At 42.4% G+C, this 125,938-nt stretch overlaps 1 protein-coding gene and 1 non-coding gene across 2 annotated transcripts; one reads left to right on the forward strand and one right to left on the reverse strand.

The window, feature by feature from the left end:
• Positions 1 to 28,984: 28,984 nt before the first annotated feature.
• Positions 28,985 to 29,182, reverse strand: LOC122122560. Its single transcript, XR_006150169.1, has one exon. It is a non-coding gene; the product is annotated as a U2 spliceosomal RNA (small nuclear RNA).
• A 15,086-nt stretch (positions 29,183 to 44,268) lies between these two features.
• On the forward strand, positions 44,269 to 121,031 carry Rab10 (RAB10, member RAS oncogene family). Its single transcript, XM_042696625.1, has 6 exons — positions 44,269 to 44,926; positions 91,737 to 91,797; positions 104,734 to 104,872; positions 111,154 to 111,243; positions 111,771 to 111,872; positions 118,559 to 121,031. The coding sequence occupies exons 1-6, from the start codon at positions 44,800 to 44,802 to the stop codon at positions 118,640 to 118,642; spliced, it is 603 nt and encodes a 200-aa protein (XP_042552559.1). The 5' UTR covers positions 44,269 to 44,799; the 3' UTR covers positions 118,643 to 121,031.
• Positions 121,032 to 125,938: the final 4,907 nt, after the last annotated feature.

Here is a 125,938-nt window from a genome sequence, read left to right on the forward strand (position 1 = left end):
TGTGTGTGTGTGTGTGTGTGTGTGTGTGTGTGTGTGTGTGTGTGTGTGTGTTGGTACTGGGGCTTGAACTCAAGACTTGCATTCTTTTTTTTTTTTGTCAGCTGTAGGGCCTGAACTCAGGGCTTGGGCTATGTCCCTCATCTCTTCAGCTCAAGGCTAGTGCTCTACCACTTGAGCCACAGGGCCACTTCTGGCTTTTTCTACTTATGTGGTGTTAAGGAATTGAACCCAGGGCCTCATGAATGCAAGGCAAGCACTCTACCACTGGGCCACCTTCCCAGCCCCAAGACCTTACATTCTTGCTTCCTTTTTTCATTCACGGCTGGAACTCTTACCCTGTGAGCCGCATCTCCACTTCTGCACTTGTGGTATATGTTTTTGTTTTTGTTTTTTTGCTAGTCCTGGGACTTGAACTCTGTGCCTAGTGCTGTTCTGGAGCTTCTTTTGCTCAAGACTAGTGCTCCATCGCTTGAGCCACAGCTCCACTTCTGGCTTTTTCTGAGTAATTTATTAGAGATAAGAGTCTCATGGACTTTTCTGCCAGGGCTGGCTTTGAACCTTGATCCTCAGATCTCAGCTTCCAGAGTAGCTAGGATTACAGGCGTGAGCCACCAGCACCTATCCACTCTGGCTTTTGTTGTTAGTTGGAGATAAGCGTCTCTTGGATGTGTCTACCTGAGCTGGCTCTGAGTCTCTCTCGGTCCTTAAATCTCAGCCTCCTGAGTAGGTAGGAATATAGGTATGAGCCACCAGAGCCTGGCTTTCCTTTCTTGAAAAGGAAAATAATACTGGAGATTGAATTTAGGGTGTTGAGTTCTTTCTTAGCTTTTTTTTGCTCAAGGCTGGTACTCTGCCATTTGAGCCATATCTCCACTTCTGACATTTTGCTGATTAATTGGAGATGAGAATCTCTGATTTGTCTGCCCTGGCTGGCTTCAAACCACGATCCTCAGATCTCAGCCTCTTGCGTAGCTAAGATTACAGATGTGAGCCACCGGTGTCCAGCATAGGTTTCACTTTCTATAAGCAGTTATATGTAGTTTTAACCTTCATACAGTGAAATGCACATTTCAGAATTAGACCATTGTGTAGTCATTTATCTACCCCTCTGCAGGGGCAGTCCTGGGAACAGCAGGCTTCAGGAGCAAGGCCAAATGGCAGGCCTGTGCCTGCTGGGGCTACCGCTGTCTAGGGAGGCCAGAGCCAGGCTCTGGGGCCTCCTTCACTGAGATGGTGCCTGGTCTCAAGCACTGCTGAGTGGCCTGGAGCTGGGCACCCTGGCAGTGTGCCCTTTTCATATGGGCATTTGCCATTCAGAGTTCCACACTTTCCAGGCTGCTAGCGAAATGTCTAGGTGCTGATGAGCACATCCTGGGGTGTTCTCACAGGCTGTCCCCCCTCCCCCTCCCCCGCCCCTTCCTTCTCAGCTTTCTTAGGCTGCTTGACTAACTTCCTTTCCATAAATCAGTGTCCTTCACTGATCACCTGCCTGGGATCAAGTCAGCTGGGCCTCAAGTCAGAGGCTTTGAGGAGTATGGCAACAGAAAACGTGAGTACCAATGCTGATATGCATGCAAATGTGTGTGCAACTACAAGTGTGAAAGTGTGCATGTTCACACGTGTGAATATATGTGCTTGGGTTTGTAAGGAAGAAGAACTAGCACACCATCTTTATAGAGGTCCACCTAATGGTCTTACTCAGTATTGTGTCCCCGGCAGGATGTGGTGGCTCATGCCTGCCATCCTAGCTTCTCTGAGACCGTAGGATCAAGGTTCAAAGCCAGGCCCCAACAGGAAAGTTCATGAGATGCTTGTCTCCAATTAATCACCAAAAAGCCAGAAGTAGAGCTGTGGTTCAAGTGGTTGAGTACTGGCCTCGAGCAAATAAAAAGCTAAGTAACAGTGCATGCTCAGTACCAGCACATACACACACACAAAACTGTATTCAACTACTAGGCAATAGTTGGCATCTAACATATATTTGTTGATGTACATGGATAAATGAATAAATGAAATAAGACTACAAGGGAAGATGAGCTCTTTCCATAGCATAGCAATAAGAAAGGAGAACTTTCTAGAACCTTAAAAAAAATCAGTTCTGAGGCTTGAACTCAGGTCCTAGAAGCTATCTCTGAGCTCTTTTGCTCAAGGCTAGCACTCTACCACTTTGAGCCATATCTCCACTTCTGGTTTTCTGGTGGTTAATTGAAGATAAGAGTTTCACAAAGCCAGGCACTGGTGGTGCACACCAGTAATCCCAGTTACTCAGGAGGCTAAGATTTTATGATCATGGTTCAAAGCCACCCTAGGTAGGAAAGGTCCTGAGACTCTTTTCTCCAATAAACTACTCAGAAAAGGCAGAAATGGCACTGTGGGGCTCAAGTGGTAGAGTGCTAGCCTTGAGAGGAGGAGAAGAAGAAGGAGAAGGAGAAGGAGAAGGAGAAGGAGAAGGAGAAGGAGAAGGAGGAGAAGGAGAAGGAGAAGGAGGAGAAGGAGGAAGAGGAGGAGGAGGAGAAGGAGGAGACAGTGGCAGCAACAGCAGCAGTAGCAGCAGCAGCAGCTGCTGCTGCTCAGGGACAGTGCCCAGACCTTCAACCCCCAGGACCAGAAAAAAGGAAAAAAATAGTTTCACAGACTTTCCTGCTTGGGCTGGCTTTGAACCACAATCTTCAGATCTTAACTCTCTCTCTCTCTTTCTCTCTCTCTCTCTTTCTGTCATGGTGCTTGAACTCTGGACCTGAGGGCTGTCCCTCAGCTCTTCAGCTCAAGGCAAACGCTTTACCACTTGAGCCACAGTGCCACTTCTGGTTTTCTGGTGGTCTATTGGAGATAAGAGTTTCAGGGACTTTCCTGCCTAGGCTGGCTTTGAACTGTGATTCTCAGCTCTCAGCCTCCTGAGTAGCAAGGATTACAGGCATAAGCCACCAGCACCCTGCTAGATCTCAAGTCTCTGGAGTAGCTAGTATTCCAGGCAGGCACCACCAGCACTCTGTGCTCAGCTTTCTAGAACCTTCCCCTCTTCTCCCCCCCCCCCCCCCCGCCCCTTCCAGTCTTGGGGCTTGAACTCTGGGCCTGGGCACTGTCCCTGAGCTCTTCAGTTCAAGATGAGCGCTCTACCACTTGAGCCACTTCTGGTTTTCTGGTGGTTAATTGGAGATAAGAGTCTCACGGATTTTCCTGCTGGGGCTGGCTTTGAACTGCAATCCTCAGATCTCAGCCTCCTGAGTAGCTAGGATTACAGGCATGAGCCACTGGCACCTGGCTCTAGAACCTTTCTAAGGAGTATAAACAGAGTAGTCTTGGGACTGTATGTAAGAGGTAAGTCAGAAAGCAGAGGCAGCTTTTTTTTTTTTTTTTGTGCCTGTTCTGGGGCTTGAACTTTGGGCCTGAGAACTGTCTCTGTATATTGTTGTTGTTCAAGTCTAGCACTATACCACTTGAACCACAGCTCCACTTCTGGCTTTTTTGGGGGTGCTTAATTAGAGCTAGGAGTCTCATGTGCTTTCTAGCCTGGATTGTGATCCTCAGATCTTAGCCTCCTGAGTAGCTAAGCTTGCAGGCGTGAGCCACTGGTGCCCAGCTCAGTAGCTTTTAAGGAGCTGGGGTTCTGCAAAGGAGGCAGTTGGGGAAGGACAGACGGAGTCAGGTGACAGCCTGCATAAGGGTAGAGTCCTGCAGAGAGTGTTCCTGGCCGCTGAGGCCTTTTCATGTTCTCATCCCCACCCGTTCCCAGTTCTTTCCCAGAACTGGACCCTACAGCTTTCCCTTTCCCGGACTAAAGACAGTTTCGTTCTTTCCTCTTGCTCGTCTAGCCCACAGATATTACACCTTGCCCTTCAGTGACTCAGGTCCTGCCCACCTGGCTCATCCCTGCTGGTTATTTGTAACACCTTGTTCAGCTGGTGCATCCTGCTGAGCGGCTTGAGTAGAAGCCTGTCCTCCCCATGGGACGCCTCAGGCTCCCCACGTCCTGCCAGCTGTGCCTTCCTGAGGAGGAAGCGCAGAAACAGCTGCAGCAGAAAGGCTGGGGCTGGGGCTTCGTGCATGAGCAAAGCCTGACTTTCATCTCCAGTACTACAAAAACAAACAAAACAAAACCAACCCACCAGATGCAGTGGAGATGTAAGAGAGTGAAGGCACAGAGGAAGGAAGCTGCACTTTCTTCTTCTCTTTCACAAGCCGTTTGAATTTTGTCTCAGGGCTTGTCACCAATGGTGTATGCCTGTAATCCTAGCTACCCCAGAGATTGAGATCTGGAGAATCTCAGTTTGAGGTCAGTCTAGGCAGAGAAGGCGTCAACACTCCACTAGCATGGGAACTCAGTCCAGCAGGTCATCCTGAGGTTGGTAACACATCATGGTAATAAAAAGGCTCCTCTGTGCCGGTGGCTATAATCCTAGATGCTCAGGAGGCTGAGATCTGAGGATTGCAGTTAAAATCCAACTTGGGCAGGAAAGTCTGTGAGACTCTTAGCTCCAATAAACTAGTCAGAAAAAGCCAGAAGTGTCACCGTGGCTCAAGTGGTAAAGCACTAGCCTTGAAGCTCAGAAACAGTGCCCAGATCCAGAGTTTAAGCCCTAGGACAAGGGGGGGAAAAAAAAAAGGCTAGGGCTGGGAATGTGGCTTAGTGCTTGCCTAGCATGCATGAAACCCTGGGTTTGATTTCTCAGTACCACATAAACAGAAAAAGCCAGAAGTGGTTCTGTGGCTCAAGTGGTAGAGCTCTGAGTTCAAGCCCCAGCACTGGAAAAATAAAAAAAAGGCTGCTGTGTATAGCAGTGGGGACCCAGGCCACTCAATGTTGTTGAAACTGAGCGGCTAAATGACAGCATCCACTCCTGCTTGGGTATCAGGTGCTTAGCCTGAGGGGCAGCCGAAAATGTGGTCAGTCAGGGTCAGCTTGTCAGTCATCTGATGGGCCGTGTAGGGCCCAGTGGCTAGTCAAGAGTTCACTCCCAGGACCACACTAGGCTGATACAGGTCCAGTTCCTCAAGCTTCGGTTCCTTTCGATGAAATGATTGACTTCAAGGGACACTGCCACTTGAACAAATCTGAAGTGTAACTCAGTCCATCTTAACACTCCTAACCAGGCTTTCACTCTCTGCCATCATGACAAATACTTAAAGGTATACTGTACTCTTGAGGGTCTTTGACCTTTGCGTCCCCTCACCCCATCCCTGCTGTCTACTGCACTCCTTCCCCATCCCAATCCCCATCGTAGCTCCAGCTTCCTTTGTGCATCTCTAACCCAGGGTGTCTCTTCACCTTATGCTGCCGACCACCATCACATTATTTATTCTCTCTCATTAAAAACATGAGTGGAGAGCCGGGCGTGGGTGGCTCATGCCTGTAATCCCAGCTACTTTTGGAAGCTAAGATCTGAGGATCACTGTTCAAAGCCAACCCAGGCAGGAATATCCGTAATGTTCTTATTTCCAATTAACCACCAGAAAACCGGAAGTGGCACTGTGGCTCAGGTGGGAGAGCGCTTGCTTTAAGCTGAAGAGCTCAGGGACAGCACTTAGGGTCAGAGTTCAAGACCCAGGACTGACAAAAAAGAAAAAAAAAACACAACAAAACATGAGGGGATATATAAAACATATAAACAGCCAAACACAGTGGTTCACACACACCTGTAATCCCAGCTACCTGGGAGGTAAAGGGGAGAAGATCATGGTTTGGAGACTAGCCTAGGCAAAAATTTCAGGAGATCTCAAAGAACAAATAGGCATGGTGGTTCATGCCCATTATCCCAGCTATAGAAGAGGCAGAGATTGGAGGATTATGGCCTGAGGCTGGCCCTGGGTAGAACAAAAATGGTGTCTCTGTCTGCCTTTCTCACACTATCTTCACCCTGTTATTATATGTCATCTAAGGTCATGGGATCAGAAATATAAACAATTCTAGTCTTCCCTCAATCATGTAAGTCGACAGAGCTTTCTGAATTTGTCAAGACTCTAATGGTAAATAACAGAAACCAACTTCAAATAGACTTAAAGAAAGAAATGGGTTGGGGCTAGAAATGTAGCTTAGTGGCAGAGTGCTTGCCTAGCATGCATGAAGCCCTGGGTTTGATTCCTTAGTACCACATTAGCAGAAACAGCTGAAAGTAGTGCTGTGGCTCAAGTGGTAGAGTACCAATTTTGAGCAAAAGAAACTCAGGGACAGTGCCCAGGCCAAGTTCAAGCCCCAGGACTAGCATGAGGTGGAGGGAGGAGAGAAAGAGACAGACAGACAAGAGAATTAACTGGTTCACCTTAGAAAACCTCCTGATCTAGGACCCATATAATGTCACCAGGCAAGAAACTTGCTCTGCTTTTTCTCCCGTTCCCAATTGTTGGAGTGATGGTCCTAGATGTGAATCTCACTGGCCTGTGCCCCATGCTCATGTCTGGACCATGGTGGCCACTGGTTAGTCTTCCAGGGGGAGACAGATATTTTCTCCTGGAAAACAAGGTTTGTTATCCTAGAGGAAGGGAGCAGGGACATTGAGTAACCAAATCAACCATTCAGGGCAAGTTCTCTCTTGCCCTATGAACATGAAATGTCTATTCTGTCAAACACTAGAGATTGCTGGAAAGATTAAACAAGAGCAGATGAAGCCAGGCATTGGTGGCTTACTCTGTAATTCTAGCAACTCAGGAGGCTGAAATCTGAGGATTACAGTTTGAAGCCAGTCTGGATAGGAAAATCTGTGAGACTCTTATCTCCAATTATTTATCAAAAAGCTGAACTGGAGATGTGGCTCAAGCAGTAGAGTGCCAGCCTTAATCATAAAAGCAAAGTGAGAGACTGAGGCCCTCAGTTCAAGCCCCAAGTACTAGCATAAAAAAATAAAATAAACTTTGCTTTTTCCCCACAACCATTTACCTGTTGTTCATTTATAACCTATCTTTCTTTGCTCCTTGGGCTGGTAAGAATTGGACTTTCCAGCCAGGCGCTAGTGGCTCACGCCTGTAATCCTAGCTACTTAGGAGGCTGAGATCTGAGGATCGCGGTTCAAAGCCAGCCCGGGCAGGAGAGACTGTGAGACTCCTATCTCCAATAAACCACCAGAAAACCGGAAGTGGCGCTGTAGCTCAAGTGGTAGAGCGCTTGCCTTGAGCTGAAGAGCTGAGGGACAGCGCCCAGGCCCAGAGTTCAAGCCCCACGACCGACAAAAAAAAAAAAAAAAAAAGAATTGGACTTTTCAGCTCTCAGAGCCGCCTGGGTACTCTCAGCACTTAGTTGTGGCATAATTAGAAATGGATGTCTACTAGCTTTTGATTTTGTTTAGTTTTTAAAGAGTATTAGTTTGTTTCTCAGTTCCTAGACTGACTATCAACACTCAGGGAAGAACTGGAAACCATTTGTTCTCCCAGGAGAGTTCTTCCTCCCCTCCTGTGATGCTCAACTGTCTCCCTGGGACCCAGCTGGTGTCAGCTCAGGGAGTGGGTGCTAATTTTAATGTGGGCTTAAAATAGAACCAACTGCCATATTGGTTGTATGGCTCCTTAGGAGTTTCACATGCCTTGTTCTCCCTCAGTAGCCTCCTGAAGAGAAGAACTTGTGCGGGGCGCAGCGGCCCACGCCTGCCATCAGCTGTGAGGGAGGAGTAGGTGGGAGGATCGTGGTCCAAGCCAGCCAGGGCAAAAGCTTGAGGCCTTGTTCAAAAATAACTAAAGCAAAAAATACTGGGGGAGGCTGAGCGCCAGTGGCTCACACCTGTAATCCTAGCTACTCAGGAGGCTGAGATCTGAGGATCATGATTCAAAGCCAGCCCAGGCAGGAAAGTCTGTGAGACTCTCTTTTTTTCTTTTCTTTTTTTTTTTTTTTTGTTGGTGGTGGGGTTTGAACTCTGGGCCTGGGCGCTGTCCGTCAGCTCTTCAGCTCAAGGCCAGCGCTCTACTACTTGAGCCATAGTGGATTATTGGAGATAAGAGTCTCACAGACTTTCCTTGACTTGGCTGGCTCTGAGATCCTCAGATCTCAGCCTCCAGAGTAGCTGGAATTACAGGCATGAGCCACCGGTGCCTGGCAATAACTGTTTATATATAAAATTAAAAATACTAACTGGAGCCTGGTGCCAGTGGTTCATGCCTGTAATTGTACCTACACAGGAGGCTGAGATCTGAAGACCATGGCTCATGAAGACCATGGTTTTTCTTTTCTTTTCTTTTTTTTTTGGGGTCCGGCCGTGGGGTCTGAACACTGGGCCTGGGCACTGTCCCTCAGCTCTTCAGCTCAAGGCTAGCGCTCTACCACTTGAGCCACAACACCACTTCCGGCTTTTTTCTTTTTGCTTCTGTGGTGCTGAGGAATCAAACCCAGGGCCTCAGGCATGCAAGGCAAGGGCTCTACCACTGAGCCACCTTCCCAGCCCCGACCATGGTTTTTCTGCAAGCTTAGGCCAGAAAGTCCATGAGGTTCTTCTCTTCAATAAACTACTCAGAAGAAGCTGGAAGTGGCATTGCGAGTCAAGTGTTAGAGTATGAGCCTTGAGCACAGAGGCTCAGAGACAGTGCCCAGGCCCTGAGTTTAAGCCCCAGAACTGGCAAAATAAAAATAAAAACCCACAAAAAAACCTTAAAAACATCCCTAGCCCTCGCTGGCAGCTCATGCCACCATGTAATTAATCTTAGCTATTTAGGAGGCTGAGATTTGAGAATTATGGTTCTAAGCCAGCTCCAACAGGAAAGTCGGTGAGATTCTTAGCTCTAATGAAGCACCAGAAAAGCCAGAAAGAAGTAAAGCTGTGGCTCAAGTGGCAGAGCAAGAGCCTTGAACACAAAAGCTCAGGGACAGCAATCATACTGTGAGTTCAAGCCCCTGGAAAGGCACCAAAACCAAAACAACAAAAAACAAACAAGGGCCTGGGAATATGGCTTAGTGGTAGTGTGCTTGCCTAACATGCATGAAGCCTTGCGTTCAATTCCTCAGTACCACATAAACAGTACCACATAAAACACAGTGGGCTGGGAAGGTGGCTCAGTGGTAGAGCGCTTGCCTTGCATGCCTGAGGCCCTGGGTTCGATTCCTTAGCACCACATAAGCAAAAAGAAAAAAGCCAGAAGTGGCGCTGTGGCTCAAGTGGTAGAGCACTAGCCTTGAGCTGAAGAGCTGAGGGACAGCGCCCAGGCCCAGAGTTCAGGCCCACTACCGGACACAAAAAATAAAAATAAAAAAAAAGGAAAACACAGAAGTAGTGCTGTGGCTCAAATGGTAGAGCACTAGCCTTGAGCAAAAGAAGCTCAGGGACAGTGCTCAGGCCCATAAGTTCAAGCCCCAGGACTGGCAAAAAACAAAAACAAAAGCAAAACCTATTGGGTACTGATGATTCATGCCTCTAATCCTAGGCATTCAGGAGGTAAAGATTAAAGGATTCTGGTTTGAAATCAGCCTATGCAGAAAAGCCCATGAGACTCATCTCCAATTAACCATCCAAAAGACAGAAGCAGAGATGTGGCTTAAGTGGTAGAGAGCCAGCCTTGAACAAAAAGCCTAAGTCAGAACGTGTGGCCCTGAATTTAAACCCCAGAATTGGCGCATGCACGCATGCACACACACGCATGCATGCACACACACGCACAGACACACAAATCTTTAGGAAAAAAGTATCTCCCCCAGATGGTCCCTTTCAGTGGGGTCCCCACACTCCATGGAAAGACATCTGGGAGGCCTAGATTTTCCTTTCGATTTCCTGTGTCATCAGAAGCCTTTTCCCTGGTAATGAGCCTACGGATTAGGTAGGTGGGGCCCAGCTCGCACCCCTGTTTTCCCAGGCAGAGGAATGTGCTGAGACTGTAGACAACAGAGGAAGCCCAAGACAGAGGAAGCCCAGGGTGTTGTTCCTGCACTTGTGGGGACCAGAGTGGTGTGGCAAGACAAGCAGAAGCATGCTCAGCATTTTCCTTCCAGGCGTGGGTTTCACCTCAACCCCAGTTCAGTGGCAGTCCTGTTTGCTCAGAGGGCTGAGAGAGCCAAGAGGAGGAAGCTGGTACAATTCCTCCCATAGTAGCCGAGGTTAGGGGTGGGGTAGAGTTGCAGTTATCTTCTGACAAAGGCTGAGTCAGTTCTATTGCCCCGTGTCTCCTTGTAGCTTTTTTTTGTTGTTGTCGGTTGTGGAGCCTGAACTCTAGGCCTGGATGCTGTCTGAGCTCTTCAGCTCAAGGCTAGTGCTCTACCACTTGAACCACAGTGCCACTTGCAGATTTTTCTGCTTATGTGGTGCTGAGGAATCGAACCCAGGGCCTCATGCATGCAAGGCAAGCACCCTACCACTGAGCCACCTTCCCAGCCCCTCCTTGTAACTTTTATTGCTCTTTACCCTACTTACCCTGTCTCCTTAGTCACACCAAAGTTCTTATCAGTACTGACTGTGACATGCATGGCTGCTATGTACAGATTCATGAGTTATACACTAAACAATTCCAGGAGCTCTCCCTCCTCAAGACAAAGGAATGAAAGTTAACTCCAAGAATCATGATGGAGGCAGCATGGCCCAGGTATCCCTAAGCCAAGCCTTTTGATGGCATTCTTCCTTTCTGTCATTGTTTGTGTCATACATGTGCTTATTTGCCTTCCCTCCGACTACCTCTTCACCTGGTTCACAAAGCTTTCAAATCCTGTTCAAATATGTTGGTGAATGATAGTTTGGATGTGAAATGTCTCTCAAAGGCCTATGTGTTATCTGGGTGCTGGTGGCTCATGCCTGTAATCCTAGCTACTAGGGAGGCTGAGACCTGAGTTCAAAGCCAGCCAGGCAGGAAAATCTATGAGACTCTTATCTCCAATTAAACAACTAAAAGCTGAAAGTGGGACTGTGACTTAAAGTGATAGAGCACTCTCCTTCAGCAAAAAAGCTCAGGGACAGTGCCCAGGCCCTGAGTTCAAAGCCTATGACTGACAAGAAAAAAAAAGTCCCATGTTTGGTTTTTAGCCTATGGCAATATTGAGGGAAATGGTGTGGAACCTTTAAGGGATAGAGCCTCATTGGAAGAAGTTAGATCATTGGACAAGTCCCTTGAAGGGGCTATTAGGATCCTGGCCTCCTCCTCCTCCTTCTCTTGGCTTTTCAGGCACCAAGAGGTGAACAGACTTTCTTTGTCACCTACTTCCATTCTGTGGTCTCAAGCACTGGAAGCCAAGTAAGAGGGCCAAGCAACCGTAGACAGAAACCATTGGAACACTGAGTCAAAATCAATTTTCTTCCTTCTAAGTTGTTTATTCCAGGTGTTTTGTCACAGTGATGGAAAGCTGACTAACACAGTGACCACAAGCATAGCCACTGAGGACTACTGAAAATGTACAAAGCCCTTGGGAAGAAATACCATATAGGAATGCCAAACTAGCATGCTATCAGCTCAGCCTGGTGGCTTGGCTATTCCTGGAGGAAATTTCTAAAAGGCAATGTAAATAAAATCCACTGGAATGACAAACACAGAAAAGACACTCAAAGTGTTAATGAGAATGTGGAGAAACTGGAATGGCCATGTCTTGCTAGTGGGAAGATAAATTTGTATTGCTACTAGAGGAAACCATTTGGTAATACATACTAAAGTAGAAAAGATAAACTAGTTCATGGTCCAACAGTTCTTAGAAATACATATATGTACATAAAAATGTGCAAAAATGTTCATAACAGGGCAGGGAATGTGGCTTAGTGGTAGGGTGCTTGCCTAGCATGCATGAAGCTCTGGGTTTGATTCCTCAGTACTATATAAGCAGAGAAAGCTGGAAGTGGCACTGTGGCAAAAGTGGTAGAGTGCTAGCCTTGAGCAAAAGAAGCTCAGGGTCAGTGCCCAGGTCCTGAGTTCCAGCTCCAGGACTGGAAGAAAAAATGTTCATAATAGCAGTGTGGTCATAACAGTTTCATATTGCTGCTACACAGCAGTAAAAATAAATGGTTGTCTCACACATCACACATAAAAAGTCAGACATGAAAGAGTACATACATGTTCACAAACAGATGTATCTTACCATGTTAAAATTAGAATAGTGATTACCTAAGGTATGATGAATAGTGACTAGAAAACAATGGGCTGTTTCTGGGTGTTGAAAATGTTCTATCTATCTTTAGTATGGGAGATGAGCCACAGGTGTGTCACTGTGAGACACTGAGCTGTACCCTTAGGATCTGTGCACTTTTATGTATGTTATTCTCTAACAACAACAAAAAGTACTTAAAATAGGCCAACCCAACATGCTGATTCCTACTTCTAATCCCAGAATTTGGGAAGTAGAGGCAGGAGGATCATGATTTTGAGATCAGCTTGGGCTATATAATGAAATGTTTGAGTCTCAAAAAGTCCCCCAAAACAACAAAAACCAAAAACCAAACAAACAAACAAAAAAAAAACCCCCAGATATCCTTCTCTGAGCGCTGTCCCTCAACTCTTCAGCTCAAGGCTAGTGCTCTACCACTTGAGCCACAGTACCACTTCCTTTTTCTGGTGGCTAATTGGAGATAAGATTCTTGGACCTTCCTGCCTGGGCTGGCTTTGAACCATGATCCTCATATCTCAGCCTCCTGAGTAGCTAGGAGAGATTGTAATTTTTTTTTTTTTTGTAAGTTGTGAGGGCTGAATTCTGGGCATGGGCGCTGTCCCTCAGCTCTTCAGCTCAAGGCTAGTGCCCTACCTCTTGAGCCACAGTGCCACTTCCGGCTTTTTTCTGCTTATGTGGTGCTGAGGAATCGAACCCAGGACCTCATGCATGCAAGGCAAGCGCTATACCATGGATCCAACTTCCCAGCCCAGAGATTGTAACTTTTTTTAATGCCAGTTCTGGGGCTTGAACTGTGGGTTACTGTTCCTGAGCTTGTTTTGCTCAAGGCTAGCACTCTACTGCTTGAGCCACAGCTCCACTTTTGGCTTTTTTTTTTTTTTGGTCCGGTCGTGGGGCCTGAACTCTGGGCCTGGGCACTGTCCCTCAGCTCTTCAGCTCAAGGCTAGTGCTCTACCACTTGAGCCACAGCGCCACTTCCGGCTTTTTTCTTATGTGGTGCTGAGGAATCGAGCCCAGGGCCTTGAGCATGCAAGGCAAGCGCTCTACCACTGAGCCACCTTCCCAGCCCGACTTTTGGCTTTTTTATTAACTAATTGGAGATATCTCAGGATTTTCCTGCCTGGGCCAGAAAATCCTCAGATTTTAGCCTCCTGAGTAGCTAGGGTTATTGAGCCACTGTTGCCTGGTTTGTAACATCTATTGAGAAAAGGTTTAATCTGGGCATAGAGGCACAGGCCTATAATCCCAACCACATGGAAGGGAAATATAATAAGCAGAATTGTGAGTTTGAGGCCTGCTCAGGCAAACATTGCAAGCCCTTAACTCAAAAACAAGGTGGGTATGGTGGTGCATGCCTGTGATTCCAGCTACTCAGGAGATGGAGGTAGGAGGATCTTGGTCTGAGGTTTGCCCAAGCAGGCATATCCGGAATGCAAACTAAAAAGAGAAATGTGTCTCAACTGCTAGAGTGTTGTCTAAATCCCCAGTACTGGAGAGAGGGAGGGAGGAAGAGCACTATGCAAATCAGACACATAGTATATACTATGTGTTTCCATTCAGATGAAATTCCAGAGAGGAAACAATAGTGATAGAAAGCAACTAAGCAGCTGGGGGGGGGGGGGGAGAGGGGGATGATTCGCTCTGGGTCATGAGGGAACTTTGCGGTAATGGAAATATGATTGTACTAGTGGGTGCAAGTCCATGTGAATTCATCAGTACTCGTTGCATTAAGGCTTGGGAAGCAGCTCAGTGGTAGAGCACTTGCTTAGTCCTGAAAGAAAGGAAAAACTCAGTGAATCACAAACTTAGAATTACAGAATTTTATTGGACATAAACACACCTCAATAAATCTAAGAAAATACAAAGATTCATTTTAGAGGAGCAGGTTAACTGCTCATTTCCTGTTTGTCTTCAACATGTGTGATGCACAAGAGTTTGCCATCTCTTACTAGTATGTAATGTTTTCAAAGCTCTTTTATATTCTTTGTTAATGTGTTGTACTTGCTGAGGCTTTGAAATATGGGAATTTGCCTTTTAGAACTTGACATCTTGAAATCCAAAAGGACCAGAAGTCATACAAAGCCAGATGCCCATGGCTCATGCCTGTAATCCTAGCTATTAAGGAGGCTGAGACTTGAGGATGGTGGTTTGAAGACAATGTTGGCAAGAAAGTCTTGAGATCCTTACCTCCAATTCCCCACTAAAAATTGTCAGGTGGTAGTGTTATCCTTGAGCAAAAAAAAAAAAAAAAAAAAAGCTAAGGTACAGCTCCTAGACCCTGAGTTCCAGCCCTATTACTGGTACATAGACACAGAAACACCAGACACAGACACAGACACACACACACACACACACACACACACACACACACACACACAATCAGAGAAATTGTTAGAGTATAAAAAAGATGATGAGGGCTGGGATGTAGCTCAGTGGCAAAGCGCTTGGCTAGCAAGTGCAATGTCCTAGGTTCGATCCCCAGTACCAAAAGAGAAAAGACAAAAAAAAAAAAAAATACAGTTAAAAACAAAAAAAAAGATGATGAAAGGGCTAGAAAGGTGGCTCAGTGGTAGAGCGCTTGCCTCGCATGCAGGAATCCCTGGGTGCGATTCCTCAGCACCACATAAACAGAAAAAGCCAGAAGTGGTGCTGTGGCTCAAGTTGTAGAGTGCTAGCCTCGAGCTGAAGAGCTGAAGGACAGTGCCCTGGCCCAGAGTTCAAGCCCCACGACCGACCAAAAGAAAAAAAAAAAAAGATGATGAAGCTGGGGGCCGGTGGCTCACACCTGTAATCCTAGCTACTCAGGAGGCTGAGATCTGAGGATCACAATTCAAAGCCAGCCTGCGCAGGAAAGTCTGTGAGACTCTTTGTTTTTGGTCCCTAGTGGGGCCTGAACCCTGGGCCTAGGCACTGTCCCTCAGCTCTTCAGCTCAAGGCTAGCACTCTACTACTTGAGCCACAGAGCCACTTCTAGCTTTTTCTGCTTATGTGGTGCTGAGAAATTGAACCCAGGGCCTCATGCGTGCAAGGCAAGCACTCTACCACTGAGCCACCTCCCCAGCCACTCTGTGAGACTCTTGTCTCCAATTAACCACCAGAAAACCAGAAGTGGCACTGTGGCTGAAGTGGTAGAGCGCTTGCCTTGAGCTGAAGAGCTCAGGGACGGTACCCAAGTCCAGAGTTCAAGCCCCATGACTGACAACAACAACAACAAAAAGATGATGAAGTGTTGTCCAGTGGTGGGAAGCGCTTGCCTTATGGGTGGCAGGCCTTAGGTTTGTTTCCTAGCACTGCAGAACAAAAGAAAACAAGTGGGTAAGGGGTACAGAGGAGGTGTGGCCTGTTGTAATCACGCATGCCCACAAGCAGATTTCCTCAGACACACTTCAACAAGGCTGCAAGTCCCACATCTCATAGCATCTACAACTTACAAACAAGTTCCCCTACCCCACCTGACATCTGAAGAGGCTTGGAGCAGAGTAGGTGTCCAACAGAGTCTAAGCTGGGTTCAAAAATTCTCATCAAATTCCAGAAAATGGAAACGACATTGTTTTCTTTGTTGCTATTTTTGTTTGCTTTTCCTTTTGTCTTGTTTGATCATTTATCTCTCTTAGGGAGGATAAGGGAAGCACAGAAATGAAGGGACAAAGCATGAACAAATGCAGCAGTGGTATTCACTGGATACTATGTTGAAAATGAACTATGCAAGAAGAAAAAAACAGAGAGAGAATGGGAAGGGGTCACATTGTCCAAAAAGACATGTACTCTTTACCTAACTTATGTAACTGGAACCCCTCTGTACTTTACTTTATATTAGCAATAAAAAGGAAAAACAATAAATTAAAACAATGATTTGAAACAAAAAAAAAACCCACCTCATAAAAGCCAGGTGCTAGTAGCTCACATCTGTAATCCTAGCCACTTAGGAGGTTGAGATCTAAGGATTGCAGTTTAAAGCCAGCTCAGGGAGGAAAGTCTGTGACACTCATCTCCAATTAACCACCAATAAAAGCAAAGCTTTAAGGGCCAGGTGTTGGTGGCTAATGCTTGAAGACTCTTTATTTCCAATTAACCCCCAGAAAACTAGAAATGGCACTGTGGCTCAAAGTGCTAGAGCACTAGCCTTGACCAAAGCTCAAGGGTCAGAGCCCAGGCCCTGAGTTCAAGCCCCACAACTGACACACAAAGAAACAACAGTGTTCAGGCTCTGAGTGCAGGCCCTAGGACCAGCACAAATAAGCAAGCAAGCAAAGGAGATGGGGGGGAAGAGGAGAGAGAGAGGGAGGGCAGGAGAGAGGGAGGGAGAGAGAGATAGAGAGAGAGAGAGAGAGACCTCATGAGCCAGAACTATGTACTCTTCCCTTTGAAAAAGGTCCACAAAAGTAAAGTTGAACTGGATTATCAATTAAAACTTTCTAAATTTAAAACATGTGCTTATAAGATAACAGCAAATATTTACTTGTATCTGTGTGTGCTTCTTTTTGTTGATACTTGGACTTGAACTCAGGGCCTCACTTTCCCTCTTAGCTTTGTTTGCTCAAGGCTGGTACTATACCGCTCAAGCCATTCCTCCACTTCCAGACTTTTTCTGGTTAGTTGGCAATCAGATTCTCATGAATTTTTCTGCTCTGGCTGACTTCAAAACTAAATCCTCAGATCTCAGCCTTCTGAGTATCTAGGATTACAGGCATGAGCCACCAGCACCCTGCTGTGTGTGATTCCTATAGCAGCTGAGCTCAGTAAACACAACTATAAGAAGTTATTATAAGATGTTGAAAATAAAATACCTTAGTTTTTCCCTCAATGTGCACAACATACACTCCCCCTCCTCCTCCTCCTCCTCCTCCTCCTCCTCCTCTTCCTCCTCCTCCTTCTTCCTCCTCCTCCTCCTCCTCCTCCTCCTCCTCCTCTTCCTCCTCCTCTTCCTCTTCCTCCTCCTCCTCCTTCTTCTTCTTCTTTCCAGCCTTGGGGCTTGAACTCAGGGTCTGAGCACTGTTCCTGAGCTTTATTTCACTCAAGGCTAGTACTCTACCACTTAAGCCACAGCATCACTTCTGGCTTTTTCTGTGTATGTGGTACTGAGGAATTGAACCCAGGGCTTCATGCATCCTAGGCGAGCACTCTATCATTAAGCCACATTCCCAGCCATACACATACTCTTTATAGGATCTTGAAAAGTATCCAGGGTGGGCTTGAACTTGAAATCTTCCTGTCTCAGTTTCCCAAGAACTGAGATTAGAGGTATTACCACCATACATTGCTTAGCTATTCTCTTCAAATATGCATGTATTAGGCTTTTCCTGCCACTTTGGTTACATAAAGTTTGTATATACATCTATTTAGAAAGGGGAGCTGGGTATTGGTTCAATCCTAGCATACTTGGCCTCAAGACTCTGGGGTCCTAGTCCAGGAAAGTCACCTCACACTCTTATTCTCCCCCTCACAGCCCAGATACCACCATGAGCCCATCACCACCACACCCCTTGCCTCCTCCTGTAGTCAGGTCTAAAGAGGGAGTAGGGTGGGTGTTAGAAGTCCTTTGAGAGCAGCAAGGAGCAAGAGAACCGCAGGTGCCGACACACTGTGTAGGGTATGTGAGAAACTCTGGCTCTCAAGTCTGAGCATGGCTGTGTGTTGGAGGAGGGGTGTTGCAGATAGATGGGGGCTGTAGCAGCTGGAAGGCCTAGGGTATCCTCAACTGCTTGCCTATTGTCATTCAGATTGATTTCTGCCTCTTTCTGCATGATGCTTTGTGCCAAGCACAATCTAAACAATTGTACCAGTGGCCCTGGGGGTAACAACTTCCAGAACTCTTTTTTTTCCTGGGAAGAAACTCTCCCAATCACCTGAGCTGAAGTAAGAGGGAAAGGCCAAATGTCTCTTCTTTCTCTCCCCTGTTAAATGCCAATAATATCACCAATGATAGCATCTCCAGTGACTCAAAGTCTCCATGCCAATCTGTCCACATAATAGTTGGTAAAGCTGAGGGGGAGAGATAACTGGCTCCCTGATTGGCTGCCTCCATCTCTGGGGTCCAGAGCACCTCATGCAGCAGATAGAGCCAACCTTGTCCCTCATACCTGATCTCCGAGGAAGCTCCTTCTTCCCTCTGATATCAGCTCTTTCAGAACAGAACACCTTAGTCTTCAACAAATGATAGAAACTTTTGCTTAGTACAGCCTGTGCCCAAGACTCTCTTCTTCAGGCATACAGATTCTGGATCTTGTAAAAGAAACTTCAAGCCGGGCATTGATAGCTCACGCCTGTAATCCTAGCTACTCCGGAGGCTGAGATCTGATCATGGTTCAAAGCCAGCCTGGGCAGAAAAGTCCCCTTGAGACTCTTTTCTCCAACTAACTACCAGAAAACCAGATGTGGAGCTGTGGCTCAAAGTGGTAGAGCACTAGCCTTGAGTGAAAAAATTCAGGGACAGGGTCAAGGCCCTGAGTTTAAGCCCCACAACTGACGAAAGAAAGAAAGAAAGAAAGAAAAAGAAAGAAAGAAAGAAAGAAAAAGAAAGAAAGAAAGAAAGAAAGAAAGAAAGAAAGAAAGAAAGAAAGAAAGAAAGAAAGAAAGAAAGGAAGGAAGGAAGGAAGGAAGGAAGGAAGGAAGGAAGGAAGGAAGGAAGAAAGGTAAGGAAGGAAGGAAGGAAGGAAGAAAGAAAGAAAGAACAAGAAAAGTAAAAGAACAAAAAGAAATTCCATTCTCAGGCTTTAATATTCCAAAGTTCAACTTACCTTTTTCCTCCCTCCTTTGGTGCCAGTCCTGGAACTTGAACCCAGGACCTGGCCCTGAGATTTTTTGACCAAGGCTAGCTAGCACTCTTCCACTTGAGCCACAACTCCACTTCTGCCTTTTTTTTTGTCAGTCATGGGGCTTGAACTCTGGGCCTAGGTGCTGTCCCTGCGCTCTACTGTTTGAGCCACAGTGCCACTTCCAGTTTTCTAGTGGTTTATTGGAGATCAGAGTCTCACGGACTTTTCTGCCTGGGCTGGCTTTGAACCGTGATCCTCAGATCTCAGCCTCCTGAGTAGCTAGGATTACAGGCGTAAGCCACTGGCACCTGGCCACTTCTGCCTTTTGAGTGGTTAATTGGAGATAAGAGTCATGGACTTCCTGCTTGGCCTGTCTTTGAACTGCAATCCTGGGATCTCAGCCTCCTGATTAGCTAAGATTATAGGCATGAGCCATAGGCATCTGGCTCATTTTTCTTTTTTTTTTCTTGGAGCTTGAACTCAGAGCCTGAGCACTGTCCCTGAGCTTCTTTTGTCAAGGCTACCACTCTACCACTTGAGCCCACAGAGCCATTTCCAGCTTTTTATGTTATGTGGTACTGAGGAATTGAACCCAGGGCTTCATGCATGCTAGGCAAGCACTCTACCACTAAGCCACATTCCCAGTCTCATTTTTCTTTTTTAAGATCAACATCTCACTATGTTGTCCTTGCCAGTCTTGAACACAGAAGTGTAGCAATTCTCCTGCCTCAGCCTCCTGAGAGGCTGAGACTATAGCTGGATATCACCATTCCCAGTTCAATTACATCTCTACCTTTAAATATTTTTTCTTTCCATTAACAAATATATGTTAAATGATACTTTGTGTTGGTGCTAACTGATATCAGTGACATTTCAGTGAACAAAATTAATACATATTCATGCTTTCATCTGGTTTTTAAAACCAACCTAAGAACAGTTGCCTTTGTCGAACACTTTCTCTTTTCTGCTTTCAACTGTCAAGGTAAATCTTTGCTTTCCCTTCAATAGTAAGCTCAGTTCTGCATAAGAGAGAACATGGTATTTGTCTTTCTCTGTCTGGCTTATTTCACTTAACATAAGGATATCTAGTTCCATTCATCTTTATGCAAATAACATACTTTCATTCTTTCTGGCTTAATGATATTCCATTGTGTGCATGTGTGTGTGTGTGTGTGTGTGTGTGTGTGTGTGTGTGTGTGTGTGTGTGTATCAAATTTTCTTTATTGCATTTTCTGTTTCATAAATCAAACTAGACCAAAAAGGAAAAGATGGCATGAACCAGATGCTGGTGGCTCACACCTGTAATACTAGTACTCAGGAGGTTGAGATCTGAAGATTGTGGTTCAAAGCCAGCCCACACAGAAAAGTCTGTGAGACCCTTTTCTCCAATAAACTACTCAGAAAAAGCTGGAAGTGGAGCTGTGGCCCAAGTGGTAGAGTGCTAGCCTTGAGCAAACAGAAGCTCAGGGACAATGCCCAGGCCTTGAGTTTAAGCCCAAGACTGGCACAAAAAAAAAAGGAAGTAAGTAAGTAAAAGAAAAAGAAGGAAAAATGAGCTGGGCACCCATGGCTTATACCTGTAATCCTAGCTACTCAAGAGGCTGAGATCTGAGGATTGTGGTTCAAAGCCCACCCAAGTAGGAACGTCTGTGAGACTATCTCCAATAAACCACCAGAAAACTGGAAATGGTTCTGTGGCTCAAGTGGTAGAGTGCTAGCCTTGAGCTGAAGAGCTCAGGGACAGTGTCCAGGCCCAGAGTTCAAGTCCCATGACCGACAAAAAAGAAAAGAAAAGAAAAGAAAGAAAGAAAGAAAGAAAGATGACCTGAGTGTAAAATACAGTGGGGGAGGACTGTTTAGGGATAGAAGCCAGTGGGAGGGTGAAAAACAGGGTAAAAAGGGGAGGATAAATATAACTGAAGATCTTCAGACACAAGTATAACACCAGAATAGTGAGATGGGCACTGATAGCTCATGCCTATAATCCTAGCTACTCAGGATGCTGAGATTTGAGAATCAAAGTTTGGACCCAGTAAAGGCAGATAAATGCAAGAGACTCATTGACAAACAAAAAACTGGAAGTGGAGGCTTGGTTCAAGAAGTAGAGTACCAGGCTGGGAAGGTGGCTCAGTGGTAGAGCGCTTGCCTTGTATGCTCTAGGCCCTGTGTTCGATTCCTCAGCACCACATATGCAAAAAGATAAAAGCCAGAAGTGGCGCTGTGGCTCAAGTAGTAGAGTGCTAGCCTTGAGCTGAAGAGCTGAGGGACAGTGCCCAGGCCCAGAGTTCAGGCCCCACGACCGGACCCCCCCCAAAAAAAAAAAAAGAAGTAGAGTACCAACCTTGAACAGAAGAAGCGAAGGAACAGTACCCAGACCCTGAGTTCAAGTCCCCAGTACTGGCACACAAACACACAGATATACAGACACACATACACATTGACACACACACACACACAGAATAATAGAACCCATTAAGTTGTTTTAAAAGGAAGGGAAGAAGTATTTTTTAAAGTAATTTGAGGATAAATTTGGTCAAAGTACATTATATGCGTGTTTTGAAACATCACAACAAAACCCCTTGTCCAATTAATAAACACTAAGAAAAGAGAGAGGAAAACAAAGCAAGCATAAATAGCAGAGTGGAAAGTGTGTACACACCACCAAATTGTTATCAATGGGAGCTTTATGGGTGGCTAGAAATGCCTTTTGTTTTCTGTAGTTTCCAAAGTTTCAGTTTCCTTGTTCTTGTAAAGAAAGGAACAACAGAATTTGTTTCATCAAGAGCCTAAGTTTAAATTATCCCCTCCTCAGGGAAACTTGCACAACTCCCTCTCTCCAGCCTGCCCCAATGATCACCCTGCGGTACATTCCAGGTGTCAGCTCCTACCTCTGTTCTCACCTGTAAGATGAGCCCAGAGAACACTCAGGTGTGTCGCTCTCCAAAGCAGGGGCCAAGGACCACATTTTATTCACTTCTGAATCCCAGCCCCCAATCCACTGCTTGGTTCACAGGAGGAGCTCAGGAAGTGAGTCAAATTCAGAACTGCATAATCCTAAATCAAGACAAAGGCCCAGGGCTAGACTTGCTGGAGCAAGGAGTCAGGGGTTTTAAGGAAACACAGTTTCTTTGATGCCAAGTCAGAGCATCTTGTTATATGCTCCAAGTCCAAAGCTTGAACTCAGCCTGGATTCTGTCCCTGTTTTCTTTTGCTCAAGACTGGCACTATACCACTTAAGCCACACCTCCTCTTTTGGCATTTTTATTAAATGGAGATAAGAGTCTCATGGACTTCCCTGCCTGGGTTGGCTTTGAATCTTTTCTTTCTTTCTTTCTTTCTTTCTTTCTTTCTTTCTTTCTTTCTTTCTTTCTTTCTTTCTTTCTTTCTTTCTTTCTTTCTTTCTTTCTTTCTTTCTCCTTCCTTCCTTCCTTTCTTTCTTTCTTTCTTTCTCCTTCCTTTCTTTCTTTCTTTTTTGTCTGTTGTGGGGCTTGAATTCTGGGCTTGGGCGCTGTCCCTCAGCTCTTCAGTTCAAGCTCTTGAGCCACAACACCACTTCCAGTTTTCTAGTGGTTTATTGGTGATAAGAGTCTCACAGACTTTCCTGCCTGGGCCGGCTTTGAACCGTGATCCTCAGATCTCAGATTCCTGAATAGCTAGGATTACAGGCGTGAGCCACCGGTGCCTGGCTGGCTTTGAATCTCTCTTCAGATCTCATCTCCTGAGTAGCTTGGATTACAGGCGTAAGCCTCTAATACCTCATGGGTTACAGATTGTATGTATGTATGTATGTATGTATGTATTGGTTGTGAGGCCTGAACTTTGGGCCTGAGAGCTTTCCCTCAGCTCTTCAGCTCAAGGCTAGCACACTACCACTTGAACCACAGCGCCACTTCTGTTTTTTTGTGCTTATGTGATGCTGAGGAATCAAACCCAGGGCCTCATGCATGCAAGATAAGCACTCTACCACTGAGCCACCTTCCCAGGCTGGGTTACAGATTCTTAAATCTTCCTGGCAAGGGGGAGATAGGAGGTCTTACACCCTGGAGTGCAGCTGGGCCCAGGGGCACCGAGTAGGGAGTAGGAACTCTCACACTTGGAAACAATCCATTGATTTGTCTTTCCCCTCAACCCCATTTTTTTTCCTTACATGTCACCAGTGTGGGCACTCTGTGCAGACAGGAATTTTATCTAAGTCACAAGGGCTCAGACCAATGCCTGGCACATAGAGAGTACTCAATAAATATTTGTTGAATCAACTCACTCTAAACCAAACCCACAAGGGAGAAGCCAGATGCAGCATTATTCATTCATTCTTGTAAAATATAATTGACAATCAGCCTGAAGAAATGCTGGTCAGCACATTCTTTGCTCTGTGGGAAGTCAGACTTGAGAAGCCGACCGTGGATCCAAGCCTTGCTTGGTAAATACAGAGTCAGGCTAAGGGAGATTTTAAGAGACTGTGTCACTTTCCTGAGCTGTGGCACCCAGATGAGTCATGCTTTCCCACATGGGGACAGATATCCCTTGCCAAACAGGATCCCGCCTTGCCCAGGCTGGCATCTTCCCGCTCTCTGTGGGAGAAACACTGGTGGTCTGTCCTCCCCCACTTCCCTTCCCGGAGCTCCTTATCTATCACAACCTTGTAGTCTTTTGTTTCAGTGTCCAGGATTACACAGTGTCCCTCATTGGTTACATTTTTCACTGTGGATTCTCAATGAGCTTCATCACAATTTCACTTATTCTGCTAAAGATAGGCTATGTTAGGTCACTATCTCAATTGCAAAGGCTCTCCGTCACCTTAGTCCCCCTCCCCCCGCCATCTCTTTTTTAATTTCCCTATCTTCTAGAAAACATGCTAACATCTTTCCTTCTATCCAATAGGGCTACTAAGCCTAAGAAACTGAAGAAGATGTGAAGATGTCTCAGAAGCTGTAATTCAGGAGGGATGGTGCTGTGACTCAGTAGATTAGTTCTCTAGCATGCTTGAGGCTCTTGGTTCAATCCTCAGCATCAAAAACATGCTAAAAACAAACAAACAAAAAACTAGTGTGGGGGCTGGGAAGGTGGCTCAGTGGTTGAGCGCTTGCCTTGCATGCCTGAGGCCCTGGGTTCGATTCCCCAGCACCACATAAGCAAAAAGAAAAAAGCTGGAAGTGGTGCTGTGGCTCAAGTGGTAGTGCGCTAGCCTTGAGCTGAAGAGCTGAGGGACAGCGCCCAGGCCCAGAGTTCAGGCCTCACGACCGGACCCAAAAATACAAAACAACAACAACAACTAGTGTGATTTTTGAGCACAAAGGGGCTCAGGAGCAGCACCCAAGGTCCTGAGTTCAAGCCCCAGGACTGTCAAAAAATTTTAAAAAGTGTGATTTAACTCATAATTAAAGTTCTATGTTAGCGGCTAAAGACATAGCAACCAAGCTAGAAAGACAACCAACTAACTGGGAAAAAATATTTACCAGCAAATATATCAGACAAGGGGTTAATATCCAGTATATACAGGGAACTCAAGAAACTAATCCCAGGGCTGGGAAAGTGGCTCAGTGGTAGAGCGCTTGCCTTGCATGCATGAGGCCCTGGGTTCGATTCCTCAGCAACACATAAGCAAAAAGAAAAAAGCCGCAAGTGGCGCTGTGGCTCAAGTGGTAGAGCGTTAGCCTTGAGCTGAAGAGCTCAGAGACAGCGCCCAGGCCCAGAGTTCAGGCCCCACAACCGGACCCCAAAAAAAAAAAAAAAAGAAAGAAACTAATCCCTCCCAAACCCAACAAACCAATTACTAAGGAGACACTTCTCAGAAGAAGAGATAAAAATGGCAAAGAAACACATGAGGAAATGTTCACCATTCCTGGTTGTAAAGAAAATGCAAATAGCCGGACGCTGGTGGCTCACGCCTGTAATCCTAGCTACTCAGGAGGCTGAGATCTGAGGATCACGGCTCAAAGCCAGCCCGGGCAGGAGAGACCGTGAGACTCCTATCTCCAATAAACCACCAGAAAACTGGAAGTGGCGCTGCAGCTCAAGTGGTAGAGCGCTCGCCTTGAGCTGAAGAGCTGAGGGAGAGCGCCCAGGCCTAGAGTTCAAGCCCCATGGCCGACAAAAAAAGAAAAAAGAAAATGCAAATAAAGACAACCCTGAGATACCACCTTACCCCAGTCAGAATGGCCCACTTCCTAAATTCAGCCAACAACAAATGCTGGAGGGGATGCAGAGAAAGAGGAACCCTATTACACTGCTGGTGGGAATGTACACGTATACAACCACTCTGGAACACAGTCTGGAGGGTCCTCAGAAAGCTAAAGATTGACCTCCCCTGTGACCCAGCCACACCACTCCTAGGCATCTATCCTGAACAACAGGAACCATTTTACAAGGACACATGCACCTCCATGTTTATTGCAGCACTGTTCACAATAGTCAGGATATGGAAACAACCCAGATGCCCCACCACAGATGAACGGATCCAAAAATTGTGGTATCTATACACAATGGAATATTATGCAGCCATTAGAAAGGACAAAATAATGGCATTTGCAGGGAGATGGATGGAACTAGAAGAAATCATGTTGAGTGAGGTAAGCCAAGAGCAAAGAGACAAACGGCACACGGTGTCCCTGATAAGTGGATGCTAAATCCAAAATATAAGGTGACGACAAAGTTAACAAGACTTGAGAAACAAAGGACTTCCACTCATCTGGTCAAATAACTACTAAATAACCCCATGCTGCTGATCACATATATGGTATATATGTGCACACCTGAGGGAAACTAGGAGGAGGACACAGAACTAAAGGGAATCAGGGAAAAACATACAACAGTGAGGCCCATCAGCTGCACTGGACATTGATCAAAACAAACTAAGCAGTGATAGGAAGGAGGGAGGGAGGGAGGGAACGAGTGGGAAAGAGGGAACAGCTGATGCTATGCAAAAGGAAAGGAATGTACATATCACCTGATGTGGAAGAAATAACTGTATTGTCAAAGCTCATAGAACTCATAAACTTTACAGACCATGATAGACAATTTGCCCCATGAAAGTTAGCATGTGTTTGTGACTTTAACTGTCACTATCCCACAATACTGTGAAATTTGTGAAATCATGTAATCACTTAATCACAATAAAGAATTTGCATAAAAAGAAAAATGTTCTATGCTAGGTAAGAATACTCTTCCTCCTTCTTCATGTTCTTCTTTATTATTATTATTGTGTATGTGTGTGTGTGCACACGCATGCACACACCAGTACTAGACATTGAATTCAAGGCCTCACATTCTTTTGTTGTTGTTGTTGGTTGTGGTGCTTGAACTCTGGGCCTGGGCACTGTCCCTCAACTCTTCAGTTCAGGGCAAGTGCTCTACCACTTGAGCACAGCGCCACTTCTGGTTTTTTGGTGGTTAATTGGAGATAAGAGTCTCATGGACTTTCTTGCCCAGTCTGGCTTTGAACCCCATCCTCAAATCTCAGCCTCCTGAGTAGCTAGGATTACAGGTGTGAGCTTCTGGCACCTGGCTAGGCCTCACGCTCTTGCATAGCTTTTTCCACTTAAGGCTGGCACCTTACCACTTGAGCCATACCTTCACTGTCAGCTTCTTGCTGGCTAATAAAAGTCTCACAGATTTGTCTGCCTCAGTTGAACCTTGATGAACCTTCATGTTCAGATTTCAACCTCCTGAGTAACTAGGATAGTAGGTGTGATCCACCTTTTATAAAGGTGATGTACAGAGGGCTACAGTCACATAAGTCAGAGCACATTTCAGTATTTTGTTTTTAATAAGCATTTAGGAAATAACACCATGAGATAAGCTGAAATCCTTCCCCATGATCCCAAGGAGAAAAACACTTGTTTTTAACTGCTTCTTTTGTTTCCTTTAATTCAATATATACTTGAGACTAGAACTGAATGTTTTGGTAGAAAAGAGAACTTTAGAAGTTATGTAGGGGAAGAGATACAAAGACAGCAATACAAGAGAACAAGAAGAAAGCCTTTAGAGGGAGAACAGGTCTAGCTAGTCTGATGGAGGAGGAATCGAATTAAATTTTACTTTGTAGAGTAAGACATAATCTTTTCCATCTTCTGATGAAGTCTTTAGTAAATCTTCTGAGTTATGAATACTTTTGCATTTGAATGAATGGGAGTGGAGGGGTTTGGACAAAGTGCTCAGTCTGGCCTTGAGGTGTGTAAGAGAAATAGAGCCAAGACTAGTCAGCTTCTCATTATATTATCCATTGAAAGCTGGAGAGGTGAATGAAATGAGCTCCATGGGTGCTTCCATCTCTATTCTATGAATCTATTTATGGAATACATAGAATGTTGCTGGGAAATTCTTACAGAGCACACTCAACTGGGGCTTAGGAATCTTTTTGTTGTTGTTGTTGCCTGTCCTGGAGCTTGAACTCAAGGCCTGAGCACTGTTCTGAGTTTTTTAGCTTCAGGCTACCACTTGAGCCACAGAACTACTGATGGCTTTTTTTTTGGGTGGTTAATTGGAGATGAGTCTCACAGACTTTCCTGCCTGGACAGGCTTTGAACTCTGATCTTTAGATCTCAGTGTCCTGAGTAGTTAGGATTATAGGCGTGGGCCACCAGTGCCCATACTGGGAAATCTCTATTTTAAAATATCTCTTCAGATGATTGCAAGGCCTTCATTAAAAAAAATCATAGTCATCGTTTCCATAGTAAATTTAAATATCCAAGAAAAAGCACTCCTCTTCCCAGCATGCAATATTTCTGACTCAGCAATTAGGGTATGCAAGCTCATATTAATATAATTCTAAGTAAATCTGTTTAGAAAAAATAATGCTGAGCCTGGCACAGGCTTCAAATAGAACATTTTAGATTATGCATTCGGTTGTTCAATCGACAACACATATTGTATTCCTTAGAATTCCTTTTGCAAGTGACAGAAATACAGCTTAAAGTAATTTGAGCAGAGAAGACAATGTATTGTCTCACATAGCCAAAAGAAACTTAGGTTATTGGACTTTTAGTTCAGAGCTTAATCTAGAGGCTCAAGTGATATCCAAGAATCCCTTTCTTCCCATCCTTCAGGTCCACTTTCTACCATGATAGTGGCCATGTCAGGCAGACTTCTAGTGGTGACAAGATAGCCACCAGCTTCTGTAGGATTATATCCTTCCAATTGAGCAATAAAAAAAAGTCCTTCCCAACAGAAACCCAGGATTAGACTCTGTGGCCTGGCCTGAGTCCTGTGTGTGGTTGAGGGATGTGGTACTCTCATTGACCAAGGCAATATACAGAAAATAATTGATGTTGATACTATAAATGTCAAAATTAGGCTATTTAAAATATGGGACCAAAATATGGCCATGCTTGTAACATTAGCCACTCAGAAGGCTAAGATCCGAGGATCACGGTTCAAAGCCATCCAAGGCAGGAAAGTCCAAGAGATTCTTATCTCCAATTAACCACCAAAAAGCAAGAAGTGGGGATGTGGCTCAAGAGATAGAGCGTTAGCCTTTAGCAAAAGAGCTCAGGGACAGCACCTAGGCCCTGAGTTTAAGCTACAGACCCAGCAAAATAAAAATAAATAAATAAATAAATGGAGCAAAGCTGGACAAGGTGGCACATGCCTGTAACCTGAGTATTGAGCTTAGAAAAACGAGAGGACCTCAAGTTGTTAGCCTGGACACAGTGAGACCATGTCTCTAACAAGAAAAAGAAAAAGAGCCGGGCGCTGGTGGCTCACGCCTGTAATCCTAGCTACTCAGGAGGCTGAGATCTGAGGATCGCGATTCAAAGCCAGCCCGGGCAGGAAAGACCGTGAGACTCCTATCTCCAATAAACCACCAGAAAACTGGAAGTGGCGCTGCAGCTCAAGTGGTAGAGCTCTCGCCTTGAGCTGAAGAGCTGAGGGACAGCGCCCAGGCCCAGAGTTCAAGCCCCACGACTGACAAAAAAAAAAGAAAAAGAAAAAGACAAAAAGGTGGGTGCCAGTGGCTCACACCTATAATCATAGCTACTCAGGAGGCTGAGATCTAAGGATCTTGGTTCAAAGTCAGCCCAGGCAAAAGTCTGTGAGACTTTTACCACCAATTAATTATTAAAGAGCTGAAAGTCAAGCTGTGGCTTAAGTGGTAGAGTGCTAGCCTTGAGCTCAAAAGGTCAGGGATAGCACCTAGGTCCTGAGTTCAAGCCCCAGGACTGGGAAATAAAAACAAAACAAGTTAAAGTACTTTGGGGAAAAAAGGGGAGTACTGGAATCAATATTGATTGATTCATTTAAAACAAATGGTTTAAGAATAATTTTTAAGTCCTTTAATGGGCTGGACCATTCCTGGGCCATTTCTACAATAGCAAGTTAAATGCATGGAGTGGGCCTTTCAAAATCCACTTCATATATTGTGCTCAGCTAGAGCATGTAACAGATATTAAACTCATGAGAACAGATAATAAAGTTGATATTAGCCAAAAGGCTGAAAAGCACTTCAAAACTCTTAATTTTAAATATACAGAGAGAGTAAGGATATAATTCAGTGGTAGAGTGCTTGCCTAGCATGTTTGAGTCCCAAAGTTTGATCCCCAGCATTACTGGGGGAAAGAAAAGATCCCATCCCAAGTGTGGCAGGTGAGGATAATGCTTAGAACTTTGCATTTTGGCTTTTGCAAGGCACTGTGTGAGTCTTTCATGATATCTTTGTAAACAAGATCAGATCATTGAGTTGGGTGGAGTTAGAGTTCACTGACCAGAAGACTGGCTAATGGGTAAATATTATGGATGTTGGTGGACTGAAGAGATCTGCTCTTAGTACAGACCTGGTTGGCATGTTTTTTTAACTAGTTATAGATAGAGAAACCATTTTTACTAGATTAGTATAAAACCAAACCAAGGGTTAAGAAGTTGTCTCAATATCATGGTAGAGTGCTTGCCTTGCATGCATAAGGCCCTGGGTTCGACTCCTTAGCACCACATAAGCAGAAAAATCCGGAAGTGGCACTGTGGCTTAAGTGGTAGAGTGCTAGCCTTAAGCTGAAGAGCTGAGGGACAGTGCCCAGGCCCAGAGTTTAGGCCCTACCACTCACTCACACACACACACACACAAAAAGACCAAACCACTTATATTAGGTAGCTTTTCATAATTTTTATGTTGGATAATTTTAAAGATTCGCAAATGTAGACCCTGTAGTAGAATAAGCCCTATGTGATGATTTTCTAACTTCAACAATTCTGAATTCATTCCTCATTTTGTCTCTCCTCCACTCCCATTAATACCCCACTCCCTCCAGTATTTCATTTTAAAGCAAATCTCAGATGTTGTATTTCTCTCTCTCTCTCTCTCTCTCTTCCTCCCTTGCTTGCTTGTACCAGTCCTGGAGTTTGAATTTAGGGCCGAGGCACTGTCCTAAATTTTTTTGCTCAAGGCTAGTACTCTACCACTTGAGTCACAGCTCCACTTCTGGCTTTTTGATAGTCAACTGGAGATCAGTCTCACAGAATTTCTTGCCCATGCTGACTTTGACCCATGATCTTTATATCTCAGCCTCCTGAGTAGATAGGATTATAGGTGTGAGCCACCAGTGCCCACCAAGGTATTTTTTTGTTATGTGACAATCCTGGGACTTGAACTCTGGCTTGGGTGCAAGTGCAGTCCCTGAGTGTTTTTTCTTTTTCCCCCTCACTAGTGCTCTACCAGGTGAGCCATGCTTAATTGAAGAGAAGTCTAATAGGCTTTCTGGCCCAGGTGGGGTTTGAGCCGTGATCCTCAGAGATCTCAATCTCCAGAGTAGCAGGATTACAGGTGTGAGCCACCAGCACCCAGCTGGACATTTTATTTGTTTTTATTTATTTTTGTGTTGTTCCTGGGACTTGAAATCAGGGCCTGGGCACTGTCCCTGAGGTTATTTTTGCTCAAGGCTAGCACTCTACCACAACTCCACTTGTAGCTTTATTAGTTTAGTGGCGATAAGAGTCTCACAGACTTTCCTGCCTAGACTGGCTCTGAACCACAATCCTCAGATCTCAGCCTCTTGAGTTGCTAGGATTATAGGCATGAGACACTGGTGCCTGGCTCAACATTTTAGTTTTAAAGAACAAAACTCAAACACTAGACTATTAAAAAAAAACACCTTAGTCCTTTTTAAACAATGTCATCAAAGTCTATCATTTAAATGTCTAATTATCTAATAAATATAAAACATGTTTTTTAATGGTTATTTGTTTAAATCAGGATCCAACAAGGTCCACAGACTTCAATAGTTGATAAGTCATTTAAGTCTCTTATTCAACAAGGTGTCCTTTTTTTCCTCACAACTTTTTTCGGATTAGAGATATGGCTTAGGTGGTAAAGCACCAGCCAATGAGCAGGAGACTCAAGGAAATAGGTTTTTAGACAATGAATAGACAGAAAATTGTGATGGGAGGAGGGGTATTGGAGTACATATTTAGGAGTCTGGGGAAGGTAATAAGTTAGAATGTTTAGAAATGAAAAGTGTGTAGAATCATGAAGTCAGTACATTGGTGTGGTATGGTGTGGGCCAGCAGATGACCAGAAAACAACTGGACCATAAGGGAAGCAGTAGGAAGATAGGTATAATCATCTTATTCCATCAAAATATGAGAGTTGGGTAGTACTTTGTCTCAGCCTGAAGGCTTGGAGAAAGAGCCAATACCAAGGCAAGGTGAAGGATACTGATACTTATTGAACACTTACTGTGCACTCATATTACTGTGACCCTCACAACAATCCTGCAAGTTAGGGGAGGACTAAAACAGAGGTTACTAGCCCAAGGTCACAGAGGCCAAGGATTCAGACCATGCTGACCTGAATGGTCTGAAAGAGGAGGTGTTATCAAGGAGAAGGTCTAGCAATGGGCTCCATGCCTCCTGGGTTCCCAAGCCCTAGTACCAATCCCCAGTGACAGCTGGAGAATATGTATGTCAGCACTCAACTGTAGTGTCATGTGTAGACCTAGTAAGGGTGTAATGAATGGATCTATTAGAAACACACAACAAAAATTTGATTTGTAGCTGTGGTGGTTCATACCTGTAATCCCAAATTTTAGGAAGAGAAGGCAAGAAGATCAAGAATTTGAGGCCAGCTGGGTGTGATGGCTCAAGCCTGTAATCCTAGCTACTTGAGAGGTGGGGTTTGTGGTTCAAGGCTAGCCCAGGCACAAAAGTTTGCAAAATTCCATCTCAACTAATGGCTGGGTGTGGTGGCCTGTGCGTGTCACCTTAAACTATGGGGAAAGCACAATGTTTATGCAGTTGGAAGCCAGCCTGGGCTGTACAGAAAGTCTTTGTCTCCAAAAAACAATCTGCTTTCCAGTTGGTCTCGTCTTTGTTTTACCCCAGCTCTAATCTCTTTTAGAACTGAACGTAGGACAGGGAGCAACTTTACATTTAATTCTGTTTTTCTCTTGAAGTGAATCCCAGAGACATGCCAAGATGGAAGACTGGCAGGTGGCAGGAGATACTGATGTGCCTCGCTTATTTTTTCCATTCAGGGACAGATTCCAGAGCCCTGTCTATGTCTCTAAGGACTAGGCTGTGATCTTTTAGCTCCCTTCAGAGCTGAAGTTTGAGTCCTGAGGTCACTGCTGTGAATGAGAAGGCCAGAACTGGGGTGGGAAGTCCAGGTGAGAGTCAGAGAAGTAGAAGAAGCTGCCCCTGAGAAGGATGCTGGGACAGGGCAGGGCTGGGCTGGTCCAACTGGTTTAGCTTAGCCAGCCAAGGGCAAGTCGGATCTGGCTGTTGGAGGAGGGTAGTGCTGACTCAGGGCCTGGCAGGTCAGGTGACAATTCAGGACAGCTGTTGCCTGGGTGTTTTTAGAAAACTTTGGCTGCCAAGCACCTTCTCATGGACTGCCTCTGCATGTCCTCCAAAGCTGGCAGAGAAAACCAGGGCACACACTTTAGAATCAGCTCTGTGTGAGGAGAGTTACTATCTTGCTATATTGTGTTGATCTTCCCTGCCACGAACCCAGAACACACGAGCAAGAAGTTTAGTCCAGGCTTCTGAATCCCCTTTGAATTTTCTGAAAATCACTCCCCCTTTACCCCCCGCTTAGACTTTTTAAGGCATCTTTCCAGGAATTCAGTGTAGAAAGAAATTGAGAGAGCAGGCAATGGAAAAGTCCAAATATAGACAAATTATACATATTAGTACCATGAACTCCACATACCCATTATGTAACTTGTAATTATCAACTCCTGGCCAATCTTGTTTCAGCGCTGAGCTACTACTCATCCTTCTTCCCACCAATTAGGTTGAAGGAGGATCCAGGAATCACCTTTTCCTCACTTGAAATTGGGGATCATAGGAGTTTCTGCCTCAAAAATCTTCTTGTGGGGCATGGCTATAAAAGGTCAGTACAGTGCTGGAACTTAGTAAATAAAAACTTAGATGTGATATAAAAAGAGGAGAAGTTTCCTTTACCCCCCCCCCCCCCCGCCCTGCCTTTTCCCCTTAGTGATTCTGAGGATCCTCTTCCCTAGCCCAGTGCTGACACCACAGGGTTCCTGAGGCCAGATGGGGGCCAATGTGAAGCAGTAGAGCTACAGGAAAGGAAGGAAGCTGCAGCAGTCTTAGGGGAGAGAATGGCACACAGAACCCAAGAGTGAGCCCAGGTACAGTAGGTCTAAAGGCCAATGGACTCTGTCATTTAGACGCACAATATACATTTATTGGAAAGCTACTAGGGTTGGGCATCAGTGGCTCATGCCTGTAATCCTAGCTACTCAGGGGGCTGAGATCTGGCAATCATAGGTTGAAACCAGACTGGGCAGAAAAGTCCATGAGACTCTTATTTCCAATTAACCAGCAAAAGGCCAGAAGTAGAGCTGTAGTTCAAATGGTAGAGTACTAGCCTTGAGCAAAAAAAGCTCAGGGACAGTGTCCAGGCCCTGAGTACAAGCCCCAAAGAATTGTTGAGCAGAATCAGGACACAAATTCTACAAAGGGCGTAGTCATCACGTTCTTGGCTTGCTGTCAGGGACACCCTACAGCTTGTAGCACCATGATGGCCAGCACGGGACCCAGGATGCTACTGTCTCACCACTACTGCCCTTCTGACTTCTTGGGAGTACTTGGGTTTGCCAAGCAGGTCCTCTACTACTTGAGCTATACTCTAAGCTCTTTTTCACTTGTAGTTAGTTTTTAGATTAGGTTTTATTTTCTTCCCCCTGGGGACAACCTCAGACTTCAATGTTCCTCTCTCTCTCTCTCTTTCTCTCTCTCTCTCTCTGCTTCTCCCCTCTCTCCCTCCTCCTCTTCCAACTCCACTTCCTCTTCCTTTTCCCTCTCATCCTCATCCTTCTCTTGTTTCTCTTTCCTCTGTTTTTCTTCCACCCTCCTCCTTTATAAGAGAGGGTCTAAGTTGCCCAGGTTGGTCTGAACCCCTGGGTTCAAGTTACCTTCCAACCTGAACCTTTTGAGTAGCTAGGACTGCAGCTAGATGCTGCTATGCTGGGCTGAGCTGGTGCTTCTAATTAGCAGAGCTCAGTTCATGTCCTTACAACCTATATGTGGGATAGAGTTGAGGAGTGGTACTGGGAAAGCAAATATACTGGGCTCTGAATCCTGAAAACTCATGATGGAGAGTTTTCTACTCAAAGAAAGAGAGTTTGAACCTGGACAGCCAAAGATCTGACAGATTTCTAATATACAGGTAAATGAATGTGAATGAGGGAGTAGCTCCTATAGGAACAAGACAAAGCAACAGCTTTCTATTGGATTGTCAAAGACACTGGGCAGGCTTGCCTTGTGGGCAGCAGCATACAGTGGCAAAAGTTAGGATCTAAGCTCAGGAACATGGTCCAGGGGCTGGCTTCCTCTTGGGCTGTTCAGGACTATAGAGATGACTACTCTGAAATATTATCTTGGTAGCACCTAACTCAATTGACATGCAGTGTGAGAGCTTTTAATATTCTGTGCTTTTACCTTCCTGCAAACTCCAGGAAAGTGATCAGGAAGCTACATATAGCTGCATGCTTATTCCAAAAAGCTGGAACCAGACAGGGCAGGGCAAGAGTTGACAGCTGTCAGCTGAGAGTTGAGCACTAAGCTTCAGGAACAGACAATTCCACGAAGTGCAGGCTCCCATAAGTGTGAGCAGAGAAATCTGTCACATTTTAAATTCTGCATAATGGCTGTTATACAATATGGCAATTAGGCATAAAGAAACTCTGGGCTGGGAATGTGGCTTAGTGGTAGAGTGCTTGTCTAGCATATATGAAGTCCTGGGTTCGGTTCCTCAATACCACATAAACAGAAAAAGCTGGAAGTGGCGCTGTGGCTCAAGTGGTAGAGTGCTAGTCTTGAGCAAGAGCAGCTCAGGGATAGTTCAAGCCCAGGACAGGCAAAAAAGAGAAAAGAAACTTTGATGCCATACCTATGCCAGATTATCTGGACTGAAGACTTAAGTGTGCTTTATAGCCCTGTTTGCTATAAACTTGTCTACAGGTTTGCAATGGACCATTCACATTGGAAGAGAAACACTATGTTTGTGTATTTCTTGGTGTTCTTCATTGTCTAAATGACATGAATTGAGCAGTAATTAATAGTTGAATAGCTAATTCTTAGAAAACATCATCATTCTTTGCCTCAGATGATTCTGTTGTTTTCTTTTAGCTATTGAGGAAGAGGTTAATTTATAATGCAAATCCTATGCAGTCTCTACTCTGGTTGGGGATCTTAATTGATGCACAATCACTTTTAGAAGAAATACAAAGCTACAAAGATGGATTTAGGGAGTCCTTTCTCTTATAGTATATAAGATATTGACCCCATAGATTAGTAGAATGCTTCCCATGCCTCAAAGTAAGTGACTTCAAATAAACAAATATACTATGTTGAAAATGAACTATACAATCTCTGACTGGGGAAGGGAGGGAAAAGAGAGTGAGGGAAGGGGGAACATTGTCCAAAAAGAAAAGTACTCTTTACTTGACTTATGTAATTGTGACTTTATGTAATAATAAAAAATAAAAATTAAAAAATAAACAAATCTGTATCCTCTAGATTAGATTTTTTCAATGATTCTAAAATAGAACAATTTGGGTTTTTTTTTAGCCAATGAACCTGAACTAGAAAAAAATTTATGTGTGGGCACAATAGTAGGGCACTTGTCTAGCATAGGTGAGGCCTGTATCACCAAAAAAAAAAAAGATAATTAAAGTCAAACACAACATTTAATTTAATCTTCACATACCACTATGATTGCTTTTATTTTGTTCCCACTTCAGAGATCAGGAAACAGGTACTGAGGGAATAGAGAGGTTAGGTAATTTACCCAAGGTCTCCTTTCAACCAATGACAGTTACAGAACCTTAGGTCTAATATACTCAAGGCTGGTGTTTCTAGCCACTATGCTGAACAAGCTGCTCCCACATCAGCACGTATGAGTCAGAATGACAGCATTCATCTGTGGGGCCCATGCTGTGCAATTTTTTTCCTATTTCCCTTCCCTTCCCTTCCCTTCCCTTCCCTTCCCTTCCCTTCCCTTCCCTTCCCTCCCCTCCCCTCCCCTCCCCTCCCCTCCCCTCCCCTCCCCTCCCCTCCCCTCCCCTCCCCTCCCCTCCCTTCCCTTCCCTTCCCTTCCCTTCCTTTCCCTTTTCCTTTCCCTTTCCCTTTCCCCTTTCCCTTCCTTTCCTTTCTTTTCCTTCTGGTAACACAAGATACTGAGGTTTTAATTCAAGGCCACTTAAGTCATGTCCCCAGCCCTTTTTGCTCTGTTTTTATTTTTTGTTTTTTGTTTTCCTACATAGGGTCTAGGAGCTTTTGCTCAGGTTGGCCTTGGACTATGATTTTCCTACCTCTGCCTCCTAAAGTAGTTGGGATCACAAGCCTGAGCTCCCATGCCAGCTGGGTGTAGAATATTTTGGGTTCTACTGCTTTCATTGAATTTCTTTTCTTTGGGTCTCACTACTCCTTTTTTTATTATCCATTTTTTAGTGCTGGGGAGCAAAGCCAGGGCTTTCAGTATGCAGAGCAAATGCTGTAACCACAGAGTATACCTCAGCCCTCTCATGACTGTTTTTCGTTGTTGTTGTTTTGTTTTGTTTTTTGTCGGTCATTGGGCTTGAACTCTGGCCCTGGGTGCTGTCCCTGAGCTCTACAGCTCAAGGTTAGCGCTCTACCACTTGAGCAACAGTGCCACTTCCAGTTTTCTGGTGGTTTATTGGAAATAAGAGTCTCATGGACTTTCCTGCTCGGGCTGGCTTTGAACCTTGATCCTCAGATCTCAACCTCCTGAGTAGCTAGGATTACACATGTGAGCCACCAATGTCTGGCTTCATGACTGTTTTTAAGGATACTGTTAGATCTTTGCAACTGAAGTCAGTTTTAATTCTTACTTCTCCCTCTCCTAATAATTTTCTCCCTCTTCTGACCCATTTCTTTAGTTAACTTCCTTTGGCACCATTATTCCTCCAGGATGACTTGTTGCTTTGATAAAATTTACATGTTCTAACTTTACTAGTAACTTTTTGTTTTGTTTTATGCTGTTACTGGGGCTTGAATTCCGGGCCCAAGTACTGTCCTTGAGTTTTTCTTTCCCTTCTTTTTTTTTTTTTTGGCTCAAGGATAGTGCTCTACCATTTGAGCTACAGTTTCACTTCTGGCTTTTTGGTGGTCAATTGGGGAAAGGAGTCTTAATGGTTTTTGCCTGCCTGGTCTGCCTTTGAACTGCAATTCTCAAATTTCAGCCTCTTAAATAGCTAGGATTACAGATGTAAGCCACCCTTGCCCAGCTGGCCTCAAACTTATATCCTCCTGCTTCAGGTTTCCCAGTACTGGGATTATAGGCATGTACCACCATTCTTGACTTACTTGTGACTTTTCTGTTCTTCCTTTTCCCCCCTTCTCCCCTCCCCCCCTTTGTGGTATAATTCGTTGCTGCTTAGTAAAAATAAGGTCTATTTGCACAGTGTTGGCATTATATATTTACATGTATTATCTTCTTTCATTTTTGAAACAATTCTGTGAACTACAATGCCCTTTGACACACAAGGAAAATAGGCTTAGGGAGGTTAGTTAAATGAATCATCCAGTGTCAAAGAGCCAGTCACTAGCAGAGCCAGTTCTTGAAGCTACATTATCTGACTTCAAGTTTAGTGTATTCTACCGTATCACAGTTGCCTTATTAGCCTTAACAGTATTTCTTTCTTTCTTTCTTTCTTTTTGTTTTTTTGGGTCCGGTTTTGGGGCCTGAACTCTGGGCCTGGGCTCTGTCCCTCAGCTCTTCAGCTCAAGGCTAGTGCTCTACCACTTGAGCCACAGTGCCACTTCTGGTTTTTTTTTTTCTTTTCGCTTATGTGGTGCTGAGGAACTGAACCCAGGGCCTCATGCATGCAAGGCAAGTGCTCTACCACTGAACCACTTCCCAGCCCAACAGTATTTCTTGTTTAAAGAAATCAACTCTATAATGGGGTCAATTGAGTTTTTCATGTATGTACTAAAATTAATGAAATAATGTTCTAAAGATGCTATTATCTTTCCATTTGCTTTTCTTGAATTTTCAACATTTTGAAAACCCTAACCAGGAAAAACAAAACAAAACAAAAAGAATCTTTCTGAGTATTATATGCTTTTTCCTGGAATAATTGTGTTTTGATTTTCTTTTCTTTATTAGTGTTGGGGTTTGAACACAGGGCTTCAAACACGCTCTCTACCACTGAGCTGCACTCCTATTCCCAGTGGTATTTTTTCTACTAAATAACACACAAAATAGTCACAGCCCTCAGGGAGATTTGGAAATAATAAGATATGTACACAAATATCTTTCACAAAATATATGAAATATGTCAAAACAAATGTCTGACCCAGCTCTAGTGGCTCACATCTGTAATTCTAGCTTCTCAGGAGACTGAAATCTGAGGATCACAGGTTTGAAGACAGCCCAGCAGGAAAGTCTATGAGACTCTTATCTCTAATTAACTACTAAAAAGCTGGAAGTGAAGCTGTGGCTTAAGTGGCAGAGTGCTAGCCTTGAGCAGAACAGTTCAAGAACAGCTCCCAGGCCTTGACTTCAAGCCCCAGGACTGGCATAGACACACACACACACACACACACACACACACACACACACACACACACAACTATAAAAAACAAATGTCTGTTCAGGCTGGGTATATAGTGTTGTGGGAGATTATGTGTCAAGCACATGTGAGACCTTATGTTTGATCCCCCAGCACAGAAGAAGAAAAAGAAGAAGAGGAGGGAGGAAGAAGAGAAGGAGGAGGAGGAAGAAGAGGAGGAGAAAGGAAAAGGAGGATGAGGAGAAGGAAGAGGAGGAGGAAGGAGAATAACCTCTAAAATCAAGTACTCTGAGAAGAAAAATATCTATGTGTTTATTCACAAAAATGCTAGTGAATAGTAATTATCTCTGAGGACACAGTTTAATTAATTAATTACTCATGAGATAAATAATGGGAGATATGGGCTAGGAAGGTGGCTCAGTGGTAGAGTGCTTGCCTTGCATGCATGAGGCCCTGGGTTCGATTCCTCAGCACCACATAAGCAAAACGAAAAGAGCCAGAAGTGGTGCTGTGGCTCAAGTGGTAGCGTGCTAGCCTTGAGCTGAAGAGCTGAGGGACAGTGCTCGGGGCCCAGAGTTCAGGCCCCACGACCAGACCCAGAAAAAAAAAAAGGGAGACATAATTGAATTCTAAAAGTACTAAGGAGGCCATATGTGGTAGCTCACCCCTGAAATCGTAGCTACTTAGGAGGCAGACATCAGAAGGATTAAGGTTTGAGGTCAACCTGGCAAAGAATTCCTGGATCTCACGTCAACCAGCATCTGTGGGTGGTGGCACAGTCTGTCATCCTAGCTACTTAGAAAGTATAAATAGGAGGACTGAAATAGGAGGACTGAAGTCTGGAGTGGCCTGGGCAATAAGGTAGGACCCTATTTGAAAAATAACAAAACCAAAAAAGAATCAGGGATATGGGCCAAGTGGTAGAGTGCTTTCTAACAAATGTAAGACCCTAAGTCCAAACTCCAGGATCTCCAAAACCAAAAAAGTACTAGGGAGAAATAAGTTGTTATTTCTAAGCTGAAGGCGGAAGGGATGGCACATGCCTTCATACACTCAACTAACCTTGACATTAGGAAGATGCACAGTAATTGTGGGAAAGAAAACAGTTTGTCTAAAGGGAAGCTTGGGTAGGACAAATATTGCTAGGGCCTGGAGCCTCTTAAATGCCAACTGCCATCATTTCAGAACTGAGGCATCCCTCTCAGCAGACTAGAAAACACACATTCAAGGGACTGAACTCTTAATGGGCAATACTTCTGCATCAGGAGGGAACTTCATTTAGGATATGCAGGCAGAACAGAATTTTGGCAGGCCATAATGAGAAGAACAGTGGTAACCTCTGGGCTGTCAGTTCTTGGCCTCGGGACAGTCTAACAAAGACCTTCCTCAAGGAAGTCCCTGCAGCAGACTGTGGGTGTGAACAGCGGAAGTATGCAGTAAATAGGCAAAGTCCCAGAGACCGGAGTCTAGTAGGTTTTATAGTAAGGTGATGACACAGCAGGCCTTGCCCTTCAAGGGAAGGCTTTATTTTTATGAAAAACGAACAGAGCAAGGCTGGAGTGGTGGATAAAAGAGTAAGAACTTGGTACTAAGTAGGAGAATGGTAATGATGACCCCTTAGCTTTATTTCTCTTTATTTTCTTTTTTCTTTTGTCAGTCCTGGGGCTTGAACTCAGGGCCTGAGCACTGTCCCTGAGCTGCTTTTGGTCAAGCCTAGCACTCTAACACTTGAGCCACAGCGCTACTTCTAGGGTTTCTGTTTATGTGGTACTGAGGAATCGAACACAGGGCTTCATGCATGCTAAGCAAGCTCTCTACCACTAAGCCACATTCCAGCCCTTCTTTTTTTTCTTGTAATAGGTTTCAGCTACTTAGCTCAGGCTGACTTAGAACATGTAATCCTCCTTCTTCAGTCTCCCAAGTGCTAGGATTACAAGCATGTACCACCATGCTCAGCTAAAATTATTCCTCTCCTTCCTTCCTTGCACTCTCTTTTCTCTTTTTTATTTATTTATTTGGTGCCAGTCCTGGGGCTTGAACTCAGGGCCTGGGCACTGTCTCTGAGCTTCTTTTACTCAAGGCTAGTACTCTACTTGAGTCACCACTCCACTTCTGACTTTTTTGTGGTACTTAATTGGAGATAAGAGTCTCACAGACTTTCCTGTTTGGGCTGGCTCTGAACCGTGATCCTTAGGTCTCAGCCTCTGAGTAGCTAGGATTACACCAATGCTCGGCTTTCTCTTTCTTTTTACCTGGTGACAGAACTTCACTACAGCCTTGAGCATGCTAGGCAAACACTCCACCACGTTAGCTATGCCCCTAACCCCTATATACTTTTCTTGGCTTGATACTTTTGGCAAAAAGGCATAAACTCTAAGGTGTTACTAGATTGCCTTTTTCTTTCATTGCTTTTACTTCTATCTTTTAGGCCTATATAGCTCTTCATTTAATTCTTTAAAAAAATTTTAATGTTGATTGATGCTTATGTCACATTCCAGTGAAACCTACCTTTCTCTCTTTCTTTCTTTCCTTCCTTCTTTCCTTCCTTTCTTCCTTTTTGTTTTTTGGTTGTGGGGCTTGAACCCTGGTTTGGGTGTTGTCCCTGAGCTCTTCAGCTGAAGGCAAGCACTCTACCACTTGAGCCACAGCACCACTTCCGGTTTTTTGAGTGGTTTATTGGAGATAAGAGTCTCATAGCTTTTCCTGCCGGGGCTGGCTTTGAACCTCTATCCTCAGATCTCAGCCTCCAAAGTAGCTAGGATTGCAGGTGTGAGCCACTGGCACCCAGCCCAATGAAACTTTTCATTGAGTAAATACTAAATACAAAATATTAAGTACTTCTGGCTGAGGCTCCAGTTCTTACAGTCTTCATGAATTGAGTTTAGTGTTTGTGCCATGTAGTCCTGGTACTGCCACTAATAGTGTGATCTCTTGCAAATGTCTGACTTAGCCTCAGACTCATCTGTCAATTCCATGAAGGGGTTGAATTATGATTTCAAAGATTAGATAGCTCTAAATTTCCATTCATAGCTCCTACTGTTTCTCAAATTTGTGTGATGGTATTACTCTCCAAATTAAGCTTTCTGCATTAAAAAAAAAATCATAGCTGGTCCATTGCTGTAATCTCATATTGAAAGAGGCAGAAGCAGGAGAATCACAAATTACAGGCCAGCCTGGGCTATATAGTCAGAACTTATGGGGGGAAAAAAGCAAAACAAAACAAAAACAATATCCTAACCCTTTAAAATGCTTTACAGCATTGGGGCTCACGTGAAGCAAATTTATTTGGAAAAGAATAATCAAGCTTGGGCCTGGGAAGGTGGCTCAGTGGTAGAATGCTTCCCTCGCATGCATAAGTACCTGGGTTTGATTCCTCACACCACATAAACAGAAAAAGCTGGAAGTGGCTCTGTGGCTTACGTGGTAGAGCGCTAGCCTTTAGCTGAAGAGCTGAGGGACAGTGCCCTGGTTCAGAGTTCAAGCCCCAGGACCAAAAATAACAATAATGATAATGATAATAATAATAATAAGCTAACTCTAAGATTTTCCCAAGGGTCTCAAAGTTATGACTGAATTATGACAAACTTGAGAAGTCTTGACAATAGTCTTCTTGTGATTTGCATAGCTAGTCTATTTTAGAATTGTTGCTCACTCTCTCTCTCTCACCTCCCCTCTCTGTCCTTTCTGGTGCTTGAACTTGGTTCCTGGGTGTTGTTCCTGAGCTTTTTTTTTTTTTTTTTGGGGGGGGGGGTGCTCCAGGCTAGCACTCTACCACTTGAGCCACAGTTCTACTCCTCACTTTTTGGTGTTTAATTGGAGATGAGCATCTCACAGTCTTTCCTGCTTGGGCTAGCTTTGAACGCAGATCCTCAGATCTCAGCCTCGTAGGTAGCCAGAATCATAAGAATGAGCCACTAGCAACAGGCTAGAATTGTTGCTTTTTAGGAGGGCATTCACAACTGGAGGAAAAAATGATTCAGAGGAGAAAAGGCTTAACTGTTAAGACTAAGAGGCACAATCAGAGAACCAACTGAACATAGAGATGAATTAGCCAACACAAACATCTTCAGTAATTGAAGCTTCAGGAGTGCTTGGTAAAGGAACACAGTGTAAGACAAGTCTTTAGAGAACTTGAAACTGAAACCTGATAACCAGAACTGCCTCAAAGACTCATTTTAATTACATATCAAATACGCAAACATTGTGACAATGCTGAGATGGTGTGCATGGAAAATGTAGCATTTACTTCTTTGTCAATCTCTTTCTGTCCAGATGTCTCAAGGTTTTCTACTCTGTCTGAGCAACTCATCAGGTCCAACCACTTGGCAACACATTCTACATGTTCTGGAGCGATGGAGCATTTTGAGCGATGGAATATTTTGAGAATGCTAGGTCAGAAGCACGTACTTCAACCGAAGAAGAGAAAAGGGTTGTAAACGAGGCTGATAGTGTAGGAGAAAGGAAAAGTGGGTAAGGTGAATGAAAAGAGAACCTAAGAGCTTGGAATACTGACACATGTCACAGGGGAGATTGAGGCAAGGCAAGACGGTCGTGGGTTGGAAGTCAGCTTGAGTTAGGCAATACCCTGTTGATTTGAAATAAGTGTATGTATGTGTGTGTGTGTGTGTGTGTGTGTGTGTGTGTGTGTGTGTGTGTATAAAGAAGCTGGCTGGATTGCAGCAGCTTTTGGCCCTTTCGATTTCTCGACCTGGTATATGACTTTGTCTCCAGGGAGGAAAGCCGGCCCCTCCACGTAGATCTCAGAGCATTCGAGGACCGCCAAGGCCTGGAGGGGGTTCGCCGCGCCGCGCCGCGCCGCGCCCGGCAGCAGAGATGACCCCTGCGCTCAGGAATTCCTGAGCCCTCCTTTTCCTCACCGCCGGGAAGGCTGATTACATCATGGCAATCCGAGCAGCGAGGCCAGTTTTTCCATTTCGAACTTCTGATCCCTCAAACGCCATCTATTGCCCACGAAGGAGCCGGGGATGGAGTGCCGCGGTTTCCCCGGTCACGGCGCGCCCACTCTTAGAAAGGGCCCTCCATCCCGGAGGCTTCTGATATGTTAGCAAAGAGGCTATTTATTAAATGGCTCTGGGTGCTACTTTTCCTCGCGTCTACGAGCTGCACCTACTCAGGAACACATGATCACCCACGCCAGTGGCTGCGCCAAGATCCCACACTCCACACCCTTGACAAAGACGGTGCGGGGATCCCGGCGCAACCCGCAGGGCCACTGCCGCCGGGAGCGCACTGGAGACCCCAGTCTACTCCTTCGTGCTGCGCCTGCGCAGTCCCTGAGGCAGCGCCTCCCGCGGGTGAACTCTATCGCCGCGCACCCTATCAGGCTGTCGCGGGGAGCGCGCCCGCGGCCTCGCCCTCCCTAGCTCCGCCCCTCGGCCCTTGGGTCGAGCTTCAGACTGAGGCTGAGCTCTATAGTCCCCGCCCCCGCGCGCTCCCACTCCCTCCCGCGCGCGTGCGCAGAGGCGGGCCGCAGGGCGAGGGCGCGAGGGAAGGGCGGGCGTACGTCCTTGCGTGCGTCTCAGGCAGCGCGCACGCCGGCGTGAGAGGGCACGGGGAAAAGGTGGCTCTGGCCGGGGCGGCTCGGCTTCCTGGGGCTATGTAGCTAGGCTCGCCGGCTCGTGGTCCTTGTTGGTTGCCCTCACCGCGTCCTAGCGCTGAGTTTCTGTTGGGAAGAGGCTGTCCTCACGCCCGCCGCGCTCCCTCGACGGCAGAGCTCGCTCGCTTGCCCGTGGGAGCGTCCCGGCCGAGCTGCTCTGAAGGGGGAGGGGAGGCCATTTTGTCCCGACCGACTCCCCGGAACCGGGCGGAGCGGCGAGGAGAGGCTGCGGAGCCTCGGTCGGAGCCGCCCTCGGAAGCACGGACGCCGCCACGGTCGGGGCTTCCTCGACGAGGCCGTTCGCAGGTCTCCCGCTCCCTCTCGAGCCTGCCTTCTCCCCACGCCTCCCCAGTCCTCCGGCCCCAGAACGCCCGGGTGAGGAGTTGGCTGTAGTGAGAGGGACCGATCCCTTGGGGCCGCCGGCGGCGAGAGCCCGAGCCGCTCCTCCCAATGGCGAAGAAGACGTACGACCTGCTTTTCAAGCTGCTCCTGATCGGGGACTCGGGAGTGGGCAAGACCTGCGTCCTTTTTCGTTTTTCGGATGATGCCTTCAATACCACCTTTATTTCCACCATAGGTAAGACTTTGTGGGAGGAGGGTGGTACGGACGGGCTCCGCAGCTGCAAGCCGTTTGCTTGTATTCCAGACATCTTGCTTCCCGTAATATACGCCTTTGTTCCAGGGATTCCGATTCCAGACGACAGACCTAAGTTACTGTTGGAATCAGCCTCGAGCTTACTGGGGCGGGGTCTTCCCATGCTTTCCATCCGGTCTTTTTTGCTTTCAAGTATCCCACTCAGCCTCAGTGCTTGCTGCTGGTACAAAAGATGCAGCATTTAACAACGTTCTAGAACCCTGTTTCTTTAAGCGACTTGTTATTTTTTTATGTGTGTAGAGTTACTAGACGTAAGATATTTGTAAGGGTCATGTTTTAATGGTTGGGATTGGAGCAGTACTGGTTGGGTTTAAAGGCCTGATTTATGCTGGGGGCGGGGGGGGGGGGTAGGAGACGATTCCATACGGTCCTGACTTAGAGTAAACTTGAGAGTTTGTGTGTGAAGGGTAATTAAAGCAGATTAGAGGGGAGACGTGAGTTGGCAGCATTGATGTGTCAGACAATCGGAGGCTCTTCGTGCTGGGGTGGCAATCTATGGCACAGGTTTCAAAAGGCTTCAGAGCTTTTGAAGACATTTAGCAGAAGCAGTAATCTGAGGAAGATGATCAGTTTCTGCCTAATACGTGTCGGAATGAAGTCAAGTTCCCTTCTGTCTTGACTGGAATTTACAGGAAAGTGTTTTGCTAGTCATATCCATAAGGACTTCTTTCTAATTGACTTTCACCACATGTTTTAGAATTACTTCGTGTGGAAGACCTAGTGATTGACCTTTTCATTTGGTTTCCCGTTTCACAAAAGAAAAGGGAAGATTCTAAGAAAGTCCCCTTTGATTCTGGCACAAACATCAATTTTGCTAAAGTAATTGTAGGTGAAACCCACAGCCCCTCCCCCAACACAGTTTCCTTAAAGGACACCTGCTTGTTATTTGAAGCCAAGTTCTAGCATTGGACAGTGTAATAAAACCTGTTTAATTGTAACCAGTTTTATCATGAGAATATTTAAAGAAACAAATGTAGTGTTCTTTGAATCTTGGAAATAGCCAAGCCGATTTCAACCAATTTATAACATTACTGAAACGGTTTGGATTTCTTTCTTCTTTTTCAAGACAGGATCTCACTATGTATCTGAGACTGTTTGGAACTAGCTTTGTAGCCCAGCTCTTCCGTCTTTCTGCCTCAGCCTCCTCAATGCTGGGATTGATTACAGAGGTGCACCAGCACACCTGCATTGGTTTGGATTTCTTATGACACTATCAGCAATCTAACTCATTCTCGTAATTCAAGTCATATTGAAATTATATTGGACAAGTGATTATTTAGGTTTTTATTTTACTGTTCGAGTAAGAAAAGTATGAGTATTCTCTGGGACAGTACTATATTTCATGAAACTTAGAACTTGTTCTCTGCCTTGTGGTTAGCACTTCCTAGCACTGTTTGCTTTTATTTCATTTTCTGCTTTAGCTGGGTGGGTCAGGTCATTAGATGGCAAATATTTATTGAGCACCTAATGCTAGGCACTGGGGATAAGTGGTGGACACAATAGACCCCTTGAACATTCTATTGAAGACAATCACAATATTGTGCAAAGTGTTAACAATAGTAAGCATAGGGAGGAGGGGACTAGCCTAAATTGTAGGGGTCTAAGTAGCCTTGCTTGGCCATGATAATTTTTTTTTTTTGGTCAGTCATGGGGTCCTGAACTTTGGGCCTGGGTGCTGACCCTCAACTCTTCTGCTCAAGGCTAGTGCTCTACCACTTGAGCCGTGGCACAACTTCCGGCTTTTTCTGTTTATGTGGTGCTGAAGAATCCAGCCCAGGGCTTCATGCATGCAAGGCAAGCACTCTACCGCTGAGCCACCTTCCCAGGCCCTTGGCTGTGATAATTTAATGTAAAGTCTAAAGGACAAGTAGGAATTGGGCCAGAAGGCTGGAATGGATATACAGCTTTTCTGAAAGAGAAAAGATCTAATTCATTGTGGTTAGTTTTAATCTGCCATTGAGAAAGGTGGGGTGCAATAGAGTTAAAAGCAAAGCTTGAACTCTGTTTGCCAGACTGTGTGTGTGTTGTGTGTGTTTGTGTGTGTGTGTGTGTGAGTGTGAGAAGAGGGGAGGGGGTGTGGAGCCATGGGATCCATGGTTCCACAGGCTTTGTGACAGGGGCAAGTTACTTTACCTCTGGTTGCTTCAGTTTCTTTTAAAAATAGTATTGTATCTACCACATAGGGTAATTGGTGAGATTTTATGGGTCAGTGAGATTAAAGCACTTCGCATGGTGCTAGGCACTTGGTAGGAGCATAGTTCATGCCAGCTGTAAATGGAATACAGATCTTACATTTCTGAAATGTAGCATGTTGCTTTATAGATTGAATGCCTGCACACAGTGGTCACCCAAGTATTTAATGGTGCTCCATTGAACAACTTCACTTCAGTCTCTGACATTTACATATTTTGATTGAAGATTTTGAGTGCAGATTAAGAAAATGAATATAATTCCAAGTGCAACTTAAACACAGTTATGTATTAGCTTGATTTAGAAGTTTTCTGTGGTCTTAAACCAGTGTTTAAGTCTGAAAGATGAGCTGCAAACATAATCTAACTTTGATATTCATGTACAAAAAGGATTTAAGGTGCATCTTTTTTGCGCTTGTTCTAAGGCTTGAACTGAGGGCCTGACCCTATATTTGAGCTTTTGTACTCAAAGCACTTGAGCCACAGCTCCATTTCCGGTTTTTTGGATGGCTAATTGGAGTTGAGTCTCAATGTACTTTTCCTGCCCAGGAGGGGATTCTAGCCACTATCTTTAGAGCTCAGCCTCCTGAGTAACTAGGATTACAGGAATGAGCCCCCAGTGCCAGGCCAAAAAGAATTAGTTATATATTTTATCTTATATCTTAGATGTTACAGTGTAGTCAATTTTAAGCAGTTGAGATATTAATAATTTACCTCTAGTCTGTGAGTATGTGAGTCATACCAGTCAGTTTGTATTAGGCATGTGGCTAGTGGCTACCATATTGAATGTTCATGTCTAAACAATCTAGACTGTTGATATGCAGGTAACTAGAAATACTTTGTATATTTAAAATATTATCAGTTGACTAGAGAGTTTTTCCTCTTTTTTTTGGTGCTGGGGTTTGAACCTAGGGTCTTGTACATGCTAGGTAGGTGCTTTTTTTTTTCTCTCAAATATAGAGCCTTCTCTGATGATATATAATAGAGAAATTTGTGAGTTGTCATTTAGTTCTTATAGCTTATTTTTTAGGTGCGGAGGATTGGACTCAGAATCTCGTACATGCTAAACGTGTACTGTACCACTGAGCCCTAACATCTTAAGTTTGTCTAGAAGTTATTAAAGAAGTGGTGAAGAGTGAGACCCAAAGTAAGTCAGGCCCTCATTATTTTGGGCTTAATCCCAGTCCTTTCCCTCCTCCTCCCCTTAATGGGGATTGAACTCAGGGCTTCCTGTTTAGAAGGCAGAATCTTCAGTGCTTGAGCCACACCTTCAGCCCTTGTTTTTGTCTTTTTTTTTTTTTGGTGCTCATCCTGGGGCTTGAACTCAGGGTCTGGGCACTGTCCTTGAGCTGTTTGCTCAAGCCTAGCGCTCTACCACTTGAGCCACATCTCCCCTTCAGGCCTTTTGGTAGTTAATTGGAGATAGAGTCTCATGGACTTTCCTGCCTGGGCTGGCTTTGAACCATGATCCTCAGATAATGCCTTCTGGGTAGCTAGGATTACAAACCCAAGCCGCTGACATCTGGTGGCTTTTGAGTTTTTGAAGAAATATATGTACATATATATGTATATATATATTTTTTTGTCATTCGTGGGGCTTGAACTCTGTGCCTGGGTGATGATCCTCAGCTCTTCAGTTCAAGGCAAGTGCTCCTGAGCCACAGCACCACTTCCGGTTTTCTGGTGGTTTATTGGAGATAAGAGTCTCACATGCTGGCTTTGTACAATGATCCTCAGATCTCAGCCTCGTGAGTAGCTAGGATTATAGGCGGGAGCCACCAATGCCTGGCTGAAGAAATAATTTTTACGCATTTATTGTGCTTGTACCACTCACCAAGATTACTGTATTGAAAATTTTATATGTATTTTTCAATTCTCACACATTCTTACTAGAAATTATGTAAGATATTTATGATCAGATTTATCATATTTGATTTGAGTTGCAAAAATAAATTACTAATCCTAAGATAGTAGAATATAGTAAGTAGTATAAGTGTAGAGATCATCACCTGATGTAAGGTTCTCCCTGGACCCCTGTAAGACTGCACCTAAAAGAATTCCTGCATTTAATGGGTGCATGTTTCATAAGGAAGGATAGAGGGAGGGAAGGAAGGAAAAAGAGAAGAGAGGGAAGAAGGGTAGGTAGTACAGGAAGGAAGGACGGAAGGAAGGAAAGAGCAATTAGGATCCACTTATTATAGGACTGGGCCTAGTTTATTTTAATATTTCCTCTTTTTACCTATTTTCTGAGTAATATATGAAGTGAACATTAGCTGTTTGACAATCTGAGTAATTTTAGGGTAAAATTGGTCTTAGAAATTCAAAGATTGAACCGTGTGCTGGTGGCTTATGCCTGTAGTCCTAGAAACCTAGATACTCAGGAGACTGAGATCTGAGGATCATGGTTTGAAGCCAGCATAGGCAGGAAAATGTGTGAGACTCTTATCTCCAGTTAACTACCAGAAAACCAGAAGTGCTGCTGTGGTTCAAAGTGATAGAGTGCTAGCCTTGAGCAGAAAAAACTCAGGGACAGTGTCCAGGCCCTGAGTTCAGTTGAAGTCCATTGGTTGGGGGGGAGGGGAATTCAAAGATTATTTGAAAAGTAATTATTTAAGAAAGCTTCTGGTTTTGGATGTGCTTCAGTAGTTGATTTGATCCTACCTCGATTGGCAGTGCAAACTCAGAAAAGCTTATCTATCCATGTTATCAGAGCTTTTCCCCAATGCATTACTTTTTTTTTAGCAGTCTGCTTCTCCAAGATATTCTATGCTGTGATGGTGTTAATTCTACCTCCTAGATTATTACTTTTTCCATAGGAGATATCTTTCATTGGGAAATAGAGTCTTTGGGATCCATATAAGGTCTCTTGTCCCTAGGAGTGTAATACATTTTTTTTCTAATTTTGGAAGAGTAGGTTGGTTCCACTAATCTACATTTAAGAACCAGGTGAATGGGGCTGGGAATGTGGCTTAGTGGTAGAGTGCTTGCCTTGCATTCATGAAGCCCTGGGTTGATCCCTCAATACCACATAAACAGAAAAAGCTGGAAGTGAAGCTGTGGCTCAAGTAGTAGAGTGCTAGCCTTGAACAAAAGAAAGAAGTTCAGTGCCCAGACCCTGAGTTCAAGCCCCAGGACTGGCAAAAACAAAAACAAACAGGTGATTTAGTTGAATTGAGTAGAGTGGCTATGTTTTAGGAGAAATGAGCCAAACTTTTGTCATTAAATATGTCTGAGCTATGCTGTGATTCTAGCAGCATCTCATGCTTCAGGAATGCCAGAGTGCCTAAGGAATTTTTCTCCTTGGAACATTTACTTGTAGAGTCAAATAAAACTATACTTTCTCTAAAAACATGTGCAAATGGCCAGTAAGTATGTGAAAATTGATAACAATAATTAGGAAAATGCAAATCAAAACGAAAATGACCTGTTAGGTTGTACTCATTAGAATGACTGTTATCAAAGAAGCATTAGTAAGAATGGAGAAATTGGTAGGGATGTGAAATAGTACTACACTGTGAAAAGCAGTTTTTCTAGAATTATGAATTTGATCCAGTAATTGTTGGCATTTTACCCAAGAGAATTTTGTTTAATTGATTAATGTATTGTGATGTTGGGGGTCGGGGGAGGCGGTTCAAAGCTAAGGCCTTTGGTGCAATGTACAAGTGCTTTGCTGCTAAGCTACATCCCTAGCTCAACTTCAAAAGAATTTGAAAGCCGGGCACTGGTGGCTCATGCTTGTAATTCTAGTCACTCAGGAGGCTGAGATCTGAGGATCACAGTTCAAAGCCAGCCCGGGCAGGAAAATCCCTGAGACTCTTGTCTCCAATAAACCACCAGAAAACCGGAAGTGGTGGTAAGAGTGCTAGCTTTGAGCTGAAGAGCTGAGGGACAGCACCCACGCCGAGTTCAAGCCCCACGACAGACAACAACAACAACAAAAAAGAAATTTGAAGAGGGACTTGAACAGATGTTTGTATACCAGTGTTCACAGGAGTACTAGTCACAATAGCCAAATGTGGAAATAACCCAAGAGTCCATCCATGGATGTGCCAGGTGTTCTGACTCATGCCTATAATCTTAGCTACTCAAGAGACTGAGATCTGAGGATCATAATTTGAAACCAGCCTGGACAGGAGTCTATGAGATTTTTTTTTTTTGGGTTGATCATGGGGCCTGAACTCTGGGCCTGGGAACTGTCCCTCAGCTCTTCAGCTTAAGGCTAGTGTTCTACCACTTGAGCCACAGGGCTACTTCTGGCTTTTTCTGCTTATGTGGTGCTGAGGAGTTGAATCTAGGGCCTTATACATGCAAGGCAAGCACTCTACCTTTTTTTTTTATTTTTATTTTTATTTTTTGTCGGTCGTGGGGCTTGAACTCTGGGCCTGGGCGCTATCCCTCAGCTCTTCAGCTCAAGGCGAGCGCTCTACCACTTGAGCTACAGCGCCACTTCCGGTTTTCTGGTGGTTTATTGGAGATAGGAGTCTCACGGTCTTTCCTGCCCGGGCTGGCTTTGAACCGAGATCCTCAGATCTCAGCCTCCTGAGTAGCTAGGATTACAGGCGTGAGCCACCAGCGCCCGGCTTTATTTTTTATTTTATTAATTAAGGGCAAGGAAACATGCAGCAGCTCATACAATTTTAAACTAATGATAAGGTGAATTGTGTAATGCACTCATGAGAATTTTTTTTTTTAGTTTTTAAGATTTTATTATTTTTGACCATGCTTGGTTAAAACTAATAAATTCTACCATATATATAACTACCGTATATATAAAAAGAATGAAATTCTGGCTAGTGATACAGCACAAATCACCTTGAAAACATAAAGTGAAATAAGAACAGATGCTCCATGAAATACTAGAATAGAAAAATTAATAGAGAATGTAGACTAGTGATTACTGGAGTGTAGATGACAGGGATGTGGGAAGGTATTGTTCAGTGGGCACAGGATTTTAGTTTGGGAGAATGAAAGAGTTACAGAAATAAGTAGTGGTGTATATTGTATAACAATGTGAAGATACTTCAGGTCATTGAATTGTACTTAAAGGGTTCTTGAAATGGTTAAAATGCACAAAAAAGAGAAACACTGGATGATTCTACTTAATAAGTCATCTAAAGTTGTTACATTCATGGGAACAAAAGTGGTAAATAAGTTGTTTAATAGAAATAAAACTCATTTCAGTTTGGCAAGTTCTGGAGCGCTATTGTACAACTGGATTGGTTCTAGGATTTCACCCTTTCAGCACACAAAAATCTATGGAACAAGTCCCTTACATAAATGTCATACTATTTGCATGTAACTGACTCTACTCCCATATATCTAGGATGTCCCAGTCTGTGTCCCCCCCATCTCTGAGTCTCCACCCATCAATTACATTCCAGTCCTTAGATTACCTTTTTTTTTTTTTTTTTCCGATCGTGGGGCCTGAACTCTGGGCCTGGGTGCTGTCCCTCAGCTCTTCAGCTCATGGCTAGAGCTCTACCACTTGAGCCACAGCGCCACTTCCGGCTTCTTCTGCTTATGTGGTGCTGAGGAATTGGACCCAGGGCCTTATGCATGCAAGGCAAGCATCTCCACTGAGCTACCTTCCCAGCCCCCTTAGATTACTTTTAATGCCTAGTACTTTGTAAATTGTTGTAAATTGCTTTGTAAATAGTTGTTACACTGTATTGTTTCTGGAGTAATAACAAGAAAAAAGTCAGTATATATTACTGAAGCTTTGTGGTTTGTGTTTAGGGTCAGTACCAGGCTTGAACTAAAAGGGCCTCATGCTCTCACTAATAAGCTTTTCTTGCTGGCAATCTTAACACTTGAACCACATTTCTAGCCCAGCATTTTGCTGAATAGTTGGAGATGGAATCTCAACACATTGATCCACTAGGACATTTCTCTTAACACATTGAACCTGCAGAGTAATTAGAATCACAAGTGTGAGCAACAGCACCCAGCTAAAGGGACATCCTTTTGCCTTTGCCTTAGGGGTAAGAAGTATGCACTTCCACAACTGGCTGTAATTTTTTTTTGGGGGGGGGCTTGAACTCTTGGCTTGGGCACTGTCCCTTAGCTCTTCAGCTCAAGGCTAGTGCTCTACCACTTGATCCACAGTGCCACTTCTGGTTTTCTGGTGGTTTATTGGAGATAAAGAATCTCATGGACTTTCCTGCGTGGGCTGGTGCGATCCTCAGATCTCAGCCTCCTTAGTAGCTAGGATTGCAGGCATGAGCCACTGGTGCCCAGCTCTGGCTGCAATTTTTTTTTCTTCTTTTTGCAATACTAAGGGTTGAATCCTCAGCTTTATGTAAGCTAAGCAAGCACTCTATTACTGAATTATACCACCAGCTCCATCTCACATATTTTCAATTTATGCTAGTTGAACTCACTGATGGGAATCAACACATTATTGATTGAGGATATTGAAGCTGGACTATACTTAACTGAACTGTACACTTAAAAATGACTAACCCTAGCCCAGCGCCGGTGGCTCACGCCTGTAATCCTAGCTACTCAGGAGGCTGAGATCTGAGGATCACAGTTCAAAGCCAGTCCGGGCAGGAAAGTCCGTGAAACTTTTATCTCCAATAAACCACTCAAAAACTGGAAGTGGTGCTGTAGCTCAAGCGATAGAGAGCTCGCCTTGAGCTGACGAGTGCAGGGACAGAGCCCAGGCCCAGAGTTCAAGCCCCGCGATGGACCCTCCCCCCAAAAAAAATCCCTAACCCTAGGCACACCTGTAATTTCAGCATTCTGGAAGCTGAGGCAGGAAGAAAAATCTTTTTTTTTTTTTAATATTTTTTTAATTTTTTTTTTTTTTTTTTGGGTCCAGTCGTGGGCCTGAACTCTGGGCCTGGGCGCTGTCCCTCAGCTCTTCAGCTCAAGGCTAGTGCTCTACCACTTGAGCCACAGCGCCACTTCCGGCTTTTTTTTCTTTTTGCTTATGTGGTGCTGAGGAATCGAACCCAGGGCCTCAAGCATGCAAGGCAAGCCTCTACCACTGAGCCACCTTCCCAGCCCAGGAAGAAAAATCTTGAGTTGGAGGCCAGCCCCTTCTCAAAAGAGAGGAGGAGAGAGGGAGAGAAAGAGGGAAAGAGGGAGAAAAAGATGGATGGGAGGGTGAAGCTCAGGGATGGTGCACTTGTTTAGCATGTAGGAGGCTGTTTAATCCCATAAATCTATTCCCTCTCCCCCAGATAGTTAAGATGATAAACATGTGTGTGTGTGTGTGTGTGTGTGTGTGTGTGTGTGTGTAAACCACAGTTTTAAAAGGTAGTTGAAGTGGTAAATTTCCACTAAAGTAAAACCACAAAACTAGTTAACATTGGACCCTACTCTCTAAAAGATCATTTGATCATGGTTAGATTTTTTTTCTCCCCGATAATAGCTACTATTAACCAGTGGCTACTGAATTAAGAAGATCCTTCAAAGCTGGATGCAAGTGGCTCATGCCTGTAATCCTAGCTAGTTAGGAGGCTGGGATCTGACGCCAACTGTTTAAACCCAGCCCTGGCTGGAAAGTCTGTGAGACTCTTATCTCCAATAAACCACCAGAAAACCAGAAGTGGTGCTGTGGCTCAAGTGGTAGAGTGCTTGCCTTGAGCTCAAGAGCTTGAGGGACAGCGTTCTTCCGGCCCAGAGTTCAAGCCCCATGACCGACCCCACCTCCAAAAAAAAAAAAAAAGATCCTTCAGAGTATTTTCCTTTGCTTTAGGACCACTGGTCTGTACTTTTTGTGTGTGCATTTTTATTTGTATCCATGCCAGTATTGAGGCTTTTCAACTCAAGACCTTGTGCTCTTGCTTAGTTAGCTTTTTTGCTCAAGGTTGGCATTCTACCACTTGAGCCATATAACCAGTTCTGGCTTTTTTCTGATTAATTGGAGATAAGAGTCTCTGGATTTTTCTGCCCTGACTGAGCTTTGAACCTAGCTCCTTAAATCTGAGGCTTAAGCCACCAGTATCTGGATTGGTCTGCACCTTAGAGATCGAAGGCAAGTTTGTCTTTTATTATCATTTTTTAAAGGCCAGTACTAGGATATGAACTCAAGGCCTGGGCACTGGCTCTTAGCATTTTCACTCAAGGCTGATGCTCTGCCACTTGAGCATAGCTCCACTTTTGGCATTTTGGTGGTTAGTTGGAGATAAGAGTCACATGGACTTTCCTGCCCAACTAGGCTAGTTTTGAACTGTGATCCTCCTGAGTAGCTACATGTGAGCCACTGGTGCCCAACAAGTTCTTTTTGTTTTTTCTTTTTTGCCAGTCTTGGGGCTTGAACTCAGGGCCTAGGCATTGTCCCTGAGCTTCATTTTGCTTACAGCTAACACTACCACTTGAGCCACAGTGCCACTTGTGGCTTTTTCTGTTTATGTGGTACTGAGGAATTGAACCCAGGGCTTCATGCATGCAAGGCAATCACTCTACCACTGAACCACATTCCCATCCCAAGTTTGTCTTTTTGTTGCGCGTGCACACACACAAACACGGATGCACACGTGCACACACGCACGCACGCATGCATGCATATACACACATAGAGATCTCTTTGAAATGTTAGAATCACAGAATTGTTTTAAAATTTTATTCTAAATTATTTTGTGCCAGTATTGGGGCTTGAACTCAGCCTTCCACTCTTACTCACCTTTTTCCACTCAAGGCTGGTGCTCTACCATTTCAGCCAGAGTCAAGTCTGGCTTTGAACCTAGATTCCCAGATCTCAGCCTCCTGAGTAGCTAGGATTATAGGCTAAGCCACTGGTGCCCGGCTTCATAGTGACATTTCTACATCTGTAGTATACAATTTATCTCCATAAATCTTATCCCTTCTATCACTCTGTTCATTCTACTCCCCCTTAAAACAATTTCTTTTCTCTTTTTTTTGCCAGTCATGGGGCCTGAACTCTGGGTCTGGGTGCTGTCCCTCAGCTCTTCAGCTCAAGGCTAGTGCTTTACCACTGGAGCCACAGCGCCACTTCTGGCTTTTTTTCTTTTTGCTTATGTGGTGCTGGGGAATCGAACCCAGGGCCTCATGCATGCAAGGCAAGCGCTCTACCACTGAGCCACCTTCCCAGCCCAGTAGCAGATTTCTTATACAAATAAATAACTACTTTCCACCATATTCTTCTTCACTCTCTTTGATAGCCTTGTCCCCTATTGCTGGAGCCCACCCATTTTCCTTAGAATCAGAATTTTAATCCCATTGAATTTGCTGAGACTCAAGCAACTTGCAAAAGGTCATTTGGCTAATTAACGAAGGAGATTTGATTAGAATCCAGAACCAGTTCTCTTCACAGCAATTTCAGGATTTCGTTGTTTCTCTTTCCTACCCCAAGTCAATAAGGTAGTTCTCCCATTTAACTGTTTCAGTTTAGAAATTGGAATTGCAAGATGGTTGTCAGAGTCAGGAAGCAAACACATCAGAATTGTGCTACTTGTGCTCTGCAGACTTATAAAGCATAGTAAAGCAAGAGTTGATAATATGAGATAATTAGATATTAGAGATATTATTAGATGATTATTAATACATTAATAATAGTATTAGATAATATTAAATATAATTCTTTTCAAGAATGATGGTGTATAGTGGTGTAAGGTAGGGCAAATCATACTCTGTGTGGTTTTTAGAAGGGGAAGAATGGCAGAATGACTGGCAGTCTGCTTTACTGTCCAGACAGGCTGTGCTCTGGTAGCACAGTGTTGATTTAACAATAAAGAGACTTGTTAATAGCAAAACAAAATAGACATTTTGTAATTATAAAAATGTAAATGGGAAAACTGCTTTTTGGAAATGGTTAATTATAAATGAGCTTAAAGGAGCTACAAAGGATGTTGAGGTTAAGAGAATGTTCTAACCCTTAAGACTGTAAAAATTCTTGTAAAAATAGTGAAGCACGGGGCTGGGAAGGTGGCTCAGTGGTAGAGCGCTTGCCTTGCATGCTCGAGGCCCTGGGTTCGATTCCTCAGCACCACATAAGCAAAAAGAAAAAAGCCGAAAGTGGCGCTGTGGCTCAAGTGGTAGAGCGCTAGCCTTGAGCTGAAGAGCTGAGGGACAGTGCCCAGGCCCAGAGTTCAGGCCCCACTACTGGACCCCCCCCAAAAAAAATAAAATAAAAAATAGTGAAGCAATAAAGGGTTAGTAAAGTAAGTTCTTAAATTTATAAGAAAAAGAATTTGAAAAGGTGATTAGAATAAAGTTCTGGTGAAGATCTCAATTTGGAAGGAAATGAGAAGAGGGAACAATTTCTTTGAAGGTGCTACTTTGTATTTGGGTGTAGGTGTGAGTTGACTGTTTCCTTCCTTCCCTTTGTGTGGGTACTGGGGCTTGAAATCAGTCTCATACTCAGCTGTTTTGCTCAAGGCCTGGTGTTCTATCACTGGAGCCATAGCTCCAGTTCTAGCTTTTTACTAGTTAATTGGAGATAAGCATCTGGTGGATTTGCCCAAGTTGGCTTCAAATCTGAATTTTCAGATCTCAGCTTTCTGAGTAGCTAGGGTTACAGGTGTGAGCCACCAGTGCTTGGCTCCTTTCTTTTAAATTAAAAAAAAAGTTTTAGCAAGGATTTATTTTTACTATCTATAACAGGGAGAAATTTTTACTATCTATAATTGGGAGGAATCGAAAGAGTAAGATTTCCATGCAGGAAATGGGAATTTAGGACTCCTTTCTATGTTTATATTAACTAAATATTAATTATTAAACTTAACTTATGTTAAATAATACATTATTTGAAAAGTAACATTTTTGAGGAAAAGAGCAACTGGTGATCCAATGCTTTGTGTGGAGTATGTTGCTAAAACAGAACATCCAAGGTTACAAAGCATTAGCAAATGGCTGGTTCCCTGTGGCGCATGCCTGTATCTTAGCTGCTCAGGAGGTTGAGATCTGAAGATAACAGTTTGAAGTCAGACCTGGCAGGAAGGTCTATGAGACTCTTATTTCCAATTAAACACAAAAAAGTTGGAAGTTGAGCTGTGGTTCAAGTGGTACAGCACTAGCCTAGAGCATAAAAGCTCAGGGACAGTGCCTAGGCACCCTGAATTCAAGCCCCAGGACCTGAGGACTGGCACCAAAAACAAAACAAAAAACCATTAGAGAATGGACAAAATTTATTCTGAAGATCAAAAGATTACAGTGTATCAGAATCAGAACAGAAAACACTTTGCTTTGTTACATTAATACCAGCAATGCAAACACACACATAATTTTTTGAGCAAGGTACTGGGGTTTGAATTTAGCTCTGCCTTGTACATGCTAGGAAGGTACTCTATTAACTTAAACCATTCCTCCATCTAACCTCTTCTTATTTTTTATTTTGTGCTTTAGTTGTTTTTGGTTAGAGGCTCACTGCTGTGTCCACCCCAATCTCTCCTTGTGGAGCTAGTCACCTGTAGCTTGGATTGCATGCTAATACCACCAGGACTTGTTTAATTTGTTGAGATGAGGGTGTCACTGGTGGACTGGCCTCCTACTGTGATATTCTTATGTCTACACTCTGAGTTGCTAGAATTACAGGCCACTATGCTTAAGTTTTCATTAAGCTAATTGAGATTCTTAGTTGTAAAAAGATAAAATAGGGATCTCTTAGGTACCTTACCCAGTTTCTACAAATGGTAATTTTTTTAAACTGTAGTAAAATACCAGGATACTAGCAATACACCAGTCTTATTAAAACTCTAGTTTTGTTTGTCCTCATTTGTATGTATATATGAGTGTTAACTCAGTTCTGTGACACATACCTACAATAATCAACTTGGAAGGAAGAAAAGTTTATTTTTAAAATAAGTTTCAGAGATTTTAGTTCATGGTTCCTTGGCTCTGTTGCTTTAGAATTATAGTGGCCTAGTGCATCATAGTCAGTACCATGGCAGAGGAGGCCTGTTGACCTCATGTCAACTAGCAAGTAGACAGAGGAGCTGAGTTCCCTGTATCCCCTTCAAAGTCACTCCCTCAGTGAGTTTTTGTTTTTGTTTTTTGGCCAGTCCTGGAGCTTGAACTCAGGGCCTGGGCACTGTCCATGAGCTTCTTTTTGCTAAAGGCTAGCATTCTACCACTGAGCCACAGCGCCACTTTTATTGGAGATGAGAGTCTCAGGACTTTCCTGCTATGGCTAGTGTTGGACCACGATCCTCAGATCTCAGCCTCCTGAATAGCTAGGATTACAGGCATGAACCACCAGCGCCTGCCTCCTCAGTGACTTTTATAGTCTAGGAATATGAAATGAAACGCAGGCTATTGGCCAAGTTTCTATTAAAAAAATTATGATTGATTGTTACACTTAAAGATGTAGAGTTTTTTTTACCTTAATCTCATGCAATCTTTTTTAAAATATATTTTTATTGTGACAATACTGTACAGAGGGGTTACAATTACATGGGTAAGATAATGAGCACATTTCTTATCAAGATTGTAGCCTCCTCCTTTGTTTCCCCTTCCCATCCCTTTGTGTCCTCCTTCCCTTCCCCCCCACCAAAGTTGTAAAGTTCGTTTTTTTCGACATAGTAACTTGTACATCTCATTGTTGCAATGGGTCCTCCTGTATCTCTGTTTTAACAATTTGTTTTTTCCCTTCCCCTCCACATATACCAACATCAATATAGTGAAAGCAGAGGTTATACCATGGGGGAGGGACATACAAGGCAACAAAGACATAATCTTATAAATATGTTAGAAACAATCGCATGAAAGATCTTTCTTTCTTTTTTTTTTTCTCAGTTGTGGGGCTTGAGCTCTAGGCCTGGGAGCTGTCCCTCAGCAGTTCAGCTCAAGGCTCATGCTCTACACTTGAGCCATAGCGCCACTTCTAGTTTTCTGGTGCTTTTTTTTTTTTTATTATTATTGTGATTAAGTGATTACATAATTTCCCAAATTTCACAGTATTGTGGATGCTCATTTAAAGTCACAAACTCATTCTAACTTTCCTGGAGCAAATTGTCTATCAATAACGGTGTACACATATACACCATACATGTGATCATCAGCATGGGGATAGTAGTGGTTTGACTAGATGAGTGGAAGTTCTTTGTTTCTTACGTCCTATTAATTTTGTCGTATCACCTAATGTTTTGGATATAATATCCACTTTTCAGGGAGACCATGTACCGTTTGTCTCTTTGCTCTTGGCTTACCTTGCTCAACATGATTTCTTCTAGCTCCATCCATTTCCCTGCAAATGACATTTTGTCCTTTCTAATGGCTGCATAATATTCCATTGTGTATAGATACCACGATTTTTGAATCCATTCATCTGTGGTGGGGCATCTGGGTTGTTTCCATATCCTGGCTATTGTGAACAGTGCTGCAATAAACATGGAGGTGCATGTGTCCCTGTATATTAGTTCCTGTTGTTCAGAGTAGATGCCTAGAAGTGGTATGACTGCATCATAAGGGAGGTCAATCTTTAGCTTTCTGAGGACCCTCCAGACTGCTTTCCAAAGTGGTTGTATAAGTGTACATTCCCTTAGTACTTGTTTTTTTATTTTAGTATTTTTATTTTTATTTTTTTTTTGTCTGGTCGTGGGGCCTGAACTCTGGGCCTGGGCGCTGTCCCTCAGCTCTTCAGCTCAAGGCTAGCGCTCTACCACTTGAGCCACAGCGCCATTTCCAGCTTTTTTCTTTTTGCTTATGTGGTGCTGAGGAATCGAACCCAGGGCCTCAGGCATGCAAGGCAAGCGCTCTATCACTGAGCCACCTTGTCAGTCCAGTACTTGTTTTTTAAAATGTGTTAAAGACTTTGACTTTTAACCTGATTTTATTAAGCTCAATTAGAAGAGGCAGACATTTGCTATTATATAGCTAAATGTCCAGCCAATGGAAATGATACTAAGATAGTAATTTAGGTAGGAACCTTGCAAACATGAAAATTCAAGTTGTACTGCTTTATTATAGTTACAGATTTATAAATTTATAATTATGATCAATGGTAAGGATTCTTTATTTTCAGTAGTTTTTGTGAAGGAAAGATGATCTGAAATACTTTGGAGGCATAATAAGAACTACGCAGATATTTCAAGTGTAATCAGGGTTTGATTTAATACTTAATTCTTATTCTGAAGTACTAAGGTTTTTAGAGGATTAGCCTTTGGAATATGAGTGAACCAGATAAATAAGAATTTTATTGACTAATATATTTAAAGAAGTAATTTCTGTATATTAAATGGTTCCAAAAAGGGATGTGTGAATGTCAGAGCCATAAATAGAATCTTAGTGAAGCTGGCTTATACCTGACCTTTAAGATGGACTTCCTGAAAGTCATACCTCCCTCAGAATAGTGTGCTTTTGGGCTATAAATCAAAGATTGGCAGTTAATGTTTTTTTCTGTATAATATTCTAGTAAAATATTAAATAAGATCTTAGATAATATAGGTAATTATAAATTAAATAACATGTGGGCTATTTACTTTGTGGGGTTATTTGTGGCCAAAGGTTAATGTGTGCTTAAAGGAGTACAAAATTTCATTGTTACCCTGATAAATCCATTGAAGCTGATTTTTAGACTGTAATATCGTAGTATCCTTTCTTTAATTTTCTGTATCTTTTCTGAAAATTTTCTATTAGCCAAGTGCTGGTGGCTCACGCCTATAATCCTAGCTACTCAGGATACTGAGATCTGAGGATTGTAGTTGTAAGCCATCCCAGGCAGGAAAGTCTGTGAGACTTCTTTTTTTTCGGGGGGTAAGGGGGGAAGGCTCCAGTCGTGGGGCCTGAACTCTGGTCCTGGGTGCTGTCCCTCAGCTCTTCAGCTCAAGGCTAGTGCTCTACCACTCGAGCCACAGAGCCACTTCCGGCTTTTTTTCTTTTTGGTTATGTGGTGCTGAGGAATCGAACCCAGGGCCTCATGTATGCAAGGCAAGCGCTCTACCACTGAGCCACCTTCCCAGCCCAGTCTGTGAGACTTCTATTTTCACTAAACTATCAAAAGAGCCACAAGTGGCTCAAGTGGTAGAGTGCTAAACTTGAGCAAAGAAGCTGAAGGACAGTGCCCAGACCCTGAGTTCAACCCCAGGACCATCACAGATTTTTTTTTCTCATTAATATGTTTTTCTTGGATTATGAGTATAATTAATTGGTAGAGTGTGTGCCTACTATTGTGAAACCCTGGGTTTGATTTCCAGTGCTGCTTCCTCTAAAATAAGTAAAAACAAAACCAAACATCTATGTAGGAGTTACAAATTAAGATTAAATTTTCTATTTTTTAATTTTTATTTTTTGTGGTCATAGGGTTTGAGCTCAGAGTCTGGGCACTGTCTCTGAGCTCTTTTGATCAAGGCTAGTGCTCTGCCACTTTGAGCCACAGCTCTACTTTTGTTTTCTGGTGGTTAGTTGGACATAAGAGTCTCACAGGGACTTTTCTGCCTTAGCTATCATCTAATCGTGATCCACAGATCTCAACCTCCTGAGTAGGATTACAGGTGTGAGCCATGGGCACCTGGCTAGTTTTAACTTCTTTATGTTGCCCTCAACATTTACTTCCTTGAGCTGATTTTGACTGTGTACTTGGTTATGCTTTTTAGTAGGCATTATTTTAGGTCATTGGTAATTAAGTAATATATATGCATGTATATGAATTATTTTACCTTTTGTCCTAGATTGTGATCTTCATTTTTAAATTACGATTTCCAACAATATGGACTCCTGTAACAGTATCAGTAAAAATTTTCCTGTTCAGAGGGCTGTTGAGTACTTCTCCAAATACTTTGCTTTTATTTATTTTTTTTATGACAGACTTATTTATCAGAATTCATGAGGCTGAGAAGTCCAAGATTAAGGCAGATTTGATGTTTACAAAGGGCTTTATTTCTGACTTTTCAGTGTCATATTCATGAATCTTACATTGTAGATTGGGCAAGGCCCTGAGTTAAGCCCTTGGACTGGCACACAAAAAAAATTGTAGAGTTGGGCTGGAAACATGGCTTAAATGAGAGTACTTACGGCACTTAGTACCACCAAAATAAAAGTCATGTTGATGGGAATGAGAAGGTGTCTCAGTGGTAGAGTGCTTGCGTTGCATGAGACCTTCAGTTTGATTCCTCAGTACTACATAAGCAGAAAAAGCCAGAAGTAGCACTATGGCTCAAGTGGTAGAGCACTAGCCTTGAGCTGAAGAGCTGAGGGACAGTTCCCAGGCCCAGAGTTCAAGCCCCACTTCTGACCCCCCCCCCCAAAAAAAAAGTTGGGAACTTTTTATTTATGGAACTATATTCTCAAATATATTTTATCATTTACTGATAAGCGAGTTTATTTGTAGATTGAAAGGAATGAGTGGCTGGAAAAAAAACTGATAAAACCTTTTTACTGGTTTTGGTTACTGGTTTTGAAGTATTGATTAAAATAATGGTTTTGAAGTATTGATTAAAATTTTTTTGTTTATTCTAACTTGTGTTGACCTGGGGTTTGAACTCGGGGCCTGAAAATGGTTCCTGAGTTTTTTTGCCTATCACTAGTGTTCTGCTACTTCCGCCACAGCTCTACTTTCGACTTTTTGGTGGTTAATTGGAGATATGAACCTCACAGATTTTTCTGCCAGGACTGGCTTTGAACCATGACTGGCTTTGAACCATGATTCTCAGATCCCAGCCTCAAGAGCTAGGATTACAGTTGTGAGCCACTGTCACCTGGCTTGGTGTTCATTTTTAATAGACAATAATTGTATATATTTATGTAGTGTAATGTGATATTTTCATTCATGTACATGTAGAATAATAGTTAATTAACATTTATTACCTTACCAACTTACCATATTTTATACTGAGAACATTAAAGATCTGTTCTTTTTGCAAGTTTGGTTTCTCCATTATTATTAACTGTGGTCTCCTTGAACTGGAATGCACTACTAGAAATGCTCCAGTCTAACTGAAACTTTGTGCCCTTTGATCACATCTTCTCTTTTCCTACATTCAATTTTCCCCTTTTGCTAGATCTGATAACCACTTTACTATCAGTTCTGTTACTATTTAGGATTCTGCAGTGAGATTATTACTATTTATCTTTCTATGACTTGCTTTATTTTACATGTCTTCCAGTTTTTTTCCCTATTGTCATGAATGACAGAATTTGTTTCTTTAACTTGTTTTTTTTTTTGGTGGTCATGGGGTTTGGACTCTGGGCCTGGGTATTGTTCCTCAACTCTTCAGCTCAAGGCTAGCACTCCACCACTTGAGCCACAGCGCCACTTCCAGCTTTTTCTGTTTATGTGGTGCTGAGGAATCGAACCCAGGGCCTCATACATGTGAGGCAAGCACTCTACCACTGAGCCACCTTCCCAGCCCACCAGAATTTGTTTCTTTTTAATATTTGTGAGGATACACTACATCTCAAAACATTTTATCTATTTATGCATTGATGTATTCTTAGGTTGCTTATATGTCTTGGCCATTGTGACTAATGTTGACATGAATATGGAAGTGCTGATATCTCTTCCACATTCTTCAGTCCTTTGTATACTTTAGTGTGTGTGTGTGTGTGTGTGTGTGTGTGTGTGTGTGTGTGTGTGTGCGCTGGGGCTTGAACTCATCACCCCATAGCTTTTTCTGTCATGGCTAGAGTTTCTACCTCTTGCACCATGGTTCAGTTTCTAGCTTGTTGGTGGTTAATTGGAGATAGGAGTCTCACCAACCTTCTACGCTGACCAGCTTCAAATGGAGATTTGCAGATCTTAGCTTCCTGAGTAGCTAGGATTTTCAGCACCTTGCTTATTACTTTTCTTTCTTTCTTTTTTTTTTAAAGCATCAGCTGTATAAAAAAGATTTATTTTCACATGTCCAAATATGAGTACAATGTGCCTTGATCAGACTCGCCTCTCCATCACTTTCTCTGGGCCTGGACACTGTCTCTGAGCTTCTTTTGCTCAAGACCAACACTCTACCACTTGAACCGCAGCACCATTTCCAGCTTTTTCTGTGTATGTAGTACTGAATCCAGCACTTCATGCATGCTAGGTAAGCACGCTACCACTAAGCCACATTCCCAACCCTGCCATAAATTGTAAAGAAATATCAAAGCCAATTTTTTTTTTCCGTTGGTTTTGGGGTTTGAACTCAGGGCCTGGGTACTGTCCTTGAAAGGACAGTGTTCTACCACTTTGAGGCACAGCGCCACTTCCAACTTTCTGGTGGTTAATTGGAGATAAGAATCTCATGGATTTTCCTGCCCTGGCTGGCTATAAGCTGCCATCCTCTCAGATCTCAGTCTTCTGAGTAGCTAGTGCCTAGTTCAAAGTCTAATTTTAATTTCATGTGTGAATAGATTTTTTTTTTTGTTAAGTTTTTTTGTTTTGATTGGGAGTGGTGAATGGTTGACTCTTCTGTACAACACATTTTCCTGATGCAGCGGTTCCATGAGCCTGTTTGGTGTTATACGATCATGTGTTGTTTTGTGTGTTTTGAAATGGACCTTGGAATAGTGTTACAGCTTGGCTGTTTTCTCTTGCAATTTTTGTCAGTTAACTTGTCTCATATAACTTGCCATAGTCTGGGTCAATGGTTGATTTTAGGCCTTTCCTAAAACTGTTGTGTAATTTTGTCTGTAGTTTTTTTGTTGGTGGTGGTGGTTGTTTTTGAAAGATGGCAAAGAATAAATACGTTTTTGAAATTCAAAGTGACTAAAGATAAGAAAGCTTCTACCAGTAGAAGCATCTAGGAAGTTGTTGGAAATGTACAGTCTCAGGTTTTCCTTTGATTTATTGAACCAGAAACTCCAGCCATCTGCCCTCCAGGTGATTTGGTACAAAACTAAACTTGGAAAATCAAGGTTGATTAAATATAACCATATAGTTATTATTAAGAAAAGCTTGACTATTGGACATGCTTTTTCTTTTCTAAAAATCTTAAAAATAATAAACACTACTTGTTAGTATTAAGTTTAGCAGATTGATAAAAACTTGATAAAAACTAAAAATTGTTTATTTGTTTATTGGTTTGTTGAACTCAGGGTGCCCACCCTGAGCTCTTTTGCCCAAGGCTAGCACTCTACCATCTGAGCCACAGCCCCACTTCCAGTTTTCTGGTTGAAGGTAAGAGTCTCATGGGCTTTCCTGCATGTACTGGCCTTGAACTGTGATACTCAGATCTCAGCCTTGTAATTAGCTAGTATTACAGGTGTGAGCCACCAGTGTCCAGCTTAAAAATTGTCATTGTTTTCCATCTTAGTCAAACCGTGTGTGTGTGTGTGTGTGTGTGCGTGCGTGCGTGCGTGCGTGCGTGTGCGTGTGCGTGTGTGTGTGTGTGTGTGTGTGTGTGTGTGTGTGTGTGTGTGTGTGTTCTGTGGCTTAAACTCAGGTCCTGGGCACTGTCTATGAGCTTTTGTACTCAAGGTTAGTGCTCTACCATTTGAGCCACCACTCCTCTCCTGCATTTTGGTGGTTAATTTGAGATAAAAGTCTCAAAGACTTTTCTTGCCCCTGCTGGCTTCAAATTGCCATCCTCAGATCTCAGGCATGAGCCAACTGCACTCAGCTTTTATGCCTTTTTTTTTTGGACACTAGTGGTGTTTGACTACTTACTTTCTGTTTTTTTTTTTTTTTTTTTTATTTTGGGTCCAGTCATGGGGCCTGAACTCTGGGCCTGGGCGCTGTCCCTCAGCTCTTCAGCTCAAGGCTAGCACTCTACCACTAGAGCCACAGCGCCACTTCCGGCTTTTTTTTTTTTTCTTTTTGCTTATGTGGTGCTGAGGAATCGAACCCAGGGCCTCAGGCATGCAAGGCAAGCACTCTACCACTGAGCCACCTTCCCAGCCCCTTGACTACTTTCTTATTCCCCTAATTGAAGATTGAACCCAGAGTCTCAAATATTATGGTAGGCAGGCACTACCATTTCAGTGATGACTCTAGCCCTTTGTTTCTATTTTGGTTTAGAGATGGGTGCCTTAAATGCTTTATCGTCCTGCTTTTGCCTCCTAAGTAGCTAGATTATAGGTGTGCGCCATCATGCCTGGCTTTTTTTCCCCCCTTTTTAAAATTTATTGTCTAGGCGTAATTTTTGTGATTTTTTTTTTTATTGTCTTGGAAATTAGTTCCTTTGCTATTCTGTGACCCCTTCCCCCCCATGAGTTTTTTTTTTTTTTTTTTGGGTCCAGTCATGGGGCCTGAACTCTGGGCCTGGGCGCTGTCCCTCAGCTCTTCAGCTCAAGGCTAGTGCTCTACCACTTGAACCACAGCGCCACTTCTGGCTTTTTTCTTTTTTGCTTACGTGGTGCTGAGGAATCGAACCCAGGGCCTCATGCATGCAAGGCAAGCACTCTACCACTGAGCCACCTTCCCAGCCCCATCCCCCCATGAGTTATTAAAAGCCTACTTTTTTCCTAATATTTTTTGGGAGGAGGGATTGGGTTAATAATGGGACTCAAGGGTCAGAAGTTTAAAAAAATGACCCTTGGTGGTTGGGAATGTGTCTTGGTGGTAGAGTGCTTGCCTAGCATGCATGAAGCCCTGGGTCGATTCCTTAGTAGCACATAAACAGAAAAAGTGGAGCTATGGCTCAAGAGGTAGAGTGATAGCCTTGAGCAAAAAGAAGCAGCTCAGGGACAGTGTCCATGCACCTAGTTCAAGCCTTAGGGATAAGCCCCCCCCCCCCCCAAAGAAAAAGTCCCTTCATGGAAGTGGCACTGTGGCTCAAGGGGTAGAGTGCTCGCCTTGAGCTGAAGAGTTCAGGGTTAGTGCCCAAGCCCAGAGTTCAAGCCCCACAATCGACCAAAAAAAAAAAAAAAAAGTCCCTTCTTATTTTTGTTACTTAAGTTGTGTTGCAGTTGTGTTGCATATTATACTGTTTCAGTACATGGATTTTGGTTTTTTGTTTGTTTGTTTGTTGGTTGTGGGACTTGAACTCTTAGCCTAGGGGCTGGGAAGATGGCTCAGTGGTAGAGCGCTTGCCTTGCATGCCTGAGGCCCTGGGTTTGATTCCTCAGCACCACATAAGCAGAAGGAAACAAAGCCAGAAGTGGTGCTGTGGCTCAAGTGGTAGGGTGCTAGCCTTGAGCTGAAGAGCTGAGGGACAGCGCCCAGGCCCAGACTTCAGGCCCCACAACCAAACCCCCTCCCCCCCCCCCCCCCCGAAAAAAATCTCTTGGATATCTGCATGGACTGGCTTTGAACTGCAGTAATCAGATCTTAGCCTCCTGACTGACATGAGCCACTAGCATGAACATGAGCCACTAGCACCTGGCGTGTATGTGTGTGTGTGTATGCGTGCACACGTACATATATACATATGTGTGTGTATATGTGTACTGGTCCTGAAGCTTGGACTTAGCATGGGCACTGTCCATTAGCTTTTGTGCTCAAGGCTGGAGTTTTAACACGAGCCCCAACCCTGCTTCCAGCTTTTTTGTTGTTAATTGGAGATAAAAGTCTCATGGGCCTGGCACCAGTGGCTCATGCCTGTAATCCCAGCTACTCAGGAGGCTGAGATCTGAGGATGGTGGTTCAGAGACAACCTGGGCAGGAAAGGCTGTGAGACTCTTACCTCCAGAAAACTGGAGGTGGAGCTGTGGCTCAAGTGGTAGAGCACTCATTTTGAGTTGAAGAGCTCAGAGCCATAACCCAGGCCCAGAATTCAAGTCCCAAGACCAATAACAGCAAAAACAACAAAAAGTCTCATGGATTTTCCTGCCTGTGCTGGATTTCAACTGTGATCTCAGCCTCCTGACCAGCTAGTATTATATGTATATGCCAGTGTTGCCCTCCCCCCTTTTTTTCGTTCATTGACTAGCTTGAGTAACTTTCCAGTTGAGTCTTTAAAATTCATCAAAATTTATAAATGATTTATTAAAATACCATTGTGGTACACTTAAGGTTTATATGAAGTAGTTATTTATTTTTGTTGGTCCTGGGGCTTGAACTCAAGGCCTGGTTGCTGTCCCTGAGCCTCTTTGTTCTCAAGGATAGTGCTTTACCACTTGAGCCACAGCACCACTTCCAGTTTTTTTGAGTAGCTTATTGGAGAAAAGAGTTTCACAGGGACTTTTCTGCCCCGGCTGGCTTCAAAGTGCATTTTTCAGATCTCAGCCTCTTTCCTGAGTAGCTAAAATTACAAATATGAGTTCCCAGCTAGTAGTTCTTTTTCTAAAAAAAAAAATGTTTATTTATTATTTTGCCAGTCCTGGGGCTTGAACTCAAGGCCTGGGTACTGTCCCTGAGCTTTTTGCTTAAGGCTAGCTCTCTACCACTAAGCCACCTTCCCTGCTCTAAAATCTTGTTTTTAATTGTTATATAAAAATTATGTACAGAAGGGTTATAGTTACATAAGTCAGGTAAAGAGTACATATCTTTATGGGCAATGTTACCCCTCACTCTCTTCCAGTTACTATGTATAATTCTACTATTTGAAATCATGTCCTTTATTTGGTATGCTACTATAGCTTTTTTGCATGTAGTTATAAATAATAAATATTCTACATCATTCTGAGTATTCCAAATCCATTTTTGTTCCATTGTGTTTCTTTTTCTTTTTCTTTTTTTTTGGTAGTTAAATAGAATGCTTTTTCCCTTGATACTGCTTAATCAGAATTTGTGTTCTCATCATTGCTAAAGCAGAAAATTTCAGTGGTATATGTTTTCAAGTTAGGGGATAAGAGAGAGGAGAGGAGAAAGAATAGTTCAGATAAATGAAATAGTCACAAAAATTTCTTAGGAAAGAAGTTATCAGCTGGTCACCAGTGTCTCATGCCTGTAATCCTAGCTACTCTGGAAGCTCAGATCTGAGGATCTCAGTTCGAAACCAGCCCAGGCAAGAAAGTTCATGAGACTTTAATCTCCAATAAATTACTCAGAAAAGGCTGAAAGTTGTGCTGTGGCTCAAGTGGTAGAGTGCTAGTCTTGAGTAGAAGAAGCTCAGGGACAAGTACTCTGGCCCTGAATTCAAACCCCTGGTAGGACTGGTAAAAAACAAAACAGAAACAGAAACTTGTCAAGTTCAAAGAATTGAAAGATGATCTGTTTTGCAGGTGTGGCTGGAACAAGGCAGAAGTAATAGATGTCGAAGTAGGTTTGGAACTAGGTCAAGCAGAGTCTGGCAATCTGTGTTAAAGATAAGACTTCCATTAGAGTTTGAATAGGGATGTGATATGGTTATATTCGTTTTTTAAAAAGATGGCTGAGTTGGTGGCTTATACCTCTAAATCCTAGGCTGAGATGTGAAGGATCATAGTTTGAAGCTAGCCCACACAGAAAAATCTGACTGTATCTAAAAAATAACCAGAAAAAAGCAGGTTTGGAAGTGTGTCTCTGGTGGTAGAGCATCAGTTGAACAAACTGAACCAGCATGAGATCCTGAGTTCAAACCCAAGTACTGCAAAAAAATGGAGAGGAAACAGCTCTAGACAAGACATGAAATGAATTTGAGTTAGAATTTTTCAGCTAAAGGCCTGTCAAACTAAGTGATATAAGGCCAATAAATGACTTGTAGCAATGAAGCTTCAATATTTTTAGTGCTCAATAATATCTCAGGCAGAGTGGACAGAATTTTAATTATAGTTAATTTTTGTTTTAGTTTGATCAAGTTTATTTAGCCTCTGATCTTTTTATCTGTAAATTGGGCATGTTTAAGAAACATGTGTTTAACTTTAATTGTGTTAATCGCTTAACTCCAGTTCACATATGGGCTGAGTCTTTGCTGAGTCATTTTCTCAGACTATGTGGGTGAGGCCTAATTAAAACCAGCTAAACAGACTTAATGACACTTCATGCCTTTTCTGTAGAAATTAGAACAAAGACTTGTTTCATGTATTCTGGGTTTTCTTTCTTTTTAAAATTTTTTTTCCCATGTTTTTGTGAAAGGGTCTCACTATGTACCAAGGTTAACCTGAAACTTGAGGTCATCCTGAGTGATGGTATAGGCACCATTTTAATTTCTGCAGAAGAACCATGGTTGAGGTCAGTGGTCTTGTCAACAGCAACAGGCCCCTATGTAGTTGGCATCAGTAAAAGTACATTCTGACTTTGTATTTCATTTTTTTTTAAAAAATATTTACTGTTCAAGAAATAATGCTGGATTATGTGTTGTTGGGGATGTACAGTTTGGTTATAATCTAAAATTTTTGAATCATGTCTACAGGATCACAAAGCACTTAAAAAGTTCAGATTTAGGGCTGGGAAGGTGGCTCAGTGGTAGAGCGCTTGCCTTGCATGCATGAGGCCCTGGGTTCGATTCCTCAGCACCACATAAGCAAAAAGAAAAAAGCCGGAAGTGGTGCTGTGGCTCAAGTGGTAGAGCACTAGCCTTAAGCTGAAGAGCTGAGGGACAGTGCCCAGGCCCAGAGTTCAGGCCCACAACCGGACCCAAAAAATAATAATGAAAAGTTTAGATTTAAAAAGAAATAGTCTTGATTTGTGAGAACGGCATGTCCATCTTAGATTTATCTTTGCTTTCAAAATTGCTGAATTGTCTTATATAGATTTGTAATGGGTATATAGCTACATATATTTTTCTAGAGCTTCTTGGATTTGAAGGTATGCATCTGTGGCTTATCACAGGGTTCTGGTGGTTTTAACTTTATTATTATAAAGGTGATATACAGAGGGCTTACAGTTACATAAGTGAGGTAGTGTACTCATTTCTTTTTGGACATTGTCACCCCTTACTTTGCTCTTCTCCTCCCCCCCCCCCCTTTTTTTTTTGTCAGTCATGGGGCTTGACTCTGGGCCTAGGCACTGTCCCTGAGATCTTCAGCTCAAGGCAAGCGCTCTACCACTTGAGCACAGTGCCACTTCTAGTTTTGTGATGATTAGTTGGAAAAAGTCTCACAGATTTTCCTGTCTGGGGTGGCTTTGAATTGCCGTCTCCTGAGTAGCTGGAATTACAGGCATCAGCCACTGGCACCTGGCTCCTTCTCCATTTTTTCTCTCTATTGTTGGTGGGGTTTTCTTTTGGCAGTACTGGGGTTAGGACTCAGGACTTTGTGTTTCATAAGCTTTGTGCTTGATGAGCCAGGCTTCATTCAACCTTCTTGGCCTCAACATTCTCTTGAGTTAGGCTTTCTGGAATTTTCACAGAGAACTTGGTTTTGCTTTTCTGAGTAGTTTTGAAATTAAAGTTTGTTACAGAATGACAAGCTTTTGAGAGTACTGTGTTTTGAGCAAAGTAATATTAAATCTGGTTTTAATCTGCTTTAAAACTGAACTATGTAAACTTTCACAATCACTTAAAAGTTATTGTGTATCTTTGGATGCTAAGCATTGTTTCTTCTTAGAACTGATTTTTGCTTCTTTCAGAATGCTATGTAAAATTTAGGGAAATTTTTAGAGTTCTTTGCTTCTTGTGGACATTGTACAATGTAATGAAGTAGGCAAGGTAGATAACTATAATCTTTTTTTTTTTTTTTTTTTTGTCAGTAGTGGAGCCTGGGTGCTGTCCCTTAGCTCTTCAGCAGAGTTTAGTCACTTGCCCTTGATTTTATGACAAGTGTATTAGAGCCAGGACTTAAACATGGTGATGGAAAGTTTTGGAGTTGGGTTTACTTTTGGTTCTATTTTACATTTCTTTATCTGGGCATGATGATGACTGAAGCCTGTAAACCTTGATAGGAAGAGATTAGGTGGATTCTTATTCTACACCAACTCCGGGCAAAACGAAGTTTGTGAGATTCCATTTGAACCTGTAATTGGTGCTGTGGTACTCATCTGTTATCCTAGTACTTAAAACAGACACAAGTAGGATTTTGCCACCAGGGTATAAAGGAAGATCTGCTTGAAAAAAACCACTGTGAAAAGGGGCTGGAGGTATAGCTCAAATGGTAGAACACCTGCATTACTATATAAGTATGATGCCCAAGTTCAGTCCTCAGAATTACAAAAAAAATTGTAATGAATAAATTAAATGCATGATGGAAGCATCAGTGTATGACAGATAAATTGTTATGTTAATATATATTGGCTTTCTTCCTGTGGCTCCTTACAGGTTCCTAGTTGAAGGTGTTTTTGTTTTTACCAGAAGGTCAAAACTTTTTAAGATAGTACTTTTTCAATATGCATTCACATTTGCATTGATGTTGATGTAGAAGCAACCTTTTATAAAATTACTGGCATTAGCATGAATTAAGTCATTGATACTTAGCTGGACTAATAGTCATATTTAGCACTATAGATTCACAGAAAAAAACCTGAAAATTTTCATTCAAGCGTGGTCTTTGAAGGCTAGGTATGGGCATGTACCTTAATGGTGGAACACTTACTTAGCTTGCTTGGTTCTGAGTTCAGTTTCCAGCACTCAGAAGGTTGGTAGGAGACAGATATATACACTGTACTGTATGTAAAGAGGGGCACAGACAGACACTTACACACACCCCTGTTTTTATTGAAACAAAAAATTACAAAATCTTGATTCTTAAGCCCATATTTTTTGCTCTGTGACAAGATGAGAAGTAAACATTAAGTACTTTATTATGAGATGGTAATGTTTCTCTCAAGGGAAAAACATATGAAATTGTTTGAATTGGCCTTTTTCACAAAACATCATTTATCCTTGAAAGAATACCTGGCAAACAAAGGACTTGGCAGCTGCTTTCTGAGTTGAAATGGCAGTATTTATTGCAAGTAAGAAAAAGCCATTACTTTTGTGTGTGTGTGTCAGTCCTGGGACTTGAACTCAGGGTCTTGGTTCTGTTCCTGAGCTTTTATGCTCAAAATTAGTGGTCTACCACTCCATTTCCAAACTTTTTGTGATTAATTGGAGGTAAGAGTCTGACTGAGTTTCCTGCCTAGGTTAGGTTTGAACTACAATTATTAGATCTCAGCTTCCTGAGTAGCTAGGATTACTGGTGTGAGCCACCAATGCCTGGCTAAAACTTACTATTTTAAAATTAGAATTTTGAAAAAGTTCTGTCTGCCTCTGTAAGCATGACAGAATCCTAGTATTTAAAAATTTACCTGATGAAGTTCATGTTGATAATGAATATGAATATTTTAGGTGAGTACTAAGTTTTAACTCAGGGACCCATGTTCACTAGCCACGTGCTTGAACCATGTCCCTATCCTTTCTTTATATTTCTGATAGGGTCTTGTGTTTTTGATTGGGAGGACCTCAGACCTGCATTCTCCTTTATCTCCTGCCTGCCTGAGTAGTTAGGATTACAGATATGCACTGCCACACCTGGCCCACATGAGTTTGTTTTTTTTTTTTCACTACTGTATAATAAAAGGTGGAAGATTGTGTAACTCAATGAAACATTAATTTCAAATCTAATACATGGTGCTTAAATCATACATGGACAAAAAGATCCATTCAAACTTTGGAGAAACTGGGCTTTGAGTGTGGCTTAAGTAGTAAAATGCCTACCTAGCAAGCATGAGGTTCTGAGTTCAAATCCCAATAGCATTAAAGTATAAAGTTACTTCTGTTAATGTAATAATAAATAAAGAATCATGGATAGGATTTCAGATTTGTCATTGAAACTAAACTTTTAAGAAATTAACAGGAAGCTGAGGCAGGAGGATTGTGGGTTTGAGGCTAACCTGGACACTGAGCAAAACTGTGTCTTAAAAAAGACGTAAAAGCCAAGTAAATGCAAGTGCCTCACAGTTGTGTAAGCCTGGCTACTCAAAAGGCTGAGCTATAAGGATCATGGTTTGAAGCCAGCCCATGTACAAGAGTCCATGAGACTCTAATCAATATCCTTCCCCCCCCCCACCCCCCCCCCCCCCCCCCCCCCGCCAGTCATGGGGCCTAGGTACTGAGCTTCTTTTGCTCAAGGCTAGCATTTTACAACTTGAGCTACAGCACCACTTCAGGCTTTTTTCTGTATGTGGTACTGAGGAATAGAACTCAAGGCTTCTTACATTTAGCTAAGCAAGCACTCTACCACTAAGCCACATTCCCAGCCCGAGACTCTAATCTATAACCACCAAAAGACCAGAAATTCTAGTGCTGTGGCTTAAGTAGTAGTTTTTTGTTGTTGTTGTTGTTTGTTTGTTTGTTTTCTGGTGCTGGTTCTGGGCTTGAACTCAAGGTCTGGGTGGGTTCTCGGAGCTTTTGTGTTCAAAGCTGGTGTTCTACCAGCTCTCCTTTCAGCTTTTTTGTTGTTAATTTGAGATAAAAAATTTCATGGAGGGCTGGGAATGTGGCTTAGTGGTAGAGTACTTGCTTAGCATGCATGAAGCCCTTGGTTCGATTTCCTCATACCACATAACAGAAAAAGCAAAAAATGGTGCTGTGGCTCAAGTGGTAGAGTGCTAGCCTTGAGCAAAAGAAGCTCAGGGATAGTGCCCAGGCCCTGAGTTCAAGCCCCAGGACTGGCAAAAAAAAAAAATCATGGACCTTCCTGCCTGGGCTGGCTTTGAACTGTGATCCTCAGATCTCAGTTGAATGCATGAAGCCTTGAGATCTAGCCCCCTGAGTAGCTAGGATTACAGGTGTGGGCCACCCCTGCACCCCAGCTAGATTGTCTTGGATCAAAAAGTCCTTAGCTCTAGTACTTTCATCTTTAACAAGTTTCAGTAAATACAAAGTATAAAATCTTCAAAGAATGATGGTAGTGTGTCCTGGTATTGTACCACAGTATCTGGAATATCAGAAGGCAGGGGGACTAGAGTATGGAGAGTGAACGCTAAAATTTTATATGTGCATACATTGGGTATGGGCAAAGGATTCATGTTCTTCATTAGGCTTTCAAATGAGAACATGTTCCAAAAAAGTAAAATGACTGCTTAATTGTAAGAGAATAAAATTTTGGAAGTGGAGCTGTGGTTCAAGTGGTAGCTCACCATCCTAGAACAAAGAAGCTCAGGGATAGCACTTAGGCCCTGAGTTCAAGCCCTGGGACAGGCACCAGGGGGAAAAAAAAAGGAGGGGGTGGTGTGGAGAGTAAGACAACTTTGAACATTTTCACACAGGCTGCTATAAAGTAGTCAGTACCAGACCAGTTCTCTGTTTATAAACTGCCAGGAAACTGGACAAACCATGTGAAACACTGGTTTTAGATATTTGGTAATAGCCTGAATATAACTGTGCTTCTTGAGAGAAAATAAATTGAAAACCTGTGATTTTTCTGCATTTCTATCTGAAACTGAATTCCAGAACAAATAAGATGAAGGGGTTTGTAGAGTTGACTACCATTAAAAATGGAGTTGGGGGCTGAGAAGGTGGCTCAGTGTTAAGAGTGCTTGCCTTGCATGCATGAGGCCCTGGGTTCAATTCCTCAGCACCACATAAGCAGAAAAAGCCGGAAGTGGTGCTTTGGCTCAAGTGGTAGAGCACTAGCCTTGCACCAAAGAGCTGAGGGACAGCGCCCAGGCCCAGAGTTCAGGCCCCACGACTGACCCTCCCCCCCCCCCAAAAAAAAAAAAGAGTTGCAGCTGGGCGCCGGTGGCTCACACCTGTAATCCTAGCTACCTATGAGACTGAGATCTGAGGATCTTGGTTCAAAGCCAGCCCAGGCAGAAAAGTCTGTGAGACTCTTATCTTCAATAAACCACCAGAAAACTGGAAGTGGTGTTGTGTGTGACTCAAGTGGTAGAGCGCTCGCCCTCAGCTGAAGAGCTGAGCCCAAGCCCAGAGTTCAAGCCCCACCACTAACCAAAAAAAAGGAGTTGCACACAGTGAGACTTAGGAACTTGCAGGAGGGTCCCTTTGAGTCTTTGGTCGGATACAGAATGAGGTTTTGTACCTTAAACAGGTGACTATTAAGAAGCTAGTGGAACTATTTGAACTCACAGATTAAGAGGGAGTTTAACTAGAGTGGAGAGCCCCTACTAAATAATGAGTTATTTGAAAGTACAGTCTTTAGCAGTAGAGGTGAAGTAACTATAGAAAAAGCTGGAAATGAAGCCTTATTTCCATCTAGGGTAGGGCTATAGTTTAGTGTTAGGTTATTTGCTTACCATGCTAGAGGCTCTATATTTGATCCCCAGTACCACAAAAGAAAAAAGAAAACAAGTAAGTCAGTTATTAGTAATTTAAAAGTCCCTATGCATAAAACTTGTGATGTATGTATATACCTGTAATCCCAGCACTCCAGAGGCTGAGACATGAGAGTTGGGCCTGCCTGAATTGCAGATGAGACTGTTTCAAAACAAAACAGAATGAGGGAGTGAGCCTTGGGAAAAGAAAGAGCAATAAAAGGGGCTAATCGGATCAAAGTACAATGTTTACATACATGAGATGCTATAGTTATGCACCTATGTATAATATATACTGATAAAATGAAACTACATATTCATCAACAGTCTGAAATACTAAGCAGCCAATATCACAAATTATTGTATTAATGAAAAAATGAGAAAATATAAAACTTTAAGAAATGACAGAGATGATAGGTTAGAAAACAGGAAGAGGTTGAAGTATTCCAAGGAAAGTATAACCTCAAGGAGACAAATATAAGAAGTAAAAATGACCCAGTAGAACTTCTAGAACTGAAAAATAGAGGATCTGAAATGAAAGTCTCAGTCAGCAGGCTCAATAGCAGATTAGATTTTACAGATGAGATCTGTGATAAGGTAATAGAAACTAGGATATTATACCCAAACTCAAGCACGGGGTGGGTGGGGTGGGGGAACAGGCTCAAACAATTGAACCTCAGTAGTATAGAGTAATCTCATGGTCTAAGCATATGGAATTGGACTCCAAGATAAAAGGAGACAGTTTGGAGAAAAAGTATTTGAAGAAATAATGACCAAAAAGTCTCCAAATATTATGAAAGCTTGTAAGCCTATAAGCCTAATGAATTTAGAGTCAAAGAAAATAACACTGAGGTACATCTTATTCAAACTACTAAAAGCCAGAGTTGAAAAGTATATTCAGAGGGACAAAGATAAGAACAACTTCTGGCCAGCATTATCCTTATTGCTTTTCAAATGAACAGCATAACCACGCTGAGGGAGAAGAAAATGGTAGTATTAAAGTTCTTTATAGAACAAAACCAATAGAGTGTTTACATAATTATAAAGGGGGATTTAGTAGATTGGCTTATATGATTAGAGGCCCACAATGGCTGTTAGCTGGAGAAATGGAGAAAACCAGGAGCTGCTCAGCCTAAGATGCCTCAGAACAATGATGTCTGAGGCTGAAGGAATGGAAGCTCCTGGAGAGTTACTGTGAGTCTACCTGCAAAGGCTGAAGAAGCTGGAATCTGCTGTCTGTGGGCATTGGCAGCAGCCAAAAAGAAAAAAAAAAATCAGTGCATTCCCACCCCAACAAGAATAGAGGTTGGACAGTGTGGATGAGCCTCTGCGTTCACTTCTTATTTCATTTGGGGCTCCCGCCTTACTTTAAGACAGTACTGTCTTTCCCCTTCAACACTTACAGATGGACCTAGAAGTAGTATGCTTTTCCAGTTTTCTAGGCATCCCTCAGTCCAGTCAACCAAGATTAATTACCATAATAGTAATCAAAGCAACATTAGATAAGGTATTTTGACTAAATAATATACAAGTACTTTATTCTAGTTAGTAAATCTGGTTTCTCATATTAGTGTAGATTAGCAAATCTGGAACTATATTTATTAGAGTTGAAGATAGGAGTAAATATTTTTGTGTATTGGTCCTGGGTGCTATTCCTGAGCTTTTGTGCTCAAGGCTAGTTTCTACCACTTTAGCTACAGCTCCACTTCCAGCCTTTTGGTGGTTTAATTTTATAGAGATAAGAGTCTCACAGACTTTGATGACTGGGCTGGCTTCAAACCATAGTCCTCAACTTTGAGCCTCCTGAGTAGCTAGTATTACAGACATGAACCATAGGTGCCCAGCTTGCTGAAGAGATTTCTTACTGTTGAAAAAAAAGTATTGTACATGTAAGGAAAATAAGAAGGCTAGAATGCACTATTGTTGGGTTGGAATTGTAGGTACAGCACAAGCTCGTGTTTTTTTATATTATGTAAATATATACAAAATAGCTATAGAGGTACGGATTTATATACATTGATTGGTATACATAAATGCATTCTAGTTCTTCCCACAGGAAAGGCATACGAGCTCCAATAACAGTGAACACATTTAGTGCCCGGTTCTTAGACTGCACATAAAGCTCAGCTCTTTAATGAATAGGGTTTCCTTGAGCTAGGGTAAGATAACTGCAAGATGATCCTGGAATATATTATGATACTAAAACAGAAAGTTGTTCTTAGTAAAGTATCGAAGTCAGCCTGAAGGAGCTTCTTTCTTAGGATAGAGGAAACTAGGAGACGATGATAAGCAATGTGGGGTACTAATTGGATCCTGAGACAGATAAAGACATTAGTAAGACAAAACAGCATAGCCAAAACCTCAGGAAAATCAGAAAACATAAGTTGATTAATTGATTTAGGCTTATAGTTTAGTTAATTGTCGGGTTCAGTGTTATCTTCCTATTTCTGATTAAAGTGCTATGGTTGTATAAAGTTGTTAACATTAGAAGTTGGGGAAAAGGTACATGTGAACTCTTCTAATATTTCCATTTTTTCTATAAAATTATAAATAACCTACTGCAAAGGATGGAAAAAAGAAACAGTGCAAACAAGAAAAAATTGGAATAATATTGTTGAAGTTTTAAGAGGAAAAACCTATCAACTTAGAATTTAATTCTAACAAAAATATCTTAGCAAAAAAAAGGAAAACAGTAGACATTTCAGACAAAAGCTGAGAGAAAATTTTGTCTAAGTTAAAAAGTTAAGTTTTTTGGCTCAGAAGATTATTTTACATGGAAACTCAAGACTTACACAAAGGGGTGAAGAAGACAGGAAATTGTAAAATATGGGGAAATACAAATCGTTTCTCCTCTGTTTTTATCTTGTTTACAAGATGACTGTGTAAAGCAAAAAGTATTTAGTGTTTTATAGCGTGTTATACCAGTTACTAGTAAAATGCAGAAGCACGGAGAAAGGCTAGATTATGGGAGGAAGAAAACATGTATATTCTCAAGGTTGTTTGTTTGTTTTTAATTTGGTGGTACTGTAAGTTAGAGCTAGGGCTACTCATAAACTAGGCAAGTGCTGTACCACTTGAGTCTTGGTCCCAGGCCTTTATTTATATTTTTGAGACAGCCTCACTAACTTGCGAGGGTTGCCTTCAAGCTTGGTCCTTCTGCCTCTTGAGATAGCTGAAATTACAGATATGTACTACCATACCAGCATAAAGGTCTTACATTATGCAAGAAGTGGCATAATACCATTTAGTGGTCAACTGTGCTAGTGAAAATATGTATTATAAATCTTAGAGCAACCACTAATATAAATTAGGTATATCTACTAAGCTATTAATGTCAAAAGAGAGGCTTATTAATATTAGACAAAGTAGGACTGTATACCTCAACGGGAGAACATTTGTTTAGCATGGACAAGGCCCTGGCTTTGATTTCTGCTGGCCAAAACAAGAAATAAAATTGTCACACACACAACTCCCCCCCCCCCCCCCCACTAATTAGACAAAGTAAATTTCAGAACAAGGCGTATGTTTCCAAAAATAGCAAGGTTCTTTTCAAAATAATAAATGATCAGTCTGTCATGTTTACGTACCTAATAACAGTTTCAAAATAGTTGTGGAAACACATTTGGATGGAGAAACAGAATCCACAGTTATACAGTTGTGTATTTCAACATTACTCAGAAGTAAGTATGAAAGTGTAGGTAAATGAGGTCCTGAGTTTGTGACCCCCTAGCACTAATAATCCAAAAAAGCATTGTTTATTGGGAGGGGGGAGATATGAAGAAGGAGGTGGGGGGAGTAGGAGAGAAAAGCTAGCTGGGTGGCATGCACTTAGAGTCCCAATACTGATGGGAAAGTAAAAAATTGTACAGCCGCTGTTGAAAAAGTTTTGTCAGTTCCTCAAAAAGTTAAACTTAGGTTTACCATATGACCAGACATTTCACCCATTGAACATACTTGAAGAAACTGAAACCAACTACTCAGCATATACATTCAGGGCAACACTATTCACAAAAGCCAAAATGTGTTTATGAATAGATGATAGATGAATAAACAAAATTGTTGTCTGTACATTCAATGTGCTATACATCATTTGTAAAAAGGAATGGAGTACTAATAATATATGCTACATGGGGGTGGACCTCGAAAATATGCTAAGTGAAAGAAGCAAAACAAAAGGTCACATGTTACATTCTATTTCTGTGAAATAATCAAAAGCACTTAATCATAGAAACTGAATGCAGATTGGTGGTTTCCCAAGTCTTGCACTTGGAGAAAGGAAGAATGGGAAGTAGCTATTTAGGGTATAGGTTTTCCCTCCCCCACCCTTCTTTTTTGTTTGTAGGTCATGGGACTTGAACTCTGGACCTGGGTGCTGTCTCTAAGCTCTTTTGCTTAGGCTAGTGCTCTACCACTTCGAGCCACAGTGCCACTGCTGGTTAATTGGAAGTAAGAATCACAGAGTTTCCTGCCTAGGCTGGCTTGAACTGAGATCTTCAGATCATTGCCTTCTGAGTCACTAGGATTACAGGTGTAAACCACCAGCATCTGGCTTATTTTTTTAGTATAATTTTTCCATTATTATTAAGATGTTGTACAGAGGGTTTATCGTTTCATAAGTCTGGTAGTGAGTACATTTTTTGGGGGGACAGTGTCAACCTTTCTTTTGCTTTCCCCAGTTTCCTACTCCCGTCCCTGCCCCCAATTTACGTAGGTTACATTTTCCACATAATGTATACTCCCTCCCTTTCTGCACCCTTCCTTTGTCCCCTCCTAAAAAAACTCTCAAAAGCACAAACAACTACCACCACCTCCAACATACCAACAACAAAGAACCCCATGTTTTCATTGCTTGGAATTCACTTCTATAGACTGTTTTTTGTGTTGGTTTGACAGTCTTAGGGTTTGAACTCAGGGCCTGGGCACTGTCCCTAGCTTCTTTTGCTTGAGACTAATGCTCTAGCACTTGTGCCACAGCTCCATTGCCAGCATTTGGGTTGGGCAAGAGGTGGATAATTTATTGGAGATAGGAGTCTCACAGACTTTCCTGCCTGGGCTAGCTTCAAACCGTGATTCTCAGATCTCAGCTTCCCAAGTAGCTAGGATTACAGGCATGAGCCACTAGCACCCAGCCGTAGATAGTATTTTTAAATGTTTGAAGAAGTTATCCCTTTGGATTCTTCCCCTTAAGGGTATCCTCCTTTAGTCTGACTGTGTGTGAATATCTGGAGTCCTGTATCGGTTAGATTTTAGATCTGGTTTCCACATATGAGAAAACAATATGCACTATTTATTAGCATGATTTGTTGTAGGTCCTTCCATTTCCCTGCAAATGACATAATCTTATTCTTTCTAATGGCGTGTGTAAAATTCATTATGTATATGTACCACATTTTATTTGTCTCTATTGTAGGGCATCTGAGCTGTTTCTATAACTTAACTGTTGTGAATAGTATAGCAATGAACATAGATGCTCAAGTTTCTTTACCATATCCTGACTTGGAATGATTTGGCTTTCCTTTTGAGGTGATGAGAAAATTTTGAAATTAGGTAAAGACTGTTAGTGGTTGTACAACACGGTATATTTCTAGTTATGTCATATGTTTTTCCTGTGACTTTAGGTAGATTATCTCTAATTTTCTGTTTTATAAAATAAACATATCAGTATTATCTTAGAGGATTTTTGTGAATACTTACTGGGCACTGGTGGCTTACTCCTGTGAGCTACTTGAGAGGCTGAGCTCTGAGAAGATTGAGGTTTGAAGCCATCTGGGCAGAAGTCCGTAAGACTTCATCTCTGGGTAGCCAGTAAAGACTGTGCTGGAGGTGTTATTTAAGTGGTAGAGCACTAACTAGCCATTAGCAAGAAAGCCAAACAAGTTCTGAATTCAGGCAGGCCCTGAGTTCAAGTAAGTCTTGGTACCAGTTTTAAAACATTGCATATAAAGTACTTAGCATACTTAGTAATTATCTAGTAAATATTAGCTTTACTTCTCTGTTATTGCTTTTTAAAAATTTTACTTGAGTGAAATTTTGGTTTGAATCAAGAGTACCATCTAGGCATGTACGCTACCATTCCTCCTTTGTAGAATGGAAATAATAGAATGAAATAGGATTGCACTTTTTAGAATGATACCATTGAATGTTAACTAAGCTATATATAGGAAAGGAGCTAGAGTTGAGGCATGGATTAAGTCTGTAGAGTGCTTGCCTACTAGCAAGTATGAATAAGCCCCAGTACCCAACTTTATCAACCATGCAGAGAGACAGACAGGCAGGCAGGCAGGCAGGGATGGATGGACGGATGGATGGACGGATGGATGGATGGATGGATGGATGGATGGATGGATGGATGGATGGATGGATGGATGTGCCTACTGGTGAAATTGCCCTTTCAAGATTTGTTAGTTACAGGGCTGAGACTAGAACTTGGTTTCTTAAATTTCAAAGTAAAAGGAATTTTTAAAAATGTAGGTAAATCTTTTTTTGTTTTGTTTTGTTTTGTGCTGGTACTGGTGCTTGAACTTAGGGCCTGGGTGCTGTCCCTTAGCTTTTTCACTCAAGGGGTGTAGTACACTACCACTTGAGTCACAGCTTCATTTCCAACTTTTTGGTGGTTAACTGAAGATAAGAGTCTCAGTAGACCTTCCTGCCCATCTTCTTTTTTTTTTTTAGTACTGGGATTTAAGCTCTGGTAGGTCGGTTGGCTCTCTACCACTTCATCTGTGCCCCTTGTTGCTCTTTTTGCTTTTATTATTTTTCCAATAGGGTCTTACTTTTTGCCCAGACTGGCTTGGGCTGCAGTCCTTCTATTTACTCTTCTTGTGTAGCTGGCATAACAGGCACATGCCACTGAACCCAACTTTTTATTGATTGAGATTGGGTCTCTTAAAATTTGCCTGGAGTAGTTTCAAATCATGGTTCTCCCTGTCTCCGTCTCCTCAGTAGCTGAGATTGCAGGGATGAGCCACTGCGTCCAGCTCGTGCTTCTTGATTTCTCTCTGGATAGAAAAGAAAACACTGGGGTTTTCAGTTGGTAAAAACCATAGGTATGGGATGGGAATGTATCTTGGTGGTAGAGTGTTTGCATGCATGAAGCTCTGGGTTTGATTCCTCAGTACCACATAAACAGAAAAGGCCAGAAGTGGTGCTGTGGCTCAAGTGGTAGAATGCTAGCCTTGAGCAAAAGAAGCTCAGGTACAGTGTCCAGACCCTGAGTTCAAGCCCCAGGATGGCAAAAAACAAAACAAAACAAAACAAAAAAACAGCAAAACCCCAAAACAAAAACAAAACCTCCCATAGGTATTGGTCATTTTTAAATGGATAAACTTTGATTGGAGTTTGTTTTATGCTACTACTCTGTTCTTAGTGGCTAGGGGTTGCAGTTAGTCCTCTTGCCACTGGATGGTGCTTGTGCAACATCATTAAGTCAAATATATTCTCACTGTTTCTCTCTTGAGCGGCTGAAAATTGATAAAGGTGTTGACTAATATACCACAGTAAATTGAATTACGCTTTGGAGTTGAATCCCAGAAATCTGTGAGAAGTAGAAATTCCTTTAGTGCATTTTTACATTAACTGAACCTTTAAAAATAATTGGAGCCACGGCGCTGGGAAGGTGGCAGAGCGCTTGCCTTGCATGCCTGAGGCCCTGGGTTCGATTCCTCAGCACCACATAGAAAGTGGCACTGTGGCTCAAGTGGTAGAGCGTTAGCCTTGAGCTGAAGAGCTGAGGGGACAGCACCCAGGCCCAGAGTTCAGGCCCCATGACCGGACCCAAAAAAAAAGAAAAAAAAAAAGAATTGGAGCCGGGCGCCAGCGGCTCATGCCTGTAATGCTAACTACTCAGGAGGCTGAGATCTGAGTATCACAGTTCAAAGCCAGTCTGGGCAGGAAAGTCTCTGAGACTGTTACCACCAATAAACCACCAGAAAACCGGAAGTGGCGCTGTGGCAAGTGGTAGAGAGCTAGCCTGGAGCTGAAGAGTTGAGGGTCAGTGCCCAGGCCCAGAGTTCAAGCCCCATGACCAACGCCACCCCCCAAAAAAAATCAATTGAGGGAGGGGCTGGGAAGGTGGCTCAGTGGTAGAGTGCTTGCCTTGTATGCATGAGGCCCTGGGTTCAATTCCTCAGTATCACATAAGCAGAAAAAGCAGGAAGTGGTGCTGTGGCTCAAGTCGTAGAGTGCTAGCCTTGAGCACAGAGAAGCTCAGGGACAGTGCCCATGCCTTGAGTTCAAGCCAGGACTGGCAAAAAAAAAAAAAAAAAAAATCACTGGATCAAATTGTGATTATGATTACTTAGCAAATGATAATGCTGCAGTAGAATATGATAATTTCTCCCGTCAAAATCTTGATGGTAGGTGTTTCTTTTCTTAGCATCTGAATTAATGATTTTGTCTGATCCCTAAAGTTTATCATGCTCCTTCCTTCCTTCCTTCCTTCCTTCCTTCCTTCCTTCCTTCCTTCCTTCCTTCCTTCCTTCCTTCCTTCCTTCCTTCCTTCCTTTTCTTTCTCTCTCTCCTTCCTCCCTCCCTCCCTCCTCCCTCTCTCCTTCCCTCCCTCCCCCCCTCTTTCATTATTGTTACTACCAGTCTTTTTTTTATTTATTTTTTGTGAACATACTGTACAGAGGGGTTACAATTACATGGGCAAGATAATGAGTACATTTCTTATCAAGCATTGTTCACCCTTCACATCCCTTCCCAGCCCCCCCTGCCCCCCCCAATTTCCCCCCTCCCCCCAAAGTTGTAAAGTTCGTTTTGTTACTACCAGTCTTAAACTCAGAGTCCTACAAGCCTTACACTCTTGCTTTCTTTGCTTGCTCAAACCTAACATTTGGGCCACACTTCCAATTTTGCTGGTTAAATGCAGATGAAGTTTTGAAGATTTTTCTGCCTGGTCTCTGAGCTTCATGAGTAGCTAGGATTATAGATGTGAGCCACCAGTACCTGGCTCTACTTTTATCTTAATTTAACATTTTCCATACTGAGGTAAGTGCATATGGAAAGTATATGTTAGTATAATGAAGGCATTTACTTGGAAAGAGATCATAGACTGTAAAAGTTGTGTTTGTGATTACAAGAGGTTGATACTCTTATCACATGAGTCAGACCTGCTTTTGATTTTGGAGGTTGAGTCTAGCTAACTTTTCTTCTCAGGCTGGCCTCAAACTGTGGTCCTCCAGATAATCAGTCTCCTGAATAGCTAGTATTACAGGCATAAGCCACTAGTACCCAGCTTGACATTACTTTGTGTGTGTGTGTCAGTACTGGGGTTTGAATTCAGGACTTGTGCTCTCGCTTGGTTTTTTTGTTCTGAATGGTGCTCTACTGCTTGAGGTATACACTTACTTCCAGCTTTTTGCTGGTTATTTGGAGATGAAAGTCTCCTTTTTCTACCTGGGCTGGCTTTGAACCAGAATCCTTTGATCTCAGCCTTTTGAGTAGTTAAGATTACAGGTGTAAACCATTAGCATCTGGCTGGCATTGTCTTTTTGTCTTCTGGATTCTACTGTGTTTTTGAGATGTAGAGTTGTACATAGTTCTTGCTTCTTTAATGTGGCCTGTTTTGCTTCTCTGCAAATATCTATAATCTTTTTCACTATGAAATGTCATGATACAAGATTTACTTTATTTATTATGCTAGAAATTCAGTAAGTCTTTCAACCCCAAAATAGATTTCCTTGTTTCTGTTAAGTTTTTGTGCATAATGTCTCTGGTTATTTTCTGTATGTCATTTTCTTTTTTCATCAAATTTCTGTTAGATGTCAACCTTCTGATTTGATCTAAGAAGAGTTCTTGTCACTTAGTTGAGAGAGCTCAGTTTTTTTTTTTGTTTTTGTTTTACTTTCTGTAGAATGTGTGATTTCTACATTTAAAGAAAATAAGGGGCTGGGAAGGTGGCTCAGTGGTAGAGCGCTTGCCTTGCATGCATGAGGCCCTGGGTTCAATTCCTCAGCACCACATAAGCAAAAAGAAAAAAGCTGGAAGTGGCGTTGTGGCTCAAGTGGTAGAGCGCTAGCCTTGGGCTGAAGATTGAGGGACAGTGCCCAGGCCCAGAGTTCAGGCCCCACGACCGGACCCAAAAAACAAAAACAGAAAAAAGAAAAGAAAATAACAGAGCTGGGCACCAGTGGCTTACACCTGTAATCCTAGCTACTCAGGAGACTGAGATCTGAGGATCATGGTTCAAAGCCACCTGGGGCAGGAAAGTCCATGAGACTCTTATCTCCAATTAACCATCAGAAAACTGGAAGTGGTACTGTGGCTCAAGTGGTAGAGTGCTAGTCTTCAACTGAAGAGCACAGGGACAGCACCCAGGCCCAGAGTTCAAGCCCTATGACCAAAAAGAAAAGGGCAGTGTGCTAGGGCCTTAAGCAAATGGACAGTTCTCAGGCCCTGAGTTCAAGCCCCACGACCAACTAAAAACAAAAGTCAGGGCAGGAATGTGGCTTAGTGATAGACTACTTGCCTAGCATGCATGAGGCCCTGGTTTGATTCCTCAGTACCACATAAACACAAAATAATAGTAAAATCATATAAAAATGTCAGTATTCTGGTTTAACTTGCTTTATTTTTTTACTTCCTTGCTCATTAAAGCATCCATAGTATTCTGAGGTGAAAAATCATGCTCGTCTTCTTCATGGCCTCCCCTCCACCCTTTGGTGTCTCATTTTAGTCTTTGAACCGAGGTTCTAAAGAGCTGAGTGGAGGAAGGTAGTGGTTAAGCTATGGATTTCACCTTAACCATCTTTTTTTTTTTTTCTTCAAGATCTCTTTGCTTTCTCCAGAAAACATCCTTTATCTGTTTATTTAATAAAACTTTTATTCCTACTGTGTCAGGCTTTTTTTTTTCTGGATGTTGTACATTTAAATCAAACAGATGAATAACCCTACTTTTGTGGATATTACATTTTGTAGGAGGGAGATAAATTGCCAAAATAACGAAATGTTGTAAAGTAAGGAACAGGAATAGAGATCACTAACAGAAAGTGGGAAAGAGCATAGAGGAACCTTGCTGCACTAGATTGGGCACTAAGGGAAAGGGCTAGACTAGAAATAGAATAGGCCAAGTTGGGAAACAATGTAAAGGTCCTCTGGTGGAAATCTGCCAGACTTGTGTATATAACAATAAAACAGAGGCCAGTACAATTAGCTGGATCAGAGTAGAAAAATATAGAGCATGCTGAGGACTGTGGGAAGGGGTGGTAATAGTGCAGAATGTGTTATAGCCTTCTGGGTCGTTTTAGACTTTTAGTCCTGTGAGAGATGGAATTTGGAGGTTCCTAATAAGCTGTTGAGTGTATTGAGTTTAGAGGAGAGATCTGTGCTATGCTATGAATCATCAAATATGTATGTAGAATTAAAAGCCACATAAGTAGAGAAAGTCTATTTAGGGAGATTAGAGAATTAAATGAAGATTAAAAAGAGAAATTCAGCTGGTTGCTGGTGGCTCAAGCCTGTAATCCTACACAGGTAAGTCTGTGAGACTCCAATTAATCACCAAAAAGTTGGAAATGGAGCAAACTGTGTCCCAATTGATAGAATGCTACCCTGAGCACAAAAGCTCAGCAATAGCACTTAGGCCCTGAATTCAGGCCTCAGTACCAGCACAACGAGGGGGGGAAAAAAGGAGGATATTCCAATTTTAGGGATTGGAGAGATAAGAAAAAATTAGCAGTGAAAATAAAAGAATAGCAAGAAAAATAGGAAAACCAAGATAATGTTCATTCAGAAAATGTAGATCAGGTTCAGTTACTGCTTGCTTAATTAGGTTAACTCACCTGACCATTGGGTCTAGGAGTGTAGCTCAGTGTCAAGGCTTGTGCTCGGCATGAGGCACTGGATTCAATCCTCTTCATTCTCCCACTCCCCCTCACTCCACCCTCCCCCCCCAAAAGAAATGACTATTGGGTTTAGGAATGAGGAAATCATTGACTTCATTGAGTGGTTTTGATGAGGACATTTGTGTATTGGTGGGAGGAGTACAGTAACAACAGCAGCAAAGCCTGAATGAAAAGAATTCAGTAAGTGGGTGGAAAAAGAAACTAGAGATGACTTAGTTAACTTTCAAGGAGTTTTGCTATAGAGAGAAAGTTGGGGTGACTAGTGGTCTCCTGTAATGAACAGATGTGTTGTGTGGGCTTTTATTATGAAAGCGTTGAGAAAACAAATCAGCTTCCCATTAAAAAAAAATCATCTTAGCTGGGCGTCAGTGGCTCTCTCAGGAGGCTGAGATCTGAGGATCATGGTTCATAGCCAGCCTGGGCAGGAAAGTGTGTGAGACTCATCTCTGACTACTCAAAAACTGGAAGTGGCACTGTGGCTTAAGTGGTAGAGCAATAACCTTGAGTGAAAGAGTTCAGAGACAGCACCCAGGCCTTGAGTTCATGCCCCAAAACTGGCATTAAAAAACCAACCAACCACAAAAACATGGTAGGACTTTGGGCTTTCATTTAAAAGTCTGAATTACAGTATTCTATGCTTAAAGGCTTAGGACCTTTCCTGTCTCTCCTTTACGGCTGTAACAAAATGGAACCCTAACACCTCTTTGGTGCAATTAAAGCCTGTTTTTATCTGCTTTGGTTTTCTGTTTCTTCCCTAAACGAGTTTTTTGTTTTGTTTTGTTTTGTTTTTTGTAAGTTCTTTCTACATGCCACATTCAGAGATTCTTTTTAGTGGAATGCATTTCCATTTATTGAGTCTACTCCAAGGTCTGTTTTTGATGATTGCAGATTTGCTTACTATGTATTTTCTGAATAGAGATATTAGCGAGAAGCGAGATATTAGCCCTTCTCACTTTGCTTTCTGCCACCTATTTGTGTATTCAATTATTCCACACAAGACAAGTAGACTATTTTACCTATCACTCACCTTAAAGCTGTTATAGTCATAACAAAGCTTCATAGTTCTCATGTAAAAAGTATGAGTGTATATCAGAACTTACAAATTTTTTTGTATGGAGTTTGGAGTTGCTGTTATAACGTCTAGAATTTTCTAATGCTGCTTAATTTGTAGTTCACATCTTAATCTCCATTGACCTTTTTGTTTTGAAGTTTTTTCTCTGTTATTTTTTCCGGACACCACTAAATAAAGCCTTTAGATAATTATTTTAAAAATCTTAGTAGCTCTGGGGGCTGGGAAGGTGGCTTAGTGGTAGAGCACTTGCCTTGCATGCCTGAGGCCCTGGGTTCGATTCCTCAGCACCACATAAGCAAAAAGAAAAAAGCCGGAGGTGGCGCTGTGGCTCAAGTGGTAGAGTGCTAGCCTTGAGCTGAAGAGCTGAGGGACAACACCCAGGCCCAGAGTTCAGGCCCTACGACTGGACCCAAAAAAAAAAAAAAAAAAAAAAAAGCCGGGCGCTGGTGGCTCACGCCTGTAATCCTAGCTACTCAGGAGGCTGAGATCTGAGGATCGCGGTTCAAAGCCAGCCCGGACAGGAGAGACCGTAAGACTCCTATCTCCAATAAACCACCAGAAAACCGGAAGTGGTGCTGTAGCTCAAGTGGTAGAGCGCTCGCCTTGAGCTGAAGAGCTGAGGGACAGCTCCCAGGCCCAGAGTTCAAGCCCCATGACCGACCAAAAAAAAAAAAAATCTTAGTAGATCTGGTCTTAGACACATACTTTATGAATCATTGACTTAATCTATTCTTTTAGTATTCCTTCCTTTCTGAAACAATGCTTTAATTTTGTTTCAGTGGCAGAGTGCTTGTCTAGCATGTTCAAGGCTCTGTTCAATCCCTAGCAACTGAAAGATAAAGATTATATATTCTCTTTCTGAATGGAGGTTTGTCCATTAGGTCACATTGGTTAATACAGTATTTTTTTTTATTGTGAAAATACTGTACAGAGGGGTTACAATTACATGAGCAAGATAATGAGCACATTTCTTATCAAGCATTGTAGCCTCCTCCTTTGTTTCCCCTTCCCATCCCTTCCCATCTTCCCCTCGTCCCCTTCCCCCTCCAATACAGTATTATTATAGTGTTCTGAATTATTGATTTTCTTTTCTTTTTTCTTTCTCTTTTTCTTTTTTTGCCTGTCCTGGGGCTTGAACTCAGGGTTTGGGCACTGTCCTTGAGCTGCTTTTGCTCCAGGCTAGCACTCTACCACTTGAGCCACAGCACCACTTCCAGCCTTTTCTGTTTATGTAGTAGTACTGAGGAATCAAACCCAGGGCTTCATGCAAACTAGGCAAGCACTCTGCCACTAAGCCACATTCCCAGCCCTTGTATTACTCATTTTCTTATCATATTTTAAAAATCAATTACTAAGAAAGGGGTGTTAGACTCTGCCAAATACTAAATTTTACTTTCTTACATTTTCTTAGATTTTACTTTAAAATCTCTTTATGTAGCTATTTCTATCATCCTGGATCTCATTATTCAGGCCTAAAGGTTGACAACACATTTTCTCAGATTTACATTCTTAGTGAATATCCAGAACCAAACAATCAAAAGCTTATATAGTTTTATAATTCATTAAAGGTTAGGACCTTTTTATAAATGTTGTTGATCTTCTCAATTCTCAAGCTTCTCTCAGCTTCTCATAGCTACACTGAACATTCTAAAATACCAGTTCATCTTTGAACTCTAGCTTCTGGCTACTGTTCTCCTTGACCTCATCTCTCACTGTTTTATTCCCATCACTGTGGCCTTTTTACTCTGATAGATTTTATTATAGCCAAGCACAAAGCTAGAGTTAGAATTTACCGTTTTTTTTCCCCTTTGCATTACAGGAATAGACTTCAAGATCAAAACAGTTGAATTACAAGGAAAGAAGATCAAGTTACAGATATGGTAAGTAATGCTAATTTATTTACTTTATGTAGCAAAATGCCAAGTTAGTCAATGTTTGGCAATGAAAGTCTTCCTTGTTACTTGTTTAGATTGTTATGCTTCCATTTATAAAGCAAGTGGACCATTCAGTGGAAAAAAATACATTGCTATGGACTTTGGATCCATGGGATCTGTTTTTTTTCTACTTGCTCTATAAACTTGGGCAAGGGACTTGCTCACTGTTAGGCTTTATTTCATCATATGTAAAAGGGAATTAATACCACCTGAATGAAGATTGTGTGAAATAATATAAAAGCCTTTGGGGAGCTGGGAAGGTGGCTCAGTGGTAGAGCACTTGCCTTGCATGCCTGAGGCCCTGGGTTCAATTCCTCAGTACCACATAAGGAAAAAGCTGGAAGTGGTGCTGTGGCTCAAGTGGTAGGGCGCTAGCCTTGAGCTGAAGAGCTGAGGGACAGCGTCCAGGCCCAGAGTTCAGGGCCTATGACTAGACCCCCCCCCCCCCCCCCCCGCACCCTCCCCCAAAAAAAGCCTTTGGTACTATGCTTTAAATATAAAAAGTTCCTTTATAATCTTTTTGTCACTTTGAAAGTCTTAAGCTAAAATATATTCCTTAAAATATTTTCCTTAAAATATTTCCTTAATTTTAATTTTTTTTACTGTTTACATTTTCCATAGAACAGTTGATTTATCAGAAAAGTAACCATATTAGACACTTCAAACCTACCTTTTCTTGATTTCTTTTTTTAACTATCTTGATGTAGTTGTTTAAAAAACATTCATGTTATTTATTTATTTTGTTTTGTTTTGTCAGTAATGGGGCCCGAACTCTGGGCCTGGGCACTGTCCCTCAGCTCTTCAGCTCAAGGCTAGAGCTCTACCACTTGAGCCACAACACCACTTCCGGCTTTTTCTGCTTATGTGGTGCTGAGGAATCGAACCCAGGGCCTCATGCATGCAAGGCAAGCGCTCTACCACTGAGCCACCTCCCCAGCCCCATGTTGTTGTTGTTGTCGTCGTCATCATTGTTTTGAAGGAGTGTCAACATCTGTATCTTGTACCATCAGCAAATTTTACATCATTTAGTCACCTAAAGTCAGAAGTTTCTTTTTGTGCAAGGATTAACCATCTACCTCTGTAAGGTGCTATGATTCTTCCTATTCCCTTAACTCCCATATCTAATTCATTAGCAAAATCCCTGTTGCTTCTCTCCCAAATATACATCTAGAATTCATGTATAGTTTTTTGGGTTTTTTTAAATTTTTATTTATTTTTTATTGTGAAAATACTGTACAGAGGGGTTACAATTACATGGGCAAGATAATGAGTACATTTCTTATCAAGCATTGTAGCCTCCTCCTTTGTTTCCCCTTCCCATCTTCCCCCCTACCCCCTCTACCCATCCCTTCCCCATTGAGTTTTTTTTTTAATTGTGAAAATACCGTACAGAGGGATTACAGTTACATGGGCAAGGTAAACATGCATAGTTTTATTATCTTCAATGTAACCCCTTGTCCTTGCCACCTTTACCTCTTCCTTGAATTTTATAGAGGTTATCATATCCTAACAGGTCTGTACTCCCATTCTTCACTTCTTTGAGAACTTTTCCACATATCGACTATATTTACCTTTCCCAAAACAATGTGATCGTAGTTGTCATTATTTCCCTTATGTAGATAACTCATTTGACTGTGTTGCATTTCAAATACAAGTTCAGCTTTCTGACCTCATCTTTGTGTGCTGCTTATTCTCCCCTTATGTATAATTTCTATCTCCCAACTGGTAACTTTTTTTTTTCTTTTTGGCAGTACTGGGATTTGAACTCCAGGCTTCATGCTTGCTAGACAGGTACTTTGCCACTTGAGTCATGCCATCAGCTATTTTGCTTTAGGTTATTTTTCTGATTGAGTGTTGCTTTTTGCCCAGAGATAGTCTCAGACTTGGGTCCTCCTTCCTATGGCTTTCTTAAATCTTGATCTTCCCAATCTCTTTCTCTTGAGTAGCTGAGGTTATAGGCATGAGCTTACTATGTCTGACCTACAACTGATATTCTTCTAATTCTCTTTACAATATACCCTGAAGATTCTCCAGACCCTTAAGCTACCCTGAACATTCCAAAGCACTCCTCTATGTCAGAGGCTCCATGTTTTGTCCCCTTTGATCTCGTCTCACTGCTTTGCTCCAACTACTGTGGCCCTTTATACTTTTTTCACTCCTCTGATTATGCCAGCATGTTCTATTCTACTTGGGATACTTCTCAATTCCTGTTACCTTCAGAGTGGCCTTGCCTGATGCCTAGCTAAAGAGATCTAGTTCTTCAAAGACCTATCACATTTTCTTTGATTTCTTTTTTTAACTATCTTGATGTAGTTGTTTAAAAAACATTCATGTTATTTATTTATTTTGTTTTGTTTTGTCAGTAATGGGGCCCGAACTCTGGGCCTGGGCACTGTCCCTCAGCTCTTCAGCTCAAGGCTAGAGCTCTACCACTTGAGCCACAACACCACTTCCGGCTTTTTCTGCTTATGTGGTGCTGAGGAATCGAACCCAGGGCCTCATGCATGCAAGGCAAGCGCTCTACCACTGAGCCACCTCCCCAGCCCCACAGGACTTTGCAGTGTCAGAAACGACAACATTTTAAAAAAATGTATTTATTATTGTTTCCCCTTTAGAATGTAAATTTTTTTTTGGTAGGTCTTGAGGCTTGAACTCTGGCCCAGGGCATTGTCCCTGAGTTCTTCAGCTCAAGGCGAGCACTCTACCACTTGAGCTACAGTACCACTTCTGGTTTTCTGGTGGACTAATTGGAGATAAGAGTCTCACAGACTTTCTTGGATTTTCTTGCCCTGGCTGGCTTTGAACTGTGTTTCTCAGATCTCAGCCTCCTGAGTAGGTAGGATTATAGGGTGAGCCACCACACCCAGCGAATGTAAACTTTCTGAGGATGGAGATCCCATTGTCTGTTTTATGCTTATATTCCCATTGTATAGAATACAGGCAGGCGAATTTAAATGCTTAGTAAATAACTGTTGACTGAATGACTTTAGTTGGTTTCTGTGATTCAGTACCTCCCTTCTCACCTTAAGCATCTCTTCAGTAGAACAGATCTCCCTTCTCTATCTATCTAAATTACTTCCCTCCTCCTTACCCCATTCTTTGTCACCCCCTACTTACCTGCTAGAGATATATCACAAATGTTGATTGTGTATTTATTTTCTTATTTTCTCCTGACCTCATTGAAGTTCTGAATGGGCAGGCTTCTTATTTGACTGGGGGTGGGTTAGGGGGAGGTCTTTTTGGATGAAGGTAAACATAATTTAAACTATCAAGGTATTTTAGTTGCATAAATATTAATAGCTCTTTAAAGAAACCCAGGTTTGTTAAAATAGTGCTCTAGGCCTGGCACTGGTGGCTCACACCTGTAATCCTAGCTACTCAGGAGGCTGAGATCTGGGGATAGCAGTTCAAAGCCATTCTGGGCAGGAAAATCTGTAAGACTTATGTCCAATTAACCACCAGAAAACAAAGTAGAGCTGTAGCTCAACGTAGTAGAGCCCTAGTCTTAAGCAAAAAATCTCAAGGACAGTACCCAGGCCCTGAGTTCAATCCCTATGACCAACAACAACAAAAAAAAACACATAACTTTTTCTAAAGTAATAAATAATTTCATAATATCACCCTCCAGAACAAAACAAAACCCCCAAAAGTTTATGAAATGTGTGGCCTTTGCCTTGCAGAACAGATTGTTGTTGCCTCTGGCCTGTTCAGTGCCCAGACTAAAAATAACCAACATTACGGCAGCTAGAGTACACAGCTTCCCTGACCCCACATATGAGACTGACAATTAAGGAAACAAGCTATTTTAGTTCCAGGGGACATATCACTCCTATGACATGTCATAGGGAAAAGTAGCAGTTCACAGCATTCAGCTGTAGCTCTTATTTTATGTAAGGAAAATTCTGCCATTGGCTTATATAATTTTAGAAACCTGATCACAATAAGTAGACTGGGAAGATACAATAACAGACAATAATTGAATGATTTTAAAAACAAGCTTTAAAGCCTTTTAGTGACAGAAAGGGAAGTTGTGAAAATGTGAAATTGTTCTTTAGATATTTAACATGTGTTTAGGGCCTATTAGTTTGAATCTATTAGATTTGATTAGATTTGGGCATATGTGTGTAGGCAGACTTAAAACCAATGTGTCCAGTATACAACATGCAAGCAGCGGTGGTCCTGAGCTCAGGGTTACCAGATATTCTTTGGTTTTAAATAAGTTGGTCATTGCCTTAACAACTGATGGAGCTTGGCATGATGAGAGTCCAGGCACATGACTCATAAGGATCATTTGAGATCAAGAAGACTCAAGGTATGTTGTGGGGCAGAGACCTATGCTGAAAAAATATACAAATATGAAGTCTACACACGTGAAAATGGGCTATAGAACACTAAAAACAATCAGAAGGGTGTGGTCAGAAAAAGAGGGAAAATGATTAGGTATAAGACACTTTGAGAGATGAAGGAGACAGCAGTCAAGGGACAGAGAGAGTAGTGTACCATGGATCAAAGCAAACTTACCCTGAACACAAACTAGCCATTGCCTTTCTTTTAGGAGGGGCCAATTTTAATTCATTATCTTTTATGTTGGTGTTTCATAACTCGTGGTATTGTAGTAGAAAACTCGCTAGATGCTATTGATGTAGGTTTAAATAAGTAACCATTTTGCAGTGTTTGCAGTTTCAGTGGAGAATTTAGACATGGATTTCACACTGAAATATGTATATAATTTGCTAATTGTGTGATGTGAATGAATGGGAACGAGGAAGTATTCGTATATAAGCTAGTAATGGGGGTAGTATGCAGATTCAGATACTGTGGAAGATCTCTCCAAATAGTTAATGCTTGGAATGAAATCAAAATGAACATTTCTTATACCTCTTACACTAAAGTTGTTAGACACTAATAGAAAACCTGGGTCCTATACACTCTATGTTTTAACTTGGTATGTTTCCAGCCTCCATTGTAAATAGAAGAGTTGGGGCCTCTCTAAGGGAGTAGGCTTGTTACCTTATACTGTTTTTTAAATTTTATTTATTTATTTTTTTGTTGGTCGTGGGGCTTGAACTCTGGGCCTGGGTGCTGTCCCTCAGCTCTTCAGCTCAAGGCAAGCGCTCTACCATTTGAGCCACAACTCCACTTCCAGTTTTCTGGTCGTTTATTGGAGATAAGAGTCTCATGGACTTTCCTGCCTGGGCTGGCTTTGAACCATGAGCCTCAGATCTCAGCCTCCTGAGTAGCTAGGATTACAGACTTAAGCCACTGGCACCCTGCTCCTTATACTTTTTTTTGCCGGTTGTGGGGCCTGAACTCTGGGCCTGGGCACTCTCCAGCTCAAGGCTAGTGCTCTACCACTCTACCACTTGAGCCACAGCACAACTTCTGGCTTTTTCTGCTTATGTGGTGCTGAGGAATCAAACCCGAGGCCTCATGCATGCAAGGCAAGCACTCTAACACTGAGCCACCTTCCCAGCCCTATTTATTTATTTATTTATTTATTTATTTATTCTTATACTATTTTTTAAAAACCAGTTTAGAAAAGAACTGTTATCATTACTGTATTGACAGATGTGTGTTTGTGTGTATTTATGTAGTGTGTGTGTGTCTGTGTGTGGTTCTAAAGATTGAGCCACATGGCAGGCAGGTACTCTTCCACTGAGCTACACCACCAGCTCTAGAACTTTTATTTTTTTGAACTGGAGTCTCTATGTGTTGTTGAATCACTACCTTCCTAAGCCTCCCAAGTGCTGGATTTACATATATACCTCACCGTGCCCAGCTCAAACATTGACTTTTTTATTTTTGTATTGCTATTGGCCTTAGACGCATGTTTGTTAGGTAAACACTCTGCTAGAGCCATGTCTTTTGAGCCTTCGTGTTTCTGTTATTTTTTATAAGGTCTCATATTTTTGCCCAAGCATGTCCCTGATCACAGAGTTTCTACTTATGCCTCTTATAAAACTGAGATAGCAGGTATGAACTATCACATTTGCCTTACTGGTTGGGGTGAGGTCTCCTTGATTTTTGCCTGGATTGCTGTCATACTGAAATAATCTTTTTTTTTTTTTTTTTGGTTGGTCGTGGGCCTTGAACTCTGGGCCTGGGTTCCTGTCCCTCAGCTCTTCAGCTCAAGGCTAGTACTCTACCACTTGAGCAACAGTGCCACTTCTGGTTTTCTGGTGGTTTATTGGAAATAAGAGTTTCATGGCCTTTCTTGCCTGGGCTGGCTTTGAACCGTGATCCTCAGATCTCAGCCTCCTGAGTAGCTAGGATTACAGGTGTGAGCCACCTGCGCCCGGCTGAAATAATCTTCACCTCTGCCTTCCGAGTAGCTGAGATTACAGATGTGAGCCACTATGTCCAGGTATCCTTTATTTATAGTTACATTGATATAACTAAATATTTAAAATAAATAAAAGATAAACAGAACTGAAGAGCTAAGGGATAGCACCCAGGGCCTGAATTTAAGTCCCAGCACTGGCAAGACAAACAAAAACAAACAAAAATCAGTGAGGAAGTAGAGTTATGCCTGCCTGCCTGCCTTGTGTGAAAAGGCCAAGTGAAGTCTGGTGCTTGCCTGGTGGCTCATGCCTATAATCTCAACTACTCAGTAGACTGAGATCTGAGGTTGGCTGTTCAAAGCCAGCCTAGGCAGAAAGTCTGTGAAATCCTTATCTCTAATCACAGAAAAAGCTGGTAATTGAGCTGTGGCTCTAAGTGGTAGAGCTCTAGCTTTGAGCAAAAGAAGCACAGGGAGAGTGCCCAAACCCTGAGTTCAGGTCCCAATATTTAAATAAGCAAGCAAAGATGAAATTTGCAACTCATTTACTTAGTTTAACTTTCTTGGCAACCAAGATAGAACTACCTACAACAAATTACACTGTTATTTTCCTAAATTAAAGGGAAATCCAGATTATACTGAACAGAATAATTTTTCCATAAAGCTGCCTTTTTTTTTTTTTTTTGGCCAGTTCTGGGGCTTGAACTCAGTGTCTGAGCTCTGTCCCTGAGCGTTTTTGTGCTCAAAGCCAGCACTCTATCACCTGAGCCACAGCACCACTTCTAGCTTTTTCAGAGTAGTTTATTGGAGATAAGAGTATCATAGACTTTCCTGCCTGGGCTGGCTTTGAACTACAGTCCTTAGATCTCAGCCTCCTGCAGATTACAGGTGTGAGCCACCGGCACCCAGAAAATGATGGCGATAAAAATTGTTGTATACACATGTATGTGCCGTAAGCCATTTAAGGACCAAACCTAGGAGAATTGGCAGCCTGCTCTTAGGCAATTTTTTTCATAAGTACTACATTAACTCCCAACTCTGCTTCTGGGTGCCTCCATGCAGAGATCCATATGTGTTTTCAACACAGTTCACAGAATGACTTAGCTTAAACCCAGATTAAGCCATTTCTTTGTTCCAATCCCTCTGATAAACTCCCTGTTTCATAGAAAAAGCTCAGTCCTTGCTGAGTCCTTGCTGACCCCACTATTATCAGTCTTCCCTGCTCCATTATTATCTCTTTGATGTCTTAAGGCCCTTCTCAGTGAGGCCTTTCTTCACCATCCTTGGACTTGCTTCCTCACACCCAGCATCAGCTCCTATTCCCTCCTTCTAATGAAGATAAATCATTGTGTAAAAACACTATATGGAAGCCAAAGCTGGAGCCCAGGTCCTCTGATGCAATCTCTAGTGTAAGTCTTCACAGGAAGTAGGTGCACTCCTGAGTGGGAGATTCCCCTATCTTGGGTCTTTAAGGAGGTGAGGTGTAGTGGGTGGAGAGTGGTGAAATAGACAGCATTATGTCTTGTAGGAAGTACTGAAAGATGGCCTTGATGAAGTTGCTCAGGATAACAATATTGCTATGGCAGTCTTCGATAATAGCTACCAGCAGATTCAGGAAAAGGTGCCGAAAATTATGGGGGCTGAAATTTGATATAAAATCTCTAATGCTATGTAAACCCATAGAGTTGATTCTTGCTTTAGGTTGCCATTGAAAGTTGGTATTTATTTAAATCTGGCCGTATTTTTATTTTGGTTTATATTGGATTTTTAAAGCATAATTTACATGCCATGTAATTTATCCACTTAAAATGTGTAATCCTAGCTACTTAGGAAGCTGAGATCTGAGGATTGTGGTTCAAAGTCGGTCCAAGCAGGAAAGTCCATGAGAGTCTTATCTCCAACTAAACACTAAAAAAAGCCAGAAGTAGAGCTACATATAGCACGTGAGGTAGAATGCTAGCCTTGAGTCAAAGAAGCTAAGACAGTGAGTGCCCAGGTCCTGAATTCAAGTTCCAGGACTGGCACACACGTGTGGGTGCACACACACACACATACACACACACAAATTGTACAAATCTATGTTTTTGTTTATTCACAAGGTTGTACAATTGTTACAGTTTTAGAATATTTTTATCCTCAAAAAGAAATTCCATACTTTTTATAACCCACCTTCTCAACCCTCTTTACTAGAGTAACTACTAATATACTTTTTGTTTCTATAGATTTTCCTATTCTGGACATTTTTCATGTAGAGTCATACAATATATGACTTTTGTGCCTTGATATTTTTACTTACTACAGTGTTGTGTTTATCAAAGTTTCATTTTGTTTTACATATATTAACATTTGATTCCTTTTTTTGGAGGGGTGCATTACACCTTGGTTTTTGCTCATTCCTTTTAATGACTAAATAATATTCCAGTGCATATGCTGTATTTTATATATTCATCAGTTGGTGGACATTTGAATTATTTGTTTTTGGCTATTGTGAATAATATTGTTCATGTATAAATTTTTGTTTTAATATTTCTTTTCATTTCTCTTGGTTATACGTAGAAGTAGACTTTTTTTTTAATGTTTTGGAGAAAGGACAGAATGAGTTCATTTTACACTGCTACTTAGTAATGTATGAAGATTCCAGTTTCTGTATATCTTCACCAACATGTGTGCCACTGTCTTTGATTTTGGCCATCTAGAGTAGAGGTGGGGGATCTCATTGTGGATTTGATTTTTATTTCATTTATGACTGAGTTTCTTCTTGTGTATTGGATGTTTGTTGAAAATGTCTATTTGACTCTGCTTATGTCTATCTGTCTGTCTACCTATCTTTTTTTTTGGTTGTGGGGCTTGAACTCTGGGCCTGGGCATTGTTCCTCAGCTCTTCAGCTTAAGGCTAGAGCTCTACCACTTGAGCCATTGCACCACTTCTGGTTTTCTGAGTGGTTTATTGGAGATAAGAGTCTCACAGCCTTTCCTGCCCGAGCTGGCTTTGAACCACGATCCCCAGATCTCAGCTTCCTCAGTAGCTAGGATTACAGGCGATCTCAGCTTCCTGAGTAGCTAGGATTACAGGCATGAGCCACCAGTGCCCAGCTTGTCTACTTACTATTTAAACTGGGGCTTGAACTTAAGGCTTTGTGCTCTCCCTTGACTTAGCCACACTTCTACATCCTCATTTTGTGTGTGTGTGTGTGTGTGAGAGAGAGAGAGAGAGAGAGAGAGAGAGCGAGCGCGCGCGCGCATGCATGTGCATGCGTGCGTGCATGCGTGTGCATGCGTGCGTGCATGCGTGTGCATGTGTGCGTGCATGCGTGGACAACAGTACTAGAGCTTAAACTCAGGTCCTAGGCATTGTCTCTTAGCTTTTTGCTCAAGGCTGGTGTTGTACCACTGAGGCCACAGCTCTACTTTTGGCTTTTTGGTGGTAAATTAGAGTTAAGAGTCTCAAAGACTTTTCCAGTCTGAGCTAGCTTTGAACCATGATCCTCAGATCTCAGCCTTCTGAGCAGCCAAGATTACAGGAATGAGTCATCGGCACCCTTGCTTACTTTAAAATTTGACCATGTGACCTTTTGTTACTGAGTTATAGATGTTCTTTCTGCATTATTTGCAAAATGTTTATTCTCTTCTATGAGTCTTCATATGCTCTACAAAAGAGGTGGTTTAGTAGCCAGGCGCCGGTGGCTTACGCCTATAATCCTAGCTACTCAGGAGGCTGAGATCTGAGGATCAAGGTTCAAAGTCAGCCCGGACTTGGCAGGAAAGTCCGTGAGACTCTTATCTCCAATAAACCACTAGAATACCGGAAGTAGTACTGTGGCTCTAGCAGTAGAGCACTTGCCTTGAGCTGTATAGCTGAAGGACAGCGCCCAAGCCCAGAGTTCAAGCCCCACAACTAACCCGCCCCCCCCCCCCCAAAAAAAAAAAAAGGTGGTTAGGTGAATGGAAGTCTGCTTACAGACCCAGGGAATCTGACAAAGGTCTGGTATGTAAAAATTCTTGCAGGCATGGGTGGCGGCTGCCTATAATCCTAGTTACTCTGGAGGCTGTTATCTGAAGATCAGTGTAGAAGCCAACTGGGGCAGGAAAATCCTAGTGAGTCTTATCTCCAGTTAAGCATCAGAAAAGCCAGAAGTAGAGCTGTGACTTAACTGATAGAGAAAGCTCAGGGACAGTATCTGGACCTTGAGTTCAAGCCCCAGGACTGACAAACAAAAAAATTCTTAAAAGTTACAAAATGCAGTTAGACAATGGGCCAGACATTTCATCAGAGCAGATAATAAATACATAGATGGCAACTAAGCACACATACACAAAAATGTTCAGCATTTTAACCACGAGGAAATGTAACTTAAAATGGTGATGAGACACTGGCAGTCAGCCCTGCCTATTCAAACAACTTGAAAAAATGACAGCATTCGTGCTGGTGCAGCCCCAGGAGTCCCTCACACATTGCTGGTAAAGTCAGGTATAGCAGCCACGAGGGGATGTTTGGCAGTTTCTTAGAGAGTTAAATACATACTGTGTGACTCAGAAAGAATATTGTTAGGCATTTAGTCCAGATAAATGAAAACATGTCCATCCAGAAACCTGTACATGAATGTTCATAGAACTTTATCTGTAACTCCCCAGAACTGGAAACAATGCATTTTCCATGGGTGAATGATTAAACGAATTGTGGTGTGTTCATACCATATAGAATGCTGCTCAGCAATTAAATGTGAGACTCATGTACACATACCACCACAGTTAGTCTCTCAAGAGTACTATGTTACAAAAAGTGCTCTTTGTACTGCGCGGGTCCATTGGTATAACATTCTGAACAGCATTCTGAAAAACGATAAGCAGACACAAAAACGTAAGTTGGGGGGCTGGGAAGGTGGCTCAGTGGTAGAGCGCTTGCCTTGCATGCATGAGGCCCTGGGTTCGATTCCTCAGCACCACATAAACAGAAAAAGCCGGAAGTGGCGCTGTGGCTCAAGTGGTAGAGCGCTATCCTTGAGCTGAAGAGCTGAGGGACAGCGCCCAGGCCCAGAGTTCAGGCCCCACGACTGGACCCAAAAAACAACAACAACAAAAAAAAACATAAGTTGGCTAGTTTAGAAACTATGGTGTATGGAGGGTGATGTAGCAATTCTCTTTACCTTGTTTGTAGACAAAGTGTACATGAGATAAATTGCAAAGAACTACGTATACACAAAGAAGTACATACATAGTTTGAAAAAAAAAAAGAAAAAAAAAATCAGGCCAGCAATGGTGGTACATACCTGTAATCCTAGTACTTGGGAGGCTGAATGAAGCGGGAAGCAGGAAGCCAGCAAAAGACAGTATATAATTACTGGAGCAAGATGTTAAACCTAAGACTTGAAAGCATTAAACCTCATGGGCATCGGTGGCTCACATCTGTAAACCTAGCTACTCAGGAGACTAAAATCTGAGAATTGAGGTTCAAAGCCAGCCTGGGCAGGAGACTCTTACCTCTAAACCACTCAGAAAACCAGAAGTGGCGCTGTGGCTCAAGTGGTAGAGCACTTGCCTTGAGCTGAAGAGCTCAGGGATAGTGCCCAGACCCAGAGTTCCAGCCCCATGACTGACACTCCCCCCCCCCCCCCCAAAAGTATGAAGAATGAACTATTTGCATACTTCTTGTTATTTATAAACAAGGTTATATATATAATTTGTAAATGATTAAGTATTGTGAAACAATTTTTAATTGTTCAAAAAATTCTATATTCTCATGTAACATATGGAATTAAATTACTAAAATGGGCTTATATAAGTTTTGTTTTTTCTTGTTTTTTTGCTAGTCCTGGGTCTTGAACTCAGGACATGGGCACTATCCCTGAGCTTCTTTTGCTCAAGGTTAGCACTCTACCATTTGAGCCACAGCACCACTGCCACCTTTTTTGTTTATGTGGTACTGAAGAATTAAACCCAGGGCATTATACATGCTAGGGAAACACTCTACCACTAAGGCACATTCCTAGTCTTTTTTGTTTTTGTGCTAGTCCTGGGGCTTGAACTCAGGCCTGGGTGCTGCACTGAGCTTTTTTGCTCATTGCTAGTACTCTGCCACTTGAGACACAACTCTACTTCAGGCTTTTCTATAGCCTTATTTGGAAGTAAAAGTCTCATGTACTTACCTTCCCTGGGCTGGGTTTGAACCTTGACCTTCAGATTTCAACCTCCTAAGTAGCTAAGATTATAGGTGTGAGCCACTGGTGCCCAACAGAATTCTAAGGATTTTTATGGTGCTTATCTGTATTGATTAAATTTTGAGTTTTCTGTGTCACGTTTTAGTTTTTCTTTTCAGATTTTCATTCAATGTGGGTAGGATATTAGTTTATTCCAGCTAATGTGTATAGCCAGACATGTTGTACACGTCTGTAATCTCAGCATCCAGGAGGCTGATGTAGGAGATTTCATGAATTTGAGGCCAGCCGCCATAGGGAAACTTTCTCAAAACAGATAAATTAGTGTTTTGGTTTTTTTTTGTAGTAAATAGTGGTGTTTAATCTATTTTACTAAGGTATTCTGTTTTGTCTTTCCTATGGAATACAGAAATATAAAAATGCTTAATACAATTATTGGCTTTATTTCAGGGACACAGCAGGCCAGGAGCGATTTCATACCATCACAACCTCCTACTACAGAGGAGCAATGGGTATCATGCTAGTATATGACATCACCAATGGTAAAAGTTTTGAAAACATCAGCAAATGGCTTAGAAACATAGATGAGGTAAGATCTAGAAACTGAGTAAACACTTCCTTCCTCAACTTTTGACAGTCTGTCTAGAAACTATTCAAGACTATTATTAAGTTATCTAAAAACTATCCAGGTGTCTTTTACCATGGCCTCAAGAAAGGTGCTGACAGTGGTTTTTACAGTGCTTCTTGCTAAATGAGTTATTTCTCACTGAATTTTTATTGAGTAACTAACTGGATAAAAATTACACCAGTACTATAAAAATGATCAAGTTGCAGGAATGCAAAGTGCTTCTAGACATTTGAAATTTATAACTACTAATAGAGTAAAAATTCTACCAAAAAAGTAGTTCTGCATGTGAAGGTAATCTGTTTTATGTAAGATAAAGTTGTTTGTCAAAGTATGTCTTCTGTGCCAAAAGCTTAAAGCTTTTTGTTGTAGTTATTCCTCGTGCCTGTTGCTGCCTCTGCCCTACCATTTCACTGTGGCCAGTCCTTTAAAGCCTAGCTTTGACTGGGTACATGAGTAGTGTACCTAAGTATTAAATACTATGGGATCTTCAGAGAAAGGTGCTTTGGACCAGAAATGTTAGGTAGCTGTAGACACTTGTTCTCCTGTTCATTCTCTAATACAACCAGGTACTCTTTTTGCTCCAGTTTTTACAATATAAGACTCAGGTTCTTGTTACTGTTTGTGTATCAAACCAACTCAATCCTGTGTTTGTATAACACGTCTTGGTTTCTGAATGTTTTTGTGGTAAAATATTATTATTACTGGTTGGTCATGAGGCTTGGGCACTGTCCCTCAGCTCTACCGCTTGAGCCACAGCGCCACTTCCACTTTTCTAGTGGTGTATTGGAGATAAGAGTCTCATGGACTTTCCTGCCTGGGCTGGCTTTGAACTGCCATCCTCAGATCTCAGCCTCCTGAGTAGCTAGGATTACAGGCGTAAGCCACCGGCACCCGGCTGTGGTAAATTATTTAAAGTATTGAAAAACCCCTTTGGAGTTAGAGCCTCTGTCTTATTTAATGATGTACATCACTTCTATCTAAAAGAGTAGTCTCATGGGGCTGGGAAGTTGGCTCAGTGGTAGAGCGCTTGCTTGCCTTGCATGCCTGAGGCCCTGGGTTCGATTCCTCAGCACCACATAAGCAAAAAGAAAAAAGCTGGAAGTGGTGCTGTGGCTCAAGTGGTAGAGCACTAGCCTTGAGCTGAAGAGCTGAGGGACAGCACCCAGGCCCAGAGTTCAGGCCCCACGAACGGACATAAATAAATAAATAAATAAATAAATAAATAAATAAATAAATAAATAAATAAATAAAATAGTAGTCTCAGGAAGAATATTTGGCATTGAGAAAGTTATTTTTGTCACACTTGGGCAAAAAGGAATCGAATGGGTAGAAGTGAAGGTTGCTGTTGCATACCCTACAAGGAACATTGTCCTTCAGTTACCTGGCCTGAAATGTCAGAAATGTAACTGAGAAATCTTGTCATCTAAACTCATCTCCCTATATAGTACCTTCGGTAATTCTCCACAGTCTGGAGAATTTTTCCAAACTTCTACATAAGCATACCTCTTTTTGAATGTCTCTGTTATACACCTTTAAACTTGGTGTGATTTTGCCTGGTCTGGTTGTAAACACAAGTTCCATGTATCAAAGTGAAAAAGAGGTGTATGTATGATGATATAAGAAAATGTAGGGGGCTAGTGGCTCAGTGGTAAAGTGCTTATCTAGCATGCATGAAGCACTGGGTTCAATTCCTCAGTACCACATAAACATAAAAAGCCAGAAGTGGTGCTATGGCTCAAATGGTAGAATGCTAGCCTTGAGCAAAAGAAGCTCAGGGACAGTGCCTAGACCCTGAGTTCAAGCTCCATGGCCAAAAAAAAAAGTAATAGAGTGCCTGCCTAGCATGCATGAAGCCCTGGGTTTGATTCCTCAGTACCACATAAACAGAAAAAGCAGGAAAAGTGGAGCTGTAACTCAAGTAGTAAAGCACTACCCTTGAACACAAAGAGGCTCAGGGACAGTGCCCAGAATATGAGCTTAAGTCCCAGGACCAGCCAACAACAACAACAAACAAACACACAAACAGAAAACAAAAATGTGGGCTGGGAAGGTGGCTCAGTGGTAGAGCACTTGCCTTGCATGCCTGAGGCCCTGGGTTCGATTCCTCAGCACCACATAAGCAAAAAGAAAAAAGCTGCAAGTGGCGCTGTGGCTCAAGTGGTAGATGGCTAGCCTTGAGTTGAAGAGCTGAGGGACAGCACCCAGGCCCAGAGTTCAGGCCCCACGACCGGACCCCAAAAAAAAGAAAAAGAAAAAGAAAAGAAAAAGAAAATGTATGGGGCTGGGAAGGTAGCTCAGCTGTAGAGTGCATGCCTTGCAAGCATGAGGCCCTGGGTTCGATTCCTCAGCACCACATAAACAGAAAAAGCCGGAAGTGGCGCTGTGGCTCCAGTGGTAGAGCGCTAGCCTTGAGCTGAAGAGCTGAGAGACAGCACCCAGGCCCAGAGTTCAGGCCTCATGAACGACAAAAATAAAAAAGAAAATGTATGAAGAAGCTCTGTGAGCCTGAATGCTGGATTTGCAGCAGAGCCTACTTAACCCTCCTCATGCCTGATCTTTTTTGTTGGGACTCTCCTGTGATCCTAGCTATAACGATTTATTTAATCATTTTAACCTTTTAAAAAAAAAGGTTTTTTAAGGTTTTAACTTTTTTATTTTGAATTTTATTGTAAAGGTGATGTACAGAGGGTTTACAGTTACATAAGTCAAGTAATGAGTACATTTCTTTTTGAACAGTATCATATCCTCCCTCATTTTCTCCCAGTTTTCCCCTCTTGACCCTTCTTTCCCTTAAAAAAGTTTTAAACTGGATTCCAGTGGCTCATACCTGTAATTCTAGCTGAAATCTGAAGGTCATGGTTTGAAGCCAGCCTAGGCAGGAAAGTCTATTCAAATCTTACCTCCAATTAACCACCAAAAAGCTGGGAGTCATGGCTCAAGTGGTAGACTACCAACCTTGAGCAAAAAAGTTCAGGGACTGTACTCATACCCTGAGCTCAAACTCCAGGACTGGCATTAAAAAAAAAAAAGTACTGTTTTGTTTTGTGGTAGTACATGCTAGTAATCTTAGCACTAAAAGGTGAGGTGGGAGACTTAGACATTTGAAGCCAGGCTAGGCTATATTGTAAGTTCCAGGTCTGCCTGGGATATACATAGCAAGATCCTGTCTCCAGAGGTTGGGGCTGGTGGGGAGTTTTGGGTTTGTTTTCCCGAAATACTGTCTCAGCTGTGTTTCAGGTATTTCCCCCTCCTTAATCTTGCCGCATAGCTCTTTAGTGCTGTATAAAGGAGAATGATTAAGAAGGAAGAAACTAGAAACCAAGAAGAAGGTACTAAGGAAGTTTCCTGGGCTGATAAGGAATGTGTTATTGCTTAACTCAGAAATGTGTCCATGCTGGGTATTAGAATGCTTGTCATATCTGTTTGAAAACCTTGTTGACATTTTGAATAGCTTTTCTGATATGGTAGAGGTGTAACAAGGAAAGGTACTTTACCATTTGAGGAACATCCATCCTTTTTTTGTTGTTGTTGGTCATGGGCCTTGAACTCTTGAGCTCTTCAGCTCAAGGCCAGTGCTCTAGCACTGGAGTCACTGAGCCACTTCCAGTTTTCTGAGTGGTTTATTGGAGATAAGACTCTTATGTACTTTCCTGCCTGGGCTGGCTTTGAATTGTGATCCTCAGATCTCAGCCTCCTAAGTAGCTAGGATTTCAGGCATGAGCCACCAGTGCCTGGCACACCCATCCCTTTTATGCTCTAGTTATTTTTTAGGTTAGTTATTTTTAGGTTAGGTTAGTTTTTGTTCAGGACCAGCTTCAGAACATGATCTTCCTCTGTTTATGCCTCCTTTATACCTGAGATGACAGGCATGCCTTGATATGTACAGCTTATTTGTTGAGATGGGTCTACCTACCTTTTGTTTTGTTGGTTGTGAGGCTTGAACTCTCGGCCTGGGTGCTGTCCCTCAGCTCTTCAGCTCATGGCGAGCACTCTACCACTTGAGCCACAATGCCATTTCTGGTTTTCTGGTGGTTAATTGGAGATAAGAGTCTCATAGACCTTCTTGCCCAGGCTGGCTTTGAATCATGATCCTCAGATCTCAGCCTCCTGAGTAGCTAGGATTACAGGTGTGAGCCACCAGTGCCACTTGCCTAACCTTTCGTGTGGGCAGGTCTCAAACTATAATCTTCCTGAATAACTAAGATTATAGCCATGAGCCACTGAATCTGGCCTATGCTCAGTTTTTAATTGAAAGTTTTTTGTATTGTTGTTGTTGTATTTTAGGAGTTCATTAAATATTCTGGATATTAATCCCTTATCAGATATATGAAGTATATTTCTCCTATTTTGTGAGTTGCCCTTTTGCTCTCTTGAAGGCATACTGTGCAAAAGAGTGTATTAATTTGCTGCATACATTTGTTATATAGGGCATTTCATTGTGATACTTCCCTGCCTGTTTATAATGTATTCCGATAGGTTTCACCCTCTATCACTCTCCTATTGAATAAAAGCTTTAAATTTTGATGAGGTGCAATTAATATTTGGTGTCAGTCCTGGAGCTTGAACTCAGGACCTGGGTGCTTTCCCTAGGTGTTTTTGCTCAGTGCTTGTGCTGTACCACTTGAACCACAGCTCCGCTTCCAGCTTTTTTTTTTTCCCTCAGTGGTTATTTGGAGATAAGAATGTCACAGACTAGGCCGGATGCCAGTGGCTCACGCCTGTAATCCTAGCTACTCAGGAGGCTGAGATCTGAGGATCATGATTCAAAGCCAGCCTTGGCAGGAAAGTCTGTGAGACTCTTATTTCCAATAAACCACTAGAAAACCGGAAGTGACGCTGTGGCTCAAGTGGTAGAGCGCTTGCCTTGAGCTGAACAGCTGAGGAACAGTGTCCAAGCCTAGAGTTCAAGCCCCACTACTGACAAAAAAAAAAAAGAATGTTACAGACTCTTCTGCTGCCGTGGCTGGCTTCGAACCACAATCCTCATATCTTAGCCTCCTGAGTAGGTCGGATTACAGGCATAAGCCACCAGTGGCCCGTGTAATTTATCTTTTATTGCCTTTACTTTTGTTATTATACCAAGGAACTCATTGCCAGAGCAGTGTAATGAAGCTTTTTCTATCCATTTCCTTCTAAACAGACCTATAATTTTGTGCCATTTAGGTTTGTGGTCCCTTTTTTGTGTATGCTAGTACTGAGGCTTAAACTTGAGGCCTGAGTGCTGTCCCTGAGCTTTTGTGCTCAAGGCTAGGACTCTGCCACTTGAACCACATCTCCATTTCTGGCTTTTTGTTGGTTAATTGGAGATAAGAGTCTTACAGAGTTTCCTGTGTGGGCTGGCTTCAAATCATTACCCTCAGATTTCAGCCTCCTAGGATTGCAGGCATGAGACTCCGGTGTCTGGCTGTAATCCCTTTTTTTGTTAATTTTGTGATTTTCTTTCTTTCTTTCTTTTTTTTTTTTAAGATGACTTTGGCTATTTGGTGTTCCTTTAGAAATTCATGTGGAAGCCAGGCGCCAGTGGCTCATGTGTATAATCTTAGCTACTCAGGAAACTGAGATCTGAAGATCATTGTTCAAAGCCAGCCCGGGCAGGAAAGTCTGTGAGACTTAACTCCAATAAACCACCAGAAAACTGGAAGTAGTGCTGTGGCTCAAGTGGTAGAGCGCTCGCCTTGAGCTGAAGAGCTGAGGGGCAATGCCCAGGCCCTGAGTTTAAGGCCCATGACTATCCAAAAAAAGAAAAAGAAATTAATGTGGATTTTAGGTCGTCTCTCTATAGTATTTCAGCATAGGTCTCTGTAGTTTGCAAAAAAATAGCATTCAGATTTTGATAGGTAGACATTTGTTTTTATTTTTCTGAATGAGAGCTTATAATCTAGCAATGTATATGAGATTTAAGGATTCTATATAATTTTTCAGTTAAGGTTTTTATACCTTAGTAAGTATTATAAAATTCAAAATCATCATCTAGCCTGGGTTTAGATTATGTATAAAAATTTCTAAGTCTCAGATGCTTCATCTGTACTTTCTCTTGAAGAGAATAAATCTAGGAAGTAGACAGCCTCTTCTAGAGAATAATATTCCATGAGGATACATCAGTTTTTTTTTTTTTAAAGCAAGAGGCGATTGCTTTAAAACATTTGAGTTATACAAATGAAACAAAATCAAGAAAAATATTCAGAGAATATTGACCTACAATTCAGAGCAGTGTGCAGAAATACAATTTTCTTCTATTTTAGCATGCCAATGAAGATGTGGAAAGAATGTTACTAGGAAACAAGTGTGACATGGATGATAAAAGAGTTGTTCCTAAAGGAAAAGGAGAACAGGTAAAAATGTTTGAAATTGATGTACTGAACGTAAGAGTAATATTTGATTACTTTGATAGTTGTATAGCATTTGAGTAAATACTTTTCATTGCATATCCAACAGGTATGGGGAATGAAAGCTGTTGTAGGAATTGTTTTTGTTTTTAGTTTTCTTCAGGATATAAGGAGTGAAAAATATAAATCATTGATTCTCAGCTTTTTTAACAGTATTTTAATGAAGTGTATCAAATTAGTATGATTTCTAAAGTTTAACAATCAGAAAGAAGCCTGTGACAAACAGAAATTAAGTCAGTCACAGTGAGCTTCTCACCTTTTTTCCCCAGAGGAAATACCTGCTTTAGAATTTCTGAAATAAACTCTTGGGGTAAGGAGAGGATTATTTATGATAATTTCTGTCATCTTTGTTTTATATTCTAGTTGAGACCACTCACTGCCTTTAGAATGAAAATGACGATTTCCCCTAATATGTTAAGTCATTATTTGATTACCCACACTTGGGTTTATAATGTTATTTGCTTCTATTTTAGATTGCAAGGGAGCATGGCATTAGATTTTTTGAGACTAGTGCAAAAGCGAATATAAACATTGAAAAGGCTTTTCTCACATTAGCTGAAGATATTCTTCGAAAGGTAAGCTCCTGTTTAATTCTCTTGAAAACTGTCACATTTGTATATTTTATCTCTCCTTAAATACTAAATTTACATGCAAAATTTGTGTTTGGGTGGCAGCATTCCTGAAAGGTTAACCATTTGAAATGGATAATCTAATCCTTCACTTGGAATTAAGAATTTATAGCTAGCAAGAAACCATCCAGCAGCTGGAGGGATATAGTCAGGGGGAATGGTTGGCATTCTCACCTCCCGCAGTCACTCTCAAGTCCCAGTTCCATGGTCCTGTCTCACTTGCCTATCTACTTACTTACCTTCCTTCCCTCCCATCCCTTCCCTCCCCCCCCCACCCCCCAAGCGCATCTCTCTTTTGCTGGGAATCAAACCTATGGTTTTCTAGGCAAATACTCTACTACTGAAATACATCCCCCTTGCTTTTTAATCTGCCTTTTCGTTCTTGGGCTTATTTCTTTTCCAACAGATAATTTAAGGTAAGAAGTAAATCTCCTTTTTGAAAAGCAATCTGTGCTCACTGTAGAATCTATGTTTTTCCATACAGTTGCTTCTCAGGGTGATAAAGGTCCTACATAGATAGTGTACTGAATAAATATACTCACAGGTTTTATTTAGCCAGTCATTTCAAAATTATTGTGATGTGAAAAAATAAATGCTGAAAATGTAATATTAGGGAACATTTTTTTGATTTGCTTTATTTTTTTGTTTTTGTTTTTTTGGCTAGTCTTGGGGCTTGAACTCAGGGCCTGGGCACTGTTCCTAGGCTTCTTTTGCTCAAGGCTAACACCAGAAAACTGGAAATGGCTCGAAGTAGTAGAGCACTAGCCTTGAGCAGGAAAGCTCCGGGACAGCGCCTAGTCCCTAGAGCCCTATAACTGACAAAAACAAAAATAGTACAGAAACAGGAGGTGTGACTCAGTGGTAAGAACATCTGCCCAGCAAGCGTGAGGCCCTAAATTAAAATCCCCAATATTAACCCACATCAAAAAAGTGTTACTATAGGGCTGGGAAGGTGGCTCAGTGGTAGAGTGCTTGCCTTGCATGCATGAGGCCCTGGGTTCGATTCCTCAGCACCACATAAGCAAAAAAGAAAAAGCCGGAAGTGGCGCTGTGGCTCAAGTGGTAGAGCGCTAGCCTTGAGCTGAATAGCTGAGGGACAGCGCCCAGGCCCAGAGTTCAGGCCCCACGACCGGACCCAAAAACAAACAAACAAAAAAGTGTTACTATAAAATGATCTTTTGTTGTGGCTAAACATATATTCACATAAAGTTACCATTTTAACCACTTTAAAGTTGTTGAAGTTAGAGCCAGGTGCTGGTGCTTATGCCTGTAATCCTAGCTACTCAGGAGACTGAGATCTGAGGATTGCAGTTCAAAGCCAGCCCGGGCAAGAAAGTCCGTGAGACTCTTATCTCCAATAAACCACCAGAAAACCAGAAGTGGCTCTGTGGCTCAAGTGATAGAGTGCTCCCCTTGAGCTGAAGAGGTGAGGGACAGTAACCAGGCCGAGTTCAAGCCCCACGACCAACCAAAATAAATAAATAGTTGTTGAAGTCAGTGGCGTAAAATTCACAGTGTTGTACAACCATTATCAGTATCTGACTCCAGAATTTTTTCATCATCCTTAAATGAAATCCAATACTTATTAAGTGGTCATTCTCTATTCCTCCCTCCCTAGAAAGCCTATGTCAACCACTAATTAATCTCTTTTTCTATGGTTTGCCTGTGCTGGATATTTAATATAAATTAATTCATACCATATAAAAAAAGTATTATTATTAGTATTGTTACTATTTGAGGACTGAGTATATAGCTCAGAGGTATACTATTTGCCTAGCATACACAAGGCCCTAGCTTCAATCCCCTATGTCCTCTCCCCCACAAAAAAAAAAAATGGGCCTTGGCATAGGTAATGCCCTTCTGTAATCTCAGTTCTTCAGAGGTCAAGGCAGGACCATAGTGCAGAGCCAGCCTGGGCTATATAGAAAGACAAAAAAGAAAAAAAAAATTGGTTGCCAGGCACGGTGGAACATGCCTGGGTGTGACACAGCAAGTTTGGGGCCAAGGATATACCTCAGCGGAAGAGTGAGTGCCTACCACACGTGAGGCCCTGGTTCAGTCCCCAGCACTACTAAGAAATTTGGTTTTCCAGAGAATGGAGGAGAGCAATTAAATAGATATAAGGGATATTTATAGTATATTGAGGGAGACAAACCCTGCTAGCACTTATTTGAAGCCGCCTCAGCAACGGAGTAAGTTTGAGGCCAACTTGGGATATACAAGGAGATTCTGCTCTTGTCTCAAGAAAAGGCAAGTGAAGATCTATAGATATACACACATATACACACATTTATATTTGTCTAGTAAAGCACATTTAATTATAACATTACCAGGACAGGAAGATCTGCCTTGGGCTGCTGATGAGGTCATATACCACAGGATTTTGAGTTCCTTATATGGTTCACTGGCTAGATAATCTACCCAATAGTGATCAAGTTTAAAAATTAGAACAAGGCCTGGTGCAGTGGGTTATGCTTGTAATCCCTACCTGGTCCAGAGGCAGAGATTATGAGGATCATGGTTTGAGGCCAACTTTGGCAAAAGTTATTGAGATCCACCGGTCTCAATAAGCTGGATGTGGTGGTTCAAGTCTATGGTCCCAGATATATGGGTCATGTTAAACACCCCTCCTAAAAATTAACTTTAGGGCTGGGAAGGTGGCTCAGTGGTAGAGCGCTTGCCTTGCATGCCTGAGGCCCTGGGTTCAATTTCTCAGCACCACATAAGCAAAAAGAAAAAAGCCGGAAGTGGCGCTGTGGCTCAAGTGGTAGAGTGCTAGCCTTGAGCTGAAGAGCTGAGGGACAGTGCCCAGGCCCAGAGTTCAGGCCCCACGACCAGACACCCCCCCACCCCCCCCCAAAAAAAAAATTAACTTTAAGAAGTAAAAGGACTGAGCGTGCACACGTTCAAATGAGAATGCTTCCCAGGCAAGCATGAAACCTTGAGTTCAAACTGCACTGCTCTGCCAAGAAAACAACGCAGCTACCAAACATACCTGTGGATCTTCACATTTGCTTACATTTAACACATAAAGATCTGGAAGATAGAATTGTAAACAGCAAGTGCTCAATGTAGCAAGGGCACGGGCTGTACAACAGTCACATAAAAAAAGCTTGCCAGGCCGGGCGCTGGTGGCTCACGCCTGTAATTCTAGCTACTCAGGAGGCTGAGATCTGAGGATCACGGTTCAAAGCCAGCCCGGGCAGGAGAGACCGTGAGACTCCTATCTCCAATAAACCACCAGAAAACCGGAAGTGGCGCTGTAGCTCAAGTGGTAGAGCGCTCACTTTGAGCTGAAGAGCTGAGGGACAGCGCCCAGGCCCAGAGTTCAAGCCCCACGACCGACAAAAAAAAAAAAAAAAAAAAGGCTTGCCAGTTTTGGACAGCATTGTTTTGAAATCCTACTCCCAAGTGCTAGTTTATGGGGTTGGAAGTACAGCTCTATGGTAGAACACTTGTAAGCACCAAGGCCCCTGAAGAAAAGAAAAATCAACAGGAAACCTGTGTGAGCAGTGAAAAAGAGGTATGTTCAATTAAATGAAGAGAATGAAAGGAAAAAAAAAAAAACCAATGTGCTTTTCTTAATGATGTAGGTACTTTATATTTCAGAGATTAAAGGGTCAAGAAGGTACTTGGGCTTGAACTTAGGCTTGGGTGCTACTTTAGCTTTTTTACTCAAGGCTGGTGCTCTACCACTTGAGCTCCTGGCTTTTTGGTGCTAATTGAAGATAAGAGCCTCACAGACTTTCCTTCCTGGGCTGGCTTTGAACTATCATCCTCAGATCTCAACTTTCTAAGTAGCTAGGATTACAGACGTGATCCAGGGATGCCTGGCTCATGAAGAAAATTTATTCTAGTTTTTAAAGTCCAGGTAGAAGATCAGGCAATTATAACAAGTGACAGAAGCACCTTTGTTTTTGGTATTCTCTGGTTTCCAAGTTTTTTTTGGGTTTATATTGTATCTTTTGATCTTTTACCAGTCTTGGCATTTTTTTTTAAATAGTACTATTTGTAGTCATTATATAATTTGAACCTAATTGAGGTAGAGCCTCTCTAGTATCATATAACGTCTGAGTGGACCAGTGAGTTTAGAGTTCTCCTAGGTAGATAGGCTCACATATTAGGTAATGTTTTATTATTTTTTGTACATATCCTTTGATTCAATATGAATTTTTAAAATATCAATTGTAAATTTGCTTTGCTCTAGAATTAACTTAAACCAGGCACTAGTGTCTCATATCTACACAGAAAGCTAAGTTCTGAGGATCAAGATTTGGAGCCATCCTGGGCAGACAAGTGCAAGAGACTCTTACTTCCCCTAAGCCAGCAAAAAGCTGCAACTGGAGGCATGGCTCAAGTGGTAGAACACCAGTCACAAACAGTAAATAAACCCCAAGTGATAGCAGAAGGCCAAGTTAAAGCCCGATTACTGACACTAAAAATAAATTAAGGGCCTGGTGCTGGTGGCTCACGCCTGTAATCCTAGCTACTCAGGAGACTGAGATCTCAGGATCATGGTTCAAAACCAGCCCAGGCAAGAAAGACCATGAGACTCCTATCTCCAATAAACAACCAGAAAACCGGAAGTGGCGCTGTAGCTCAAGTGGTAGAGCACTCACCTTGAGCTGAAGAGCTGAGGGACAGCGCCCAGGCCCAGAGTTCAAGCCCCATGACCGACCAAAAAAAATAAAATAATTAAGGAAGAAAGTGATTTTATAAAATTTTTTATTGTAAAGGTGATATAAAGGGGCTGGGAATGCGGCTTAGTGGTAGAGTGCTTGCCTAGCATGTGTGAAGCCCTGGGTTTGATTCCTCAGTATCACATAAACAGAAAAGGCTGGAAGTGGTGCAGTGGCTCAAGTGGTAGAGTGCTAGCCTTGAGCCAAAGATGCTCAAGGCTCTGAGTTCAAGGCCCAGAACTGGCAAAAAAAAAAAAAAAGAGCCCTTTTATACCTAGATCTAAAAAACATGATTGCCACAGTTCCTTGCACCTCCCAAAGATGCAAAGAGGTGTCTGTGTATATATCTATGTATGTGTAAAAACATTCATGATATGCAGGGGTTACAGTTATAAGTTAGGTAAAGAGAAAGTACCTTTCTTTTTGGTCAGTGTAACCCCTTCCCTCACGCTCTCACAGTTTTTCCTTCCTGTCCCTACCCACAAGTTGTATAGTTCATTTTCAACGTAGTGTCCAGTGAGTGCCACCGGATACATTTGTTCACCCTTTGTGAGAGAGATTTTACTACATTTTAAGCCCGGGGTTAAATCCCTAGCACCACAAAGGCAAAAATTTTAAACAAAGGATAATCTTAAATTATTTGCATAGATAATTCCACAAAGATAAAATACAAAGATGGGACTAGTAATTTAGTTTAGTGGTAAATGGCTTGCCTAGCACGCATGAAACACTGGATTGATACCCAACTGAAAAAAAGCAAAAGTACAGAAAAGTTTGTCTAAGGCTTTCAGTTGCCAATAATTCATCCATCTCCCATACATCACCAGTGTAGTTAATTTCTTAATTATTACTATGACTAATTGAACATAGGGCCATCACATGCTAAAGCTCACAGTCCACCACTGAGCTACACCTAGTTCAGCAGCATGCTGTTGCTGTGTTCATCATGTATTTAGATTCTACTATCAGTAGTATAAACTCAGTTGTAGTGCATAATCATTTTGTACGTACAGTACAAAATCTTAAGGACAGGTTTCCAGCAGTGGCCAAAGAGATAAGTCATTTTGATATAGGTCAATTTCTGTCCCACAGCATCAGAAGATGCTGATTACTCACACACCATGCCCAGCATAGCAGTTGACAAATCTCAGATCTTACTCAATCTGACTTTTTTTTAAATTTAGATTTAATGTGTGGCTTTCTTTATGAGTAAGTCTGATTGAAGCATTTTTAAACTACATATTTAAGATGATTACTTTGAGCCAGGCAGCCAGGCACTGGTGGCTCACGCCTGTAATCCTAGTCAGCTACTCAGAAGGCTGAGATCTAAGGATCACAGGAAAGTCTCCAGTTAACCAGGAAAAAAAAAAAAGCCCAAAGTGGAACTATGGCCCAAGTGGTAGAGCACTAGTCTTGAACACAAAAGCTAAAGGCAGTGCCCAGGCCCTGAGTTCAAGCCCATTGACTGGCACGCACACACAAAAAAGGAGTTGCCAGGAAATGTCTTTATTCACATTGACAGCTAGGTAACAGGAAAGACTAAAGATTAAATAAAGATTAAAAACAGTGTCCAATAGGCTGGGAAGGTGGCTCAGTGATAGAGTGCTTGCCTTGCATGCATGAGGGCCTGGGTTCGATTCCTTGGCACCACATAAACAGAAAAAGCCGGAACTGGGTGCTGTGGCTCAAGGGGTAGGGTGCTAGCCTTGAGCTAAAGAGCTGAGGGACAGCACCGCCCAGGCCCAGAGTTCAAGCCTGACAACTGAAAAACAAAAAAATATACAAAAAAACAGTGTCCCAATCTTGACTCTGTATGGAGAGATGTCTATGTGTCTTGTGACTATAATTACTTTTTGTTGCATGAATGAAAGTTGGTGAGAGTATTTCTGCTGCATCTTGGTTTATTGGTAGCATTGTATTTCATGGGTTACTTTCCTTATGTGTTTGTTCCAGACCCCTGTAAAAGAGCCCAACAGTGAAAATGTAGATATCAGCAGTGGAGGAGGCGTGACAGGCTGGAAGAGCAAATGTTGCTGAGTGCTCTCCTGTTCATCCGTTGCCATCCACCACCCGTTTCTCTTCTTGCTGCAAAATAAACCACTCTGTCCATTTTTAACTCTAAGCAGATATTTTTCTTCTCATCTTAATTTCAGTCCACCTATTTTATTTGTTCTTTCATCTGTGACTGCTTGCTGACTTTATTATTTTTTTCAAACAAAAAAAATGTATAGCAAAATCATGTCTGTGACTTCATTTTAAATGTACTTGCTCAGCTCACCACTGCATTTCAGTTGTATTATATCTGGTTCCTGTTATCAACATTAAACCTATAGCAATCATTTCAACTCTATTCTGCAAATTGTATAAGAATAAAAGTTAGACTTAACAATTTTATTTTGTACAACAGTGGAATTTTCTGTCATGGATAATGTGTTTGAGTCCCTATAATCGATGGACATGTGATAGCAAAGGAAACAAACAAAAGCCAGGAAAAACACTCATTTTCGCCTTGAATATGTAAGTGGGGTTAATTTTGTCCTGTGCCTTATGTGGAAAGGAACTTCTTTGGTTTTTCTTTTTTGTTCTGGTGGAAGCATGTGCAGGAGACATATCATCTAAACATAAACCATGAAAATGTTTGTGGTTTGCTTGGCTGTAATTTTCAAAGTAGTTAATTGAGGACAAAGGGTAATGCAGAAATGATAGCTTCGGTTTGCTGAGTCTCATTTTCAGTGGCCTTGATATTTAAACTATTCCTGCCGCCAGTTCTCCTCCCTGGCCACTCACCTTGCGTCTCATCTTCCTGCATGCTGCTTTATTTGCTTCTTTCCCTCCTCTCCCCCCCTCCCCCTGCCCCCCCCCCCAGCCATGGTCAGAGTTATTTAAAATGAAAAGGGGCAAACCTGTGGGTTTGTCAAATTTAACATAAAGCACTGATTTAACTTGCTAAGTAAACAAAAAGATAAATAAATCCTAACTGCCTACTATCAGATGTCAGTTAGCTGGTGTCTTCCTCTCATTTCCTCCCCTCAAACCTCTACCCTGCTGTCTTACTTCCTTGTCCCCTTTTCCTTCCCTTTGCTCCCTTCTGGTCTATCCATCGAGTTTATGAAATGGAAGAGTTAATTGCATGCACTAGTGTTTGGAGGGTGTTGTGGTTTGTCTTTCTAATTAGGTATATATCCTATTCACTTTCCTAGAATAAATCTCTGAACCTGAATTTGAGTAGTCTCCATTTTGGCAACTCCTCTGGCAGTTTGGTAGCCCAGGAAAGACTTTAAAAAAATAAAAAGGAGGAGAGGATTTTATTAACATGGTTGCCAAATGTATTGAGATTTGGCCTCTGAAGAAGACTTATTCAGTGTTAAGTTGTCTTTACCTTAAGATTTAGAAGTACTTTATAATATTAATTTTAAGTCCAGTTCTCACACCTCTTGGAAAACTTGTATTACCATGGATCTACAAAAAGGACAAAAAAGGCTTCTCGTGTAAAGATAAGCTCTCTAGCTACTTGTAACCCTGTCCTTCTCCACTTCATCTTTCTAGTTTTGCTTCATTGCTTATTGTTAGGATAGGGTAGGTTAAGTTTGCTATGCTGCTGGCATCCTAAGATGATACCTTTGTTGAAATAATTGTGAATAGCATGATTCATTTCAAGCAGAGGCTGAGTTTAGGACAGCAGCATCCATTGAAAAGTCTGTGTCGTCATGCGCATTTTAATGACCTCTTGGCTCACATAAACAACAGCATAGGGACCTATCTGCTATGAAAACCCATGGATTTTTCAGATAGTGCCCTAAAGACAATTTTATATGCCTCACAGGTGGTTCTTAGGTCTTTCCCACACTTGACTCTATCATTGTTTACTAGTAAAAGCAGCATTGCCAAATAATCCCTAGTTTTCCACTAAAAAGAATAATGAACTGATGTTAAAGTTTCTCAAAAAGCTTTAGGTTAAACCTACTGTTGTTAATGTATTTGTTGCTTCCCTTGGTCTGGAATGTGGCAGTAGTTTTTTTGTTGTTGTTTTTTTACTTTTAACCCTCTTTAATCCTTATTCAATTCAATGACTTAAGGTTTGAGAGCTAAACACTGGGATTTTGGGTAACAGACTGACAGTTGTGTTGTTTGCATAATTATAATCGGCATTGTACATAGAAAGGATATGGCTACCTTTTGTTAAATCTGCACTTTCTAAGTATCAACAAAAAAAGGGAAATGGAGTATAAATCAATTTTTGTATAATCTGTTTAACATGAGTTTTATTTGCTGAATATTAGGGCTTTGCCCCTTTTCTGTAAGTCTCTTGGGATCCTATGTAGAAGCTGTTCTCATTAACACCAACAGTTAAGTCCATTCTCTGGTACTAGCTACAAATTCGGTTTCATATTCTACTTACCAATTTAAATAAACTGAAATATTTCTAGACGGTCTACTTCTGTTCATATAAAAACAAGACTTGGTTTCCAACTGTGTGGCTTGGTTTTCATTCATTTGTGGAGTCAGAGGATTTCTTCTGAAACTATACAAAGTACTGCATCGCCAAAATAATTTTCCAGCCTACGGAAAACTGGAAGACAATTTCAAGGATTGTCTTTCATTAAAAAAAAAAATTAATAGAAGACTCTGAAGACTCCTTGGACACGAAAGCAGAATCATGCTAGTCTGAAATAGGAGATGCCATGGGCCTAGCCATCTCCAGCTGACGCTAGTTGAGTGTGCCAAAACCAGCTGAAGCCAGCTGGTTACCCAGGACACGCAGGGAGACTCGCCACACTGGAGGAGGTGTTGACTTAGCCCTGGCTTTCTCCTCTTACCTGGAAACAGACTCTTTCCTCCTTCCCAAAGCAGCTTTGGCTATATATATATGATATTGGCAAAACAAACGTGTAATGCCATATTAAGGCCTTCGTAGTTAATAAAAGGTAGATATTTGTCGCTAAGACTTATCTGCTGGAAGGTTGATGTATACAGTTGCCTTGTTATACAGTTGTAAGAGTCACATGAGTTTGTTTAGTGCTGACTATTCCTATTTCCTCCACCCCATCATATACCTGTTGTGTGTCCAGAGAGAGAGAGAGAGAGACTTGTGATTCTGCCTTGGAGATTGATAGAGAAATAGGACATGACTATAAATTTATGATCTGGTTTAAAAGCCAACCAGTTGAGCACATACAAGAGCCAAGTAACCATGATCCAGATTCTCAGTGCTGCATTCATAGAGGAGTGAATGTAGTTGGGGAGAGTAGCTTGTGTGGCTGTGAGGAAATAGACATGAAGATTGGTTCTTTCAGCAGAATAAAAAGAGCAAGAATGCAGAAGTCCAGCTGGAGAGTGATAGGCACTTAGAGGGTCATGGTAATGTCTTGAGACCTTGAGAGCAGTATGTTTGAGGAAGACATATCCAGATACATTGAAAAACTACAGGTTCCCCGGGGAATAGGATATTGAATGGAGCCGGCCTGAAATGGTTGACAGATGGGGACTGGGTTGGTGAAGGCAGGCGTGTTGGGAAGGAGAATTGTTTGTAAGCCTGCTAGGTCATCTTGCTGTGATATATTCCTGTTCACACCATCTTTTAGCTGTCTCATTTTTCTGCTGGCTCTCCCATCCCATCAGGTATATGCACATTCCTGAGCAGGAGATGGGCTCTATCTTCTTCCTAGTAAGACCACTTTGAGCCTGCATGGCATAATTCCCTGGTTCAACTTAATTGTCTTCAGTATGGTTTATCTCCTTAACAAACTACAGGTGTCTGGTGGGCAGGGAGTCTATTCTGTCATCTTTGTGCCTTCACAGATGTTGGTGCCTTTCTGCCCACAGAGCCAGGACAGTAGCAATCCATCAGTGTCCAGCAGGGGGTGCATTGTTTTGCTTTCCTCACCTTCACACATCTGTTCCCTTTTGGGTTTTTTTGTTTTTTGTTTTTGTCGGTCATGGGGCTTGAACTCTGGGCTTGGGTGCTGTCCCCGTGCTCTTCAGCTCAAGGTGAGCGCTCTACCACTTGAGCCACAGCACCACTTCCAGTTTACTAGTGGTTTATAGGAGATGAGAGTCTTATGAACTTTCCTGCCTGGGCTGGCTTTGAACCGCAGTCCTCAGACCTCAGCCTCCTGTGTAGCTAGGATTACAGGCATGAGCCACAGGTGCCCGGCTTTGTTCCCTTTTCTTAAGCTATAGCTGTGTTGTCAGGCTGACCTTAGTATCTTGATGCATTCAGTCCTTCCACTGCAGACTCCTGAAACTGCAGTGTAAGTTACTAAAATGCAGCTTGTTTTTTGTTTTTGTCAGTCCTGGGGCTTGAACTCAGTGCCTGGGCACTCACTGTCCCTGAGCTTTTGCTCAAGGCTAATGTTCTACCGAGTCTGGCTTTTTCTGACTAGTTTATTGGAGATAGAGTCTCACAGCATTTCCTGTTCAAGCTGGCTTCAAATCATGATCCTTAGATCTCAGCTAGGATCACAGGTATAAGCCACCAGCACCCAATGCAGCTTGTCTTTAATGACAACTTCAATTATAACTTTGAAGTTGAAGCCCAAGTCCATTCTTATTGCCTCCAAGTATTGAGTAAACTGGTTGATTCCTTGCTATCTCAATTTCTTGTCTCTAAAAGATGGACAGGAAAGCCTTTTGATGGCTGTGGCTAGTAGCCTCAATTCTGTGGATCTCAGTGCAGGAGTGTGTCACTAGATAAAATACAAATTAAATACAGGGTCACTGCGCCACCTTGTGATCCTTCCTGGTAGGTGCACTTCATTGTGCTGTGAGAGTCGACTTAAATGCATCAGGGATTTAAGTAGGGTTGGGGTGTGGCTCAAACGGTAGAGCCTCACCAAACCAAGCATAAGACCCTGAGTTCAAAGCCCAGAACTGCCGTTTATAGAGTAGGACTGGAATTGTATCTCAGTGGTATGCAAAAATTGAACAGCTATATATTTTTTAATGTGAAATGGAAAAGAGCTAATTTAGATGATAATTTACTCCTTAAATGTTTTCAAAGAGAGCCCCAGGACTTTCATGATTACTGTCACCAGACACTGGAAAAGCTAGGTATGTGACAGCAGGTTAAAATGGAGACTGATGGAGATCTTATAGGAAGCAGTGGAGTCCCTTGGTGTCCCCACCTTTCAGTACCTCTAAAAGCTCCACACTTGAAGATGGCGGACAGGAGAAGGAGATGGTAAGCCAGGATCACACACAAAGGCCTCTACTGCACCCATTTGATCCATGTCCCTCCCCAGCATGGCTTAGCATTATTTGTGAGGGGGCCAGCCTGGGGTGAGATCTTCCTTCCTGTGCTCCCCTGTGTCACTGGGTGATAAGCACACATCACCGTGCCCAGCCGTTATTTTTCCCCCATATCCAGAAAAACATGCACATACCATTGTAACCAACCATTGGTTGAGATGGAGTCTTAGCCTACTCTTGAGATTCTCTGATCTCCTTTTCTCAAATAGCTTGGATTGCAGGCTTGAGCCATGGTGAATGAGCCGCCATCCTCAACTATAATAGCCTTTAAAGAGGGTGGAAGGGGGGACAGGAATGAAATATAGAAAAGAAAACAAATAGAAACAGATGAGGATTTCCCTGACATTAACACTTCATTCAAAACCTCCCACAATAACTATCATCCACAGAAGCCATCACTGGGAGAGGTAAGAGCCATGATGCCAGCTGACTGGGGTGTCCAGGCACGAATCCTTATGTAACTGATACCTGTTTCTGTGCCCAGCTGATCTGGAGAGCATTTAACTGACATTCAAAGACAGTCATGTGCATGACTGCCAGTGATCCAGTGGGATATTTACCTAAATCATATACTCCATAACTTAGCTGATCCTTGGCCTTGCAAAAGAATTCAAAGGACATTAGAAAATACAGTTGAGCTGAGCGCTGGTGGCTTACACCTGTAATCCTAACAGGAGGCTGAGATCTGAGGATCATGGTTCAAAGCCAGCCCGGGTGGGCAGGAAAGTTCGAGAGACTCATTTCCAATAAACCACAAAAAAACCAGAGGTGGCACTGTGGCTCAAGTGGTAGAGCACTTGCCTTGAGCTGAAGAGCTGAGGGACAGTGCCCAGGCACTGAGTTCAAGCCCCGTGACCAAAAGAAGAAAAAAATACAGTTGAGACAAACATTAAAACTGTGATTTTTAAGTGAAAGTAAACTCCAAACAAAAGATTAAGAATGTTCAGTGCAAGCAACAAGTGTCTCAATTTGAAAACTTCCCCTAGAAACATTACACAGAATAAGGAAAGAATACTGAAAAGGAGAAGAAACAAGTTATAATAACAGTGGGCTATTAGAATAACAGCAGATGTCTGTAAATGTAAGGAGAACATAAAGAGCATAATTCAAACAACAGCAAAAGACTACAGAAAACATGCAAGTGCATGGAGATGGAAGAAATGGTTGAATAACAAGTGGGTCACTGAAGAAATAGAGAAACGGAAAGCTTCTGTACTTTGATGAGAATGTGCACACAACCTGCCCAGAGCCATTGGGATCCAGCAGAGTTCCTACATAAAAGAAAAAACAATTCCTGAGAGTTCCCAGATAGCATAAGAATACACCTCAAGCTGGGGGCCAGAGGCTCATACCTAAAATCCTTGCTACTCAGGAGACAGATCTCAGGATCATAGTTCCAAGCCAGAACAGGCAGGAAAGTCCATGAGACTTTTATCTCCAATTAACCACTAGAAAACCAGAAGTGGCACTGTGGCTCAAAGTGATAGAGCACTAGCCTTGAGCTCAAGAGCTCATGGGCAGCACTCAGGCCCTAAGTTCAAGCTCCATTACTAAACACACACACACACACACACACACACACACACTTTAAGCTTCTAGAAGAACATGCAAGCCAAACCCCAAAATGATACTGAAATAATAAATATTAGTACAGAAATTAGTGAAATGGAGACCAAATGACTATACAATAAAATCAATGAAGCAAAAACTAGTTCTTTAAAAAATTAAATAAGGGGGCTGGGAAGGTGGCTCAGTGGTAGAGTGCTTGCCTTGCATACATGAGTCCCTGGGTTCCATTCCTCAGCACCACATAAGTAGAAAAAGCCAGAAGAGGCGCTATGACTCAAGTGGTAGAATGCTAGCCTTGTGCTGAAGAGCTGAGGGACAGTGCCCAGGCTCTGAGTCCAGGCCCCGTGACTGACAAAAACAAACAAAAAAATAAATAAGAATAAATGCCTAATTTCATTAAATGGAGAGACAAGAAGCAAATGAATAAACTTAGAGGTGAAAAGGGAGTATCACTAGAGATACCAGAGCACTCCAAAGGAGCATGAGGAAATACAGAGAAAACCTATACTCGAAATG

This window comes from Dipodomys spectabilis, unplaced genomic scaffold (genome assembly GCF_019054845.1).
Source record: "Dipodomys spectabilis isolate Male_0828 unplaced genomic scaffold, ASM1905484v1 ptg000210l, whole genome shotgun sequence".
Lineage (NCBI taxonomy): Eukaryota > Metazoa > Chordata > Mammalia > Rodentia > Heteromyidae > Dipodomys > Dipodomys spectabilis.

Bases quoted from the DNA above. Each gene is read 5' to 3' on its own strand.
- Rab10 (XM_042696625.1), top strand. From the start codon at position 44,800: ATGGCGAAGAAGACGTACGACCTGCTTTTCAAGCTGCTCCTGATCGGG. The intron at 104,873-111,153 runs GTAAGATCTAGA...CTTCTATTTTAG, and splicing joins GGCTTAGAAACATAGATGAG to CATGCCAATGAAGATGTGGA. The intron at 111,244-111,770 runs GTAAAAATGTTT...CTTCTATTTTAG, and splicing joins CTAAAGGAAAAGGAGAACAG to ATTGCAAGGGAGCATGGCAT.